Raw genomic sequence first — 144,179 nt, forward strand, 5'->3', positions numbered from 1 at the left:
TTTGCCCACAGTGACTTTCCTTTGCAAAGCTACAGAGTGGAAGCTTGGCATGAACTGCTGGCCTAGCATCGTATCTCAGCTCGCTCCATCAGTGCCAAAGAGCCACTCTACGGCATAAGCATAAAGTGTCCTGCTATGGCTTCCCTCTCTTCTGTCTGGTTGGAGATGCCCAGGGAAGCCAGCTCCACTGGGACACTGGCTACTGAGGAGCCTGCCTTTGGCCTGGTCTACACTAGGATTTTTCAGACCTGTCCTCCCTGACCGATGGAAGCTGTAACACAGACAAGACTCAAACAGGGTGTTCTTTACCACTCTGCTGCCCCAACCTGCAAGGACTGTCTTGATATTTGCATCTTGTACTGCACTGAGCATGCTATCGGCTAACAAACAGGCAATACTATAGTAACAAGATTTTAGATAGAGTGATTCCAGGAGATGACTGGACAACGTCTTAATCACTCTACTGAAATCTCCATTTACAATAGAAGTGAGATAAATGCATAGGCTGGAAGGAACCCTTATGGTCATCTAATCTGACCTCCTGCATAACATGACATGTCCTAATGAAATATTTTGCTGCCCACAGCTCATTTCACTATTCTGCTGTTATTAGGATGTGGTTAGAATGATCAAACTGCTCCTAAGGTCTCATGCCATCATTGGTGACCTTTAATGAATAGCTTCTGCACTGCGTATAGTGAATAGTATACAGATATCACTGCACTGTCTGTGCCCTTTATCCCTTTGTTGTGAGTTGTTCAGACACAAATATTGAGAAGGTTGTAGTATACAGATTCAGATCTTATGGGCCACATCCCCAGCTAGTGTAAATCAAGGTAATTGCCGTGCCTGCAGTGGAGCTGCCAGGGACCTGTCAGCAACAAAGACTTTTATTACAAGTAATTGTGGCACACAGAGAATGTTTTTGGCATCTACAGGCTCAGTTTGTAGTGCAGATTTTAGTCAGAGTTAGGACATATGAGCTGAAATGCCTCCAGAGCCCAATCTTCATTTAGAACCCCCAGAAATTCACGTTTGTTCCAAGCTTTTCACTTCCACCATTTACAAAAAGGGGCAGGATGTGAAGTTCAAAGCCAGGGTCAGATTCCAGAGACTCCACTCCACAAAGCGTGAAGGAATTTAGATCCCCAGAGAGAGGCTCCAACTGGGTTTGGATTCTGAAAGCATTACTCTGAAAGCTTGGGGCTGGGGAGTGGTTGAGTCCAGGGTTCTGGTATCATAAGGCTGGGACCAAGCAGCAAAACTGAGATCCAAATCTGGGTCCAGATTCAGAAGAACCAGAGAAGCCAACCATGAAGATTTGATCCAGGTTTGGATCCCAAACACACGTTAAAGTTGGGAGCAGTGTGGGATCTGATCCAAGGGTTGGGTCCAGGCCCATCTCTAACATAAAAGGCAACAAAAGAGTAGCTCAATTCTCTCAGTACGTCCTCTTTCCACCCCACAACTCTGTGCCCCTCCCAACCCCAGCTTAGCCAAGACTCGACAATCCCAAGGATCCTTCTGTGCCCACATCTACCAGGTGGCAGAACAGAGAGCTACCCATCGGGCCATCATTCAGACACAAGTGTTGCCAGCTTTAGTACTAAAGCACCAGTCCTAGCACATTCTACTCTGCTAGGCCATGCCTGCATTACCCATGAATTCCCACCACAGCTACCACCAGTTCAAACTGCACCAAAGGGAGCAGTCGTATTCACAAGCTTCTGGTGGCTTGTGGCATTTTTATCCCCAGGTCAACGGTCTGGACCCCACTCTGCCTCTTCCCATTCTCAAGCAACTTCCCTCCCTGCTGTGCATCAGCTCCCTGCAGTGTAGAATTTCCACTGCTAGCTCACAGGCCATTAGTCATTTCAGTGCAGGCGGCTGGAGGGAATATGCAAGGTAGTGGAAAACAGAACTGGGGACTGGTGCTGCTGAGGGGTTTGTTGTGTTTTGGGGCTTTTTTTTTTCCTACCGTGGGCGTCCTGAAGATCAAAACACTGAAAAGGTCAAGAAAGCTGGCACTGTCCAAGCTGGGAAGTGTTAATAGAGGCTTCTTTACTCCTACCTACAGACACCCAGATTTCTCTGGGCTAGAGAGAGCAGCTGCACCATGAGGCCTTGAGGTTTTCTGATGCAGTGCTGTTTTTTCCATAGCCTGACAGAAGGATTTTGCATCTGTTCACTGCACTATATTCTAGGTGGCACATTATATTACTACTGATGCCGATAGTTAAGGTTACCTGACTATTTCCACTAGAAGACCCTGGTATTGGTTGCTTATAACTTTGCTAAACTTTAACCGCTCTGGCTAAAATGTTCCATGTTTGGATGTCTGCCTCAAGGCTGAATTTTTTTTATTTATTTTTTTGGTGGAGGGGGGCAGTTTCAGCTGAAATGGGTCAGCTTAAAAAAATTTCTTAGAACAGTTTTGTTGAGAAGTTCTAACTGCTCTCGTTGGCAGCAGCAAGGAGAGGGGACAGTTTCCTCGGCTTTCCTTCTGAAGACCTAGACACCACCAGCACCCGCCCAGAAACCTGGGAAACTATATATAGCACCCTTGCTAGGCAATGCATCCCCACTCACAGTACAGGTTTAAAACAAAGAGAACTTTATAGGGGGTGGAATAGACTTGAGAAATAACGGCAGCAGATAACAATATTAGGTAAGGCTCCTATCTCCCAGGTCATCTTGGCAATCTTCCTTTTGGAGCCAACACTTTCTCACCACTTCCCTCCCCTGCACTCAGCTTGTTGTCCCGGTTCAAGAATTCCGGCAGGCCAGCCTTCAGCCCTTAAGGGAAGTGCTGCTAAAGAGAGGAATCAACGGCATACAGGACTCTTAGCAAAGCCTGTGTCATCACAGAGGTACTCCCAGCAGAAAATGGGAGCCAGTCTCTTTCCTTGCTCATGCTTTGTCTACATCCCTTATCCAACAGTGCCAGACCTTGCTCTAGGTCAGGGCGACCCCTCACCCCGGGGGGCATTTGGTGCTGTTCTCTCGCCCTTTCATTTCCCAGCAGGGACATTTCATTGCCCCTAAACTCAAACTGTATTTTAACCAAAATACGTCAGAGTGTCAGATGACAGAATGGGCCAGGCCTCGGTTCAGTTCAGGGCCGGCCCACAACATTTTGGCACCTGAGGCTGGGAGCTCAAATGATGCCCCCATGTCCCCTCGCTTGGGCCAAAACTTTGAAAGGTCTCAATTCTGCCTTCTTTCTGTTCTACTTCTCTCATGGTACTGCTCTGCTACCTACCCCAATAAAGGAGAACTAACAACTTAAAATGCCTTGTTCAAAAATTTTAAGTAACACTTAACTTTCAAATGCCTGAACAGCAAATATAACTTTTCTTGTCTGCATAGTAAACACTGGCATTTTTATCTGTTTGAATAATCAAAGCGGTGTTTTCCGTGCCTCCTTGGTTGCAAAGATTTGAACTGCTTCCTGCTGAAGGTCCACAGGCTGGACCAGCTCATGCTCTATTGAGATGGTTGCAAGGCCGACCAGCCTCTCCTGTGTCATTGTGGAGCGTAGATGTGTTTTTATTAACTTCAGCTTGGAGAAGCTGCGTTCTCCACTGGCAACGGTTACAGGAAGCATTAGAAGTATGCGCAGAACAACAAAAGCATTTGGAAAGAGGGTGATCATCTTATTTGTGCACATATATTCCAGAACAGCCTTTGGAGTTGATCCTGCTGAAATGTATCTTGAAAGGGCTTTTAGTTCATCACCTAAACCACTTGCATCGATATCGCGCATGTCATCATGTGTCAGCACTGTCTCTATTGCCCTGAATTGCTGAGGTAGATCTTCTTCAGGTATAGTGAGGAGTTTTGGAATATCATACAACCTTGAGCTGCATGAAACGTTCTTCAGCTGACGGTATTGCACAATCTAGCACCTGGTTAAAGAATTCAACTTTGAATTGTTGTTTGGGGTCTCTTATGGGATTATCCCGTGCCTCGTAATCAAAATGTCTTCTTCTTCAGTGACTCTTGTATTCTTGAATGAGTGGGAAAATAGCTTCAGTGTGAAGTTCCTCTCCCAACTTCTGTGCACTTTTCAGAGCGTTTTGAAATCCCTCATCTGACCGGTAAGACTGTAGGTATGACTTTGCTTTGTCCAGTTGTTCCATTGCTCCAGATATAGCAAGGTCAACATCTTGGAGTCTCTTGCTTACAACATTTATTTCAAACAGTATGTCATGCCACAACACTAAACCACACAGAAATTTGAAGTTATGTATGTTTCTGGTGATTCCATTTCCCTCTGCCACTGTTCTCCCACGAACAGTTCCTGTCATAGCATTATCCTCCATAATGGCAACTATGGCATCATCTATCTTCCCAATTTGGTGTTTGACAGGCTTTATCGCCTTCACTCGACTTTCCCATCATGTGGCACTCAGTGGTTTCAGTGTCAGAGAGGATGTTCCCAGATGTTGCTTCAAAATTTGCCATCGATGAGTTGATGCAGAGAAAAATACATAGATGCTCTGAATTACATTAAAAAATTCAGCAGCCTCACTAGAAGCTGATGCTGCATCACTGACCACCAAGTTCAGTGAATGAGAACTGCATGGGACAAAAAAAGCTCGAGGGTTTAACTCTCGGATCCGTGTCTGCACTCCTCTGTTCTTTCCTCTCATGTTGGCACCATTATCGTAGCCCTGACCTCTCATGTCAACTATCGCAATTCCCATATCTTCCAGCTTTTTAAGAAGCACATTTGTCATACCAGCTCCTGTAGTATCATCAATGTCAATAAATTCTAGAAAATGCTCTCTGACAGTCACCATTGCAGGGACATTTTCACTAGGTTCTGTTGTTGTTACAAAATGCACCATTCAAGTCATTTGTTCCCTATGGCTGATGTCAGGTGTGCAGTCCAGAATAACAGAGTAATATCTTGCTGACTTCAGATCTGCCACAATCTTCTGTTTGACTTTTGTTGCCAGTAACTATATGATCTCATTTTGAATTGTCTTTCCAAGGTAGTGATGTGTGTACATTTCTTGGGTGGTGACTCTTCTTAGATGCTCCTGGAGTACAGCATCAAACTCAGCCATCAGCTCCACAATTTTAAGGAAGTTTCCATTGTTTGGCACATACAGCTGATCTGAAGTGCCACGCAGTGCTAGGTTTTGGGTAGCAAGCATTCTCACAATGGCAATGAGCCTTTTCAGACCATTTTGCCAGTGAAGAGACTCGATGCAATCTTCTCTTGATACTGATCATCTATGGTGGCCTTTAACCTTAGTCTCATCTCAAGCTCTTTCCACCTATGGAATGCTCTCTGGTGATTTGCTGCCTTCTCATGGCATGCCAGATTTCTAGCCAGATTTTTCCAGTCCTTTGTTCCTGTAGAACCCAAGGTGGCTGGAACATTAGACTGGAAGAGTTTGCAACAAAAACAGTATGCAGCATTCTGGGTTTTTGAGTACATAAGCCATGGCCTCTCCACTTTGTCACCATTGGGAATTTCACGCCGGTAATGTGTTGGATGGAAACTTCTATTTTCATTGTCTTTGGGGAACATGACGTTTTTCACTTGCTGTCGCACATGCAGTACAAGGAAGTCCCTCAGGCTACTGCTCAAGTGGGTCCACAGTCCTGGATCATCTAGACTTAAGGAACTAAACTCAGCAGCAGCTGTTTCTTGCTCCTCCACCACACTCTTCTCTGGGCTACACTTTTCTTCAGGAATTTGCTTGGTTACATCCATTTGAGCTGGAGATACGGATGCTGCAGTAGCTGCCAGGTCACCTGCACTCTGACTAACTGGAAGATCAGGCATCTCCTCACCACTCACATCCTCACTGGGCCCGGAAGGCTCACCGTGAACATTTGTGTCTATGTATCTCAGGAGAGCTCCTTCCTGCTTAGATAGGAAAGCTTCCTTTGCTTTCTTTCTTTTTCTGAATGCTGCCCCAGAAGGGTATTTTCTTCTTTCACTCATGACTGCTGTTCTATGCCAGCTATAGTGGCTCTCAACACTCAATTGAAGGGGACAAATAAGCAGACTGGTAGCAGGGCCTGAGTGAGGGAAGATATCAGTGTCTTAAGGGCCTAACTGGCTCCTACTACTTCAGTTGACTGCCTGTTCTCCTCAAGTGGATTCAGGGAAGCAGCAGGAAACAGGAAGCTCCCTGAGAAGCTGGTGTTAATCAGTCCAGGTTCTTGGGGGTGCTAGAGAGGTACATAAGAGGCTCCTCCTCCTCTCTGTCCCTGCAGCTCCTGCTGCTTTCTGTTATTCCCTCTCACCTTTTCTTCTGCCTGCCTGTTATGTCTCTTGTGCCCTCCTTCGTCCAGCACAGCACTCCACCATCTCTGTGCATCTAGAGCAGAGAGAATACATATGCACCAGCAGCAGACACAATTTTCTACACGCTGGGTCCTAGTGGCGCCCCCACCCCCTCACAGTCTGTCACCTGAGGCGGCCGCCTCAGTTCGCCTCATGGTAAGGCCAGCCCTAGTTCAGTTATTTCTGCTTGCTTGCCAACAGATGGCAGCAGGAAGCTCCCTCCCCAAACCCAATGCCGGTCTGGAGTTCTCAAGCAGCTCTGGGCTGTTCTTCGCCCTGTTCCCCTGCAGGTGTCAATAGCGAGCTCCCAACCCTGTAGGGCATCAGGCCACAAGGCTTACATAGCCCTGCCACGCTTTGGAGTAGGAAATTTAGCAGGGGTGTCAGGGATCTGCTTTTGCTGCTCCTGTGAAAATACGTTCAAATCTGACCAAGTTATAAACCCCTCTGGAAAAAATCCCAGTTCACACATGTTCAGTAGAGACTTGTTAGAGTTTGACAACTAATTTCTCCAGAGATTCCATCTTTTCTGAGCATGCTCCAACCTCTCTTACCTACAAGAAATTGAGTGTCTTTGTGTATGTACATTATAATATAGTTTTTAATTACACAGTCATTTTTTCCACAGGATCCCTGCCTCATTCAGTGCTTCATGCACAAGCCACCTCAATTCTGGCATTTCCTAACTTCTCCGAGCTCGATACTGCAATCTTAACATTCTTTTAACATGGATATTTTTGGATGTAATTATTTATATTCCAGGTCTCAGCCAAGTGCCAGACACTGTACATATACACAGTGAGAGAGATCCTGTCCCAAAGAGCATGCAGTCTATATAGACAAGACTAAGTACTGGGGAACAGGAATAGCACTATCCCCATCTTACAGATGGGAAACTGAGGCCTAGGGAGCTGTGACTTGCCACAGACATGTTGTATGAACATGGACAGAGCCAAAAATTCATCTCAAATCTCCCAAGCCCTAGTCTGTGTCTTGGCCACAGGACCATCCAATTTATGCCAAGTGGGTTTTGGCAACCTTCCATTGATTCAAAAGCAGGAACCAGTAGGATCCAGCCAAGCTGTGTAGACTTCCAGACTTGGGATGGAACCTAAGCTCTCCTACCTTGCAGTCATGGCAGGATTCACATATCACAGGTCAATTAAGGTTATAGATCATAACCAGGATGCTGTTAAAAGCTTAAACTTGCTATTGAACGTTTTAAAGGCTAAAGAATAGACACGAGTGAAGTACAGTCATACAATGGTCTTGAGACAAAAGACCTTGAACATTTGGAGAGGTGGAATAGCCTTTAATAGGAAAAACCCAGGTCAGGAGCTGAGAGCTTTGCTTGTAAGTTTTGACCAGGTGCCCAAGGCCCCTCCTGCCCCAGGCATGGCAGAGGTGACCACCGCAGTGGAAGTGGCCTGATTGCAGTCCCTGAGAGCCCTGGAAGAATGCAAGCATCAGAGACTGACAGCGGAATTGCAGATCATGGAGACTGAGGCAGCCCAGGCCACAGTCAAGACCAGCGAGGAGGCAGAGGAGAGCACACACTAAAGACGCAAGGAACAACTAGCTGCAGTCAGAGCCAAGGGGGAAGTGGAGGAGAGGACGCACCGGAGGTTGGTGGAAGCTCAGACATTGCAGGTCAGACTACTGGCACAGCCAAAGGGGCTTCCCCATGCAGTGAATACACCCCCACCCACATGCACTACACAAGGGAATGGGAGACGGTCTGCCTAGTTTATAAGAGAAACTGACTGTAATAGAAGAGTTCCTGTCCACCTTTGAGAGACTATGTGGGATTAGGGTGACCAAACAGCAAGTGTGAAAAATTGGAATACATTTTTCCGGGGGGGGGGGGGGGGGGGATAGCTGTGTATATAAGACAAAATCCCTAATCTCAAGATGTCTGGTGTGCTCAGGGAGCCCAGGGTTTAAAACCCCCTCCAAAAAGGAAGACAGGTAGTCTGCCATTGCTGTGGGGCTCCCAGGCACATAAAAGCAAAACTGGCCAAAATTTAAGGTAACCCCACAATCCATACCCCACTGCCACAGGGAATGCCATGACCATTGCCCAGAGGCAACAGGAGGGCAGGTGGAAATCCTAGCAAGACTGAGCTTTGGGAGGGTAGTGAAGAATTTATGGAGAAAGCCTGAGGTAAATGGCCTAGTGTGCAAAGCTAGAGGGAAAGGGGGGGGAGGGATAGCTCAGTGGTTTGAGCATTGGCCTGCTAAACCCAGCCTGCTAAACCCAGTTCAGTCCTTGAGGGGACCATTTAGGGAACTGGGATAAAAATCTGTCTGGGGATTGGTCCTGCTTTGAGCAGGGAGTTGGACTAGATGACCTCCTGAGGTCCCTTCCAACCCTGAGATTCTATGAAATAGCATCCAAGTCACTTTGGTTAAGGAAAGTTTGGTGGGGGAGGAAAACAGACATCCTGGTAAAAGAAACATAAGAGCAGCCATACTGGGTCAGACTAAAGGTCCATCTAGCCCAGTAGCCAATGCCAGGTGCTTCAGAGGGAATGAACAGAACAGGAAATCATCAAGTGATCCATCACCCATTCCCAGCTTCTGGCAAACAGAGGCTAGGGACACCATCCCTGCCCATCCTGGCTAATAGCCATTAATGAACCTATCCTCCATTAACTTATCTAGTTCTTTTTTGAACCCTGTTATAGTCTTGGCCTTCACAAGATCCTCTGGCAAGGAGTTCCACAGGTTGACTTGCGTTGTGTGAAAAAATATTTCCTTTTGTTTGTTTTAAACTTGCTGCCTATTAATTTCATTTGGTGACCCCTAGTTCTTGTGTTATGAGGAGGAGTAAATAACACTTCCTCATTTACTTTCTCCACACCAGTCATGATTGTATAGACCTTGATCATATTCTCTCTTAGTTGTCTCTTTTCCATGCTGAAAAGTCCCAGTCTTATTAATCTCTCCTCATACGGCAGCCATTCCATACCCCTAAACATTTTTGTTGCCCTTTTCTGAACCTTTTCCAATTCCGGTATATCTTTTTTGAGACAGGCGACCATATCTGCACACAATATTCAAGATGTGGGCGTACCATGGATTTATATAGAGGCAATATGATATTTTCTGTCTCATTATCTATCCCTTTCTTAATGATTCCCAACATTCTGTTAGCTTTTTTGACTGCCGCTGCACATTGAGTGGATGTTTTCAGAGAACTATCCACAATGACTCCCAAGATCTTTCTTGGGTTGTAACAGCTAATTTAGACCCCATCATTTTGTATGTATAGTTGGGCTTATGTTTTCCAATGTGTATTACTTTGCATTTATCAACACTGAGTTGATAGATATATTGAGTTTATATATATTGGCTTTGGTCAAATTCCCTCTAACTGTACCTTTGGCCAAGGTTTACCTCAAGTTTGAGTATTTTAAAGGAGATACTATTGTGGGCATTAGGAATCTGCTTCCTGCTGATGTTTTAATAAGCAATTATATTTTAGCCAAGTCTAAGCTGATTAATATCATAACTCACAGCCAGAAAGAGCATGGCTCTATCTCATCTGGTTTGTCTGTGGATGTCAGGGAGGGCTTTGTCAGCTGAGAGTAACAGAGTAACAGTGTGTCCCCAGAGGAGGGGTTTGGAGAGTCCATGGCTTTGCCAGAGTCTGCTCTTAAGTACAACTCAAAAGGAGTTTGTTGAGGCTCAACAAGCCGATATTTCCCTGGACAAGGATAGGAATGCAGCTCAGAATAACACCCTGGCTGGGGAAGGAAAGGGTAGATTTTTTTCCTAGAAGGAGGTTTGTTGTACAGGGAGCCTCCTGTAGGGAAAAAGAGGCGCACTGGTGAGGTGTGCAAGCAGCTGCTCATGCCTGATAAGTACAGGACAGAGCTGCTGCCGGTAGCTCATAGTTGCCTCTTTGCTGGACACTTGGGAGTGGAGAGAACCTGTGGACAGCCTCAGACAGAATTTCTACTGGCCTCACACGTTTGAGACAAATGTAAACTTACAGTAAGAGCTGTGTCTTGGAGGGATAGCTCAGTGGTTTGAGCATTGGCCTGCTAAACCCAGGGTTATGAGTTCAATCCTTGAGGGGGACCTGGGGCAAAATCAGTACTTGGTTCTGCTAGTGAAGGCAGGTGGCTAGACTCAATGACTTTTTTCAGGGTCCCTTCCAGCTCTATGAGGTAGGTATATCTCTGTATATTATTATATTAAGTGTAAGAGGTTAAAGGGACCTGGCAAGGCACCTTTGCAGCCATTGCTTGTCATTAAGGAGGTGTTTGCCAGAGTGTCTGTAGATATTGCAGGGCCCCTACTCAGACTTCCCTGAAATGGAAAGAAATACATACTGGTTGTGGTGGATTCTGCCACCAGATACCCTGAAACAGTGGCTACTGACTTACTCACTATTTTTAGCAGATTAGGTTCTCTCAGGGAAATCTTGTCAGACCAGGATGCAAATTTCATGTCCATAGTTTTCAAAAAGTTATGGGAGTTGGGTGGAGGGAGGCATATGTGACGCACTATACCTCAAAATAGCACCCAGTAACCGCCATATTCAGCACTGTTATATGATTAGGATATTTTGTACAAAGTATGCTTTGTAAGGTATCGTTTGTAAAGTTGTGATTTGCTGAAACTCATTATCCTGTTTCAATGTGGGTATCTTCGTTGTATATGAAGTTATGAGATTTTGCTATACATTTGTTCCTGAAACATTTTGTGAGTCTGGGAATGTGCACAGACTAGCTCCTCATAGATAACAAAAGAGTGACCCACACACAGGCAGGTGTTAAGCGACCATCACCAGCTATTCTCCAGCAGGGGAGTTGTAAACAGAGGCAGTTGCTTGAGCATGTACACTATGGGGGCAGCCTAACCCCATGACACAGCAAAGATTTTTCCAGCACCTGGAGAAAAAAGAAATAAGGCCAGTGACATCACTTGGGCTCTCTCTCCTCCCGCATCTTGACACCTGGAAGCAAAATTGTTTAGAAGACTAGGAGAAGTCTCCTTGAACTGTGGGTGAAGGGATGCACCTAACTAGAAAGCTTGCTAGTTAGTACAAACCGTGAACTGAAAATTGCCTGCAACCTCCAGGAGGGTGAGAAAAACTGTGATTCAAATCTTGCTTAGCCTGATAAAGTTTAAGATTTAGAATGAGTGTTTAATTTTTATTTCTTATGTAACCAACTCTGACCTTTATGCCAACCACTTAAAATCAGTATTCATAGAATCATAGAATCATAGAATATCAGGGTTGGAAGGGACCTCAGGAGGTCATCTAGTCCAACCCCCTGCTCAAAGCAGGACCAATTCCCAACTAAATTTCTCTAGTTAATACACTTATTTTGATGTTTAATCTAAACCAGTGAGTTTGTCTAAAGTGCTTGGGGGATCTACTCAGATTAGAGATGCTGGGGCATGTCCACTACCCTTTGAAGGAGTGGTGAGCTAATTAATGAGCTTGCATTGATCAAGAAGGTCTTGAGCAGTGTACGATGCATATTTATGGGGTGCAAGGCTGGGGCTGGGAGAATTTGCTGGTCTCCCCCAGTTCATGAGTGGCTTGGGAGAGCCTTCATGCAATTTAGCTGGGGTATGCTCCGCATGCTAACGGCTGAGTGAACAAAGCCTGGCGGGGTTTGCTGTTCACAGGCTTCGCAGTGTAGGAGACAGCCTGGACAGGAGACTTAAAGGAGGCGCAGGGGTTCCACAAGCCAGGTTGTACCTCAGGGCATGTCACAGAATATAAAGGTCGCCCCCATCATCCAGAGACTAACTTATCTGGTGGAAAGATTCAATGGGGCATTGAAGTCTATGATGTGGATATATGTGACCAGATGAGAGAATAACTGGGATGGGTTGCTCCCTTGTTCCTCGTGTACTGGAGTGTACCCCAAAAGTCTATGGGGTTTGCCCCCTTTGATCTCCTTTACAGGAGACAGGTGGGGGGCCCTAGATTTAATTAGCTGCTCTTGGGAGGGTAGTACAGAGGAGACAGGACAGTCCATAGGACAGTGTATCCGTTTTAAAGAGTATTTAAAGGCTATGATGGACTTAGTGCATCAGAACCTTGAAAGGAGTTGGGGTCTCAGAAAGCTTGGTGTGACAGGCATGCTGGAGAAGGATCTTTTGATGTAGGACTTGGCGTTAGAGTTGATTCCAGTGAGGAAGAACACAATGCAAGATTGTTGGGAGGGACCTTTCGAGATGGAGAGAGTGAATGAAGTCACTTATGATGTATGGAAGCTTCATGACAGGGAAGCTGTGCAAACGGTACATGTCAACAGATTGAAAGCTTACCAGGAAAGAGAGACGGTGGTGAACGTGATTGGTGCTGCTAATGAGGGAACATTGATTGGTGCTGCTAATGAGGGAACATTTATTGCCCCTTTAGTTGATTTGGTGAGGGAGGGTAAGGAAGAGACTCCCCTGGAGTGCACTGAGATTTGGGAGAGTTTGACCTGAACCCAAAAGCAGGAGATGTTGACCCCCTTGAAATACCAGAGGCAGGTATTTTCCAGCCCGCTGGGCTTAACTAACAAAACAGAGCATTGCACTGAAACTACAGAGCTATGCCCTGCTGCTAGCAGAGCATACCATGCCAAAGGAGAAATGCAAAGACAGATTCAGGAGGAGGTGGAAAGCATGATAGATATGGGGGTGCTTGCGAAAAGCCCCATGGCATCTCCTGTCGTGATGATACCTAAAATGGATAAAACCACGAGATAGATATTAGAAGGGTAAAAACCATCACCCAACCTGACCCCACACCCTGGATAGAGAACCTACAGGATCTGTCAGGGGATGAAAAATTCATAAGTACTCGATATTTGACTTGCAGGATTGGCAAATTCCCTTAGATTTGGATGCCCAGGAAAAGTCAGCTTGCCTAGCTGAATCTGGCCTATATGAGTTTAATGTTATGCCTTTTGGATTAGTTAATGCAGGGGCTACCTGTCAGAGGCTTGTCAGTGAAATGCTGCAGGGTTTACAGACCTACACAGGCCCCGGCATAGACAACTCTACTATCTCTAGCAACTTCTGGCAAGACCACCTGAACCACATGGCAATCTAATTGCAGAGGCTTAGGGCTTGGCTACACTTGCAGCTGTAGAGCGCTTTAAGTTAAACCAGCCTTCGGAGAGCGCACTAGGGAAAGCACTCCAGTCTGTCCACACTGACAGCTTAAAGCGCACTGGCGTGGCCACATTTGCAGCACTTGCAGCTGCATTGGGAGCGGTGCATTATGGGCAGCTATCCCAGCGTTCAAGTGGCTGCAATGTGCTTTTCAAATGGGGGTGGGGTGGGGTGGAGTGTGACAGGGAGTGTGTTGTGTGTATGTGGGGGGAGAGAGAGTGTGTTTTGGGGTGCTGAGAGTGTGTCAGCATGCTGTCTTGTAAGTTCAGACACCCCTCCCTCCCCCGCCTCTCTCTCACTCACTCAAAGCAAACATTAGCGGTTTTTTTTTTTTCTCTGACCAGATAAGCAGCCGGCACTCCGAAACGGAGCTTTGAAAGGGCACTTCCGCATCCCGAGTTTACAACAAAGACAAGAGAGGCCACTTCAGTTAAGGGGATTATGGGACATTTCCGGAGGTCAATTAGAGCGTTGTAACGTTACTTCTCGTTTACACTGACACTGAAGCGTCTCACCCAATATGCAACGCTGTTAATCCTCTCGGGGAGGTGGAGTACCAGGAGCGCTCCAGCCAGGGAGTCAGAGCGCTCTACGTATCTTGCCAGTGTGGACGGGGAGTAAGGTAGAGCGCTCTGAGAGGCTTTATTGCGGTATAACATGCAAGTGTAGCCAAGGCCTTAGAGAAGCCAACTTCATTGCCAAAGTGACCAAATGCAAGGGGGGAGGGGAGGAGGCGGAGAGCTGAGGAAGCTTATTTGGGTCCAGCATGGGCAGTGGGTTGGTTCGCCTGGAGCCTTTAAAAGTAGAAGCCATTTGAAATTGGCCTGCCCCACAAACCAACAAGCAGGTTCAACAACCCTTTATTGGTCTGGCCAGTTCTTACTAGGGTGACCAAACAGCAAGTGTGAAAAATCGGGACGGGGGTGGGGGGTAATAGAAGCCTATATAAGAAAAAGCCCCAAATATCGGGACTGTCCCTATAAAATCGGGACATCTGGTCACCCTAGTTCTTACCCAACGTTTATAAAGGGATTTAGTGACATTGTGGCCCCCATAACAGACCTTACCAAAAAAAAGGGGAAGCCAGACAGGGTGGTATGGACCCCAGCCTGCGAGAACGGCTTCAAGGACATGCCTTCTTGAGTAAAAGACTGGCCCCCAGTGAACAGAACAATGTTATGCCATAGTATGGGCTGTTAAGCAATTTAAACCTTAGCTGTACAATCAACTTAACATTCTGACAACCACTCTCCACTGATATGGCTGCACCGAGGTAAAGGCACCAATTCCAAATTATTATCCTGGAGGCTAGCTCTGCAAGAGTATGACATGGAAATAATCCATATCAAGGGGGAAGAAAAGGTAGTGTCAAGAAGAGGGACACCCTGAGGCATATTCAGGAATGTCGGTGACACCCCTTCATACACCATTTTTGCACTGGGGATGTGATGCTGGCAAACCAGGTTCCAGCTCATGCTAAGGCTCCCCATGTCTGAACTGAACACTGACAAATACAAGGCTGGAATGAGTCTGGCTCACTTGTGTGTTAGCATTGCTAAAATACCTATTAGAGTTATGAAAATGAGCTTAATGTTATAGACGTCATTGAATGCTTGCAAATTGCTGCCTGCATTAATCTCACTTAGGACATCGGTAGCCTGTGTGATAAGGTACTATTTAAGTGTTTGCATTGTAAGCCTCCATAGCAGTGGAAGTCACTAGAGAGGAGAGAGACATTAGTGTGAAATGCTGGCCTACAAAAAAAAGGTATTAAATCCTGCCCCCACAGACAAGGCCCATCAACACCCGACCAGCTATTGTGAAACATCAAAGAGGACAGAACACTTGGTTGATTGCTTTCTTTCCCCTCTCCTCCACTGAAGAGGAGACATTTAAGTGAATTCCTCCTATCAGATGAACTGGCAGCTCACACAAAGGGGAAAGGGAATAAAAATCCCTGACAATGAGGGCTTGTCTACCCTACCAGCTGGATCCGCGGGCTGCGATCGATCCAGCGGGGGTTGATGACGCGATAAATCAACTGCTGAGCGCTCTCCCGTCGACTCTGGTACTCCACCAGAACGAGGAGTGCAAGCGGAGTCGATGGGAGAGCGTCAGCTGTCGACTTACTGCAGTGAAGACACCACGGTAAGTAGATCTAAGTATGTCGACTTCAGCTACGCTATTCACATAGCTGAAGTTGCGTATCTTAGATCGACCCTGCGCGGTACTGTAGACAAGCCCTGAGAAACTGCATCTTCATGCTGCTTGAACTCCGAGGGGTGAGGATTACTCACTGTAGTGGGGCGGCTGCCCCACCCCCTGAGAGTGTGGGCTGTAGGAGGCCAGTGCGTCTGCGCAGACAGGCAGCCAATTAGAGAAGGGCTTATTGGGAGCCAATCAGGGCCCCGATTGGAGACAGCCAATCAGGGCCAGGCTCAGCCCTATAAAAAGGCTGCTCAGGGAGAGGAGAGTTAGTCTGTCCCAGGCCTTCGATAGAGGAGGTCTGTCTCCAGAGCTGGAAAACTAGCACCTGGACAGAGCAGTGCTGGCCATGCTCAGGAAGCAGAGGGGAGCTCTAGCCCGTAGCCTGCCAGGCTGCAGGCCCTGAAGGGAAGGGCCTAGCGGGTGCAAAGGGGCCATAGGGGAAGCGGCCCAGGGAAGTAGACAGATGAGGGGAGAGAAGGAAGACAGCGAGGCTGCCGCCAGAGGGTCCCTGGGCCGGGACCCAGAGTAGAGGGCGGGCCTGGGTTTCCCCCTTCCCCCCCCTTGCAGTATGCCCAGCCATCGGCCGTGGGGAGTGGCCATCACAGACCATGCCAGATCCCTGACAGGAGGGATTAGACTTCGGGGTGTGTGGTTGGACATGGTGGCTGGGGTGCAGAGAGACTGCTGAACAACCCCACCCCCCGGAAGGGGGTGTGAATGGACTAAGGGGCAGTGGTCCGGAAGAGGACGCTGCGAGCTGGTGAGCGACGCGGGCTCAGATGCCAACCAAGGGTGAGACAATGGGCGGGACACCACCAGGAGAGGGCGCTCCACTGGACGGAGCTAATTCCCAGAGACAACCAGCAGGAGGCACTGGGTGATGAGTCCCAAACTTGTCACCCTCACCTTAAGCAAAAGATCCCCAGTGCTTAGGCGGGGTTAGCCCGGCCTAAAGGACACATTGAGCTTGCTGATTATAGAAGCTTTATTACTTTTTGAAATTTAAGATTGGAACTATTTGTGTCTATGTTTACCTGCTTGAACCTTGTAAACAACTATTTCCTTTTCCTAGTTAATAAACCTTTAGATAGTTTATTACAGGATTGGCTACAAGCGTTGGCTTTGGTGGGAGACCTAAGGTGCAATTGACCTGGGGTAAGTGGCTGGTCCTTTGAATATTGTTGTGATTCTTGGTGTATGGGACCATCTATCACAAATGCAGGCCAGCCTAGGTGACAGGACAGATCAGAATGACTCAAAGAGCTGCCTGTGACTCCATGTTAAGGATGTTATAGTGCCTGAGGAGTTCACACTTGATCATGGGGTGGTTAAATCTAAGTATAGAGCTCCCAGCCTATTGGGGCTTGTGCCCTGTTTCCTGACAGTCTGCCCTGAGGTTGGTGTCCATGCTCTGGAGTCACTGCAGGACAGCTTGACAAGGATGGCTCAGTACTCCAAGGCTTCCCCTCCCTGGACCCACCAGATCAAACCCTGGCTGGGCCTAACTAATTTTGCTGTGACATGATTGTAGTCAGATCCATGGTATTTACTGCGGGGAGATTTTTCAGGCAAACCTTGAAACCCAGGTTTTCCATGGGCTTGAAAACCCCTTGACCTTTTGATAAAGAGGTAGGTGTTCACCTCAATGACCTTTGTCAACATTTCTCCCAGCGTTGTGCTGTCCTACCTTACAGATGGGAGCATTCCCACAGAAATGCATGAATAGTTCCTCGGCAACGCTATATAGGAGCACCGGACTGGTGGCGCCAACCCCTCTCCATGGAAAGGATTTGGGTTCAGCTCCCATACGCTGTTTATCTGCTTTCCTGCCTTCTGCCCCCACCCCCACCCCCGTGCGATATTGGCCTGCACAACCCTCCTGAAGTGACAGCACAGTGGGGCTCAGCCTGCGACTGTATTTCCTTTTCACTGACTCCCTATCGGTGTCCGTGGGGGACACTGCCCATAGCACCTGTCTCCCCCACGCAGGGCCAGCTCCAGGCACCAGCTGAGCAAGCTCGTGCTTGGGGCGGCAGATTCCAAGGGGCGGCATTCCATCTAATCCTTTTATTTATTTTTTTGTGCTTCACCGCTTTGGCCGCCCCTGCAGGTTTTTTCTTTTTGGTTTGCTGCTCCCGCCGCCCTGTAGGGGGCGGAGGAGGGGAGCGCCCTGCAGCAAGCCCAGCAGGGCAGCCCGTGTCCTTCCCTGCCTGCCGACCGGAGCCGCACGGAGCCCTCCCAGCAGGCAGCACAGCGGGAGGGGCCGCATGGCAAGCGCCCCACTTAAGGAAGCCCTGGCCGCCCCCTTCTCTCTCTTCCCCCCCCCCCCACCCCCTGCTAGCAGTGCACACTCTGCTGCCCGTGGTCTGCAGAGCCGGGAGTCCCCCTGCACCCACGCTCCCACCGCCCCGCAGGTTTTTTGTTTGTTTGTTTGTTTTTTCTTTCCTTCGCCGCTCCGGCGGGACGGCCAGTTTGTCGTCCCCCCCCCTCTCGCCGCTCCGGCCGGGGGCAGGTTTGTTTCCTGCCCCCCCTTCGCCGCTCCGGCTGGCCGGCCAGTTTGTTTCCCCCCCCTTTGCCGCTCCGGCCGGGGGCAGGTTTGTTTCCCGGCCCCCCCCCACCACCACCACCTTTGCTGCTCCGGCCGGTTTGTCGTCCCCCCCCCCCTTTTTGCTGCTCCGGCCGGTTTGTCCCCCCCCCCTTTGCTGCTCCGGCTGGCCGGTTTGTCCCCCCCCCCCTTTCGCCGCTCCAGCCGGTTTGTTCTCTTCCTCCCCCCCCCCTTCGCCGCTCCGGCCGGGGGCAGGTTTGTTTTCCTCCCCTCCCCCCGCCCCTTGCTGCTCCGGCGGGCCGGGCGTTTTTTGCTTGGGGCGGCAAAAAATCCAGAGCCGGCCCTGCCCCCACGCCAGCCCTAAGCCCAGCCTCTCTTCTCTCCACCCCAGCACCTCACGGAGGCTTCCCTCAATGGCTCGGATAGGACAACCCCTCTGCCAGCAGAGGTACTACTGAGGCCGTTTCCAGCACTGGTGCTAGCAGGCAGGTCAGCCTGTGGTATGTTGTTGGAGGGGTGGGGAGCAGTTTCCCTCTGGCTCATGGACTAACTGGGCAGCTGGCTGAGAAGCCGATCCCCCCCCTGGGTTTGGTGGTGGTCTCCCCATAACGGGTGGGGGGAAAGGGACAGCCAGGGCTTTCCTAGTTCTGTGGGAGTTCAGGAAATGGAGCCCCAGGCTCTCCCCCACTAAAGCTCTTAGGACTCTAGTCTGCGCACGTAGGCACTGGCCGGGAGAGATGGCAGGAAAGTGCGTGGGAACAACATGACACCCTCCCAGAGAGACACGCATGATGTGAATTCCCTCTGAGGCAGCTGCCATGGAAACTGCAGGCCCACCCACAGCAGGGCAGCTCCCTGAGTGAGCTGCAGCAAGCTCAGCCCCTGGCTTCGACCATGTCCCTATTGCCAGAAAGGTGGTGGTGGGGTTTACAGCGAGGTAGCTGAAGCAATAGTTCACTTGATGTAAAACCCTAGTGGAGACAAGGCACCTGCAGTTTTTACAGCAAAGTAGCTAGGGGAGTTCAGCACTGTTAATTGCCCACCTCCAGTTGGCCTTAGAATAAAACTACACTGCCTTGTTCCCATTGGGCTTTTACAGCAGGATGGCTAACAGAGACAGAGACCCCTTGGCCAAGGGTTCCTTGTTCTTTGCAAACAACTCATCTCAGACCTGACAAACGCACTATATCAACCCCATGTTATAACGTTGCATCCCATAATGCTTTATAGAAATATGCTTATGAGTGTAAATATGACATAACTGTTTTATGCTAGATATGCCATGTAATATATCTTTGCAAAGGTTATGATCTACTGAATATATTCATCCTATTTGTAGACATGTATCATTTTTATATCTGAAGTTATGAGCGTTGACTCTATGCTTGTATTTAAAGCGTTTGCTGTAGGAAGCACATAAGACAGATTTTGTCCACATAGTGTGAAGGGTTTATTCAAGTAATTGGGAGTACTTAACTAACAATGGACTTTGGGAGACGCCAATCCACATCTGAGCTTTCCTAGGAACGTTCAAACTAACATGTAAACAATGGCGTCGGCCTGCAAAAAGCTGAATCATTCATAGGCATGTGACTTGCCCAGGTGGCTAGAGATCCCATCTTGTGGCTGTGAAGTGGCACAAGAGAGAATATAAGAGGCCCTGGAACCCCCTCCATTTTGTCTTCAGCTGGCTCAGAAGATAGCCTCTCTACCCCAAAGAGATGCCTGAAAGAAACTGGATCAAAGGACAGTAACTACGGGGGTGTGAGTGATTGCTGGACCCAGACTAGGAAGGAGTCTAGTCTGTCAAAGAAGCTTATTTGAACATCTCTGAGGGTGAGATTTACCTGCATTTAGTTTCCTACTGTATTAGGCTTAGACTTGTGTGTTTTTGTTTTATTTTGCTTGGTAATTCACTTTGTTCTGTCTGTTATTACTTGGAACCACATAAATCCTACTTTTTATATTTAATAAAATCACTTTTTGCTTATTAATCCAGAGTACATAATTAATACCTGGGGGAGCAAACAGCTGTGAATATCTCTCTATCAGTGTTATAGAGGGCGAACAATTTATGAGTTTATCCTGTATAAGCTTTACACAGAGTAAAGCGGATTTATTTGGGGTTTGGATCCCATTGGGAGCTGGGTATCTGGGTGCTAGAGACTAGCACTTTCTAAGCCGTTTTCAGTTAAGTCTGCAGCTTTTGGGGGACATGGTTCAGACCTGGGTCCATGTTTGTAGCAGGCTAGTGTCTGGCTCAACATGATATAGTACTGAAATCCCAAGCTGCTAGGGAAAACTAGCTCAAAGGTAGCCTCAGCACATCAGGTGGCAGTCCCAAGGGGGTTTCTGTGACCCAACCCGTCACACACGTTTTATGGGCTTTTCATCCATTAAGAATGTGCAAAACATCTACAGAAAGCTTGTAACTTGTCAAGGTTTGTAAATAAGAGAGATGTATGTATGGGTATAATTTAAGGAATAATGTATTTATAGGGACAGTATGCTTTATGGACTTGGAATAAAACGTAGTCACCAGATGATAATGTGTCTTGGTGATGGCCCAAGTAGGCAGGAGGGAGCTGTCACCCCACTGTGATGGAGTGCAAGACTCCGTGATCTAGCATTGCTCCATCCCAAGACTTTCAGTGGAAAACTATCAGACATTTGCAATCAAAACCACTTGGAGATGAAAAGAACATTACAACAGGTAGAATCACCCTGCCTCTGAATAAATACAGATGTTCAGTGTAACTGAGGGTAGGGAAAGCACACTGTATCCTTTCACTGAGGAGACATTGGTGGGGAGGGGGTGCGAGGATATTCTCATGAAAGTTTGGATCCTGGTAAGCCAGCCAGCTCTGCAAAAGACTGGATTTTGAGGGGGCAGCTGGGGAGAAACAATTTCTTAGATAGGAAAGGGAACTATTAATGAGTGTACATCCTATTTTGCATTTTGTGATTCTGGTTTGCATTGTAACCATTAGTTTCCACAACTCTCTCATTTCTAGTTAACTATTTTTTCTTAAATAAACTACCTTTTCTTTTACAGTAAGTGCTCACAAGTGCTGCGTGCTATACAAGAGTGATGGCTGAAGGTAAAAATGGTAAACTGAGGTACACTACTCCTTTGGGGATGGAGGATTTGGCATGTCTGTGAGTAGCCAGTGTCTGGGCCTGGATATCGCAGGAGAATGATTCAAAGGGACTCTGGGTCTGGAGTGCACCTATTGCTAACTTGCAAGGCAAAGACTAGTCTGGCGTAGCCCAGAGGAGAGCGCTTGAGTAGCTGAAAGGAGGGTGGTGGTGGTAGGGAACGAACACCCAGCCAGCACAGGCAAGTCTCCCTCACGCTGGAACAGGGGGTAACAGGGCAACTCACAGTCCTGGGCTAAGTTCCCTGTAAGCTGCGTGCTGCGCAGCAGCCTATTTAGCGCCGTGCAGGTGCTCAGAGAACCCACCCAGCCCGAATTCAGCCCTGGCCTGGACCTGCCGCAGCCGGGGTGCCTCTTCCCAAGCCCCGCTGTGGCCAGGGCGCCTTCCCCCAACCCAACCACGACTGGGGCACCCCTTCCCTGGCCCCAACCCAGCCCTGCCACGGTCGGGAGAGGGGCACCTATCCCGCGGCCCCAGCCCCAGAGCTGCCACGGCAGGGAGAGGTGCCTCTCCCCCCAAGCCCAGGTGCTTCTTTGGGGAAAAGTTCTCCCTGCTGTAGCCTCAGAGCACCCTCCTGCACCCCAAACCCCCCAGCCCCACCCCAGAGCCTCCACCCCCAGCCAGAGCCCTCACCCCCTGCACCCCAACCCTCTAACCCAGCCAGAGCCCCTCATCCCCTCACAACCCCCACACTTCAACCCTCTGCCCCAGCACTGAGCCCATTCCCACACTCCAACCCCACCCCCGCCATATGAATTTTGTTATGTGCACCAATATGACAGATATGACCAATATGACACATCACCTTCACATAACAAAAATGTGCACATAACAAAATTCATTCTGCACCTGTGTGGGAAAAATTAAAGGAAACACTGGTCCTGGGTACCCCAAAAACCACTTGCATGTTAGTTATCCCACAGATTAAAAAAAAAAACTTTTTTTTAAGCAGTGACGAGAGAGCCTTCAAGAAAACAGGAGTTTAATGAGCAGAACCAGCCACAGCCTTTTCAGGGCAGCCTCCCAAAGCAATTTTCTGCTCCTCTTCTCCTGCCAAATTCTTCACCACTGTCACCACCTCACTGTGCATGGGCCCAGCTGGAGGGTATGAGGGAGCTGTGTCTATAGATTACCATGACCGGGGGGGAGGGTGAGATTTGTCTGACTGTTTAAGTGTAACTCTGTATATTACGGTAGCTCTGAGAGGGCCTTAATCTGCAGAGACAACCCATTGTGCTAAGCACTGTATGACTACAGAGAGGAGAGGTGGTCCAGTTTTGGGTGCTAGCCTAGGGCTCTAGAGGCCCCACTTCAATTCCCTGCTTCCTGGGTGACTTTGGGCAAATCACCCTGGACTGGATTTAGAAAGGTACTTTGGCACCTGGTGGGATTTTCAGAAGGGCTTCACTCCCCCTTGATTTCAAAGCTAGTCCATGTCCCAAATCCTCAAGAGGTATTTTGATGTCCATGGCAGTTAGGAGCCCAAGCACATTGTGAATGATAACCCTTCCCTGCCTCCCCTGGGTGTTGTGAGAGTAAATACATTAAAGATTGTGAGGTGCCCAGACACTATGATAATGTGAACCATAGAAATACCTACTATATAGATATAGGGAGATTCAGTCCCCACCCGCCCCAAATACCTTTATAAACTAAGATGACGTGTAACATAAGGGAAGAGAGATATTTGCAATTTTTCCCTAATAATTGCAAATATATGATAAGCCAGCTCTCCATACCTACCCCTCAACTGTTATTTGCCAGCTGATTTCCTGCTGGCATCATGGTAGAAGCAGGAAACTTGATGTTTCCCTCTCTCCTCTGGGAGGTAGAGGTGGAACTCAGCTGGGTGCTGCTTTCAGCCCTAGAGGTCCGTTCGCAAGGCAAAGGGCGAGAGACTCAATTAAAAACAAGAAGTTAAGTAGGGATTTGCTTTCACGTTACCCTAAAGGTCAGTTGTGTTCACAAGAGGGTTTTCGCAGTTCCCCTGCACAAAGGGCAGGTGAAATGGGGAACACTTTCTGCAATTTCATCTCCGCAGTTTCCACCCCCAAAACATAACATTTTGGCTTCACAATCATGATTTTTCTCCTGTTTTCACAGTGAACTAACTTGGCTTGAAAACCAGCTCACCAAACACGGCCCTATTTTAGCCTGAAATATTCAGAAAAACAAAGCCAGCTTTGACTTGACAACAAAAAGCAGAAATGGTCACATTTTGAGTTCCGTGACACACATTTCATAGTTGAAGGTCAGAAGTGCTCATTACGATCACCTAGTCTTGACCTTAACACAGGACATTGGATTTAACCCAGGAATTCCTGCAACAAGCCCCATAGCTTCTGGCTGAGCTACAGCACATTTTTTAGGAAGATGTCCAGTCCTGATGTAAAGGCTCCAAATGATGGAACACCCGCTGCATCGCTAGTAAATTGTTCCAGTTAATATTTCAGTACTCCTCAATGAACTGACCAGAGAAAGAACCAGTCTATGCTTCTGCTGCCCTACCATTAACAAGCAGGCCCTGTATTCTAGCTCATTCTCAACATTTTACAATCCAGGTTTTGAAACCAAAACACAACGATACCTTCACACCCCAGCCCACAGGAATGCAAGAGAAGGGAAGTCCCAGAGCTAATTCCTAGAAGTTATTACAATTTATAACATGTGCTCTGGTGCCAGCTGTTGGCCATTTGTAGCCACTACATGGAGAGCACAGCATGAGAGACCTGGAAGAAAGAGCCATTTGGGCTTCTTCTTTGTCAAGTTTGACACTGTAAAGAGTGAGGGTGGGACACACGGGGGGCATCTCACTGTCCTGTCCTGAAAGTTGTATCATGCTCACACTGACTGTCAGATCTGAAGCAATTTCTGCCAGCTCAGATTGGCAGGAACCTTGGCAATTTTTTGTCTTGCTCTGCGGCATGGGTCACCTGCTGGGTTCCCTGGCCATATCTCACCTAATCAATGTCCTGCCCTTGTAGGGGCCTTGGAGCACCCAGTCTCTCCTGTTTTCTGCCTGCAGCCACAACAGTTTAGTCTCCTGAGGACTAAAGTCTTTGGGCTCAATGTAGGGGTATCTGGGGGAAGTGTAATGAATGGCCCATGATAGACAGAAGATTAGACCAGATGATCTAATGGTCCTGTAAGTGGTGTACTCACCACCTATAGAGCCCTCTTGGGTAAGGGTGTGATGCTCCTCTCCAGTGCCTCCTGCTGGCCATCTGCTTTTTGCCAGGTCTTCTGTGGCTCGGCCCTCCAGCCAAGACAAAGTTCAGTCCCCTTCCAGGGGAACAAGTGATCCAACTGCAAGTCCAAGCTAAACATCCAAATGATAATTCTTCCATAGCTCCTTGGGAGTGCTTTTCCTCAGGGGCTGGCAGGAGAACCTAGGCCCACATGCTATTCTGGGTTCTGACCCAGGAACCATGTACTATGGAGCTAAGTCTGCTTCTTCAGACATGCTGCTCTTTTCCTGGCTGCTTCCTACCTCTAAGCCTCCTTTACTGCTTCCCCACAGCATATGCTTAACACAGCTTCCCTTTGATTCTCAGGCCTCTCCCATCTCTGCTGAACTACTCCGTCTTCCACTCCACTAAAGTGATTTTACTGACCTCAGGGCCTGAGCTGTGGGGCTGGCTGGGCTTGGCTCTCCGCTCCAGGTGGTGCAACCTCCAGGGTTACAGCACTGCTCAGGTTTGGCCCCACCCCCTTGACTGGACCAAATTTGTGTGAGTGGAGTTGTGACCTGGCTTGTGGAGTTGCAGGGCCACTCACTCAAATCTGGCCTACCTGGACTCCCGTTGTCATGACCCTGGGCCAAAACTGAGTGATGCTGGGACCCCAGAGGTTGCAGTGCCTGGAGCGAGCCCAGCCAGCCTTGTGGGACAAGGAGCCACAGGAGCTGCCACGTGACCCTTTGAAACATTGGGGTCCTAAGCCTCAGGTTAAGAAACCCTGATCCCCCTGCACTGTGGCAGGACTAAGTATACCTAGTCTATCCCTGACAGGTGCTTGTCTATCCGTTCAGTCCAATATAAGGTTTCTGCTGTTATCACCGCTAGTATTATCCAGTCTGATTTTAAATGTCCCACATAGAGCTTCTACTATTACCCTTGGAGCCTATTCAATCAGCCATACTTTCAGGAGAGGGGATTGTATCAGTGACTCTGAAAAAGACTTATGGGCCATAGTAGGTAACCAAACAAACTTTGTAATCTCATCAGGGCAATCTTTTCATTATACATCTGTCCAGTGTCTAGCACAATGGGATCCAGCTCTATGGAGAGGGTGCCTAGGTACCACCCCGCCCTGCAGATAAATAATAATGATCTCCTAGTTTGATGCTGTGGGAAAAAATTACTAGTCTGATCGCCGGCTGTATAAGCAGGGGAATAGGGAGATGATATTCCTTTGAATACAGCACTGATTAGAGCATCATGTCTATGCCCCACAAAGGAAAAATTGGACAGGGTTTAGAGAAGAGCTACAAGGATGATTTGGGGTCTGGAAAACAAGCCTTTCAGCAGAGACTGAAGGAGCTCAATCTGTTATACCAAAGAGGAGGTTAAGAGATGGCTGTATTACCGTCTACAACAAGATATCTGATTTTAGGCATCTTTTTAGTCTAGCAGGCAAAGGCATAACAAAACTCCATGGCTGGAAGCTGAAGTTAGAAAAATTCAAATTGAAACTAAGAAACATTCACCACAAAGGTAGTTAGCCATTAGAAGATATTCTGATGGGATGTGGTATATAAAGGCACTGTTACTTGGAGTTTTTCAAACCGAGATTGGATATCTTTCAAAAAGATACATGTCTCGCTCAACCAGAAGTTATCAGGTTCCTGTACTGTGCGACAGAATAATTCCCTTTTTGGCAGAAATTACTAAGTGACATTCTCTGGCCTGTGTTATGCAAGAGATCAGACTAGATGATCAGAATGGTCTCATCTGCCTTATTTAGTGTTACAAAAAATTAATTACAGACTTACACAATGCAGTTATGGTAATGCTTCATTATACCCCGAGAACCTTAATTCTGCTCTCTGTGGTAACCACCATGCCTTGATCCCACAAGACTCTGACCTCTGCTATGGAAAGTGACTAAGGACTGTAGGCACAAGGCAAGGCTGCTCATACTTTGTATAATGTTGCATACTCTATTGTGAGAGAGTAGGAGATCTGGAGAAGGTTATGACATCTACTACTTTGACCTCTGTTGTTAACTCCTCCTCCGCCCGAGTGATTTGTTTGTAGCGTTGGTGCCAGGATATGAGAGACACAAAGTGGGTGGGGTTATATCTTCTTAGGCCAACTTTGGTTGGTGAAAGAGACAAGCCTTCTAGCTCCACACATCTGAAGAAGTGCTCTGGAGAGCTCAAAACCGTGTCTCTCTCACCAAAGTTGGTCCAATAAAAAGATATTACGTCCCCCACCTTTTCTCTCCCAGTGAGAGTTGATATTCCTGGAGCAATGACAAACAAGGACCCATTAGAAAATTAACCACGTTATTAGACTTTTTGATTGCAAACTCAATTTCAAAACTGAAAGCAAGTCAGACAGGAAGCTCAATTGTGGAGTAGCAACAAAAATTCAGCCTGGAGGGACTTGGAGCGGTGCAAATCAGAGTTCTGCTGCACAAAGGGTCAGTGTGTGGGACACAGAAGTACTCTGTCTTTGCCTGTTCTTCAAGACATCTCTCCGTAAGGGTGCCTGGGTGCGTTGTGTGGGAGGCATTACTTTAAGTGTGTGTTTGCTGCATTACATAAGTTTGTGGTTTGGCTTCTGGTAATGCTAACATTCTTCTTAGGGATACAAAGGGAAAGCCTTCCTGAAGGTTTCATTACTTTCTAATGTTCAAATTCCGGCGATTCAGCAGCAGCCTTAGCAAAGCTTTTGGGAAGCGAATCGTGTAGTTAGCACAGAGATGAGAGCCACTAAACCCGGAGGGACCTTTATCCAGCCTTCACCACTGAGTCACTGTGTGACCTGGGAAAAGTCACTTAACCTCTTTGTGCCCCATTCTCCACCACCAGTAACAGGGGGATAACACTGTGGAAAGTGCTGTTGGGGCTAAGTATGAGCATTCCTCGCTCTCTTCAGCGTTATTCATGGGATTTGAACTAGCAGGACTCTTCAGTCTGTCATACTTGCTTAAAAAGGTGGCTAACATCACTGCTCGTGGCCCCTGTGAAAAGCTGGTGTGCGTTTGACTTTGCGTTAAGACTCCTCACAACCAGAAGGAGAATCGAGCTCAATATCATTTTGTTGAGAAATTTTCTTTTAAGCAGCATGGGTGAATCGTAGTTCACCCTCCCCCCCGCATCATGGGCGCCTTGTAGAAGTTCAAATCAAAACTGATAAAAATTCGACTTTGCTGGACAACTGGCTTCCTCTCAGCCCGGGCTTTGGCTCTCTTTGAGCATTACTGCGGATAGGTTAAGGTATGAGTAAGACTCATACTTAAAAAAAAAAAAACAAGGGAATTTTTTTTTTTTTTTTTTTTTTTACACATGAGATCTCAGTCCCACGTATTCCTTTCTTTGCTGGGGAATCTTGACTAGGTGCTCTAAAGGCCTGCATAGTCATGTGATGACTGTTATGGCATTGTGAGTACCAGCTCTCCCTCCCTCCCTCCGCCTTCAGGGAAGGGGTTGCAAAGTGCTAGATTTAGGTATTCTGTCAAGAAAGCAGCAGCATCTGCATCCGTAGGCCCTGCTGGCATGTGGGTTGGTCCCAGTCTCCGTTAGCCATGGGAGGGAGAAGCGGCTCCTTGAATCTTTGCCGGTCTCTGCCATCTAGTAGAAGTGAGACAATTGATCAGGGCAAAGAAATCTGGAAGCAGCAGCTTGAATCCCACTTTTGGCTGCCATTTGATTTAGGATTTTCCTTTCTCTAGTAAATTGCCGACAGTCTTCTTTTAAAGTTAGCGTTACCTGTTACATGTGGCATTTCCCAGCTCCTGCAATGAGACAGGCAGTGTGGGCGTGAACACACGTCCCCAGAACAGCCTAAACTATGGACAAAGAAACAGCCTCTTCCCCCAACCTCCCTGAAGAAGCTGGCTGTGCAATCTATGGGTTGGGATGGAATCTCACTGCTTGGGGGATGGGGATTGGGACAGCACAGAATATCAGGAGATGGGCACAAGGCAGGAGGCAGTGGAGGAAGCCAAATGGTGCTACGGGTAGCTAGTGGCTGTTTCTAAATGGTGGAGAGCAAAGTGGTCTTCCTCAGAATAGCTCCAAGGCACAGGAGCTACCTTCTTCCAAGAGTACCTGCTCTCCAGTGTTAGGCCCCAATTTCCTCCCACAAGTCTCTGGCTTCCCTCTCCACTTATAAATTAAACCTCATGCTTAAAACTTCCCTCTTCGCGTCTTGTACATTCTAACCTTTAAACACACCATGATGCAGATGAATCTATAAAAAGGACTTTGCATTTATTACAGCAACACAGCAGCATTCTGATATACTAGAGTCCTGTGTGAAGAGGTGACTGAGGGTATGTCTACACTACGAAATTAGGTCGAATTTATAGAAGCCGGTTTTATAGAAATCGGTTGTATACAGCCGATTGTGTGTGTCCCCACATAAAATGCTCTAAGTGCATTACGTCGGCGGACCGCGTCCACAGTACCGAGGCTAGCGTCGACTTCCGGCGCATTGCACTATGGGTAGCTATCCCACAGTTCCCGCAGTCTCCGGCGCCCATTGGAATTATAGGTTGAGATCGCAATGCCCGAATGATGCAAAACAGTGCCGCGGGGGGTTCTGGGTACATTGCGTCAGGCCCCTCCCCCTCCGTCACAGCAACGGCAGACAATAGATTCGCGCCTTTTTACCTGGGTTACCTGTGCAGACAACATACCACGGCAAGCATGGAGCCCGCTCAGCTCAGCTCACCGTCACCATATGTCATCCGGGTGCCGGCAGACGTGGGACTGCATTGCTACACAGCAGCAGCAGCTAACTGCCTTTTGGCGGTAGACGGTGCAGCATGACTGGTAGCCTTCATCGGCGATCTGGGTGCTGGTAGCTGTGGGGCTGGCAGCCGTAGGGCTGCATTGCACCAGCCCCTTACCTTTTGGCAGTAGATGGTTTATTACGACTGGTAACCGTCCTCGTCGTACAGCAGTGGCTATCAATCATTGGCACCTGGACAGACATGCTCTGTCCTATCGAACTGTCTTGACGATGATGGCTATCAGTCGTAGTATACTATTTTCTGCCAAGTATTGTCTGCTAAGCACCCAGAAGAGGCCGAGGGCGATCTGGGTGCTGGCAGACATGTGGCTGGCAGACGTGGGGCTACATTGCTACACAGCAGCAACCCCTTGCCTTTTGGCAGTAAATAGTATATTATGACTGGTATCCGTCATCATCATACTGCCAAGCGCCCAGTATTTGCTGCCAAGCACCCAGAAAATGCCGAGGGCTATCAGTCATGCTGCACTGTCGTCTTAAGATGTAAAAAATAGATTTGTTCTGTATTCATTTCCTTCCCCCCTCCCTCCGTCAAATCAACGGCCCGCTAAACCCAGGCTTAGGAGTTCAATCTCGGGGGGTGGGGGGGGGGGCATTCTGTGTGACAGTTGTTTGTATTTCTCACTGATGCACAGCCACCTTTCTTGATTTTAATTCCCTGTACCTGTACGCCATGTCGTCACTCGCTCCTCCCTCCCTCCCTCTCTCCTTCCCCTGGTCCTTCAGATACTAGTTTCGCGCCTTTTTTCAGACCAGACGCCATAGCTAGCACTGGGATCATGGAGCCCGCTCAGATCACCGCGGCAATTATGAGCACTATGAACACCACGCGCATTGTCCTGGAGTATATGCAGAGCCAGGACATGCCAAAGCAAAACCAGGACCAGCCGAGGAGGAGGCGATTGCAGCGCGGCGACGAGAGTGATGAGGAAATGGACATGGACCTAGACCAAGTCACAGGCCCCAGCAATGTGGAAATCATGGTGTTCCTGGGGCAGGTTGATGCCGTGGAACGCCGATTCTGGGCCCGGGAAACAAGCACAGACTGGTGGGACCGCATCGTGCTGCAGGTGTGGGACGATTCCCAGTGGCTGCGAAACTTTCGCATGCGTAAGGGCACTTTCATGGAACTTTGTGACTTGCTTTCCCCTGCCCTGAAGCGCCAGAATACCAGGATGAGAGCAGCCCTCACAGTTGAGAAGCGAATGGCGATAGCCCTGTGGAATCTTGCAACGCCAGACAGCTACCGGTCAGTTGGGAATCAATTTGGAGTGGGCAAATCTACTGTGGGGGCTGCTGTGATCCAAGTTGCCAGGGCAATGAGAGACCTGGTGATATCAAGGGTAGTGACTCTGGGAAACGTGCAGGACATAGTGGATGGCTTTGCTGCAATGGGATTCCCTAACTGTGGTGGGGCGACAGACGGAACCCATATCCCTATCTTGGCACCGGAGCACCAAGCCACCGAGTACATAAACCGCAAGGGGTACTTCTCAATGCTGCTGCAAGCCCTGGTGGATCACAAGGGACGTTTCACCGACATCAACGTGGGCTGGCCGGGAAGGGTACATGATGCTCGCGTCTTCAGGCACTCTGTTCTGTTTCGAAAGCTGGAGGAAGGGACTTTCTTCCCGGACCAGAAAATAACCGTTGGGGATGTTGAAATGCCTATCGTGATCCTTGGGGACCCAGCCTACCCCTTAATGCCATGGCTCATGAAGCCGTACACAGGCAGCCTGGACAGGGGTCAGGACCTGTTCAACTACAGGCTGAGCAAGTGCCGAATGGTGGTGGAATGTGCATTTGGGCGTTTAAAAGCGCGCTGGCGCAGCTTACTGACTCGCTCAGACCTTAGCGAAAAGAATATCCCCACTGTTATTGCTGCTTGCTGTGCGCTCCACAATATCTGTGAGAGTAAGGGGGAGACATTTATGGCGGGGTGGGAGGTAGAGGCAAATCGCCTGGCCGCTGATTACGTGCAGCCAGACACCAGGTCGGTTAGAGGAGCACAGCAGGGCGCAGTGCGCATCAGAGAAGCTTTGAAAACTAGTTTTGTGACTGGCCAGGCTACGGTGTGAAACTTCTGTTTGTTTCTCCTTCATGAAATCTCCGCCCCCCCAACCACCCGGTTAACTCTACTTCCCTGTAAACCAACCACCCCACCCTCCCCTACCCTCCCCCCTTCAAGCACCACTTGCAGAGGCAATAAAGTCATTGTTACTTCACAGTCATACATTCTTTATTAATTCATCACACAACTAGGGGGATAATTGCAAAGGTAGCCTGGGATGGGTGGGGGAGGAGGGAAGGAAAAGGACACACTGCAGTTTAAAACTTTAAAACTTTAACACTTATTGCTCGGGAAATCATCTAGGGTGGAGTGACTGGGTGGCCGGAGGCCCCCCCACTGTGTTCTTGGGCGTCTGGGTGAGGAGGCAATGGGACTTGGGGAGGAGGGCTGTTGGTTACACAGGGGCTGTAGCGGCGGTCTCTGCTCCTGCTGCCTTTCCTGCAGCTCAACCATACACAGGAGCATATCAGTTTGATGCTCCAGCAGCCGGAGCATCGACTCTTGCCTTCTGTGTGCAAGCTGACGCCACCTCTCCTCTTCAGCCCGCGATTCAGCACGCAACCTCTCCTCTTCAGCCCGCGATTCAGCACGCCACCTCTCCTCTCGCTCATATTGGGCTTTTCTATAATCAGTAATTGACTGCCTCCACGCATTCTGCTGTGCTCTGTCAGCGTGGGAGGCAGTCTGTAGTTCAGTAAACATTTCATCACGCGTCCTTCGCTTCCGCTTTCGAATATTCACTAGCGTCTGTGAAGGAGAAACATTTGCAGCTGGTGGAGGAGAAGGGAGAGGTGGTTAAAAAAGATACATTTTAGAGAACAATGGGTACACTCTTTCACGTTAAATTTTGCTGTTCACATCACACAGCACATGTGCTTTCGTTACAAGGTCGCATTTTTCCTCTTATATTGAGGGCCTGGCGGTTTGGTGTGAGAGATCACTCACGCAGTGCCAGGCCACAGATTTCAGCTTGCAGGCAGCCATGGTAAGACACAGTCTTTTGGCTTTTTTAACCTTGTTAACATGTGGGGATGGTTTAAAACAGTACTGCTCTCATTAACCATACCAAGCACCCGTTGGGTTGGCCATTTAAAATGGGTTTGCAATGTAAAAGGAGGGGCTGCGGTTTCAGGGTTAACGTGCAGCACAAACCCAACTAATTCCCCTCCCCCACACACCCAATTCTCTGGGATGATCACTTCACCCCTCCCCCCCACCGCGTGGCTAACAGCGGGGAATATTTCTGTTCAGCAGAGCAGGAAGGGGCACCTCTGAATGTCCCCTTAATAAAATTGCCCCATTTCAACCAGGTGACCGTGAATGATATCACTCTCCTGAGGATAACAAAGAGCGATAAGGAATGGATGTTGTCTGCATGCCAGCAAACACCGGGACCATACGCTGCCATGCTTTGTTATGCAATGATTCCAGACTACGTGCTACTGGCCTGGCGTGGTAAAGTGTGCTACCATGGCGGACGGGATAAGGCAGCCCTCCCCAGAAACCTTTTGCAAAGGCTTTGGGAGTACATGAAGGAGAGCTTTCTGGAGATGTCCCTGGAGGATTTCCGCTCCATCCCGATACACGTTAACAGACTTTTCCGGTAGCTGTACTGGCCGCGATTGCCAGGGCAAATTAATCATTAATCATTAAACACGCTTGCTTTTAAACCATGTGTAATATTTACAAAGGTACACTCACCAGAGGTCCCCTGTGTGCCCACAGGGTCTTGGGTGAGTTCGGGGGTTACTGGTTCCAGGTCCAGGGTGATAAACATATCCTGGCTGTTGGGGAAACCGGTTTCTCCGCTTCCTTGCTGCTGTGAGCTATTTACATTATCTTCATCCTCATCTTCCTCGTACCCCGAACCCGCTTCCCTGTGTCTTTCTCCAGTGAGGGACTCATAGCACACGGTTGGGGTAGTGGTGGCTGCACCCCCTAGAATGGCATGCAGCTCCGCGTAGAAGCGGCATGTTTGCGGCTCAGCCCCGGACCTTCCGTTTGCTTCTCTGGCTTTGTGGTAGGCTTGCCTTAGCTCCTTAATTTTCACGCGGCACTGCTGTGCGTCCCTGTTATGGCCTCTGTCCTTCATGGCCTTGGAGACCTTTTCTAATATTTTGCCATTTCGTTTACTGCTTCGGAGTTCAGCCAGCAGTGATTCATCTCCCCATATGGCGAGCAGATCCCGTACCTCCCGTTCTGTCCATGCTGGACCTCTTTTGCGATCCTGGGACTCCATCACGGTTACCTGTGCTGATGAGCTCTGCGTGGTCACCTGTGCTCTCCACGCTGAGCAAACAGGAAATGAAATTCAAACGTTCGCGGGGCTTTTCCTGTCTACCTGGCCAGTGCATCTGAGTTGAGAGTGCTGTCCAGAGCAGTCACAATGAAGCACTGTGGGATAGCTCCCGGAGGCCAATAACGTCGAATTCCGTCCACACTAATCCAATTCCGACCCCCTAAGGCCGATTTTATCGCTAATCCCCTCGTCGGAGGTGGAGTAAAGAAACCGGTTTAAAGGGCCCTTTAAGTCGAAAGAAAGGGCTTCGTCGTGTGAACGTGTCCAGGCTAAATTCGAATTAACGCGGCTAAAGTCGACCTAAACTCGTAGTGTAGACCAGGCCTCAATGACATTCAGTACAAGAAGTGGTGGGCAAAGAAACAAATTTGACCTTTGGGCCTTCCCTCAGAGGTAGCCAGAAGACCATTGGATTCCAACCAATCAAGTGCCTTTTTGAGCCACATTCTTGAAATTTGGGAAATTCCTTTATTATGGGTTGCTGATGAGAGAAATAACCCCAAATTTGACAACTGTTATGAGTCACAATAAAAGTTACCACTAACAGTTCCCAGACATGATAGTTTGCTTCTTCCAAGGGTGGTCACACTGAGTACATAACTTCCAATTTGGAAAAACTATACTGCTCAAGGTCACCAGTTCCATTTATTGGATAGTAGCCAGGCAATTGCTGATGGTGAATGAATGTGCCAGTGCTGACAGCCAAGTCCACCCAAATGATAGACTACTGTCAGTTAATGGCACTAGCTACTCACCCCAATACCTTCCAAGAGAATGCCCTTGTGGGTGACCCCGTCACAACCAAACCAAGGAGGGGAGGGGCCACAGGGGGAAGGAGGGCCAGTATGGAGGCAGGGCTATGGGGATGTGCCACAGGTACTGTAATAAAATAATACCACATAGTTGTAGTATAGCGCTTTTCATCAGTAGATTTAAAATCCTGTTACAAAAAGGTGGTCAGTACCATCACCCCCATTTTACAGATGGGGAAAATTGAGGCATTTCCTTAATCCAGCCCTGTGAGGCAGGTTTCCTTTAACTCCTTTTCTTTTACATTGAATAGATTACACAGCACTGGAGAATAAAAGGTTCTGCACAGCATATACATGGCGTGCTCTTCATACAAACACACACAAATGCATATTTCATTTCAGCACTAAGGCATTTTATTTAAAAATGTATGACACTTTAGAGGCTGCTTATTTAAATTTCTAGCAAACACACAATGTTTTCATTCCATATCAAAGCATTATGACTAGCTAGGAAATCCCCCACCCCAAAGCCAGTAGTACTTCGGGTGCCCTGCTGATCTCACTAGTATATATTGTAAGTTTTATAGTTCAGTCTTGGTTTTAAGAATTGCCTTCAAAAACTAGTGGATTTCAAACTGGTGGGGTTTAAGGCTCATTCTGCTACATATACCTGAAGGAAGAAAAAATGGGTGTTGGGAAGGGGGGGGGGGAGAATCTGTGTCCTCTCCCAGATTCCACATATGCTCAGACACTGCTGAGCTTTAGGAGGCTGTGGAGCTGCTATTGCAAGGTCCTTGCTACCAGTGACCACGTGCTTTACCAGGTCCCTCATGCTGCTTCTTCCTCCACCACCATCTCCTGGAATTGGCTTCATAACTCACTAGGGTCCTTCTCATCCTGAGCCACTGGATACAAACTGCAGTCTCCACCCTTACTACCCCTCACACCATGGTACGTGGTACACTTCCACGCCCCCTTCCCCCGGGAAGCTTCAGAAAAACAGGAAGTACCAACCAATGGGGAGCCATCTTGCTACATTAGTGATCCTCCAGAACCAGAACCTATTGTTTGTTAAAGGGATTCCCTGGAAGCATAGGCAAACTAATAGGTCAGGGATTGGGTGGGAGGGATCTGAGCCCCTCACCAATTATAGGGAAGGCAGCCAGAGGAGAGACGGAGACTGGCTCTGTGTTTTGAGTACTCTAGTGAAACAAATTTTTTTTTTTTTTTTTTAATTTTAAATTATAGCTGCCCCAGTACAAGCATATTCTGAGGAGGGGGAAAGGAGTGGGTACAGGGAGCCCTTTAAGGTACGTCTACAGGGGAGCTGGAGGTGTAATTTCCAGTTTGAGCAGACATACCTGTGCTAGCTCTGAGTTAGCACGCTAGACACAGAAGTGTAGCCGCCGCAGCATGAGTGGCTAGCCACCCTGAGTACAATCCCACCGGAAATGCTAGGTACATACTTGGGGCGGTGTGACTTCTGTTTTTAGTGCATTGGTGCAGGGATGTTTCCTCTAGCTAGAAATGACACCTTCCAGTTCCAGTGTAGACATCCCCTCAGCCTCCCCTCCTAGCACTGCATTACAGGAAGCTGCCATAGTCGTTTTCTGAATAGGTAAAACAGCACTGATTTGGGTATACTGGGCTACAGCCCCAAACACAGTCCAGTCTAGCCACCAGTTTGAAAGATTGGCTCTATACTTCAGTGTGTTTTAAACAGCTTTCCCCTCTCAGCATAGAAATCATAGGCCCTTTCATTTGTGTGTCACAATCTCATAGTCCAGATCCAGAAGTGGAGGTTGCCAGGGTATAAATGGAGGGTCCACGTGGGCACTATACTCATCTTCACTTGGGTGTCTTGACTCCCCAGAACTCCAATCCAGCTCCCAATGAAATCAAGAGAAAGACTCGCACTGAGCTCATGGAGAGCTGGATCAAGCCCTGGGTACTAAGAAACACTGCTTTTCCAACTTCATACATGCTCTGAACATACCTTGGTAAGCTATATACTAGTGTGATTACACCACAGGCACTCTCAGAACACAGCCTTTTCCAATACGAATACCTGCCACAGCAGGGCACTTGCACTTTGGGCCTGCCACAAAGCCCAGGGAGGTCAATGGGCTTTGGATCTGCCCCTTTGACAAGTGCAACATCCCATACTCCTTCCAACTCTTTCTGTAGTCTGTGCCTCCCCCGCCACCGGACAATGGCAGGATCTGGGTTCTCCCTGGTGACACTGACGGGGCGCAGAGAGGGAGAACGCATGACAACCATTCTGGCAGTGAGGAGCAGACCTCTCCCCTTCACAGGGAAGTCCTAGTTACACCAAAGGAAAGGTACTTTGCCACAGGCGTGTTTCTTCACCTGGATTTTAAGCACAGTGGTTCAGGCTGCAACCCAGACAGTCACTGGCGAGCGTGACAAATAAATAGTCATGCACTCTGTCAGGCCCTCTATGGCAGTAGGCTGTTTGCCAGCACAGATCCATCACACCTACTAAACAAAACTAAATAGTTAAAACTAAATAGTTCCTTCTCCCCCTGCCACTCACATTTTTCCCTACACTGGACACAGTCTAACTTCCATTCCTTTTCAAATGCAGTTGGAGCAGTGCAGCCCCAAGCAGTCAGAGTAACCCAGAGTTGGGTTGACTCTACGGCTTCACGATAGCAAACAAGATGTACTACCCTTGGGTCACATTTCCATAGGAAAAGGTTACACATATTACACATTTCTGCCTTGAAATGCTGACACGATGATGCAAGATTCGACACTGTTTTCATAACGGCAAAGCTGAGGAGACCCCGCTCCCGAGTTCACAAAATGACAGCCCGCCTCAACGCCGGCCATCCTCACTTTAGCATAGCAGCAGCCCTTCCTTTGCTGCCAAGCGCTGGCGATGGATTTTGTCTTGCTGCAGCTCCTCGTGGTTTGGATGCCAAAGTTTCATGATGATTCTCTCAATGTTTAGAGCGTAGACGGTGTGTGCTGGAACAACTTCTCTGTGCACCTGCGGGGGTGGGGGTTACACTTTAGAAAACATTGCTAGCCAGATGCTATCATGCTCACGCCCCTCATTTCTAAAATAAGATGCATCTAGTGCATTTATTATTAATAAGCTGATGAATGGGTTCTCAGGGGCAACCAAAAGGTTAGGCTTGTTGCTTTGTTTCTAACTTGCCAATATTTACATACACCCAGAAGAGACCACCTGCACTGAAGCCACCCACTCAGGATAAGCATAGGGAAATAGATAGTGCTTGCAACATGCTCGTAAGGGTCAAATTCCAGAGTCCTCCTGCTGAGGATGCTTGGTCTCACCAGCCCCAAGCCATGCAAACCCAGGGACGGACAGCTCGGGCAGCCCAGCTGGTAATAAATACCTGCATGGAACACAGAGAAAAGAGGGATTTATATGGCAACTCAGTGTGCCGTATTTCTGCCAGAATCTCCATCAATCGAATGCAGGGAGGGGGGCTGTGACCACCTGTAACCCCATAGTGCAAAGCGCATAATCCCAAGGTGAGAACCTATGATCTAACGCATAATGTGCTTGCATCTACCTGGCAACATTTACACAACTGGCGGGGCCAATCCAGAGTCCCTGCCTAATACTCTGTGCAGCTCCATGTATAGCCACAGATTTAAGAAGAAAACAAGGAAACAGCCTGTTTAAACAAACAGGCAGTGGGGAGGGAGTGAAATCAGGTCAGTCTCCAAGTACATAATACAGAGCAGACACAATCAGCTCTGACTAGCAGTCTCTGCTCAGGAAAGCATATCCCCAAGCCATGCTGCAATGGAACGTGAATGGTTACCTGTAATGCCTCAAAAAGGTCATACATGTTCACGGGAGGGAGAGTAGCTGGTAAAGTATTCCCGGAACATGCTAAGAGGAGAGCCGCCTGCTGCTCAGCATCGTCAGGAGCGGGGTGGGAGGCTAGATTCTGACCCGCAGAAGGTGCCACGCAGGTAGGAGGACTGTAAAGAGAGGGACATTAAAGACATTCCAGTCAATAAAGAAGAACTCACCTTGGGAAATATTAGGGCAGTAGCTTAGCTCCTGAACTTTATTCTTCACTCAGAGCTGGCTCAGGCCTTGTCTGGATACCAACGTTGCACTGGTTTCACTAAAAATCAGCTTTTAAAAGGGACTGAGTTAAAATGGCGCAAAGCCGTGTGGCCACACTTAAACTGGTTTACGTTACTTTTAACTTGGTCACTTTATTGCAGACAGGCTGCTGGCATTCTTACATGACTAAACTCCAGCCAGAACAGATCCCAAGGCTGTGTCTCCACTAAGTAAAGAGTTGCACAAACTAAAAACAAATACGTATTGGTTAAATTATGCATCAGTTGCAACTCTTCAAATGGCAAAATCCCACTGCTCCCCAGCAGCCAGAGACAGCATGCTTACTTCTAAGCATAAACAACACACTGTATAGTGCACCGCTGTTTGGATTTCAGAGATTACAAGAGACAAGATGTGTTCTGGAGATTAGCTATTAAAAAGACCATGATATCTCAGGACTGAAAACAGAAAGGAGCCCACTCTGGCCCATGTGTCTGGCAGAGACAAGGCAGGAACAAACAAAGTCTTTATCTGCAAGGTGCTGAAGGTAAAACCTAAAAGTTCACCTGAAGCTCTGGGACTGTGGCTGACCTCTCTGCTCCCAAGCCGGAGCAGTCCTAGTCCTATTTTTGGCCCCCTACCACCCTGAAGTTGAAAGAATTTACATATGCAAAACTCATCACCTGCATGCACAAGTGATGGACAAAAACCAAACCAAACTAAACCAAACAGCTGACCGATCAGAAGCAGAGCAAAACAAAGCAGAGTGGCACAGCAGTTCAATGCCCCAGACAACTGCCTGGCTCACCCACCCCTGGAACTGCCCCTGCTCCCACGGTACACTGGCACTGTCCACCACGAGGGTTGTGTTTTGCTGTGCAGAGACTGAGCTTTACCGGGGGCCAGCCTGAGACTGCGGAACAAATTTTTACAGAATCTAAGAACTGCCTTGACTCTCACCAGCTTCTGCTCCAAGTGTGGGTGCAATTTTCTGACCTCGTCTTCAGCGAAAAGCACACAGAGCACAGCAGAGAGAAAACAAATATAAATTTAAAAGACCTTAACATAATTTTCCCTTGGAGGAGAAAAAAAGGGAGTCCCATATGTGACAGATGCTAGTCATGTTACTTTGTGCACTCCTGGAAGGTGCTCAGATAGCACAGTGATGAGGGAGATATAAGATTGGAATGGAATACAAACAAAACACTGGATGCTGAGTCCACCCCAAGGGCCAGCTCTGGTTTCTTACTAATGCTTCCTAAGGAAGGAATAACTGACCAATTAATCAGAATTCCAAGTTTCCGCTTTCTAAACTACTGGACTGCCCCCCCTCCAGGAGGGTAGCACAAACTGATTGAGGATTCTGTGGGTTACCATCCATGGCTTGCACCTCTGGCAATTCCAATCCCTCTCTCATCACAAGCTGCATGCTCTATTTATTGTAGTAGAGAGAGCCTAGAGCATTAGGCCTGGTGCAAGACCTGAGGCCTGAGCCAGACGTTGTGAACCAAAGTCAGGCGATGTACTGAAGTAAATTCCTGTAAGTTCAGTGTCCGGTACATGAACTTGGCACAGGTACTCCTAACATTGCTAAAACACACTGAATATATAAACACATTCCAGCACCGGCATGTCCCTGCAACTCCTAGCTGGAGGGGCTGGGGGCTCTGTGCACTACCCACGCTCACAGGCGTCGCACCCGCAACTGCCATTGGCTGCGGTTCCCAGCCAATGGGAGCTGTGGAGTCGGAGCTCGGGGCAGTGCAGGAAGCCCACTGGCCTTCCCTCACCCTAGGAGCTGCAGGAATACGCGGAGCTGGGTAGGGAGCCTGCCAGCCCCGCCAACCCTTCCTCACCCAGCACCAGTGGGGGTCCTGGGCTGCATGCTGCCCGCCTCGCCCCCAGCACCAGCAGGGGTCCTGGGCCCAAGTTTTAGTTTGGGGTATATAGTACAACTCATGGACAGGTCACGGGCCGTGAATTTCTGTTTACTGCCCATGACCTGTCCATGACTTTTACTAAAAATACCTGTGACTAAAACATAGCCTTAGTTATAGATCATCAAGCCTGTACCCTGGGACCAGTGTATAATTAGTCCAAAAATACAATTCAATATATTATCCAATCCAATTTAAATGTCTCCAGTAATGGGCTTTCCTCCCTTCCCTTGGCAGTTAACGTACAGAAAGGGCTTTGAGATCCCTGGATGAAAGGTACTTCAGATGTGCATAGCATAGCATTCTCCCACAGTATTCTTGCCACCAAGTTAAAGAAGTATGGGCTGGATGAATGGACCGTAAGGTGGATAGAAAGCTGGCTAGATCGTCGGGCTCAACGGGTAGTGATCAATGGCTCCATGTCTAGTTGGCAGCCGGTTTCAAGCGGAGTGCCCCAAGGGTCGGTCCTGGGGCCGGTTTTGTTTAATATCTTTATTAAACAAAATTTCTTGCATCCGAAGAAGTGGGCTGTAGCCCACGAAAGCTTATGCTCTAATAAATGTGTTAGTCTCTAAGGTGCCACAAGTACTCCTGTTCTTTTTATCTTTATTAATGATCTGGAGGATGGTGTGGACTGCACTCTCAGCAAGTTTGCAGATGACACTAAACTGGGAGGCGTGGTAGATACGCTGGAGGGTAGGGATCAGATACAGAGGGACCTAGACAAATTAGAGGATTGGGCCAAAAGAAACCTGATGAGGTTCAACAAGGACAAGTGCAGAGTCCTGCACTTAGGACGGAAGAATCCTATGCACTGCTACAGACTAGGGACCGAATGGCTACGTAGCAGTTCTGCAGAAAAGGACCTAGGGGTCACAGTGGACGAGAAGCTGGATATGAGTCAACAGTGTGCTCTTGTTGCCAAGAAGGCTAATGGCATTTTGGGCTGTATAAGTAGGGGCATTGCCAGCAGATCGAGGGACGTGATCGTTCCCCTTTATGCGACATTGGTGAGGCCTCATCTGGAGTACTGTGTCCAGTTTTGGGCCCCACACTACAAGAAGGATGTGGAAATATTGGAAAGAGTCCAGCGGAGGGCAACAAAAATGATTAGGGGTCTGGAGCACATGACTTATGAGGAGAGGCTGAGGGAACTGGGATTGTTTAGTCTCCAGAAGAGAAGAATGAGGGGGGATTTGATAGCTGCTTTCAACTACCTGAGGGGGGGTTCCAAAGAGGATGGAGCTCGGCTGTTCTCAGTGGTGGCAGATGACAGAACAAGGAGCAATGGTCTCAAGTTGCAGTGGGGGAGGTCTAGGTTGGATATTAGGAAACACTATTTCACTAGGAGGGTGGTGAAGCACTGGAATGCTTTACCTAGGGAGGTGGTGGAATCTCCTTCCTTGGAGGTTTTTAAGGCCCGGCTTGACAAAGCCCTGGCTGGGATGATTTAGTTGGGAATTGGTCCTGCTTTGAGCAGGGGGTTGGACTAGATGACCTCCTGAGGTCCCTTCCAACCCTGATATTCTAGGATTCTATGATTATCAGGGCTTGAAAAATCCATTTGCCAGTAGGGAGCAGGAAATTTTCCTCTGTGGAGAGGGGATAGTGGGAGAAGCATAATCTTCTGCAGAATTTACTCTTTCATGCAAAACAAAACAAACAAAAAACCACTCCTTATGCTGAGAAGATAACCTTCCAGATATGAATTGTACAGTCTTCCTGAGTCTGCAGACAGATGCAAGATTACTGCTGCTCATAGCCTTCCCAAGAGGCTGCAGCAGGAGACTGAAATCAACATCATTGCTGATAATTTTACTGCTGACCGAAAGAGTTCTGCACAGTAGCCAGGAGCCAGTATCTTTGTCAATTCCACACTGTGGCTGTCTGGGAAAGCAACAAAGGTAGACACTGGAGTTATCCACATGGGAGTAGGACCCAAAGAGAGGCTGGGGAAGTGGTAGAGCCAGGAGAGCGGGGAAGGGAAAAATAGTGGCCCAACCCCTTCGCTATTCCCAGGTGAAAGCTGCTTCTCCCTTCCAGCAGCCAGAGATAGTTGGAAGGCGGGGAGTAAGAGTCTGTGTGCTTCAAATCAAACACTCGCCTACTAACCAGAGGCTTATATGAAAAACTGAGTCCTCAGACTGGATCTAGAGAGAACACCCAAGCAGGAATTCCAGTATCTTCCTAGCAGGTGAGTACAGTGGTAAGGGGCACAGACTTCTTGCCAGGGCACTTTATGCTAAACCCCAAGTCCTTCCCCTCTGCCCAGTAGGGATAGTCCTCTGGCACATCTGCAGTTTCTGAATATTAAATATTACCACCAAGTTTTCTCCAGGGGTTTTAAAAAATGGATCAGTATGCTCAGTCTCCTACACCAACTACTCATTGACTATGTTTAGAACAAGGTAGCTCCATGAGAGCTCGCTTACCATTCAATTAGATTATTATAGGCAACAACACTGTTCTTCAGGTAAGGCTGTGGGTTAACATTGCTTCCGAAGGCGTATTTGAAATGACCATCTCTCAGGCGATAGGCTTTCCTCCTGGATACTACAGATGCCAGGATATCCTTAAGGTGATTCTGTAATGACAAACCTTACCTTTACCATTTGTGGAGCATGCTCTCAAAACTTTACAATAGTGTCACATAGGCCTGTTTATCCCATCCACCTAGATACTGCTGCAATCAGTACATCACAAATGCCATTGGTCATATATAGAGACATAGTTTCATAACTATTCATTTTAGTCTATTAACAGGTGGATTCTGTTATATGGATAGCTTCCATTACACTGGTCTACAATTTTTGAGAAGTCGTCTGCTTCAGAGATAAAATGTGCTATTTATTATGTATTTTGATGTGCTGAATTCAAATATGACAATTAAAACAACTGATTGGCTACTGTTTCTAAGATATTTAAGTTTTTACATGTTATGTCTATGTATATTGTGTAGATAGTAGAGTTTTAATCATAAATTGTAAACCTAGGTCTTTTCATGTGTTTATGGTTGCTTTACATGATAATATTTCACCTGTCCTGTTTATGTAACACTTTAAAAATCAGCAAAAGGGTTATATAAATAAAATTTATTATGAAACAAAAGGCAAAAAACTATTATGTACACAGTTTAGTCCTATTCAGTGTCTACTCGGCACTTCTTGGCTTGTCTCTTGTATTCATTAAATGGAGCATCTCTTGTCATTGTCCAGCAATAGTCTGCAAGCATTGATGGGCTCCATTTGCCCTGATAGCGTTTCTCCATTGTTGCAATGTCCTGGTGAAATCGCCCGCCGTGCTCGTCGCTCACTGCTCCGCAGTTCGGTGGAAAAAAATCTAGATGAGAGTGCAAAAAATGTATCTTTAGTGACATGTTACAACCAAGGCTTTTCTATGCCTTGAGGAGGTTTTCCACCAACAACCTGTAGTTGTTTGCCTTGTTGTTTCCGAGAAAATTTATTGCCACTAACTGGAAGGCTTTCCAGGCCGTCTTTTCCTTGCCACGCAGTGCATGGTCAAATGCATCATCTCGAAGAAGTTCACGAATCTGAGGACCAACAAAGACACCTTCCTTTATCTTAGCTTCACTTAACCTTGGAAATTTTCCACGGAGGTACTCGAAAGCTGCTTGTGTTTTGTCAATGGCCTTGACAAAGTTCTTCATCAGACCCAGCTTGATGTGTAAGGATGGTAACAAAATCTTCCTTGATTCAAAAAGTGGTGGATGCTGAACACTTTTCCAATGACTGTCGGAGTGGCCAATCTTTCTTGATGTAGTGGGAATCTCTTGCACGACTATCCCATTCGCAGAGAAAACAGCAGTACTTTGTGTATCCAGTCTGCAGACCAAGCAAGAGAGCAACAACCTTCAAATCGCCACAAAGCTGCCACTGATGTTGGTCATAGTTTATGCACCTCAAAAGTTGTTTCATGTTGTCATAGGTTTCCTTCATATGGACTGCATGACCAACTGGAATTGATGGCAAAACATTGCCATTATGCAGTAAAACAGCTTTAAGACTCGTCTTCGATGAATCAGTGAACAGTCTCCACTCATCTGGATCGTGAACGATGTTGAGGGCTGCCATCACACCATCGATGTTGTTGCAGGCTACAAGATCACCTTCCATGAAGAAGAATGGGACAAGATCCTTTTGACGGTCACGGAACATGGAAACCCTAACATCACCTGCCAGGAGATTCCACTGCTGTAGTCTGGAGCCCAACAGCTCTGACTTACTCTTGGGTAGTTCCAAATCCCTGACAAGCTCATTCAGTTCACCTTGTGTTATGAGGTGTGGTTCAGAGGAGGAGGATGGGAGAAAATGTGGGTCCTGTGACATTGATGGTTCAGGACCAGAAGTTTCATCCTCTTCCTCTTCCTCGTCTGACTCAAGTGAGAATGATTCTGGTGCATCAGGAACCGGCAGTCCTTCTCCGTGGGGTACTGGGCGTATAGCTGATGGAATGTTTGGATAATGCACAGTCCACTTTTTCTTCTTTGACACACCTTTCCCAACTGGAGGCATCATGCAGAAGTAACAATTGCTGGTATGATCTGTTGGCTCTCTCCAAATCATTGGCACTGCAAAAGGCATAGATTTCCTTTTCCTGTTCAACCACTGGCGAAGATTTGTTGCACAAGTGTTGCAGCATATGTGTGGGGCCCACCTCTTGTCCTGATCTCCAATTTTGCAGCCAAAATAAAGGTGATAGGCTTTCTTAACCATAGTGGTTATACTGCGCTTTTGTGATGCAAAAGTCACTTCACCACAAACATAGCAGAAGTTATCTGCACTGTTCACACAAGTACGAGGCATCTCTGCTCACTTTGGCTAAACAGAAATGTGTCCCTCTGCAAAATCAAACACTGACAAATAAGAGAGCACGACACTGTATGATTTCTAGAGCTGATATAGGGCAATTTGTTCAGCAGAGTGATGTAAGCTTCGTTATGATTGCATCATCCATGACTTCTAGGAATAACATGATGCAATTCATATCATGTATGACGCAATACCAGCTTCAGATTGCATCATTCATTGTTTTGCCTAAAAAGCAAGTACTGTCCAAACCCAGTCATAGATTTATTCATAGATCCAGTCAAAGATGTATTTTAGTCATTTCTGGTTTAAATTGAGATCCCTTCCCTTTATAACTCACTTATCCTCCGCCATTCCCAAGTCAAGGGTCGTATATACTGACCCAATAGCATATCTTGAAAACTAGAGCCAATCATCAATTTTAAGCATCATTTTCGTTCTTAGTGACCCAGAATTAGTAAAGTTTGACTACATTTATTTCAGAAGCATTTGGCTATAGAGCAGTGTTATTAGAGGCACAATCTGGCAATGTTATTTTAAAGGAAGTGCATTCAGTAGAGGATGATACAAATAGCATCCCCCTGCATCACATATCTGGAAAAGGACGTATTTTATAGTTTTGTACTAAATCTGAAAAATCAATCAATCAAGATAGCCCTGGGGAAAAAAAAAAAAAAAAAACACATCTCCAACCCAAATAAAAATCCTAGTTCCTCAGGAGAGCAACCCAATCAAAACAAAGCCAGCGTGCTGATTTACTTGCTATCACATGTTCATGTGTTTCTCTTCCTGATTTATTTCTGCAAATCAGTAGGGTACCAAACTTCACGGGAGCTTGCCTTCAGACAGCAGGATTGGTGTAAATTTCATTACCCTATTTGTACACAAAGCAGAACAAGCACAGTAAACAGAGCACTGTGTGCACTTGCCTGTGAACTGAAACTTACAGCTCTAATTTGAGCTCTCCTGGTACCAACCTTAAAAATGTCTTTTAAATGTCAGGAAATTCCCACCATTAACTAGCACACTGTTGTAGAGGACAAGAAAGGGTTTCATAATCAGCATCAGACAGTTCATGGGAATATTGCACTTAAAGCTATTCTGAAAGCCACACTATGTTTTTATTAAGGGCTGGCCTTACTTGAGGTGAAACTGCTGGAGCGGGTGTGAAGGGGTGGAAAGAACAAGCAGAAAGTTGCTCCCGCATCTGGTCCTATTGGCGGATCGGGAGATCAGACTGGCCTCTGAGTCCTGAGTCTGCTGTGTAAGCCCCCAGAAGCACAAGTCCTAAGTAGTTGCTTGCAGTGCTTGGACCTGGTCTTGAGAGATGCTAATCGCCATAACTCCCATAGAAGACAATGGGAATTGCATGTAATCAGCACTTCAGGTTTGGGCACTATATGATTTATCTACCTTGCTTGAGCTTCAATAGCAGACAAGTTTTACAACAGCTTGATGTGCCTAAAAAGGGACTGTTCAAAACTAATCCTATTGCCTCTGGATATAAATCTGGAGTATAAACTGCTGCTAGCAATGGAATATACATTTTAAAAATCCATCATAGTTAAAGAAATCTTTTAGTTTAAAAGCTGAAGGTCCAACTTTTCAAACTCAGCTTCTAAAATTATGCCTACAATTTTTCACTCTGAGCTTCTGCAAATTATATTTTTGTATGCACGAATCCAAGATCCTTTGTGTGTGCCAAGACTCTGATCTGAAGAGCTGCAAGAATAACTTTCAGTGCCAGTTTGGGAGGCCCCTTTGAAACACATGGCGTGGATTCTCATAAGTCACCTGGAAATATAGTGAAGCTATTTTCCTCTCACACACTGTAGTGCCCCACCATATACCATATACAAAGCCTTTTGTTAGTAGCATAATCAAAACCACATCATTGGTTTGTCTTTTCTAACCTGCACAGCATAGACAATAGCCGTCACTGCCTCTTCGGTGACATTGTCCAGCCCGTGCTCATATGCAGTGACTATCATCCTTCCTTCTAGCTGGCCCCGCGTGGGAAGCATCATTGTATGGGAACACAGCTTCAAATCATCATCTTCTTGAGGATCCTTTGCCACAAACTGCTGGGCTCCAGACAATGGATTCTGAGGCTGGAATCGGTGCTGTCAGACAAACACACTTTTCATTTAAAAACTACTAATTCCAGCACTGAATACAGCTTTCAGGGGAGATGTGGAATTAAGGTCCTGAATTAGCATGGTCATTAAACAAGGCACTTTTCATAAGAGAATAGGGATTTTAAGCATAGCAGTCTAGTTGGGTTCCAACTTCAATTTTTATATTCTGCCTGTCTTAAATTTACCTGAGACAAGGTGAGTGAGGTAATATCTTTTATGGGACCCACTTCTGTTGGTGAGAGAGAAACTTTCAAGCCATACAGAACTCGAAAGTTTGTCTCTCTCATCAACAGAATTTGGTCCAATAAAAGATATGACCTTACCCACCTTGTCTCTCTAATATCGTGGAACCGACATGGCTACAACTACACTTCAATTTACCTTACCTTTTCAACTTAACATTGTTGCGTGCTGCTAAACAGCTGGGTGTTCCCCCTCAGAAGCAGCTGTTTTTCAGTCATCCCAAAATATCAAATGCTTAATTAGTTAATGTTTGTAAAGACATCCTCGGATAGAGGGGGTTATAAAAGCTTTATACAAAACTACAAAGAATAACCATATATCTAACCAACATTTATTTAAATCTGATGGAAAAAATATTACCACTAATGAGTGGGAAGTTGTTCTGCTAATTTTGAGGACTTCAGCTTTCATTTGGTTGCAAAGATATAACCTTCAAAATGTAACTGATTCTGCAAACAGAGAACATATGCCTTTGGAAAGCAGAAGCAAAGTGGAATTAACATGAAATCTAGTAATTTCACAGCTGTTACTGGGACCTTTCTGGGTAGCAATGAAATTGTGTCAATTTCATGCTGGTGAGGAATACTAATAGCAGGGTCAGGCACAGAAGTTATTCATGGGGCAGGGGGAAAAAAGAAAAAAGAAAGGTGGGGAAGGGATAGAGTAGAAGAGACTTCTGTTCCCCTTCCCTCCTTGCAGCAGAGAGGTGGTCCTTTTGAGAGAGCGAGTGGAGCATTAACAGAAATCAACTCTCTCAGCAGTATTTTGGTGTCAGCTGAACATCTTAACTCTAATGGGATTATTAACTTCACTACCAAAATTCATCCTGATAAAACCTTAATACAGTACTACACTATCATACATTCCTGAAAAAAAATGCACATCTACAGTATATATACACACATTCACATTTTTTAAACAAACCAAGTTTTAAATCCATCACCAGACATATGTATTACTCAGTTAATCAGATTCTCATAATTGCTTAGTGCGAAGAGATTACTGAGAATTTTTATAAATGAAGATACTACAGATTATCCAAATATGCATTGCTGTTACAGTCTCAGCCAAAACAGGATGAATAGTAAGAAATATTGTCTGAATCATTGTGGCAATTTCTAAATACAATTCTACTTCCACTGGGTTCACAATTCTTTAAAACCGCTGTTTGTAAAGAGTATTACAGTGCCTGATTATACCAGTGTCAAATTTAGTCTCCGGCGTTTATGGGCCCAATTCTCATTCACACTAATGCCTTTTATACCACTCTGGCAGTGTAAAGCAGCCTCCAAGTGGGCCCACTTTACAGACCCTTTAGAATGCCAGAATAATGTAAAAGGGGATTAATGTAAATGAGAACCTGGTCCTATGCGTTTCTCCCCGCACCCCATAGGGAAAAGGCTAGGCAGAGAAGAGGCACTCCGAAGTATTTTCCCTTAAGAACTTGGAGCCCTTTAAGAGTGGTCAGTTTAAAGGAAAGTGTTGCACCCATCCAGACGGCCCAAAGCAATATGGAGTTGGCTAGCCCAACCAGGCTCACACAGCAAGTCAATTTGAGAAGAAGGGGTAAGCACAATGGTAACTATAATATATGGAACCTTTTGCTTCATGAAGCACTTAGCTTTTTAAAGTCAACAAGAGATCGGGGCAGCATGAAATTATAAATATCTGGACTAAAAGAGATTTGTCTGGTAATTACACTTGAATACTTATTGCTTTAATAATCAGTGGTTCCCAAACTGGGGTTTGGGTTCACGAAATGTTACAGGGGGTTCCCGGGAAAAAAATCCCTAATGCCGGACAGAGCTGTCCCTAGGGATCCTGGGCAGCACGGGGCCAGCAGCCCAGAGCCCCTGGACTTCCAAGAGCTAAGCAGATCAAAGCAAGCATATCTATGACACTGAGGAGATTTAAACTTCAAGACTCCTTATAAGAAAAGGAAAGGGAGGTGGATATTTTTTGCTGTTCTTAAAATTAAATAGGCAGCTAGTATTGTTTTTAAAATTATTATGAAGAACAAGTTTAAGCTTTGTTGTAATGTGCATTGTTTGTCTGGACTGCTCAAGCCCCGAATGCTTGTGTAGGAGGAACTCTTTGGATTGGCTTCTTAAATACCTTCATGCTGTTTCACATCTGATACTCCTTGATGAAACATAGGAGCCTTGTCTTATAACATGCTTATTCAAAGTTATACAAGCTACAAAAGTGAGATCGTGGAAGAGTGTTGCCGTTTTCATATTGTAATACATAAGAATATAAGAATGGCAATACTGGGTCAGACCAAAGGTCCGTCCAGCACAGTATCCTGTCTACCGACAGTGGCCAATGCCAGGTGCCCCAGAGGGAGTGAACCTAACAGGTAATGATCAAGCGATCTCTCTCCTGCCATCCATCTCCACCCTCTGACAAACAGAGTCTAGGGATACCATTCCTTACCCATCGTGGCTAATAGCCATTAATGGACTTAGCCTCCATGAATTTATCCAGTTCTCTTTTAAACGCTGTTATAGACCTAGCCTTCACAACCTCCTCAGGTAAGGAGTTCCACAAATTGACTGTGCGCTGCGTGAAGAACTTCCTTTTATTCGTTTTAAACCTGTTGCCTATTAATTTCATTTGGTGACCCCTAGTTCTTGTATTATGGGAATAAGTAAATAACTTTTCCTTATCCACATCACTCAATTTTATATACCTCTATCATATCCCCCCTTAGTCTCCTCTTTTCCAAGCTGAAAAGTCCTAGCCTCTTTAATCTCTCCTCATATGGGACCCTCTCCAAACCCCTAATCATTTTAGTTGCCCTTCTAGTGCCAGTATATCTTTTTTGAGATGAGGAGACCACATCTGTATGCAGTATTCAAGCTGTGGGCGTACCATTGATTTATATAAGGGCAATAATATATTCTCCGTCTTATTCTCTATCCCCTTTTTAATGATTCCTAACATCCTGTTTGCTTTTTTGACCGCCTCTGCACACTGCGTGGACATCTTCAGAGAACTATTCACGATGACTCCAAGATCTTTTTCCTGATTTGTTGTAGCTAAATTAGCCCCCATCATATTGTATGTATAGTTGGGGTTACATTTATCCACATTAAATTTCATTTGCCATTTTGTTGCCCAATAACTTAATTTTGTGAGATCTTTTTGAAGTTCTTCACAGTCTGCTTCGGTCTTAACTATCTTGAGCAGAACAACTATCTTGTTCTTATATTATGGGAACAACTAAATAACTTTTCCTTATTCACTTTCTCCACACCACTCATGATTTTATATACCTCAATCATATCCCCCCTTAGTCTCCTCTTTTCCAAGCTGAAAAGTCCTAGCCTCTTTAAGCTCTCCTCATATGGGACCTGTTCCAAACCCCTAATCATTTTAGTTGCCCTTTTCTGAACCTTTTCTAATGCCAGTATATCTTTTTTGAGATGAGAGGACCACATCTGTACACAGTACAGACACATGTTTGTTGACCCCTTCAAAGAACTCTATTAGATTAGTAAGACATGATTTCCCTTTACAGAAACCATGTTGACTTTTGCCCAACAATTTATGTTCTTCTATGTGTCTGACAATTTTATTCTTTACTATTATTTCAACTAATTTGCCAGGTACTGACGTTAGACTTACCGGTCTGTAATTGCCAGGATCACCTCTGGAGCCTTTTTTAAATATTGGCATTACATTAGCTATCTTCCAGTCATTGGGTACAGAAGCTGACTTAAAGGACAGGTTACAAACCGTAGTTAATAGTTGCGCAATTTCACTTTTGAGTTCTTTCAGAACTCTTGGGTGAATGCTATCTGGTCCCAGTGACTTGTTACAGTTAAGTTTCTCAATTAATTCCAAAACCTCCTCTAGTGACACTTCAATCTGTGACAATTCCTCAGATTTGTCACCTCCAAAAGCCGGCTCAGGTTTGGGAATCTCCCTAACATCCTCAGCCGTGAAGACTGAAGCAAAGAATTCACTTAGTTTCTCCGCAATGACTTTATCGTCTTTAAGTGCTCCTTTTGTATCTCGATCGTGCAGGGGCCCCACTGGTTGTTTAGCAGGCTTCCTGCTTCTGATGTACTTAAAAAACATTTTGTTATTACCTTTTGAGTTTTTTGGCTAGCTGTTCTTCAAACTCCTTTTTGGCTTTTCTTATTGCATTTTTACACTTAATTTGGCAGTGTTTATGCTCCCTTCTATTTACCTCACTAGGATTTGACTTCCACTTTTTAAAAGATGCCTTTTTATCTCTCACTGCTTCTTTTACATGGTTGTTAAGCCCCGGTGGCTCTTTTTTAGTTCTTTTACTGTGTTTTTTAATTTGGGATATACATTTAAGTTGAGCCTCTATTATGGTGTCTTTGAAAAGTGTCCATGCAGCTTGCAAGGATTTCACTCTAGTCACTGTACCTTTTAATTTCTCTTTAACTAACCTCCTCATTTTTGCATAGTTCCCCTTTCTGAAATTAAATAACACAGTATTGGGCTGTTGAGGTGCTCTTCCCACCACAGGAATGTTAAATGTTATTATATTATGGTCACTATTTCCAAGCAGTCCTGTTATAGTTACCTCTTGGACCAGATCCTGTGCTCCACTCAGGACTAAATCGAGAGTTGCCTCTCCCCTTGTGGATTGCTGTACCAGCTGCTCCAATAAGCAGTCATTTAAAGTATCGAGAAATTTTGTCTCTGCCTTTCGTTTGATTCTAATAAAAATACTGTAATGATAAATAATAATTAATAATAAATAGTGTGTAATAAGCATGTCATAAAAACAAATTTTATATTTCCAAGGTCACTGCTTTTATCATTTATACTCAGGTAAAGGAGAAAATTGGAAATATTCATTTTTAGGAGAGGGTTCGTGAGACTTGACATTTTAGTGAAAGGGGTTCACAGGTTGTTAAAGTTTGGGAACCACTGCTTTAATACAAACACTTCTGCTGGAATGAGGTAAAGCATCTTAGCCATCCCGGCTAACAAAGGGACCATTTACTGCTCACAGGTTGCCAGCTCTTCATTTCTAGTGTGTTTAGCAGAGCTGAGACCCTTTGCAGAATATAAACTTACATCAAACTTCTGCCGAACCGAAGAAAACTTTTTCTTTCCTTTGGGTTTTCCAGGTTTAGTTGCAGAACCACCCGTCCATGGCAGAGGCCCAGGACCCTCTGAAAATAGGAGAGAAGGAAAAAAAGTGGGGAAGGGAAGGTCACTCCCATTTGTAGCCAATATAATTTAGTTCATACATTTAAAAACAAGACAAAACCCACAAGGTTCTGGCACCTCTGAAGAGCTCTTCCATCCATTCCAATTTAAGTGCATGTGCCATTTCTATTTTACACTATTTGGCTTGTTACAATTCTCGACTACTAAAACCATGTATCTGAGCAATAATTCTATTACTTCAGAGGGAAATTATCTGAACTATATTGTGCCTTTCTTGCAACATGTTTTTAAACTGCAATAGATGCATGAGGCTATCACAAAGGCACATGTATATAATGGCTAAGACAATATTACAGCTACCTAAAAGGACGTGGCAGGCACTGTATTGGTGGATGACTTCTGTAGATAGTTATTAAGCAGTACGTCAAGATACTTGAGAAGCATAGTTAAAGTCAGACCCTGCAGAGTTCCAAGTGACTCCTGAGAGGTGTTAAGCATGCTCATCTCCTATAGAAGAGCTGAGCTGAGACTGCTCTGACCCTCACAGAATTGGGCCCTAATTGTTCAGGTATGTCCTGTATGTGCTATTATGCAAATTACAAAATCATATAAAGAAAAAAGCTAGATATGTGTTCACTGGGTTTTAGTGATGATAATTACCTTGAAAGTTCTAGAGTCTCCAGACTGTTCAACATATTTCACAGAGCTATCTCACATGACAGGAGTCTGACCAAGGAATTAGTGCTTGGAATTTCCCTTTCTAATCCTGTAGCGGCATACAAATGTCTACACCCAGAAAGAGCTTTTCAGTTTAAAAACAATGACCTAAACTTTTGAGGACAACAGTATGTGGGGAAACATCTTACAGAACTCAAATTATATTGGGGGATGGAAAAAATACCAGATATTGCATGGTCTGTTAATGCTTGTTAATGAATCCTTTACATACCTAGGATTTCATATTTTCTTACTTCCCCAGAGAAATAGCTGCCCCAAGGAGTAAGAGCTCCATATATACCCTCAAAAACACAAGGATTTCTTGGCACAGTAGTCCCTATACTACTGACACCAAGGAGCTCGTACCAATGGTGTTGACTTGGAAGAATTACTAATAAGAGAATAAAATGTATTTTAAAAACAATTTTCTACACCCAAATCATTTCATATTTCCTCACCCAAAAAGAAATTGTTTTTAGACAAAAGGAAGTCACCAACTAAAGTTAAATATAGAATTCTTAAACCAAGCTGGGGTTGTACACTCACAGACTAGACGTTTCTCTCTATGCAACACAACAGAGCAACCTTAACTCTTCTAGTGGAAGGGGAGGGAAAGAGTAGAGCATTGCAGGGAAGCTACGAAGATAGAAGGAAGTTGCTCGGGGCCATAGAGGCAGAGGTTTTGGTAGGCAGGATGATGCGTATCATTCAGGCCCTCTCACTAGCACCCCGTCCCACTTCTCCACACACATGCAGCTCAGCAGACACTCCCTCTGTGCTTAAAGTATTTAAATGTGTTATTGTTTAAGCATTAAAAGTAGCACTGGGATGAACTGTGCTGCTAGGCCCTCCTCTAGCAAAGCAGTTAAGCACATGAAGAATCCCATTGTATCTCATGTGTTTAAAGACAAAGCACCTTAAAGAATCTTTGCATATTTCAAATGAGACTTAAAACAAGGTCCGGATCACATGTGGTCCTTAAAGATCCCATGACATTCTTTTTAAGAGTAGGGGTCTCGGTGTCAGCATTCTGGCCATATTCCAACTCTAGGAATTATGGACAGCCTAAATAAATTCCCTCTACATTTTCAGTTCTAAAAAGGTACTCTTCATGTTCAGTTGTGTAGCACTGTTGTGTTCTACTTGACAGTTGCCATACGTCACCCCCAGAAATGCTACATTTCACTAACAGAGTCATCCTTGACTATAGTTTGTAGGTCATTTTGAAATGAGAGGGATTGTTAAGCATAATATAGATACATCTTTTACTGAAGAGATTGTTTGACATTCTGGAGTTTTGTAAGAAAGATTGTCATGTCCTAACACAGCATGTACTATTAGCCTTTCAATATCCGGTGCCTGGCAGGTATTCAATTCCAATTAAGGCAACAACAAAGTTCAATTTGAAGTTTATGGGCAGACTTGCTGAAAGGTAAATTTGCAGCAATGTATTGGTCCAATGCTTGGGGCCAGATACCAATCCCCTTACTCACACTTGAACAGTATCCGATGCCACAAGTGGTGGACAACTTTGTGGAGTAAAGTTCTACCCAGGATGGGTGAGGGTATCAAAGTCTGGCTCATTGGATCTTACTGAAGTCAGTGTAAGTCTTTCCATTGACTTTAATAAGCACTAGATCAGGCCCTTCATAAACAAAGGTCATATTCATCCTTAAAGGGCAGGGGAGTATGAAAGAAATTGCAGAAGAAATAGACCCAGGAAGCAGACAGAGAGCTAGCAACCGTGTGGAACTGAGGGAAGGATGAAGAAGGACTGAGTGAAACCAATTGCAGCAAGGATGGTTGTTATGCGATATCACACCAGGAGGTCTGGTCAAGCAGCCCAATTGGATACTGCTCAGGAGTTAGCTACTTGTACTTCCATTGCCACTGCTGGCCAAACCAATATTATAGACTTTATAATCCCACATACCCTTGGCAATGGGAATCCTGCAGAGTTCAGTCAGTATCTCCTATTAAAATGTTCACAGAATCTTGTACACCAGCTCCCACGTCATTATTTTTGGGGGAGGTTTGATCTGATGGATTTTTTCATTCACTCGTAGTACTATCAGGCACCTGCCCTGCCCCCAGTTTGAGCTCTCTGGCTGACTGTGCAGCTCCCACTAATGGACAAAGATTTGGATTGCTTCCTGGGAGGTAAGGGCTGCCCAGCTCTCTCATGATAATCTGTCTAATACGCAGCCAAACCTCTCCTTTATGTTTCCTCTGCAAACATCTGCACTCCCAATGCGGTTCAGGGAAATAACATTGCCCCTCCTTCAGGCTTTCGGTATCCTGCTGTGATCATTTTGTTTTATTAAAGAAAACAAACAAAAATACAGAAAGGTAGATGATTTACCACACATTTCACAGGATAGCCAATAAAATTATGCAGTTACGCAACTATTAGCTTGTCAAAGAGCAGACAATATAAAATTGGACAATATCACACAGACGCTAGGGTGGGGTTAACAATACTGTGACCATTATTTGACTACAGGGAAGTTACTGGAAATGGTGTTTAAAGATATGTCAGAAACCAAGGAAAGCTTTTTGAATTTCAAAGTTATGTTAGGGAGAATTTGGCAGCTCGGGAAAAATCTTTGAAAGGTTTTACCCCTGAAGTCCCCCCATTTGTATCTCGTAGCCCAAACAGGGTATTTGGCATTTTTTCTGATTCAGAAGAGCTGGGCTGTTTCAGTCTCGGCTCCACATCTCAGAATATAGAGCATGAATGTACGAGAAGGGTAATGCAATACTCAATCCACTCCTGCTATTCCCTCCCACACCTTAGAAGGTTAGAGAGAAGCCTCTTGTGAGATATCCCAACCTCTCAACCTGGCTTAAGAGGAAGTATTCCAGATTTAAAATTAAGAAATCCTAACCCTAACTGGGCTTTGGCACTGGTTTTTAATAATGGTTCTAGGGACAAGGGAAAGTCATAGCCTGACTGCAGCACCATATATGCATGATTAATATGCTACTCACTCCAATTTCCGCTCAGAAATCAAACTCTAAAAATGCCAAGGCTTTCTAATGTAGGATGACAAGAGAGAGTGGTGTGGAATAATTCGGGGGTGGGGTGGGGGGTTTACATGTATGAAAATTTTGATAAGCTTAGAGAAGAAGATATTTGTAAACTACCAGATAAGGCAGATGTTAATGTAACAAATGGCTCCTTGGCTCCCTTATCTAAAGGCCATCCATAAGTCAAGAATATTTGGAAATTTTGAACAGCTAAGGAGGGCCTTTATGGCTCTTTGTTTTCAAACAATGCAGTTGGTTTATTTAGAAAGTATGTACACTGGCAATGAGAGGCACAATCACTTTTGCCCAGGAGGGCCTGGCCAGGTTGAAGATTTGCCACATTACATACAGTACTATTATATAACGTTTGAGGGGGAAAAAAGTCTATCTCCAATCTTGGCCCTGAAGCCTTTTGCATCATTAACTCAAGAATTAGTATGGGTGTTATAGAGCAGTATTGTTTCAGTTATACAGCCAGTTGTCCTATTTGCCCACTCAGTAAAAATAATAGACTGTGAAATTAATGCTCTTTATGATGTAAATAGATCGATTTGCTTTAACACCTCTAATTTTGTTTCTGCATGTTGTTTTATGAGCTATTTTTAAAATGTCAATTGAATTTAGGAGAAAGGTTGAATGTGGTTTTTTGTATTTTGAGAATTTTAAAATTTATATTTGTTTCATTAAGCATCATGGCTAATTGCTAAATCTGAGTTTGCTGGGTGCTGCTGTTTATTTCAGGATGTGCTCATTTCTCTAGGATTTTCTACAGTTTATCAAGGATCTCAGAGCAGTTACTCTTTACCTGCTTAGCATGTAGGCTAATCATAGTTTGGCTTCTATAGTATTCCTAGGACATTTTCTTTACTTCTCTCATCCTTAGCAGACCACCTGTTTTATTCCTACAAGCCCCCACCCTTGGCTCAATGTTAGCGGGGCAGAGAGGGAAAAGAAGCTGAATATGAAAAACAAGAATTTCATTATTACCACAGATATCCAAGTGCCTGATGATCCTATTTACTGACCGAATTCTAAATCAGGATCCTGAAGAACCTCCATAGTATTTTCCAGGAGGGCTGAATCTATGTGGCAGTAACATAACCAGTTGGAGATCACTATCTGATTTCCTAATGCTTCCAGACAATTACAGCAACGTTAGCTAAAGGCCTATCCTTTCAACATATCAATCCTGTTTTCTCCACTGTCATTTGGATGTTTAGTTATGGAACTTGGGGCTTCACATTGCCAAGATTATTTTCCCTTGCAGTTACAGACAACTATAGGTCACCTTCTGATTGTGTAAAATCCCCAAGCAGATCTCTGGGTTAAAAAGTGTTCCTTGGGCCAGTGTTCTTGATCATACAGGTTCCCTTCAACAAAAAGTAGGCAAGTAATCCCAACCCTACTCAGCTGAGCACTTATTTAGCTTTAAGTACATGCTTAAATTCTGTTGAAGCTGATGGGCCTTAAAGTTAAGGATTTAAGCACCTGCTTAGTGTTTTGCTACTATGAGGGTGAGTCTCTACAACCTAATATTTTGTTTCCAGTTTCCTCTTAATTTTCTTGAGCCTCGTGCCCTTAGAATACCTTTTAACACACAGTATTCTAGCACTTAATCATCAGGTCCATATAAAAGGCTTCAAGTATTAGGGCACTGAAGTAATGAACCCCATCTGTGTGATGGACTCTGTTGTTCACCCACTCATTTTACAGCTACTTCCTCCTGCATGCTCTTGCTTTGTGCTGCACAGACCACATCAGGCTTTACCATTTTTCTTTATTCTTTCCACAGGTCTGTTATTATACCTATACACTTGGCTTGCATTCTTCTGACCTATAGCCTCGGATGACCGGTCACAAGCCGTACATTATAGTGCTAGGTCAGCATTTGGATGGGAGACAGAATGCAAGTGCTCTTCACTTTGTAGAATAAGCCAGTATTCTAGTCAATTTAGAAGGTAACACGTTGTTCTTTTGTAGAAGGCATAAGACTGAACTGTAAACATTGAGAATCTTTAGAAGCACAAAGTAAGGAAGTCTTGGGAAGGTCAGAAATTAAGAGAGGGGGTAGAGGGAGTGAGTATGGGATACCATGAGGAAAAACAGTAGTGAAGAAAAAGAAAAGAGCCACAGCTGTTCAAAAACACAGCAGTCTTAACTGAGCAAGACAGGTTACCAAGAGCACATCATACAGAGCCATAGTTCTTTGCATTAGCTCAGACTTGAAGACAGCAGCAAGGTCAAAATTTCAGTTCTTATCCTCAAAAAAGCCTTTATATAAGTAACCCCAGCTATGCTGTTCTCACTCTTTTCAGTCATGACAGCTGAATTCCACTACAACTGGGAACCTCAAGAGAGAGAGAGTTTGCTTAGCAGATTAATTTCAAGTGTGGAACACAAGCCTGGAAGCAATCAACAATACCAGACCTCCCTGCTGTCAGATTGAAGCATAAAACCTCTCTCTAACCTGCCTTTTCCAACAATTTAAAAAAATTATTAGTGAATAGGGAGAAGCCAGAAATTCTCTAAAAATAAATGCATTAGAATTCGCAAGGCACTTAGAGAGGACGAGTGCAGTTGTACTGCCTTCATAGACAGATGATATGATTCCATGTGTTGCTACTAAGCCCTTCTGCCACTATTCCCTCATCAGGTTTTATGCAAACAGATTCATATAATGTTAAGCCTGGATATTTTAAAGTTGCAACAATATCAGCAGATTCAGAGCCAAGGAGGCTCTAGCAACATTAACTGCTCCTTTGAGCACGTGTGTTACCACACACAAATCCATATGATGTAGCTGTCATCTAGTGTAATATTAAGGAACTGCATCTCTTTCCATAACTAGAGGTGCTTAGAAGTAGCATTATAAGTGACAGCATGTGTTCATTTTACTAATTTCTAGAGCACAGCTTGTACTTATTGCACACATTGAAGGGAGCAGTATTAGCACATGAGGCGCTTTAATGGCTACTCTTGTTCAGTTCAAGACTTGCCAACTTCACATTAGCAGGGTTTTTTTGACAACCGATCCACTGCAGACCTAGCCAGCTTCTAGCCTTGTTAACAAAGGCAACAAGCTGAGAAAGAGGACAGAGCTGCTTCACTCCAGGCTTGCACTGCTTTCCATAGGGGCAGCAGAGTACAGTCAAACCCCAGCAAAAGGAAGGTGGTGGCATTTGTGACTTTTCCAACACACATTATACAGCAGCAAGAGCAGAGAGAGAAAAAGAAACATACTAACAGAGATGAAGCTACAAGGATATCGGTTATAGAAAAGAACCCGCCCATACTGTTTATTTCTTTAATTTATTTGTTTTTCAGTATTTTATTTTCTTGGCCAGAAGAGAGACGGACAAATGGTTAGGAGAATCGCTCTGATCACTCTCTTCTGTTTTCAGCTGTCGCTTTATTCCCATTTCTTTCTTTCTCACACATTTCTTCTTTTCACTTCTCCTCCTCTCTTTGGAGGCAAATGGGACATGGTCAACCCATCCCTGTGAGTCAGACTTGGTGGCCCTTAAATCAAAACGCGTTGCCAACCCTGAATAATTAATAAAAAAATGTTATCCAGTCTCAGGTGTAGAGGACTATAGCTCCAAGTCTTTGTCAGCCCAAGATTACTGAAAAAGAAATTGGGGCCCTATAGAAGCCAGGATTAGCTAAAAACCAACTAATTGCTTTGCTCATCAAGATGCTCATCAGAGACCCTATAAACTGAATGTACATTTCAGTAGGATTTCCTGGGGGAGAAAACACAAGCATGTGAAAGCAAAAACACAGTTCTTGAAAGTCTTCCTAGGAACAAAAACACTGACGGAGGCAATTTTCCACAAGCTAAGTACCCTCAGGGGTCTAACAAGAATCTTCCCTGAAATCAGCAATCTGGAACAGAATGTGCGCAGCTCTACCGTGATTCTTATTAATACAGAGTACTCATGTGATGCTTTGTCTGTCTAGGTACTTACACAGCGCCTGTCACTGTAGTATCTAAGTGCCTCCCAACTTTTTATGGATTTATCCTCACATCACTCCTCTGAGGTGGAGAAGTGTTTTCCCCAGCTGTAAAATGGGGATAAGGGGTACTGAGAAATGAAGGACCAGATTTTCCAAGTGTACTTGCTCAGCACCAAGCAGCTCCTATTGTTCTCAGACGGAGCTGTCAAGTGCTGTGCAAACCCTTATTAAAAAAATCTGGCCACTCATTTAGGTGCCTAAACAGGAGCTGAGATCCCCCCTGGACCAGACCCTGAGCCCTACCTGCCCAATGTTACACATGACAACATCTGTGTCACTCCTAGGAAATGGAACCCAGACCTGCAGAGTCCCACTCCTCTGCCTTGTCCTTTTTGAAAGGATAGTCGGGCTGTGGTTAAGTCTGTCTGGTTTTATTCAGAAGGTTTAGATTATAAAACAAACCAAGTGCACCGTATTTGCTGCAGCCATCCCAATGGAAGAAAGAAAAAAAAAAAAAAAAAAAAAAAATCAAGCGAGAAGCTGCAGAAGTTACATGGAGAACTTTTGGTGTTCAGTTAGCCAGGTTCGATTGTATTAGGCAGTCAGCATAAACAATACAGCAGGCTCAGCACAAGACCCTAAGATGCCGGTCCCTGAACTTTCTAGCAGTCTCAAACTCGTATTCTAATTTGCAGTTTGAATCACTTTCACTCAACGGGTCTTGTGGCTAAGTTTTTGGTCCATCCTTTCAAAATCCATTCTGGGGTCAGCAATACTGAAACTCACTAGACACCACAGAGCAGCATAACACCAGACATAATGTGATAGCTGCAGGGGCTTAACAGAAGGATATTAAATTTATTGGAAACATTTTAATTAAAACTTTACAACTAGAAGCTTCCCGTCCTCCCCTCTACTCTGGGGACAGGACAGGGCAAAAAAAACAAAAACAAAAAACCCCTCTCTCTCTCTCCTAGTGCTGCCTCCCTCCATGAGTCAGAGTTTCAATCTTTCCGACGCAAGGCTGTCAACACCATTCTCACATCATGCCAAGCAGATTGCTGGAGAACATGGAGCAAATCCTCCCTTCACTTGGCACTGCAGGTTGGTGGGGCACAGAGCACACCACCTTACAGAACTCACAGCCAAAGAAGCATGAGACTAGAAATCAAACCTGGGTCTCCTGCATGGCAATGTAGAGCACTAGTCTTTAGCCAAGTGTGTGAAATCCTTATTTTAGAATACAGATGATCATATTTATATTGCAATAGTAACTAAAGGCCCCAGTCAGGATCCCCACTGTGTCATATGGCACCTAGCTCATATAAGAGACAACATACAATTTAAGACTAAATAAGTCAAGCATATAGCTTAAAAACAAAGCCCACCATAAACACTTCCCAGGGTTGTGCTGTATGATCTATTTTTAAAAACTAATAGTTTGTTTTCTTACCTGGTGCAGAAACCAGGATTTGGCATCGAGTGAGAATAGCCAGGAGGAAATCATTGTGAGAATGGACTGCGAAAAGAAAGAGTTCACTCAGACAGACGCCGGGGAGAAAGTTTTACTTGAAGACAGATTCACATTAGCAACATGGCAGGCAAAGTCCAAAGGCAGCCACTTGAAGCTACCTTATAAAGTGATTTTGTTTACACCTTCCACAGCCATGTTTTCCCATGCATTCCACTGGCTGCATACACCTCCCAATTGATATCCTTTACATAGGTTTTTAGCCTCTCTATGAAATTAGGAGCTGCAAAGGAGAAGGTTCTTATCTCAGCAGTGGTAAGATCATGTGGCCCAAGAGAAGAGGCAAGTTCTAGAGGAGCAGTGGGAGTTATGTAGTCACACTTCATGTGGTTGCATTGGTGTGTAGCAAGCAGCAACTAACCCAGAATGTGGAATTTTGAGAAATGTGGGAAGACAGAAAAAGGGACACTCCTAGGGACGGTCTCTTACCGTTATCTTGGGTGAGGAGTCTGCGAGCTTCCAGATCAAACTCTTCTTTACTGATCTTTTGCTTGAACCAAAGTTTCAAGTTTGCCCAGTATCTGTGCATGGGAGAGAAAACATTAAGCACTGTAAACAACATTGCTTTGCCTACTAAATCTATTCCTTTTCTCCCATATCTTAAATGGACAGTCATTTAGTTCAGCTCCAACATTTAACTTTTTGTATACGTTTTAGAAAAATCTAATAAAAAAGCAATGTTTTAATACAACTTCAGTGAAAACAGAGGGTTGCATAAGAACAGCCATATTGGGTCAGACCAAAGGTCCATCTAGCCCAGTATCCTGTCTTCCGACAGTAGCCAATGCCAGGTGCCCCAGAGGGAATGAACAGAACAGGTAATCATCAAGTGATCCATCCCCTGTCGCCCATTCCCAGCTTCTGGCAAACAGAGGCTAGGGACACCATCCCTGACCATCTTGGCTAATAGTCTTGATGGACATATCCTCCATGAACTTATCTAGTTCTTTTTTGAACCCTGTTATAGACTTGGCCTTCAGTGTCCTCTGGCAAGGAGTTCCACACGTTGACTGTGAGTTGTGTGAAACAAATACTTCTGTTTGTTTTAAACCTGCTGCCTATTAATTTCATTTGGTGACCCCTAGTTCTTGTATTATGAGGAGTAAATAACACTTCCTTATTTACTATCTCCACACCAGTCATGATTTTATAGACCTCGATCATATTCCCCCTTAGTTGTCTCTTTTCCAAGCTGAGAAGTCCCAGTCTTATTAATCTCTCCTTATATGGCAGCCGTTCCATACCCCTAATCATTTTTGTTGCCCTTTTCTGAACCTTTTCCAGTTCCAATATATCTTTTTTGAGATGGGGCGACCACATCTGTACCCAGTATTCCAGATGTGGGCATACCATGGATTTCTATAGAGGCAATATGATATTTTCTGTCTTATTATCTATCCCTTTCTTAATGATTCCCAACATTCTGTTAATGTTTTTGACTGCTGGTGTACATTGAGTGGATGTTTTCAGAGAACTATCCACAATGACTCCAAGATCTCTTTCAGGGTGAAGGAAGATTAAAATATTTCCCTGCAGTGTTGGTAAGCCAAAGAGCATTGTGCTAGTGCCTGATAATCAGAAAGTGGGGGATGACAAAACTAGACCAATCAGTTTCCACTTGTTTTAATAATTTCAGTGAAATACATAATTAATTTTTAGCTTTATTGTCACAACCTTAGATTATGAAAGGTTAGGCAGGTTGTTTTTGAAGCAGTCCATCTTCTAAATTGCACAGCATCAGCTAGTTACACCCTTGTGTATTCCAACTGTATTTAGACTTGGTCTGCTACAGACCCCCAGGGTCGGATTTGGATAGAGACCTCGAATATTTTTAATTAAATAAATATTACTAGGAATTGTGTGATTATGGGAGACTTTAATTGCCCAGATATAGATTGGGGGACAAATGCTACTTATAATGGTAGGCCCCAGCTATTCCTGGATGGGATAGCTGACAGATTTATTCACCATATAGTTACTAACCTACAAGACGTGATGCCATTTTAGATTTGGTATTGGTAAGTAGCAAGGACCTCATAAAAGAATTGGTAGTAGAGTACAACCTTTGAGTGAATGTGAGTTTATCCTTCCATTTAGTTAAAACTGAATTATCAAAAATAGATCAGCAGCTAGGGTCCTGGATTTCAAAAAGGGCAAAAACTTAAAAAAAATTAAAAGGAATTAGTTAGGGAAGTGGACTGAAGAACTCCAGGATCTGAACGTGAAGGGGGTTTGCAGTTATGTTAAATCAAAGTTGCAGAAACTATCTGAAGTCTGCATCCCAAGCAATAGGAAAAAAATTCATAGGGGAGGATTGCAGACCAAACTAGATGAACAAGCATCTCAAACATGTTATTAAAAGATAGCAGAAAGCCTACAAGGAATGGATCAGCAAGGAAAGCTACCTCTTGGAGGTCAGCAAGTGTAGGGGAAAAAGTGAGACCTGACAAAAGCCAAGCAGAGTTAGACCTTGCAAAGGAAATTAAAACCATCAGTAAAAGGTTCTTTAGCCATATAAATAAAAAGAAAACAAGGAAAGAAGAAGTAGGAACGCTAAGCATGGAGTGGAGTGGAGATTAAAGATAATCTCAGCATGGCCTAACACCTAAACCAGTGGTTCTCAACCAGGGGTACGTAGAGGTCTTCCAAGGGGCATATCAACTTACCTAGATATTTGCCTAGTTTTACAAGACTACATTAAAAACACCTGGCATTGGCCATTGTCGGCAGACAGGATACTGGGCTAGATGGACCTTTGGTTTGACCCAATATGGCCGTTCTTATGGGATAAATTTTAATAGTTCAAATTGCACAGTCATGCATTTAGGGACTAACAATAAGAATGTTTAATATAAGCTGGGGACGTATCAGTTGGATGCAACAGAGAAGGAGAAAGACCTGGATGTATTGGTTGATCAAAGGATGACTATGAGTTGCCAATGTGATGCAGCTGTGAAAAAGGCTAATGCAATCCTAGGATATATCAGGCAAGCTATTTCCAGTAGAGATAGGGTAGTGTTACCATTATACAAGGCAGCAGTGAGACCTCACCTGGAGTACTTTGTGCAATTTTTGTCTCCCGTGTTTAAGAAAGATTAATTCAAACTGGAACAGGTACAGAGAAGGGCTACTATTAGAGGAATGGAGAACGTACCTTACGAGAAGAGACTTAACGACCTAAGCTTAAGGACCTGATTGCCTTCTATGATGAGATAACTGGCTCTGTGGACATGGGGAAAAGCAGTGGACATGTTAGATCTTGACTTTAGCTAAGCTTTTCATACGGTCTTCCATAGTATTCTTGCCAGCAAGTTAAAGTAGTATGGATTGGCTGAATGGACTATAATGTGGATAGAAAGCTGGCTAGATCATTGGGCTCAATGGCTAGATGTCTAGTCGGCAGCCAGTATCAAGCGGAGTGCCCCAGGGGTCAGTCCTGGGGCCGGTTTTGTTCAACATCTTCATTATCTGGATGATGGGATGGATTGTACCCTCAGCAAGTTTGTGGATGACACTAAGCTAGGGGGAGAGGTAGATACTCTGGACCCTATCCCTACCCTCCAGCGTGATGTAGACAAATTGGATGATTGGGCCAAAACAAATCTGATGAGGTTCAGCCAGAACAAGTGCAGAGTCCTGTACTTAGGACGAAAGAATCCCATGCACTGCTACAGGCTGGGGACCGACTGGCTAAGCGGCAGTTCTGCAGAAAAGGACCTGGGGAATTACATTGGATGAGAAGCTGTATGAGTCAACTGTGTGCCCTTGTTGCCAAGAAGGAAAATGTCATATTGGGCTGCATTAGTAGAAGCATTGCCAGCAGATTGAGGGAAGTGATTATTCCCCTCTATTCAGCACTGGTGAGTCCACATCTGGAGTATTGCATCCAGTTTTGAGCCCCCCCACTACAATCTGTCCACATCCTTTCTGGAGAGAGTCCAGCAGAGGGCAACAAAAATGATTAGGGGTCTGGAGCACATGACTTATGAGGAGAGGCTGAGGGAACTGGGATTGTTTAGTCTCCAGAAGAGAAGAATGAGGGGGGATTTGATAGCTGCTTTCAACTACCTGAGGGGGGGTTCCAAAGAGGATGGAGCTCGGCTGTTCTCAGTGATGGCAGATGACAGAACAAGCAGCAATGGTCTCAAGTTGCAGTGGGGACGGTCTAGGTTGGATATTAGGAAAAACTTTTTCACTAGGAGGGTGGTGAAGCACTGAAATGGGTTACCTAGGGAGGTGGTAGAATCTCCATCCCTTAGAGGCTTTTAAGGCCCGGCTTGACAAAGCCCTGGCTGGGATTATTTAGTTGGTTTTGGTCCTGCTTTGAGCAGGGGGTTGGACTAGATGACCTCTTGAGGTCTCTTCCAACCCTAATCTTCTATTATTCCATGGATTGTCTCACAGAAGCAAACAGCCTGGGGGGGAAGACAGGATTGCTCTCGATAAATTAGGGCTGTAAAGAAATTAAATAATAGAATACCATTTATTTAAATATTTTTGATGTTTTCAAATATATTGATTTCCGTTACAACAGAGAATACAAAGTGTACAGTGCTCACTTTATTTTTAATACAGATATTTGCGCTGAATAGTATTTTTCAAGTCACCCAATACAAGTACTGTAATGCAACCTCTTTATCATGAAAATTGAACTTACAAATATAGAATTATGTTAAAAAAATAACTATTCAAAAATAAAAATGTAAAACTTCTGAGCCTACAAGTCCACTCAGTCCTACTTCCTACTCAGACAATCGCTCAGACAAACAAGTTTGTTTACATTTGCAGGAAATAATGCTGCCCGCTTCTTGTTTACAATGTCACCCGAAAGTGAGAACAGACGTTCGCATGGCACTGTTGTAGCCGGCATTGCAAGAGATTTACGTGCCAGATGTGCTAAAGATTCATATGTCCCTTCATCTTCAACAACTATTCCAGAAAACATGCATCCATGCTGATGACGATCCAAAGCAGTGCAGACTGATGTACGTTCACTTTCATCATCTGAGTCAGATGCCACCAGCAGAAGGTTGATTTTCTTTTTTGATGGTTCGGATGCTGTAGTTTCCTCATCAGAGTGTTGCTCTTAAGACTTCTGAAAGCATGCTCCATACCTCGTCCCTCTCAGATTCTTAAATCTTGGGTCGAGTGCTGTAGCTATCTTTAGAAATCTCACATTGCTACATTCTTTGTGTTTTGTCAAATCTGCAGTGAAAGCGTTCTTAAAATGAACAACATGTGCTGGGTCATCATCCGAGACTACTATAACATGAAACATATGGCAGAATGCAGGTAAAACATAGAACAGGGGACATTGAACTCCTTGGGGGAGAATTGGGTTACAAATTTAATTAATGCATACGAATGTTTAGCATATCTGGCATATAAATACCTTGCAATTCCGGCTACAAAAGTGCCATGCGAACGCCTGTTCTCACTTTCAGGTGACATTGTAAATAAGAAGCCAGCAGCATTATCTCTCGTAAATGTAAACAAACTTGTTTCTCTTAGCAGTTGGCTGAGTAAGACGTAGGACAGAGTGGACTTGTAGGACAGAGTGGACTGTTTTATTTTTGAGTGTGTATATATATATATATATATATATATATATATATATATATATATATATATATATATATATATATATATAAAAATCTGCACTTCCCCGCTAAAGAGATTGCACTCTAGTACTTGTATGAGGTGAATTGAAAAATACTATTTCTTTCGTTTATCATTTTTACAGTGTAAATATTTGTAATAAAAATATAAAGTGATCACTGTACAATTGGTATTCTGTGTTGCAACAGAAATCAATATATTTATAAATGTAGAAAAACATCCAAAAATATTTAATAAATTTCAATTGGTATTCTATTGTTTAACATGGTGATTAAAACAGCAATTAATCACAATTAATTTTTGAGTTAAATCATATGAGTTAACTGTAATTAATTGACAGCCCTACTATAAATACATCTGCGGGATAAACAGCCAGGGAAGGAGAGGAGTTATTTAAGTTAAGTGCCAATGTTGGCACAAGATCAAATAGCTATAAACCAGCCATCAATAAGAGGAGGCTAGAAATTTGACAAAGCTTTCTAACAGCCTTCCAAGAGGAGTAGTGGGGACAAAAAAACAACTTGTTTCAAGACTCAGCTTGATAAGTTTATGGAGCGGATGGTGTGATGAGGTTTCCTAAAACTGCATATGGCCCATCCACAACTGCTTTTAGCAAACATCTCCAATGGCCAGAGATGGGACATTAGATGGGGAGGACTCTGAGTTGCTACACAGAATTCTTTCCCAGGTGTGTCTGCCTGTTGGGTCTCACCCACATGATCAGAGTCTCACTGGTCACCATATTTGGGGTTGGGAAGCAATTTTCCCCCAGTCAGATTGGCAGAGACCTTGGGTTTTTTTCACCTTCCTCTGCAGTGTGGGGTATGGGTCTCCTGTCAGTTTGAACTAGAAAAAATGGATTCTCTAATTTGAAGCCTTTAAATCAAGATTTGAGGACTTCAGTAACTCAGCCAGAGGTTATGGGCCTATTACAAGAGTGAATGGGTTAGGTTGTGTGGCCTATGATGTGATGATCATGATGGTCCCTTCTCGCCTTAAAGTCTATAAATTTAGGTGTAGTTGAGTTAAGAACATACAAATGGCCATACTGGGTCAGGTCAATGGTCCATCTAGCCAAGGATCCCCCATCTTCTGATAGTGCCGGTGCCAGATGCTTCAGAGTGAATGAACAGAATAGGGCAATCTATCAAGTAAATCATCCCGTCTTCCAGCCCCAGCTTCTGGCAGTCAGAGGTTTAGGGATAGTCCGAGATGCAATCCCGTGCTCTGGGTATCTTGGCTAATAGCCATTGATGGACCTATCCTCCAGGAACTTCTCTAATTCTTTTTTGAACCTTATTATAAGTTTGGCCTTCACAGCATCCCCTGACAATGAGCCTCACCAGTTGACTATGTATTGTGTGAAGTAGTGCTTCCTTATGTTTGTTTTAAACCTACTGCCTATTAATTTCATTGGGTGACCCCTACTTCTTGTGTTATGTCAAGGGGTAAATAAGACTCCCCTATTCACTTTCTCCATACCAATCATACCTCCACCCCCCTTGGAAAAGAGATGAGTAAGCTGAACAGTCCCAGTCTTAAATCTCTCCCCATAGAGAAGCTGTTCCATACCCCTAATCATTTTTGTTGCTATTAAATGTTTTCCTAGAACTATCCACGAGTCCAAGGTCTCTTTGTTGAGTTTCAGCTATGTTTTTCACTTGCAGGCTTCAAATCTGTCCGAAAAACTTGAACCCACCCACCCCCAAACCACACACACATTTTTTTTAAGAAGGAGATTGGCTTCCAAATACCTGTAAGGCTACCCACACTACAGGTTTTCCTTTGTTTTGTCATTAAGAAATAATGCCAAGTTGTTTCAAGATTATGTTATTTGAATCCATTTAAGGGCCAGTTTATGCTGACTGGAAAATGGGGTAGAGACTTTTAGAAGCAGGTAGGAAAACTGTTTTCTTCAGAATTATCCATTTTCCCCCTTTGCAAACATTTATACATGCCACCAAACACTTGTACTAACGCTAATCACTCATTAGCACAATGATTTAACAGGTCAATTCTGGATGTAGTTATGCAGCAGCAAAGCCAGCAGAGGGAGAAACAAATACATTAATACAGTGGTTCCCAGACTTCAACAACCTGTGAACCCCTTTCACTAAAATGTCAAGTCTCACGAACCCCCTCGTAAAAAGTGAATATTTCCAGGGATTTTCTCCTTTACCTGAGTATAAATTATAAAAGCAGTGATCTTGGAAATATAAAATTTGTTTTTATGACATGCTTATTACACACTATTTAGTATTAATTATCTATCATTAGATTATTTTTATTACATTATGAAAACTGCAACACTCTTCCACCATCTCACTTTTGTAGCTTGTATCACTTTGAATAAGCCTGTTATAAGACAAGGCTCCCATGTTTCATCAAGGAGTATCAGATGTGAAACAGCATGAAGGTATTTAAAAAGCCAATCCAAAGAGTTCCTCCTACACAAGCATTCTGGTCTTGAGCAGTCCAGGCAAACCACACACATTACAACAAAACTTAAACTTGTTCTTCATAATAATTTTAAAATAATACTAGCTGCCTATTTAATTTTAAAAACAGCAAAAAATATCCACCTCCCTTTCCATTCCTTATAAGGAGTCTTGAAGTTTAAATCTCCTCAGTGTGATAGATATGCTTGGTTTGATCTGCTTAGCTCTTGGAAGTACAGGGGCTCCGGGCTGCTGGCCCCGTGCTGCCCAGGATCCCTAGGGACAGCTCTTTCCACCATTAGGGAATTTCCCTCCCCCCGCCCGAGAACCCTCTGTAACATTTCACAAACCCCAGTTTGGGAACCACTACATTAATACAAGTATCAGAGGGGTAGCCGTGTTAGTCTGGATCTGTAAAAAGCAACAGAGTCCAGTAGCATCTTTAAGACCAACATGTATTGGACCATAAGCTTTCCTGCGTCTGACGAAGTGGGTATTCACCCAAGAAAGCTTATGCTCCAATACATCTGTTAGTCTTAAAGGTGCCACAGGACTCTGTTGCTTTCTACATTAATACAAAGACTCCTATATATTAACATGCTATTGCTGAATATAACAGTCATACAACTGTAGTCCAAGAATACTAGGAGGTGAGAGTAGCACGTGCCATTAGGAAGGCAATTTGTCCCATATTTGGGATCAGAGTTTATATTTTACTTAGGATCTCAATAATACTTAGCTATAGCACCAAGAGCTCTTAACATCTGTGGGCATTCTTTATACACATTCCTTGACAGATACCTCCACTAGTTTCTATATTTCTTTAAAGTTTCTCATTCACTGGAATGGTGGTTCTCTTAAAAGAGAAGGCATTTAAAATTCAGAAGACTTTACCCAACATACAGGTTTTAACCTTCAATGCTGAAACTTGTTGAAAACACTCAGGCAATTTAGAAATCTACAGCCCTGCTGTTTGTAAACCTGGCTGGGTGCCAGAAACTTAGTAATAAATCTGGACCACAGCCAGTAGATTTGACTCCAGCAGGGACAACAAATGGATTTAATAGCAGACGGTACATTTGTTCAGGATAATAAAACATTCCATTAAGAAGGGCATGTAGGTCACATTCGTTGCATCAATGAATGCATGGTTTTTGAAGGCCAGGAAAGGTTTCCACCTTGCTGTCACATCAACTTATTCTTAAGGGCTGTTCAGACATTCCAAGAGAGCCAAAACATTTGGTTAGTGGAGGAAGGGGGTGGAAGAAGGGAGTATAGCATCTGAGGAAGCCAGCTGGCTCTATCCAAATATAAAGTAGAGGAATATAGGCATTTACTTACTTTCTAGAGTCCTAGTAGTGCTTCAAACCTCTGTTTTCCTCTCAGATAAAGATGCAGAGGGAAGCAGAGTAGGCCTCCATCCTCCAACCAAGATTACAACATGCATCTGTAGCACCTTACTTACCCTCCCACAACCCCATGGATCCCTACTCCTGTTCCTAAATGATTCAGCAGATATGCCACCTTGCCACCAGTCACCACGACAGCAATTATTACTTTGTGACTCTGCTGATGAGCACAGAGAATGCTGGGATAATCAATGCTGTTTCAGCAACCATAAGTTGGGAGGGGAGAGGGGGAAGCAGACATTTGTGTTTTCAAATATTGTTGAATCAAACGTATCTTTTTTAATCCACATAGGAGAGGGGAGACATAACACTTCCTGGGGCTGTTTCCAGATCCTTCCCCCCAACTCTCTGCCTATATCCTTCTGTTAAATTGATAGATTTTTTGCAGCGCAAACACTGCAGAGCAGTGTACATCCCATTTCACGTGTTTCATCCCAGGCAGTGTGGTGGACAGGAAATGAGCAGAGAGGTGGGCCAAAAAGCATGGAGTCCTTAAGGTAATCATATCTCCCAGTCACAGTTATATTTAAAAAAATTATTTGTGATCTTTTTCCTTCTTCCCATACTCAATTCAAAGTAAAACACTGTGGTGAATGATGTAAACTTTAAAAGCACATTTGAGGGAAAAGGGAAAGTGCTCCCAATTAGGTAAACAATCGACTCATCAAATGAATATATAATAGAATTGGCCAGTGTTAGACCAACAGGATTTGAAAAACCCTGGTGAATAGGAAACTTTCCCTGACAAGAGGGGATGAGAAACAGCTGTGCTCCACTAACTAAGGGATACAATGTGGCTTATTGGCACAGTGCATTGGACTGGGACCCAGGAGATCTAGTTCTATTCCCAGCTCTCCCAATGGTCAGCTGGGTGAATGAGCAAGTCACTTCACTTGTCTGGGCCCAGTTTCCCACTCTGTAAAATGGAGCTAATACGGATCTCTGTTATAAAATGCTTAAAAATAGAACCATGATGGCTGAAACCCACTTCTTATAAGTGGAGGTTATGAAGATAAACATACATATAATAGAAAGAGTTGTCACAGTGAGTCTGCAGACAGTCTACTACCTGTGATGCTGCTCATAGCATCCCAAAACAGCAATAGAATGAAATTGACAAGACTTGGGTCAGTTTGATTCACAGCAGAGGCAAGCACTGGAGTTATCCATAAGGCAAGATCCCCCAAAAACTGAGATTCAGAGTAGCAGACACCTGCCTTCAAAGTCAGGTGCCTGTGACATGGGATGAAAGGTAGAAGAGAAAGCTGCCTTCCCCCTTCTAGCATCTAGAGATGGCAGAAGGTATGGCATTAGGGTTTAAAACATGCCAAGAAGCACAGAATATGTAGCATCTGCAGATAGATGGTGAGAACTGTGCTTCTGTGCTCTCTAGATCGTACAGGTACACCTACACCTCATGCCAGCTTCTCATTAATACTGGTGTTAAACTTTCAATGCTATAGTATGACCATTAACACTTTCTCCCAAAATCTCCATCAGACACGTCCTTCATCTGCGATATGCTACCCCTTTGATAGAAGCTGGTGTTGCTTTAGTGCATGAAAGCTTGGGCTGAGACCAAACATGAACCAGAAAGTCACTGAACTGAAGACTAGTAATTATGGTCATTCATTCTGTGTGACAGTATTTCCCTGTAGGTAAAAGCATTTAAGCACTATTACAACAAATTCTTATCTGCCTCCGTGATCTAATAAAAAAATGTGTTAGAAGCAAACTGCAGCACTAACATCCAGAGTTTATGCCTGCCATTAATAATACTACCTAGCTCCCACAGAGTGCTTTACAAGGGATGGAAATATCATTTTCACCATTTTGGTGATGGGAAAATAAAGGCACAAAGATGTGAAGTGACTTGACCAGAGTCAAAATAACCCAGTGGAAGAACCAGAGACAGAACCCATTTGGATCAATTCAATTTCCGTTACACTGCTTATAAACAGAAGTCTCTAATTTGTTATTTAAGTTTATTACAGGGGAAATGGGAAAACAATTATATAAAACTAAGTTTAGCATAGACAAAGGCACATGAACTAACTGGTCCATTGTACTCAGACAGAATCCTTGCAGATTTCTAAATTTACTGTAAGTAAAAGACCAAGAGAGAACAACCAGTTCTCATTTTGCTTACTAGCTGTTTAGTTTAAGCAGAGGGGAAAGGAGGCATCGTTAATTAAACAGGCAGACCTTAAGTGACCTAGTTAAGCCCCATGTGTGTTAAAAATGATGGCCTACAATTTCTCATGGTGGAACAGGATGTTTTAGTGCAAACCCAGAGGGTGAAAAAAGCTTGCCTCTCTGCATGAAGACCAGCTCATATAAAGTAAACCGGAGTCAGCAGGTCCCTTCCGGCTACATTTGCCAGCTTTTTGCTAAATCCGGAGTTTTAACTGGATAGGCTGTGGGAGAAGAGACAGAGGCAGCTACTTCATCACTTCCCCAGATCTCTTACTGCCCCCAGTGGCCCGAACACGGGGTGAAACGGACACGAACGGTTATTAAGCTGGGCCTGCAAAGCTCACGCTTCCTGTCAACGCACGAAAACACGCTGCTTAGATGAATAAAGTCATAGCCTGCGAGGCAGCGCTGTGATCCCCCAGCCCGAGCCCCCGCCAGCGCAGGCCGCAGAGCGTCCCCACGCCAGTGCCCAGGCAGCTCTGACAGCCCGAACGGCCAGTCGGGATTTCAAAATGGCCCGCGACGGAGACGCCACCAGGCCCCGTGACGCTGGTTCCCGTGGTTCGTTCCCCTGTCAGGCGCCGCTCCCCTTAAACGCCGGCCCACAGGCCGCGCGGGGAGCCGCGGACACCCATTACCTGACCAGGCTCTCCGCCCCCTCCTCCCGCGGCCTGAAGTGCGACGCCGGGGTCCCCCGCCCTGCCCCGCGGCCTGGGACTAGCCCCAGGGGTCCCCACCAGGCCAGGAACTCAGCCCCTGGGGGCCGGGCGCTGCCTGGTGCCCTAGGGAAAGTCGAGGCCACGGGGCGCCCAGCGACTGGGACACGCTCCTGGCTGAGCCCCTCGGCCCAGGAGCGGCCTCCACCAGCCGGCAGGCCCCGGGACCGGCCAGAAATCGAGGCCGGGGCTCGACGGGCCTAGCCGGGCTGGGCACAGGGTGGTGGGGAGCGGGGCGCACTCACTGCTTTACGTTCTCGCCCAGCGCCTCGCTCAGGTTCTTCTTGGCCACCTCCAGCTCGCTCACGTACGTCGCCATAGCTCCCTCCCGGCGCCCGGCCGCCCTCCCGCGCCGTTTGCGCGCCCAGCCGTACGCGGCAACCACAGCATCAACTAACTTGTGCACTAGCGCGTGTCTCTTCTGTCCCCGCCCACCTCCGCTACTTGTTTGTTTCACAACTCCCGCCCGCGCCGCTTCTTCTAGAGGAGCCCAGGGCCGGTCACATGACGTCACTCTCCAGTGGCGGTCGAGTGGGAGGAGTAGTGTGTTACTGTCAGGTGCTTCCGTTCCCCAGGCGCCAGGAGGGAGAGGTGGGGGTGCGCCAGCAGTCAGCGCTGCGGGGTGGGCTGGGGGGATCAGTATCATGCAGGGCTTGTGGGGCCCTGGCAGGGCAAGATAGAGGTGGTCACATGGGATCAGCTTTGTGTGAGTCAAGAAGCAGCAACCAGGGGGTGGGTAGGGTGATCAGATAGCAAGTGTGAAAAATTGGGATTGGTGTTGGGGATAATAGGTGCCTATATAAGAAAAGCCTCAAATATCGGGACTGTCCCTATAAAATCACATGGGAAAATTTGAGGGGTCAGGGTTATACACACACCCACACCCCAGTGCTTCTGGAGAGTGGGGCCATGTGCACTGCTTGTGGAGAGAAGGTTGAGGGGGTCTCTCACAGCACAGCCTCATGGGCACAGAAGGTGCTGCTGGTGTGCACTGCAGGCTTATTGGGCACCCACATGGGTGCCCTGAGTAGGCTCATGGATTCACCGTGTGTGAAATAGCCCTTCCCAGAAATCTTCATTTTAGGTCAGAGTAAATCATCCACCACATAGGATGGATTTAGCCCACATAAGGTATTTATTTGAATCCCAGTGCAGATTCAGAAGCTGCAGAATGCAAAATATGGTTTAAAAGAAAATTGTTACAATGATCCAGTGTATACTTAAACAGTCTTGGGCCCAAATCCTGATTTCAGTGCTCAGCAGCTGGCTAGATTTAGCCCTTTGTCGTTTTACATAAATTCTCTTCAATCTAAAGTCTGTATTTTTCTAAATTTTGGCCCCAATCCTGCAAATAATCCTCACTATACATATGATAGGATGGGGTCTAAATTAGCTGTAACACTCAAGAAAGATTTTGGGAGTCATTGTGGATAGTTCTCTGCAAACATCTGCTCAATGTTCTGCAGCAGCTAAAAAAGCTAACAGAGTATTAAGAACCATTAGGAAAGGGATAGCTAATAAAACAGAAAATATCATTATGCCACTATATAAATGCATGGTATGGCCATACGTTGAATACTGCATGAAGTTCTGGTCACCCCAGCTGAAAAAAGATATATTAGAATTGGGAAAGGTACAGAGAAGGGCAACAAAAGTGATTAGAGGTATCTAAGAGCTTCCATATGAGGAAAGATTAAAAAGACCAGACTGTTCAGTTTACAAGAGAGACCTAAGAGGGGATATGAGAGAAATCTATAAAATCATGAATGGTGTGGAGAAAGTGAATAAGGAAGTGTTATTTATCTCCTACATAACACAAGAACTAGGAGTCATTCAATGAAATCAATAGGCAGCAGGTTTAAAATAAAAGGAAATAGTTCACACAATGCACAGTCAACCTGTGGAACTCATTGCCATGGGGTGTTATGAAGGCCAAAAGTACAACTGGATTCAAAAAAAGAATTAGATAAGTTCCTGGAGGATAGGGCCATCAATGGCTGTTATCCAAGATTGTCAGGGAGATAACTCTATCCTCTGGGGGTCCCTAAACTTCCAGCTACCAGAAGCTGAGACTGAATGACGGGATGTATCACTTGAAATTGCGCTATTCTTTTCATTCCCTCTGAAGCATCTGGCACTGACCACTATCAGAGACTGTATACTGAGCTATTCACTGGTCTGATCCACTCCTGTGGCTATTCTTATGTTCTAAAGACACACACATAACTTTACACACATTTCTGCAATGGCCTGCTCATATGAGTAAAATTACACACATGCTTGGGCTCTGATCCTGCAAATACTTTTCTAGCCACCAGTACATTATACGTTTAAGGGGCAACATTTTTCCTTGTGCAGACAGCCACACCTCTGGACAATAATACTTTCCTAAGAACTTTTCTCAGAGAAGTTGATACAAAAAGTTGTATTAACAGAGTATGTTTTTATAAAATGCTGCTTTTTTATTATTCTTTTTCATGTTGCTTGCTTATCCTCATACTGTCTTAATAAAGGTTAGTTGCTATTTTCTCCAATAATTAATTGTTCTATCTTTAAAATAGTGTTAAATTATTTCCTTGTGTGAGAACTGGGTTTTGGAAGTGATGTTTGCATGTTATTGGTGTGATTCCTATTTGTATTATGGGTAGTGACCTAGAAGCCCTAACCAAGGGCTAGATCAGTGGTTCCCAAACTGGAGGGTGCGGAGGAACATCGGGGGGCGCACAGAAGGGTCCAGACCAGCCGCCACGGAGGGCGGGAAGGAGTGCTACCCAGCACTCTGGGTGCCACTCTGCCCCCGGCCCTGCCCTGCCCCAGCTGCAGCTTGGGCTCCAGCCATGGCTCTCTCCCAACCCTCGGCCTCAGCTCCAAGCTCCCAATTGAGGTTCTGGGGTGGGGAGTGCGGACAGGTTCCATTATGGTGGGGGGGCGTGATAGAAAATGTTGGGGACCACTGGGCTAGATGCTACCCCAACACATGACAAGAGACAGCCCCTGTTTCGAGGGCTTGCACTCTAAACACACAGAGTGAAGTGACTTGCCCGAGGTCACGCCAGGGGCCAAGCCAGGACTGGAACCCAGGCGTCCTGGCTCCCAGGCCGCTGCTCTAGCCACTAGCTGCGCACCCTGCAGGGCGCTATCCGTGCCTTTCTCCTGATTGGCCAGGCACAAATCATGGCAGCCCCGCCCCAGTTGCCCGGCCCCGCCCCTTGCGGAGGTTGTATCAGTCGCTGTCGCCGCCGTTCCGGCACGTCGCCCGCGAGGAGTCAGACTGTTAGCCATGCCGGGACTGCTGCTGGGGGACGAGGCCCCCAACTTCGAGGCGGACACCACGCACGGCCGCATCCGCTTCCACGATTTCCTAGGAGACTCGTGAGTAGCGCAGGCGGGGGGACCCCGGGCTCCTGCCCGCCCGCGGGCCCGGGGTAGGGGACAGGGACCCCCCACCGCCCCGGGTTGGGGGGCGGAGCTCGGGATCTGCGGGGGAGGGCTGGGTTGCCAGCTCTTGGGGGGGTGGCTGGCTTCTCTTCTTTCTCTGAGGGCTATAGGCGTGGGGGCTTCTCTTCCTTCTCTCTCTGGGTGGAGCTATAGGGTTAAGGGGCCTGGGGGGCTATAGGGCTTTCCTTCTCTCTGGGGGGCTATAGGGCTAGGAAGTGAGGGGGGAGAAGTGGCTGGGTTCTTTTCCTCAATGGAGGGTAGGGGATAATGGCTGACAGTGGGGTTAGCTGGAGGGCTGGGTTTTGTCCTCTGCACAAATGATATCAGGCACATTAAGAAACTTGGAATAATTGTATTCCTGACTCCACATCCCCCAAACCTGTTCTCTCTTTGCCCAGCTCTCTCCCTCCCCCCCCCCCCCATACATTCCTCGCACTGTTGTCTCCCCACACCCACACACACGCCTTGCCTACACCAGAAAGGGGAGTATGCCAGTATAGCTTATACTAGTGTCCCTGTGTCTACAGTTGGGCTATTGCTGGCATAACCTTTAAAGTATCAACCAAAATTCCACATGCCTTGGGCCCAGTTCTGTTCTTGCTTATACCAGTGTTGATCTAGAACAGGGGTGGGCAAACTTGTTGGTCCAAGGGCCACATCTGGGTAGGGAAATTGCATGCAGGGCCATGAAAGTAGGGCTGGGGCAGGGGGTGGGAGGGGGTGTGGTGTGCAGGAAGGGGCTCAGGGCAAGGGGTTGGGGCGCAGGAGGAGTGCGGGGTTTATGAAGGGGCTCAGGGCAGGGGGTTAGGGTGCAGGGGGGCTCAGGGCAGGGGCTTGGGGTGCAGGGAGGGGTGCAGAGTGTGGGAGGGAGCTCAGGCCAGGGAGTTGAGGTGCAGGAGGGGGCTAAAGGTTGGGGTGCAGGAGGGGTGTGGCAGGGGGATGGGGTGTGGGCTCTGGCCTGGCGCTGCTTACCTTGAGCAGCTCCAGGGTGGCAGCGCCGCGGGACCAAGGCAGGCTTCCTGCCTGCCCTGGTCCTGTGCTGCTCTCAGAAGCAGCTGGCACAACATCCCTGCGGCCCCTGGGGGTGGGGGGACAGAGGGCTCTGCGCGCTGCCCTCACCTGTGGGTACTTCCCCCAAAGCTCCCATTGGCCACGGTCCCCCGTTCCCGGCCAATGGGGGCAGTGCCTGCAGGCGAGGGCAGCATGTGGAGCCCTCTGCCCCCCCCCCACTCCCCTAGGTGCCGTGGGGATGTGGTGCTAGCCGTTTCTGGGAGTGGCGCGGGGCCAGGGCAGGCAGGGAGCCTGCCTTAGCCCCATGGCGCCACAGGGGTGGCAATCCTGCGGGCCAGATCCCCGAGCCGTAGTTTGCCCACCCCGATCTAGAATAACTGATTCAGTGGTGTCATTCCAGATTTAAAGAAGGGTCACTGAGAGCAACATTTGACTCATGACCTGGCTTTTCATTCTATTTCTGTATAGGCTTTTCTCCTTGAGTTCATGGTGTAGGTAAATTTGTTGCACCCCAGTGTCACAAATGAGTCTGATTCTCCTCTATAACTGTTACATTGAACAACTCGGAGCCATGTTGGGTTTTTCTTCATGTTTCACTTGAAGTCAATGGGAATCTTACCATTTAGTTTAATGGGGCAGGGTTTCACCCCAGTTTTTGGAGTGATGCTCTGACTTCACCACATCTTTTGGAGATAAGCTACATACATTAAATAGGTGAGCAGCAGTGCAGAGATTCTGAGACTAGCAGCTTCAGTCCTGCCACTTACTATTCCGTACCTGAGTTTGTCCATTGGGGTAAATGAGGCTTAGTTCATTAATGCTTGCACAGTGCTTTGTGACACTCTGGGACCCTGAATGTTGTATTTGTAGTGTGGGCAGATCCACAGACTTCATATCATCATGGGTAAAGTTTGTGACTTCTGGTCACAGTTGTCCCTATGCCCTTTAAATGCAGCTGCAATATGTAATATATTTTCTGACAGAACTCAGAATTTAGAAAAAACTGCCATTTTCAGTTTCTGGTCCTCCTGCTGTAGCATAAGGCAGTTCTAGCGAGGTTTTGATTTCCAATCACTACAGCAGAATGTTTAAAGTAAAACAAAATTTTTCAATGAAGCTTTTAACTTTCTAAAGGCACTTCTATTAGTTTCTATAACATTTCTTACAAATCTTAAATGTTGGGACTAAGCTGTCTGGCCATCCCTTGAAGTTTGAAATAGGTATTTCCATAGTAAGACAGGCCAGTATTTTGTTTTTTCACAATCTACAGCTCAATGCATAATGTACCTTCCTGGTGAAGTCTGCATAGGATCTAGACCAGAGGTGGGCAAACTACAGCCCGCGGGACCGTCCTGCCCAGCTCTTGAGCTCCCAGCTAGGGAGGCTAGCCCCCGGCCCTTCCCCTGCTGTCCGCCCTCCCCCGCAGCCACGCTGTCGTGCGGGCAGCGCTCTGGGCGGCAGAGTGGCGTGCTCCTTCAGAGCAGAGCGGCAGCATGTCTAGCTCCGGCCAGGGGACGCGGCTGCCAGACATGCTGCTCTGAACGGCATGATAAGGGAGCTGGGGGGGTTGGATAAGGGGCGGGGGGTCCCGGAGGGCAGTCAGGGGAGCAGGGGGCAGTTGGATGGGTCAGGGGGCGGGGAACGGGGGGGTTGCATAAGTGTGGGAGTCCCAGGGAATCTGGCGGGGGTGTGGATAGGGGTCGGGGCAGACAGGAATTGGATAGGGGGTGGGGTCCTGGGGGGCGGTTAGGGGACAAGGAGCAGGGGGGGTTGGATAGGTCGACGGTTCTGAGGGGGGCAGTCAGGGGGCGGGAAGTCGGAGGGGGCAGATAGGGGTGGGAGCCAGGCTGTTTGGGGAGGCACAGCCTTCCCTACCCGGCCCTCCATACAGTTTTGCAACCCCAATGTGGCCCTCGGGCCAAAAAGTTTGCCCACCCCTGATCTAGACTGTCGGTTGCTCACCAATGCAACACAGCAAGTACAGTAGGTAAAAGGGGACTGAGGATTTAGATAACAACAGTTACTATTCAGTCTAAAGATCATGCATCTTCTGTAACACTAATAGGGAGCATGACGTAGTGTGAAATACAAAGTGCTCAGCCCACATTGCCAGAATATGTGTTATCAGGCCAGTCGCTCAGTACCTGAGGATAACACTTACTAGTATGAACCAGAGTGGGATTTGGAAAGAACAGGATCCCATTTAGGCTTTGAAACAGCTGAGTCATTTCTGACCTTGTGTAAACAAGCTCTAATATTTCATGTCAGATTACTCATTAATTAACAAAAAAGGCAAACAGATCAGACAGTGGAACTTGGAAACAAATCTGCATTTTTATACCCTATTTCCCCAAGGGGGAAGTATAAAAGAATATTAACTTTCACGCTATATATAGAACAATCTCTGCCCCCAAAGCAATGTGACTGAAATAAAAAAAGCTGCTGTGCCAGTTTGTTCAATATCCATTGTCCAATGTTTGCTCATCTGAAATTATAGTAACAGTCATTTCAAATGCGTTGTATAGGTCTGGGATGACAGCAGTTTCCTTGTAGGGCATTAAAAGGCAGTAATTTTCTAAAATAATCTGGTGGCATGAAATTAAGGAAGATTTAAGAGTAAATAGAGGACGTATGCTGCTGGAGGCAGTTCACATGGTGCTGGCTGTCAGGTGCACTGAATAGGGGAATAGAAGGAAACGTGTTAGATTTGGTAGTGAAGGAAGTAAGGATAGTAAAAAGCTGAAATCGCCATGCTGGGGCAGTGCCACCATTATGTGACTTGATTTGAGCTGGAGAAGCCACTGTGATCATGAGTGTCACTGGACTGCTGCTGGGCCCTTAGTGGAGTCTGATGGCAGCACAAAACTCAGCCCTGCAGGAGGGGATGGTTTTGAAATGGTCTGTGTTCATGTATGCCATGAGGAAACAGTCTGTCACCATAGTGCCCAAAGCTTGCCACCTGAGGGCCAAATATATTATTTCAAAAGGGCAGCAGACAGCCAAGGGGAGGGACAGGATTATGGGAATGCTCCTGGCACTGCTCCTGCACCCATTTCCCTCAGGTAGCAGCAGGACTGATGATGCAGAGGCCTCAGGGCACAGCTAAGGGTATTTGCTTTCCATTCATAATCAAACACATGTTCTGCTTATCACAGTTGCCCTACAGGGTCACAGACTAGGCACCACTGCTCTAGCACTCATAGCAGGATACTGGGAATCAAACTGGGTTCTCTTCTATCGTACCCTTCCTGTGACTTGACTTCCCAGAGCCTCAGTTTCCTTATCTGTGACATGGGTGCTCCCTCTTAGCGATATGATCTCAGTTCATTATTGTATTTGCAGTATTTTGGCCTAGTCTACACTAGAATATTAGGTTGGTTTAACTACATCGGTCAACGGTGTGAGAAATCTACACCCCTGAGCGGTGGTGTTACACGGAACGAAATCCCCAGGTAGACAGCACTAGGTTGTTGAAAGAATTATTCTGTTGACCTAGCTACTGCCTCTTGGGGAGGTGGATTACCTACATCTACGGAGGTAGTGTCTACACTGAAGTGCTACAGCAGCACAGCTATATTGATGTAGCATTTCAAGTGTAGACAAGCCCTTTGAGATCCTTGCATGGAAGGCATCGTTGAGGTGCAAAGTTTTCTGTAAACTTGGGTTGCAGTTTTTATGCCAAGATTAGCAATGATGGAGTGAATTGATTCCATTCCAAGCCCAATCTATAAATTATACTTATCTTAGCAATGCTTAGTGTATTTCAAAGCACTCTACAAGGGAGGGATAAGACCATTATCCCATGTTATAGGTAGGTGGTGCTGGTGGAAATGAAGCACACAAAGTTTATCTAAGTAGTGGGGGAAGTTAATTTAAAAAAATCCAGATCCGTCTGGGACTAGGGTTCACATTTACATATCAGAATAATTTACCTGGCCATTGTCTGAACTTGGGGATGGAACAGACTGAGGTTTGCTGTGGCAGCAGAAGCAGTAAGTATACTGGCCTCGTTTGGCTGTTTAGGATGGTGACTTTTGGATGCAGTTGAATCTAAAAATCCCTCTATTTTAAAAAAAATAGTTATTGAGGGTCAAGACACTGGCCAGGAGCCCCAGCTTGTCTGTGTGTGTGCCAGAGAAGGGAATGTCCATAAAAGCAGATTCCTATAAGTGCACCACTCTTCAAAATCCATTGCTAGGTTTCTAGGCACAGTCATGGGTTTTCATAATCCTCAGCCTGTTACCCTCTGTACACCCAGTTCAGCATTTGACCTTTGCAAGTATCTGTACTGAACTACAAACTATTTGAGCGTAGTTCATTCTGCACCACTCAGTCAGCTAAATAAGCAAAGGAAGTAGGGCTGTCGATTAATTGCAGTTAACTCACGCGATTAACTCAAAAATTAATTTGGCTGTTTTTCTACATTTTCATGTATATTGTATTCTGTTATATACATTTTGATTTCAATTACATTTTTATTATAAATATTTGCACTGTAAAATGATAAACAAGAAATAGTATTTTTCAGTTCACCTCATACAGGTACTGTAGTGCAATCTTTGTCATGAAAGTGCAACTTACAAATGTAGATTTATTTTTGTTACATAAAAACTCAAAAACAAAACAATGTAAAACTTCAGAGCCTACAAGTCCACTCAGTCTTACTTCTTGTTCAGACAATTGCTAAGATAAACAAGTTTGTTTACATTTACAGAAGATAATGTTGCCCCTCTTCTTATTTACAGTGTCACCAGAAAGTGAGAACAGGCATTTGAATGGCACTTTTGTAGCTGGCATTGCAAGATATTTACGTGCCAGATAGGCTAAACATTTGTATGCCCCTTCATGCTTCGGCCACCATTCCAGAGGACATGCTTCCATGCTGATGATGCTCATTAAAAAAATGCATTAATTAAATTTGTAACACAATTCTCCCCCAAGGAGTTCAATGTCCCCTGTTCTGTGTTTTACCTGCATTCTACCATATATTTCATGTTCTAGCAGTCTCGGATGATGACCCAGCACATGTTGTTCATTTTAAGAACACTTTCACTGCAGATTTGACAAAACACAAAGAAAGTAGCAATGTGAAATTTCTAAAGATAGCTACAGCACTCAACCCAAGATTTAAGAATCTGAGAGGGACGAGGTGTGGAACATGCTTTCGGAAGTCTTAAAAGAGAAACACTCTGATGCGGAAACTACAGAACCCAAACCACCAAAAAAGAAAATCAACCTTCTGCTGGTAGCATCTGACTCATGATGACGAAAATGAACATGCGCCAGTCAGCATTGCTCTGGATCGTTATTGAGCAGAACCCCTCATCTGCATGGACGCATGTCCCCTGGAATGGTGGTTGAAGCATGAAGGGACATATGAATCTTTAGCGCATCTGGCACGTAAACATCTTGCAACGCCGGCTACAATAGTACCATGAGTACACCTATTCTCACTTTCAAGTGACGTAAATAAGAAGCGGGCAGCATTATCTCCTGCAAATGTAAACAAACTTGTTTGTCTGAGTGATTGGCTGAAAAAGAAGTAGGACTGAGTGGACTTGTAGGCTCTAAAATTTTACATTGTTTGAGTGCAGTTTTTTGTACATAATTCTACATTTGTAAGTTGCACTTTCATGATAAAGTTATTGCACTACAGTACTTGTATTAGGTGAATTGAAAAATACTATGTTTTTTAGTGCAAATACTTTTAATCAAAAATAAATATAAAGTGAGCACTGTACACTTTGTATTCTGTGTTGTAATTGAAATCAACATATTTGAAAATGTAGAAAACATCCAAAAATAGTGATAGATGGTATTCTATGATTGTTTAACAGTGTGATTAATCATGAGACAGCCCTAAAAGGAAGTGCAATTGGGAGTTACTTCCAATTTTATGTTGCTCCCCATGGTGTATTTTGAAAATTGACAAGTCTATAGTAGCCAAACTTGGCAGATTTTCTGCCTTATCTCTACTCAACAGTTTGAGTTTTTATATTTCAGTGATGTTACAAGTTAGCTGCGTAGTTTTCACCAGATAATATACTGTAATAAAAAGGTGCCAACCCATTAACAACCATGTTAAATACACTAATTCAGATCTACATGAGCTAAATTGTAACTTGTTTTGTCCCTGGGTAAACACTGCTGTTGCAGATCAAATAAGATGGAGGCTGCACAGGCTAGTGTGGACTAATATGTTTCATGTTACTGTGGGTCAAGTAAAAAAAAAAAATGCTGTGTGGCAAGTACTGTACATATTTTGGGTCAGGATTTTTCTGAGATATACTTGGTGTTGGGATTACTAATGAGCTCACGGCATGAGCTCCTGTCACTTTTAGCTGTTATTGAGATACCAGTTACCTAGCTAAAAGTGTTCTAAGAAATGGTCACATCTTCGTTTTTAAGTATTGAGTCATACTTATAGAAATTTCTTCATCTGTGAAGACTCTTTGTAATCGTGCTTATGTGGGCTGTTTCCCCATTTTTTTTAAACGGTCCTTCCCCAGCTCATCAATGGGGAGGTGATGTGGCCTGGTGGATAGAGCACTGGACTGTGATGCAGGAGATCCCCACTCCCCTCCAACTCTGCCACTGACCTGATATGACTTGCCCATGCTCACCTGTCCCCTCTGCATGCCTCAGTTTACCCATCTATAAAAGAGGTTCAGGAATACTGACCACCTTTATAAAGCACTTGAATATCTACTGATAAAAAGCACTATATAAGAGCTAGGTATTATTTATCACACCAGAACCTAGAGCTATCACAGCACATCAGCTGCTAACTACTAATATTCTGAGGTTCAATATAACAAACCAGGCCAGGACAAGACCCATCACCTTATTTTGAAGGGGTGTCCCCATCTAGAGGTGATTACCTAGATGAAAACTGCATATAAGGTGGTAATTGGGGTTGTAAAATATCAGTGACCCTTTCAGGATGTTAATTCAGGTGACTTAGTAGCAGAGTCTTGTTCCAGTGGCCCTAAAAAGGGCTAGTGTGTACTGTATACATTGGCATTAACTCTATGGTGATTCTACTTGACAAAGAAATGCAGCAATATTTGTCCTGGAGGATGGGAGCGGAGGTGGCAGCCACTGGAGACAAATCACTTTAAAGTTTTTTAGTTACTGTATTATCTTTTGATACGGTGACATGTGAACTGTGGGCATCATTAAGGTAATGTGGAGAGGCACAACAGGGAGATGAGAATGAATAGTGAGGATTGGGGAGAAGAGTTCTAAAAGCCTGAAGGCTCATTCTGCAAGATTTGCTTCACCTCAGCCTCTTCCAATGACAGAGACACAAGGAGGATCTCTTAAAGGAATTCCTTGCTCACTTGATGAGGAGATGAACAGCGCATTTAATTCCTGAGGCTAGCAAGCTTAAAGTACCATCTGCAGCTGGGTATTTCTCTGTGTGTCTAACAGATTCCTAATCAGAATCTGGGCTCATTCTGTTGTTGTCTTCCATTCTGTTCCCTTTCAGATGGGGCATCCTCTTCTCTCATCCCCGTGACTTCACTCCAGTCTGCACCACTGAGCTGGGTCGAGCAGCAAAGCTGGCCCCTGAGTTCAGAAAGCGCAATGTTAAAATGATAGCCCTCTCTATTGATGATGTCAGTGACCATCTCGCCTGGAGTAAGGTATGCTGGGGGTGGCAGTAGGGAACTCTGTGAGGGAGCCCCGGATAACTGCCTGTATTAGCATGCAGAAGGGTTGGTCTTGCTTTGTAACATAAGCACACTAATGGAATAAAGCCATTGACTGACAGACATACTCTCGTTCGCCAATACATATGGTAGGTGTAATATACACCACATTAATAGGTATGTGTATACAATACAATAAATGTGGCTAAATTCGGTCTCTTGAACATTTTTAAGAACAAACGGTCAGTGTAGTTAAACAATTGGCCAGGCCACACCTTTTCATCACTACTCTACCTCCACCCCAGGTTCTGGGTCTCAGAAATCTTTGCTGCTTGTAGGTTTTTTTTGGTTTTGACTCTCTCCCACACCTGATCAGTGGGCTCAGTATTTTGATCTGAGTGCAGATATTTATAATTTTATTAGAGGATATGACTCGGCTGGCTCAGCTCTGCCCTGTCTATCCCTCACCTTTTCTTTTCGTTCTTCAAGTGGTTGATTGTCAAACTTTGAAGCCAAGGCTCTGCCTCCACCATATGGAAATAAGTCTGGAGTATGGCTTTATATTACTCACTTCCTTAATGCTGCCTTAATCAGTCTTGGCATAGTCCAGTGTTCATGGCATCCTAATCATTCTTACAGCATAAAATTACTTCAAACTAGGAGTTAGACAGGAGGGAGTTTCCTAATGTATATGGGAACCAAATAATGCCCTCAGAGAACAGTCAGCAATCACTGAGACCTGCGGGATAGACTGAGAAAAGGGTCGTGGTTGATAACCACCTGAACGTGCACTCCCAATGTGGTGCCTGGTCAAGAGAGCTGACATTATCCTTAGCTGTGCAAGTTGGAAAATGAGTGTGAGTAGGGATGTGGTATTAAGTCTGTATTGGACTATAGTGAGACCATTACTGGAATATTGTGCACAGAGCTAGTATCAACACTTCAAAAAAGATGTGGAAATATTGGACAGGGTTTAGAAAAGAGCCACGAGGGATTTCAGGTCTGGAAAACGTGCTTTTTAATGAGCTTTGAAGTTCAATCTACTTAGCTTATCAAAGAGAAGACTATAGGTGCTTTGGTCATCTTCTGGAAGTCCCTACAAGAAGAGAAGGTTTATATAAGAGAGGACTCTAATCCACAAGACAAGGCAGAACACGATTCTGTATCTGGAAGTGGGAAGCCAGACAAGTTCAGACTAGAAATAAAGTGCAAATGTTTGAGCGAGGCTAGTGAACTATTGGAACAACTTACCGAGGGATGTGGTAGCTTCTGTATCACTTGAAGTCTTAAATCAAGATTGGATGTCTCCTTTCTGAGAGATCTGTTCTAGTTCAATCAGAAGTTACATGCCTGAGGCAGGAATTACTATGTGAAAGTCTATGGCCTATTATGCAGGAGGGTCAGACTAAGATCATAATCCTTGCCTTAAAATCTATAAATAACTTCTCCTCTGAGCTCTTGTGAATGCATTTCAATCCTGACTTGCAATAACCCCAGCTCTTCCAGTCCTCTGTCCCCACAGAGTTCTACCAATACAACTGAATATTGGTCTCCAGCAATTACTGCTGTTCTATTCATGGGTGGCTCTAGCAAACATTGCCAATTGTCATGAGTTGGGAGATAGTCTCACTGTTGAAGTGCTCTATAGACGTACAGCATTATAGAAAACTTTGAAATGTCTGTTTAATGTGCACAAGTTTCTACTGGAAACTAGAGATTAGGCCTCAAAATGGTTCCTAAAAGGAAAATGAACTAGGATTTGAATCCGACTGCTCAGTCTCAGCATCCTGGTAGGGATGGTGTGAATCATAAACAACAGCTGACTCTGACAATGGCATGACACCTTCACCAGTTAGTTAATATGAGTTTGAGAGTACAGGGTCACACTGGGACTGTGAGCTTTTGAAGTAAGTTGAAGAGAATCCTGCTGCAGTATTAGAGAGGGAGAGATGATAAAACACCACTGGGGTGCTCCAGTGGGTTACAGCTCTTTATCAGCATCTAACTTACAAAGTATGGAAGGCTGTTCTTACCAGAAGCAAAGACAACTGATTGATTGTTTTGGAATCCTCTTTGTACATTTGATACTGGAGACAATCCACATGTCTATGTCCCTCTAGTCATTAAACTGTTGAAATGCCAGGTTAGATCCCAGGAGAACTAGAGAAGTGATTAGGGTAATGCTGGAGACCCAGAGCACTGAACTGGGGTGATCACAATTAAACTCTTCTGTAAGCAACAAGCCAGGAGCAAAGCCCCAAGAGACCCCTGCTCAGTTGTTGAACACAGCAGAGAGCTTTAATGGCAAGAGCTAGCAAACCCTGATGTGCAGATGCAAGCTGGTCATTGTCCATCTGGACAAAGGCAGTCTGCATGAAATCCTAGACTGAGGCCTATGAAGTAAGGATTGCCCTTTAAATTGCAGCTTCTTTCATAACTGGATCAAACAAAAAGGGGATTAGAGAAGGAGCATAACTTTGCTAAAGAGTCAGTTTTCTCAATCTGTGCCACTGTTGTCCAGCAAACTTTTCTTTGGATTAACCATAGACGTGTCGGGCTGGATGGGACCTCAAGAAGTCATTTATTCCAGCCCCCCTGCACTGAGGCAGGACCGAGTAAACCTAGACACTCCCTGACAGGTGTTTGTCCAACCTGTTCTTAAGAACCTCCATCGATGGGGATTCCACAACCTCCCTTGGTAACCTGTTCCAATACTGAGTTATCCTTAGAGTTAGGAAGTGTTTCCTGATATCTGACCGAAATCTCCCTTGCTGCAGATTAAGCCCATTACTGCTTGTCCTACCTTCAGTGGATTTGGAGGACAATTGCTCACCAGCCAGCCACCTGGGAAAGAATTCTCCGTAGTAACTCAGAGCTCTCCCCATCTAGTGTCCCATCACCGGCCGTTGGGGATATTTGCTACTAGCAGCTGCAGATGGGCCACATGCCATTGTAGACTGTCTCAACCAGGTGACGTGATAACCACCTGAACGTGCACTCCCAATGTGGTGCCTGGTCAAGAAAGCTGACATTATCCTTAGCTGTGCAAGTTGGAAAAAGAGTGAGTAGGGATGTGGTATTAAGTCTGTATTGGACTATAGTGAGACCATTACTGGAATATTGTGCACAGTGCTAGTATCAACACTTCAAAAAAGATGTGGAAATATTGGACAGGGTTTAGAAAAGAGCCACGAGGGATTTCAGGTCTGGAAAACGTGCTTTTTAATGAGCTTTGAAGTTCAATCTACTTAGCTTATCAAAGAGAAGACTAAAGGTTTTCTGCCCCCACTGCTTCCCTTGGAAGGCTCTTCTAGAACTTCCCTTCTCTGATGGTTAGAAACCTTTGTTTGATTCAAGCCTTTAACTTTTTGAAAGACCGTTTATGTCCATCTGTTCTTGTGTCCACGTTGGTGCTTAACTTAAATAACTCCTCTCCCTCCCTGGTATTTATCCCTCTGATGTATTTATACAGAGCAATCGTATCTCCCCTCACCCTTTGTTTGGTTAGGCTGAACAAGCCAAGCTCTTTGAGTCTCCTCTCACAGGGTAGGTTTTCCATTCCTCAGATCATGTTAGTAGTACTTCTCTGCACCTGTTCAAGTTTGAATTCATCTTTCTTAAACATAGGAGACCAGAACTACACACAGTATTCCAGATGAGGTCTTAACAGTGCTTTGTATAATGATACTAACATTTCCCTGTCTCTAGTGGAAATAGCTCGCCTGATGCATCCTAGGACTGCATTAGCCTTTTTTATAGCCGCATCACATTGTTGATCACAGGATGACTGTAAGCTGCCAAATACATCCAGGTCTGTTTACAAAGACTAACTTCTTCTAACACCCGGAGGCTCATACAGCCATTAGTGTGGATTCAGAAAGCTAGCATGTTGGCTGCTTTTGTATTCTGAGCTCTGACTTTCTAGAGATCATAAGGAAATCTTATGACCTGCTTGTATCTTAATCTGTTGGAGCCCTGTGACAGGCAGGAACCTCACTGAAATGTCATGGGTATAAATCACAAATCCCATTCAGTAGATGCACGCCAGTGGTGGAGTTCAAAGAGCCAGCCATGGGCTGTGGCATACATCACTGCCTCAGCCTAGAAAATAGCTCAGTCATTCCTCATGAGTTTATCTGAAAGGGTTTGGCTGGAGATTAGCCCTGAGCAGAGACAGTGCGCTCACTCTCTATGAAACTGGTTAGTGTTAGTGTAGACCACCTACTTCACCAATAGCTCTCAAGCTGTGGAGTGTTGGGCAAACATACCTATTTCATACCTCGGGAAACTGAAGCCCAGAGAGGTTAAGTGACTTGTGTGAGACCTGGGAGTAAAGCCCAGGTCTCAGACTCCCAATGCTGTGCCCTGCACCACCTCCTGAAGTTTCCAGAAAGGCGGTGTGGGCTCCTGGGTTGCACTCTCGCCTCCTGCCTGGCTATCAAAACGGATCTTACACCCAACAAGCAAGTCAGCTGGGTTAGTCACCTTGGTGCTCCCATCATCTCCATCGATATGCAGCAGGAGGAGTTCAGGGTAAATTGAAACTGAGCCTATGCAGACCTTTTAGGTAAGGACCACTGAACAGTTGTGGGTGCAGTAAAACAAATGTGCCAGGAGTAGAGCTGGGTGAAATCCTTTAGACAAAAAACACAGATTCAGGTCAACAGAAACATTTCACAAATTGGTATTTAATTTGCTGAGTTGTTTCTGTTGAAGGGAAAAGTTGTTGTGTTTTTGTTTGTTTGTTTTAATTTTCGTTTATATTTAAAAATAAAAACGTCAAACGGAACAGTGTGTGTGAAACAAAATGTTAGATTCTGGTCAAATTTGATTTTTTTTAACTTCAATTCATCCAAAAAGCAACTTGTATTTTGTTTTGGGTGAAACCAAAACAGTTCTCTACCTTGTTGGGCCACCAAACCAAAAAAACCCAAACCCAATTATTCACACAGCTCTAGCAAGGAGGCTGGAGGGGAGATAAAGACTATTTCAGCCCCCAAAAGCTCACAGCTTAGTTCTATACAAGATATAAATAGTATTAACAAGACATCTGTCTAATCGTAAGCACCCTGGCGGGCCGGGCTGGTTTGTTTACCTGCCGCATCCACAGGTTCGGCTGAGCGCGGCTCCCACTGGCCGTGGTTCGCCACTCCAGGCCAATGGGGATGGCGGGAAGCGCCGGCCAGCACATCCCTTGGCCGGCGCCACTTCCTGCAGCCCCCATTGGCCTGGAGCGGCGAACCGCGGCCAATGGGAGCCACAATTGGCCGAACCTGCGGATGTAGCAGGTAAACAAACTGGCCCGGCCCGCCAGGATGCTTACCCTGGCGGACCGCGTGCCAAAGGTTGCCAATCTCTGGTATAAAATATGTTGCCATGCTATGGGAATTGAAGTCTTAGAGAGTAGCATAAAGAGACTATACAGAGACTTTTCTTGACACATTAGGAGTTGAGTGGTAACAACAAACAAATTTAAAGTATCCTTGAGAAATTATCACCACATTAGGTTTATGGCTATAAAGAGTTGGCTGTGACACATAACCAAAGGATCAGCGTTCACATAGGGACCAGTGCACTGGCCACTGAGAAACAAATGCCTACTTCACTAGAAAAGCTTTGCCCAGCAGTCACTATTATTAACAAGTGGCATCTCTGCCCTTCCTGTTCCTCCCAAGTCAGACTGTCCTGCCCTTAGTAAGTGGCAGGGCAGAAAGACTAGGGTATAAATGGCCCGCTACGCTGATGGTACATCATGATATTGTGTGGGAGATGCCTATGTCAATGGGAGAAGTAGTTCAGTGCTGGTAGCAAGAGAGCTGCTGTTCTGGGAAAACCTGGTCTATTTGCCTCAGACTTTTTGCAGTTCTACAAACTCTAATTGGCACAGTGGCTCTGCTCTTACTATGCTGTGTAAACACTAAGCAAGTCACCACAAACTGTATAAATACATTTTTAAATTGGACTTGGAAAGGACTTGACAGACTAACAGTCTGGTCAGATCCAAACTCAACCCTTGAGAAAATGTGTTTCTACTCAGAAAACAGACTCTTTAACTAGGCCAGGTTTGGATTAGGGCATGGAACCGGTTTGTCGTACATTAGTACTGGACAGTCGTGGCGCAATCTCACCTATTCTGGTTGTAGATAATCTCTTCACTGTTCCAAAACCACAGCATATCAAATTGTGTTTCTCTGCCAGTGTGATGGGGTAGACCACTTGGTTAATGCTGGGTGGGGTGGATACGGTGTAAATTTTTTCCCAGCAAATGTGCATTGCATTTTCCATTTGAATCTGACCTAGTCTGCACTCTCTTCGGTGGTTTTTACCCTAGCCAGCCAGTACTGAGGATAGTCAGGTAACTTGTTCTGGGTCTCATTGCTGAATCTAGACCTTGGCTAGAGAGCAAAGTTCCACCCACTAAAGAACAGGGGCCGAACATACCTTTGATCTAAGTGGTGCAACTGTTACTGACGTCGGCATGTGTTGTACCTGCTTACCCCAGGTCTAAATTTGGCTCTAGCTGTGTGTAATGGGGCCTTTCTAATTATCAGAGGTGAGGCCCAGGGAATCACATGTACAGAATGATTCACATCCATCATCAGTGAGCCCCCTTTATCTGAGCTCCAGTACAAAAACTCTGCCCCAAATATGGGCTCTTTCAGCACATATTGTAAGTGTGATATTGATTAATATTGCATTGTACTACTTAAAACTAGGGCTGTCAAGCGATTAAAAAGATGAGTCGTGCTGTTAAACAACAGTAGAATACCATTTATTTATTTTTTTAAATTGGATGTTTACTACACTTTCAAATATATTTTCAGTTACAACACAGTGTTCACTTTATATTTAGTTTTGATTAGAAATATTTGCACTGTAAAAAACAAAAACAAATGTTCAATTCACCTCCTTCAAGTACTGTGGTGCAATCTCTTTACTATGAAAGTTGAACTTACAAATGTAGAATTATGTACAAAAAAACCTCTGCATTCAAAAATAAAACAATGTAAAACTTTAGCGCCGACAAGTCCACTCAGTCCTACTTCTTATTCGGCCAATCGCTCAGACAAACCAGGTTGGTTACAATTTGCAGGAGATAATGCTGCCCGCTTCCTGTATACAATGTCACCTGAAAGTGAGAACAGGTGTTTGAGTGGCACTTTTGTAGCTGGCATTGCAAGGCATTTACGTGCCACATATGCTAAACATTGGTATGCCCCTTCATGCTTCAACCACCATTCCAGAGGACATGCGTCCATGCTGCTGACAGATTCTGCTTGATAATGATCCAAAGCAGTGCTGACTGATGCATGTTCATTTTCATCATCTGAGTCAGATGCTAGCAGCAGAAGGTTGATTTTCTTTTCTGGTGGTTTGGGTTCTGTAGTTTCCGCATCAGAGTGTTGCTCTTTTAAGACTTCTAAAAGCATGCTCCACCCTCTCAGATTTTGGACAGCACTTCAGATTCTTAAGCCTTCGGTCGAGTGCTGTAGCTATTTTTAGAAATCTCACATTGATACCTTCTTTGCGTTTTGTCAAATCTGCTGTGAAAGTGTTCTTAAAATGAACATGTGCTAGGTCATCATCCAAGACTGCTATAACATGAAATACATGCAGAATGCAGGTAAAACAAAGCAGGAGACATACAAGTCTCCTCCCAAGGAGTACAGTCACAAATTTAATTGACGCATTAGTATTATTATTTTTTTTTTTTTAAATGAGCACCATCAGCATGGAAGCATGTCTTCTGGAATGGTGGCTGAAGCATGAAGGGGCATTCAAATGTTTAGCATATGTGGCATGTAAATGCCTTGCAATGCCAGCTACAACAGTGCCATTCAAACACCTGTTCTCACTTTCAGGTGACATTGTAAACAAGAAGCAGGCAGCATTATCTCCCATCAGTGTAAACAAACTTGTTTGTCTTAGCGATCGGCAGAATAAGAAGTAGGACTGAGTGGACTTGTAGGTGGTGGCGAGTGATGGGAGAGGGAGCAAATACCTGTAACTGTAAAAGTTAGAGAAGTTTTCTCTCTACACTGTAGCCCTGTTCCTCCACACATCTGCCCTCGTCCTCTGCTAATGTCACTCCCAATGGGTAACTACAGCAATGGGACTCAAATTCAAAATCTTGTTTAGAAAAGAATCCCCCATCCCAGAAATCTAAGGTAGCCTGAGTCAAGAATCCTCATTGCCTCTGCCCAGATGTAGCACATTAATCCGTACATTGAAATCCGGAGGGGTTGCTAGTAAAATTGGTTGGCATTTCCCCCCCCCCCTCATCTGAGTCTTCAGAAAGCGCTAAGCATGCCTGTGCTTTCTCTCCCCTCCTGCTACAGGACATCAATGCTTACAACGGTGATGAGCCCACAGAGACGCTCCCCTTTCCCATAATTGCCGATGCAAAGCGGGAACTTTCAATCAAGTTGGGCATGTTGGACCCAGACGAGCGGGACAAGGAGGGCATGCCGCTGACTGCGCGTGTGGTGAGTACAGGCTGCATGTGGGGCACTAGTGTAGACCAGGTGTGGGCATGAATAGGGTTGGACGACACTGTGCCTAAGCCCCTGGTGCCTTGTCTGTACTAGCACACTACCCCGGTGCAGCAACCTAAATAACTGGTCCATTGCATACTAGTGACTAGAGTAACTGCCTGGCTGGAGAATGGGGCAGATCTTCAAAGCAGTTCAGTGACTCCTGTCCTGCTGAGGTTTGCCAGTGGGGGGTTGGGTGGGTGAGCCCTCTCCTAGCTGTAGCTACCCTCCGTTGGAGCCCAGCCATGATGCTGGTCCGGAGCCAGTTGTAGCTGGGAGGCAGAAGCATGTTAGCTTGCTGATCCTGCACTGCTTTGTCCTGCTGAGAGCATGACGAGATTGGTAACACTCCTTGTCTGGGATCTCAAATGGGCAAGGAGTAGAACTAAACAGTTTTGTGACATTCCTTCTCCCCTCCAGCACTAGTATTAAAAGACTGTTATTGTCCCCTTTCAAGGTAGGGACCCGCAGAGGGAGGCGGCAGTAATGCTCCACACAGTAAAATAAACCACACACCTGAAATATTAGATACTGCATAAGAGCAGATGGCCACTTCCTTTGTATGTGGCTGCATCTTTCCTCTAAAAGAGATGAGACTGTTTTATAATAAACATAGTGCCATCAGTGTAAATCGCACTTGTTCTGCCCTAAATGCTTACAGTCTAAAACGGACAGGACCCAGGACTGCCTTTCAGAAGAGGGAGAGCATGGGGATTATGGGTAGGAAGGATGGAGCACTGATTGCTTTGAAGGAGGCAGTGGGGTCGTTGATGGATGAGGGAGACTATCAGTACTAGAATACCTGTCTCACTGAAATGTGGCTTACCTGACACTGTTAAATGCTTGTAGCTGATGTAAATTCAGGTTACTCTTCTATTCAGATTCCCAGAGTGTCTCCTTATGTGTCTCTGCTGTTCAGGTGTTTGTTTTCGGCCCAGATAAGAAGCTGAAACTGTCAATCCTCTACCCAGCAACCACTGGCAGAAATTTTGATGAGATCCTAAGAGTAGTGGATTCCCTGCAGCTGACTGCAAAGAACAAGGTTGCTACCCCAGTGGACTGGAAGGTAAATATCTGTAGAGCTACAACCCAGTGCTGTGGGGCAGCTCCGGGTGTAGAGAAGGACAGTTCCTAGAGCCTGTGTGCCCATTCTCAGGACAAGGTGAAGTTAGGTAGTTATCACACAGAGGATGTGCTAAGAGACATGGATCGTGAGAATCCCTGCAATCCTGGGACATGCTAAGAGCACACCATGAGGCTGAGAAGAAGCTGGCTGGGAGAATTCGGACGAGTGTTTCATCGGAATTTGCTGATTTGGCAAAATCAGACTTTTGTTGCAACAGTCCAATTTCATCGACGTTGCAATGGAATCCAGGCATGCAGATTGCCCCAGGGCTGGGACTCCATTCCCTGGGGTGGAAAATTTGAGTTTTAATTCCTAACCAGAGCAAACCAGATCTCAAAATAGCACAGTCCTCCATGAAACGGAATTATCTTTCTCCACACAGCTCTGCTGAGAGGTGTAGTAACAGTGGGAAAATAACGGTAACAACAGCACTGCCCGCATTGCGCTCGTTAAGAGTCACACGTGGCTGGTTTAGAGATAATAAATTACTGTCTCTCCCCCTGTTATCAGTGTGGGCTTTGCAAGGCTAGGGCAGAGTGAGCTGGATTCTGCTCCTGCTTCTGCATGATAAGCAGAATTGTTCTGCCAGTTGCAGAGCCCAGTGCTGCCCTGGTTTCAGAAAAACCTCTCTTGCAAACAAACCATCTGGAATCCTCCAGAGCCCATCACTGTGACACCCCACGAAGGGGTTTTGTCTTTCTTAATCTGAGGAGGGAGACCCATGTTGTCCTAAAGAAGTTGACCATTCTGATGCTTGCTTATGTTATCTGCATCAAAGAGAAGTCTTGTTTGATCCATGGTATCTTATAGACCCATCTAGGTCACTTTACCTAATGGAAAAATCTTCATAGCTATTCATGATTAAACTAAACAGCTCTCTCCTAACCTGCATAACACTGGGAAAACTCTCTTTTTTCATCCTAATTATGAAGCACTCTTTAAAACCCAGCTGAGTACCACTATGGGTAACTGCTGCCTTATTAAAGTGAGATCTTCTGGTGCAGGTAAAATCCACTGTCTGGCTGTGGGCTCCTTCTGACTTGTTACCATCTTAATGAACTAGCTAGAGTTCATCACTGGCCTTGGACTCGGGACTGCTTAAGGGTAACAGAGCTGTACTGCTCATGGAGTGTTGCTTTTAGCTTTAATAGAGGCTGATGTCTTAGAACTCTGATCCTCCTGCTTCAGTCCTCACAGCTGCTGTGAAATGCCCTGTAGCTGGGGAGTGTGGTAAAAGTCTCAGTAGACACTGGGTTTGTTACATGGTGTTACAGCATCAGTTAAGCTTCCAAAAAGGACTCATGACTTTGACTGAGCTTCCACCTCCCGACTCTTCAGCTTTGCATTGGTGATGCAGGAGTTCCCTGTGCATTCATGCAAAGCGCATGTTTTTATACTGCTCCTATTGCTGGGGTGTCCATAAAGGACCAAAGGCAAAGGTTTTCTTTGCTGCTTCTCTGGGCCTGAGGTGTGTGTGGCTTTGTGAAAGTTTTATTTTGAGAAGGGAATTCACAAAAGCTGGGGGGCTTAATGGAAATTCTACCCTCTTTGGGGAGATTTAGGTGATGTCTACACAGGCACTCACTGCAGTATAACTTATGTCACTTGGGTATGAAAAAGTCACCCTCTTGAGCAACATAAGTGACATGGACCTAAGCACCCGTGTGGGCAGCGCGATGTCTGTGAGAGAGCTTCTCCCGCTAACCCAGCTCCCATGCTCACGGGGGTGGAGTAGTTAAGTCGACAGAGCTCCCTCCCATCCGCTTGGAGAGGTTGCATTAGAGAGCTTACAGTGGCGCAACTGCATCGCTGCAGCTCCACTCTTCTAGCTCAGGGGTCAGCTTCCTCCTTGTGAGCAGATCAGTGGTGATGACCAGGTGAGTTGTATTGTTGCATAGGGACTGATCAGCAAGCCGGTGTAACGTGTTCCCTGGTTGGAAGACAGGTGGCAGGCAAAGGTGTAAAAATGAAGTCCCCCTATTTTCCCTTTACACCCTTCTGTAAGTTACTTATCTGGCTGCACCTCCCTCCTTTGCTGCTGCAGTGTTACTTGTCCTGTGCACCGGCTGACTGCCGAATTGGTCCAAGTTACATTACTGATGCCTATCTCGCACATACCCCATCTCCATTCAAGTCACTGCTGAATATGTCCCAGAGGCTTCATGGCAGCCGGACGTCTTGCTGCACATCTGAATATGGCACAGTGGGCTCAAGAGTAGATTCATTTTCCACTTCTGCCTCGGTGGGGGTAACACCTCTTTTGTAGCTGGTGAAGTTTAACACTGGTGTTGAGGGTGGCATATGCACATCAGTGTATACAGTGACTAAGGTCTTAATAAAAAAAGGGGGGGGCGGTTAAAGTCTCGCTTCTTAGCGCAGACACCTTGTAGAGTCCCTCGATTTCTCTGCTTCACTAAAATATTCCCCGTTTCTTACCAGCGTGGAGACCGTGTCATGGTTATTCCCAGCATGCCAGATGACGAGGCCAAAAAGCTGTTTCCTGAAGGAATCTTCACCAAGGAACTCCCGTCGGGCAAGAAGTATCTCCGCTACACCCCGCAGCCTTAGAGCACGTCGCTGCCGCAGAGATACCAGACTGCCGATCATGTGGTTTTAGCAGAACCATTCGCCTTGGTGTGGCCTGCGTGGGATGGGGAGCACAGACAGAGGCTGCTCCAGGGAGTAGTTGTCAGAACAGTTAAACTGACAGCTGCTGTGCCTGGTGTTTAGCTTCTGAGGGAGCCTTCCTGGGGCTGACTCCGAGTTGATTAGTGTCATGGCAGATGCTGGTTCTGATAAGCCATGTGATCAGCAGCCTTGTATTGTCTGCTTGAAACCAGCTGGGCTGCAGCAGTACAATATGAAATTCTTGATCATTCATTCACTTGGTACTCACCCCACACACCTTTAGCTAGAAAACTGAAATGTGTCTACTCCATTGGGAACTGCTAAACATGTGGAAGAGGATGATGGATTTGTAATAGTGCTGAATGCTTGTTCTCTTGGGTCTCTCCTGTTTAATATTGGTGCTGGGGCAGGCTGGAAACACTTCAGGCTTCAAAAGGAAGATCCCATCCTACAATGAGATGCACCCCTGCAAGTAATGATTCACAATGTGACAAAGATTATCAAAGTAGCTGCAGCTGGGCTGTGAGAATTGCTGAATAAGCAGCCAAAATTGGATGGGGTGGTAGGTCATGAATTGTCCAAGCTGCCATGTGCCTTTAGAACTAAAATTACTCTAACTTGTTAATCAAAAACTTACTTTGATAAGTTTACCAAAGCCCATGCTGCATTAGAGGAGCTGTATGCTCCTCTGTAGTTACATGGCTTTATTACAGATCTGTATTTTTCATGAGGTTTTTTGCTTAGATAGTTGCCTGATTTTTGCTTTCTTGGAGGGGGGAATTCAACAAATAAAGCCGCATTTACCAGAAGTGTGTGTAGTGTGTTTTATCTCCCCCTTACCTCAGCATTCCAACATGCACCATTAGGCTCAAAATAGATTTGTAACATGGCCTTGCCTGGTGGAGTTGTGCAATGGAGACTTACACAGGTAACCAGAGCTCTGGATTCATGCCAGCATGGTAGTATTTGCCATCGTAATCACTTAGTAAATGAAGCAATTATCTCAAAATACAGGAGACTCAACAAAAGCAACTAATAGGATTATCTTTACACGTTGTACCTTTGTACCCTTACTTTCTGAATCTGGCTGAACCCACCCTCTTGTTTGCCCTGGAGAGGTGTTGTATTCCTTTCCATGGAGTATATGAGTCCAAAGAGCCAAAGTTGTTAACATGACCCTGAAGTTGACAAACATTAAAAAGTTTTAAACAGAGGGGGCAGGGTTTGGAAACCAGAGACTTTAGCCTGCGGAATGGCAAACAATAGAAACAAATGCTAAAGCCTGGAGAGTCGTTGACTGGGATACACAAGAGAAAAGGAGCTAAAACAAGTCATAAGGCACTTACCTGGGAAAGAGTCTGTAAAACAAAGTTAGGTTTTAGTTATCAAATTCCCATTTAAAGAGAGATGATACCAGGTAGTCTTATTTAATCAGACATCCCTTCTTGAGGGCAGGGGGAGAGGGGAGATGGGCTTGTTTTGTTGCTCAGTTGCAAGATGTTAAGAATGGTCACCTTTCCTAATCGACAGAGAGAGAGGCACAAAGGGGAGAGGCAGGGTAGTAAAGATGGAGGAAATACAGCTTTGTTGATGTTCCCAGGGCTTCAGGCAGCAGGTCAGCTACAGCCAGATGCTCTGGTCTGGCAGGTCAGTCATGACAGCAGTTACCCTGGCTCATCTTCTGGTCTGGGACATCATCTGGCTGGTCTGGTCCCTCTTTACTGGTCTCAAGCTGGGCAGAGCTGGATACGCTATCTCATGACATCACACTATGCTAATGCCAGGTGGTACAGATGACCTTAGGATCACATGGAAAGCAGAGAGAGGATAGGAGGGAAAATAGAGGGGCAGACGGACACACAAGGGCCGGGAAGACAAAGTTGGATCTTGGGTCTCCAGCAGGAGTTTCCATTCATGTGGCCATGATGGTCAGGTAGCTCAGATCACAGTACGGTTGCATCATGATGCAATGACTCGGCATCCCTGGGCGAGAGTCCTGGTGTGGGAGCCTGATGGCCTTTCCCCTCTTCCAGGCATCCCTTAGTTGGTTGAACTGCCCCCCTAAAGCCTCTTTTAGAGGGCCCCACTAAAGGGGTGATGGGCAGAATAGTCCAGCCTTTTTTTTTATTACCAATTAGGCCTAACTACTGACATGCTGAGTTTGGTCTGTTAACTTCCAGGCCCACACTTTTTGATTGCTCAACACAGTCCTTGAGTTGTATGACAGAGGCCCTTGTGAGGAGAGGAACTCAGTCTGTTCTTCACTTTTACACCATTTTATAGAACAGGCTGTGTTTGCCTTGTTACCTTTCCCATCCATGTTTATCATGTGATTGGAACACTGGTAACCTGGCTCCACTTTCCCTGCAGTTAAGCTCCCAATTAGGGTAAATTTGTGGCCCAATTGCTATCCAGTAATTGTGCATGCACAGAGGGCAGAAATAGCACTGGGCCTACATGTCCTGCCTCTGTCCTCACTGCAGGATGCTGAATGCAACTAACATTACTAACCAGACGTGTTGCTGTGTCGAGGCCACAATCTCCCCTGCTCTTGGGGCAGAGCTCCTATCAGCAGTAGGAAATGTGCTGTGGATAATGCGTAATACTCTAACTTTGTCATCCTGGCCCCTGCTTTAGAACAGTACTTTGACTCTCCCCAGAGAGTAGGCCAGGGCTGTCGAATGCAGCCCGCTTTTCCAGGCCAGACCACCTGCCCTCTAGAGCTCACCCGGAGGCGGGCAGGTCTAGTGTGTAGCTTAACAGCTCTTGAGCAAGTTTAGCAAGGCCTGGCTAGAAAGTCCCTCATGCACCTTCTCACTATCTTATTACCTCACCCCCCCTTGCCTGTCTCATATGGGACCAACACAGCTACAAAGCCACTGCCTGCTCCCAAGTGTCCTCTAGGGCGTCCCTAGCAGTATTATGAGGGAGCTATTCCAAGAGCTGGTTGAAACTTTTTCGAGTTATTTCCCCCAAAAAATGAGATTTTTTTTTACCATAATTCTTGATGTCAATTTTTTGACACCTTTTCCAGTGTTTTAAAAAAATGATCCATTTATTACTGATTGAAAATGGGGTTCCAGCCTGGCCTCTGCTTGCAAGGGGTTGTCAAACCAGCCAGGCTCACCAGGCCATGCAGCATGTTCTAGCCGTGGCCCTGTGTGAGAAGGGGTGATACAGACCCAGGGACTCCTGCACCAGAGCATCTCCAGCTGCCCTCTTCAGGCCCATGTAAGTCCCCCTTTGTGCCACCAGAGCAGCTTAAAGCTTTTGTGCCAGGATCTGGCCCCAGGTGTCTGACGAAAGGAGATACACGCTCATTAAGCATTGTGGCCGTCCCCTACAGCCTGGCTCCCTATCTGCCCTCCCGGGGCAGTCCTGCTGCCAGCGGGCCCAGCCCTCTCTCCCCAAGGACTGGAGTTTGGCCCTTGCTGACCAGGTTAGAGATGGGGCAGGGGCAGGTGGGGGAAGGCTCTTGCTGAGCTGCCTCTCACCTTTAGAGCTGGCCCGGAGCACTTCTATCTCCAGATCATCAGAGGAAAACAAGAAAACTAAATTAGTTCACCTACAAGACAGAGCCTGAGCCTGCAACTCCCTTGAACTGCCTGGGGGTAGCAAGGTTGGAGCCTCATCAGGGAATAAAGAGAATTGGCTCAAGCTGGATAATAATGAACTTATCTGGTTCTCTTTGTCGCTGCCTTAAAAAGGAGGTGAGTGTTTCACCAGTGGGGAAACTGAGGCACAGAGCAGGGAAGTGACTTGCCCAAAGTCACCCAGCAAACCAGGGGCAGAGCTGGAACTAGAACATATGGATTGTGAGGGTTCAGGGCTCTTTCCGCTAGGCCACACTGCCTCCCTTAACCTTATATTGGATCAGCACCACCAAAATTTGAGTATGCCGGCCAGGCAATATTCTGGAAAGCATCGTTCTGGGGGCTCCTTGGGCTTTTCAGAGCTGTATCCCAGAGGCAGCTGCTGCTGTCCCAGCGGTATTACCCATTTATCAGGGGAACAGCTTCAGGTCTCAAACTCCTAAACTGTATTCCCGGCAGTATCCAGGCGATGGCACCAGCATAGCACAGATGCTGCCTAGGCCAGGTTTAGTTGGGAGGTGGGACTAGATTGCTTTTAAAATTCTGTTGCTTTTACCATGTTCCCCTACTTAGCTAAAAAGCATTTGAGTTCCTCCTTTTCCTCTTGCGTATTGCTAACATTTGCCTGTTATGATGTTCCACCTATTTTTAAATGGAGTTTGTATTACAAAAAATAATACAACAATAATTTCTTGGTGTTCATCAGGGTTGGGCCACTTTTTAATCCAACTACAGTATCTGAACTTGAATTCTCTCTCTATATGTCCATATGCTATGAGATGTAAATCCTTCAGATCTGGCTTTGGTAGATCCATTTCCCAGTTACAGAGAAATAGCTGCAAGACCCTGATCCTTGCGCCAGAGTAGAGAAAGATTTTTGGGGGAAGGGGAACTCAGACCTATTACAAACATTTGGGTGACAGGCCTAGGATACGTAGTTCAAAGCACTGGTCCATAAAGGGTGGACCATTTTGAACCAGTTGATTGTCCTTTTTAGCCAAGCCCTTAATAAAACACAAAGGTTGCTTCAATCCTTTTGGAAAGGCTGCGTTGCAGTGTTTTATGCCTCGCTGTGACATTTGCAGCACAGTGAGGAAAACCAACTAACCGGAACATACACAGAATCATAGAACCAGAGGGTTAGAAGGGACCACAAGGGTCATCTAGTCTAACCCTCTGCCAAGATGCAGGATACGTACATGCTTCACTTGAAGCCCATGAGCAGTGAGTCCCATTGACTATGACTGAAAAACTCATGTACTTAAAGCTACTTGTGTAAATCTGTTTCCGGACTGAAGCCTACAATTTTTACGGTGTAATTTCTTTTCTGGATCAAACTTGAGAGGCACCTTGTCCTTTGAAATCAAGAGACTTATGGCCCAGATTCAAAGCCGGTGTTAGCCACCATACCTTAATGGATTGCAGTGGAACCCTGCCAATTTACAGCAGCTGAGGATCCGGCCTTTGATATCTGACTGATCTAGGTTTTCTAGGTGACTTTTTCAGTGCAATGCAAGCAAACAGAGACTATGTTAAAATTCCCCAGAATTCAGAGTTATCTGCCCACCGGAAAATTCCAGAGCAAGAGAACTGCTTCAAAACTAGGTGTAGAAGATTTCACATTTATTTTCAAGGGCACCTGCAGTCAGAGAGGATATGTCTTAGTGGGATGAAGCTGGGCTGCTTACAAATTTTTGCTTCCAGTCAATATAAAGTTAAATGGACTGTATATGTGCCATAAAGGAGGGGAGCAGAGGAAAGATAAAGGAGAGTCACTTCTAGTGGCAAAGGGGGCGGGGGAGGATCTTGTTTCTTGGTGTTAACTGGTTAGATCAGGGGTGGCCAACCTGTGGCTCTGGAGCCACATGCAGCTCTTCAGAAGTTAATATGTGGCTCCTTGTATAGGCACCGACTCCGGGGCTGGAGCTACAGGTGCCAACTTTCCACTGCTCAACCCCTGGCTCTGCCACAGGCCCTGCCCCCACACCACCCCTTCCCGCCCCCTCCCCTGAGCCTGCAGTGCCCTTGCTCCTCTCCCTCCCCCCCAGAGCCTCCTGCACGCCACGAAATAGCTGATGAGGAGGTGCGGGGAGGGAGGAGGAGGTGCTGATCGGCGGGGCAGCTGGTGGGCGGGAGGCGCTGGGAGCTGATGGGGGGCTGCTGATGTATTACTGTGGCTCTTTGGCAATGTACATTGGTAAATTCTGGCTCCTTCTCTGGCTCAGGTTGGCCACCCCTGGGTTAGAGCTTTGAAAGGCCACTAGAGAAATAGCGGCAAAGAAAAAATTAAATCAAAGCATAGTTAGTCAGAGTATTCTCATGGCTGAATGGTCTGTGGCAGGAATTGAGCCCAAGACCAGGCTAGAAGAACATGCAGGCCCTTTAGCTGGAGAAGTAAAGGGTCATCACTAGGGGCTGCCACGGGGGAAATGGGGAATGCCGGTGGGTTAGGTGTGGGGGAGAGGGAAAAGGTCATTTATTTGTGGTAGGGGACACTGAGTCTGTGCTGGGGGGTTAATCATATGCCCTGATGTCCCCCTCCATCTGAGACACAGACATTAAGTGTGTTCCCTAGCCACATCAGTGCTAGCAGTGGGATCAGAACCCAAATTCTGTATCCACAATCCCCGGTTCTAAGGCACTGCTCATCCTCCTGCACTCCTGCAGGTTCTCAGAGTTCCACTAGGGGGGAGACCAAAACCTCTGGGTAGGTCCAGCGGGAGTCTGGCAAGCAGAAGATCAGTCTCAGGGGGTGGGTGAGCCAAGCAGGTTCCATGACAGGCCCTTTCTGCTGGCTGAGCTCCCAGTTCCATTCCTCCCCATAGTGGGAACACACCTGCACCATCACTTAAAGGCCCAGTACAGAATAGGTGCCCATTTGAAGTGTATTACTGGCCCCCTGAGAGCCCTTTCATCTGGGAATAGGGCCTGTAAAGTCAACCCTTTGGGCCTAGCTTCGAAATGGAATCTTTAAAGTAGCTCAAAAGCTCAGGAAGTTAGCCTAGTCCTGACAGTAGGCATCGCCTAGCACTTACTCAAGTCAAATTCCATCTCCCATCATGCTGCCCAGTCCCTGGCTGCAGAGTTTCTCGCAGTCTGCTCTGGAATTGCACTCCCTTTACCAACTCCTGTTCTAAAACACTGATCAAATCCCATAAAAAGACCATGTTTAGATGGAATACAGTTCAGAGAACACAGCAGTTACATAAAGTTAAAAAATGACAGGAGTGCTGCAATTACCACAAAACCACAGCATTACAAACCCAGAACATTCAGAATTAAGATTACACTTAAAAGAAATCCAAACATGTGAAGGTCTGGAATTTAAAGTCGGGCAGGGAGCAGTTTCAGAATTTGAGATTTTGAAAAATTTATCCATCCCGAATTGGGCCATAAAGTCACCATCTCAAATTTTTGCAAACTGATAAGCCCAAACCAAATTTGGATGGGTGTCAATTGAAAAATTTTGTTTTGATAATTTTGAGATGTTTTGGCTTTATTTTGACCTTTTGTGGGGAGGGGGAGGAATGGTTAATTTATACTTAAAGTAACTAAAATTTCAAAATGTGAAAGTTTCATATTTTAGTTTGAAAAGTGCTAAACTAGGATAATTTAACATATCTAAGCTTCCACCCTCACTTATCAAATCTAGAGTGCCAATAAAACTGACCTGTTCCTGTGAACTGTTTTGGTTTTGAATAATCTGCATTTTTCTGAAGAAAATGTGTTTTATCCCAGCTAGCTCTACTAGAAATGAAGTTAGGACCCCAATAGTCTTAACTCTGTCCTGTAGTGACACCATGCAATAACCATACACTTCTGATTATGAAAATTACTTTGTTTTTGTCCCAGATTATTAGAGGAAAGACACAAGGGTGTCGCTCATATTCTTCCCACCCCCTCTCCATGTTGTCACCACAAGGCAGGCTTAAAGGTTATTTTGTGCCTGAACTGTTGACCTTTTCTGTCTCCTGGCCGGGGGTTTGTCAGTTAGAGGTGGACAATTATCTCAGAACTGCAGCAATGCAAAAACAGTCACAACCACTGCCTAGAACCTCTCATGCCCAAATCCAGGCCATTCGTCCCAGGGCCATACTGCTTCTTCTCCTCCCCCCTCAGAAAGGAATTGTGAATCACACACCGGGAGGTTATTTCAGAGTGTGCAAGACCTTTGTTTTCACAAGCAACTGAAGTGCTGGGTGGGCACGGCAATGCAGGAACTCAAATTCAAAGCATAAAATATCATGAGACCAGCATGACATTTTGGGGTTTCGTGTGGGTAGCATTGAAAGGTACCTAGAAATCATAGAGGATGCAAATGGAATTTGAAAGACACCTTTCCTTTGCACATCCAAACTGAAGTTTGTCAGGAAAAAGAACCAGCAAACTGCTAAAGCCCTCGTCTACATGCATCTCCCTGCATCAAAAGATCTGACGTCGAACGCTCTTCAATTTCCCATGGAAAGTAATTTGTAAACAGCCACGAGGCATCCTCTCTGAAACTGAACAGCGGCCAAAGTGATATACAGAGGTCACACACCCCCAAAGCACAGTCAGCACAAGACGCATGTTCACTGCTCTCTCACTGAAGAGCGTTTGGGAAGCAGGCACGACATATTAACCAGGAAAGACATGTTTGTATTTGCACTGCAGACAAGTGCTTGGAAGAAATGACAAATACAGCAGATCCATCCATCATCATCGCAATTGAACCAAGCCCCAGGTTACCATCTCACCCACGAGACCAGCCTTCTTTACAGGATGAGCCTCCTCCAAATGAGAGGTTATGTCAAGCAGGGGTAGATCTAAAGGGCCAGAGAGACACAGATATCTAAGATCTAAGTCTGAGTGGATGGACAAGTAGCTTGGGTTAGCTCTGGTAGAAAAACTAGGTGTGGTAATCCCAGCTGCTTCCTACTAGGAACCATTCTCCCATTTGTACACAGCTCCTTGGGCTGTTTCAGTCTCTCCTGTATTTCATTGCCTTGCCTGGTTTATTGCAGACTAACATTACACGTCACTAGAAGTGAATCATTTCCTCCCTGCCTCTCCCTAGTCAGGCCAACAGCAGATCTCAGAGGCCAAAACAAGCTCTTTTCTGGGGAGGTCAAGGTGTTGGTTCCAGGAGTCAATGAGCCACCTGCTGAAAGGAGAGTGGCCTGGATTCAGGGCCTGGAGCACAGCAGGGAACATGGGAGCAATAGTGCATGAGCGAAGGGCAGACAAGGAAGAATGATGGGTTTGGCAGTTGACTCTGAAAGTGAGTGGTGGGGAGGCATTTGAAAAGCCAGACACATAATGCATATTCATCCATATGCAAATCAGGATATTAAGAGATTTGCATAAATTTTCCAGATTGCTGGACCTTCTGTCATCACAGGCATGAGCTCTGACCCAGCAGGTCTTTTCCATCTCTCATTGCTAGGATGCTGGGATGAGCTGTGCAATATCCCAGTGGGCCCAGCGGGAGGCACTGCACTTAGACCCCAAGCTGCTCTTTACATTACTGAGAACACTGTCTATTTGGTATCTGTTCAGCCCCTCGCTCAGGCTCTGGTGACATTAGATGTCATGTCACAGATGACTCCCTGGGCTTGCGCAGGAGACATTTTATAATGAAGATGAAGCCTTTCCCCACGTAGGGCTCTTCTTGGTTTTGTTCACGTATGTTGCAAGACCCGCCCTCACTCGTGTGACTAACAGCTTAAGACCAGGGGTAATGTGACCCTGTCTCTGGTTGCAATGCAGAGGCTGCATTAAGAAAGCTAGCAGGAGGGCCTGGGGACCCGAAAGCATGGCCTGGAAGGGTGCAGGCCTAGAACCCAGGGAGCTGTCCTAAGTTCTGGCAAGTCCAGGCCTCATTGAGGAGCTGTCTCCGGTGCTGGACATTAGTCCCTTACCCCACTCTGCCCAAAGGGGTCCGTGCTACTCTCCAAGCCCTTGCCCCTGCCTGTGCTTTTGGGTTCATTTACTTTTGAACAAGGCTGTCTCAAGATTGACACGAGCTTTCATGGTCAGCAGCTGGTTGCTCATGCGGTCCCCATTTCTGTGCAGCCGGGGCTCCCAGCATATCCATACCAACACACATCCCGGGAGGCCCTCCTGCTATCCAGCTGGGGTCTAGTCACTCCCCACGTGGCCCTTTGGGAATGGCGGAGTGATCCCAACCCCGACGCCTCTTCTTGACCCCCAGCTTGAGAACACTGGCTGTAATGGCAGGGTGTGGATGAGCTGAACCCTTCTCTGCTCACTCCTGATCGAAGCGCTGGGCATTTGCAGGCAGCCCCTGTATTGACCTGTCTATTACCATCCTGGCATTTTTAGAGTGTGGGTGGGAAACAGGTGGCATCTTATTCTTTCATTATAACCCAGACCATGCCTTGCACAGCCACTGAAGAGTTCCAGGGCCTGGCAGTGCTTCCCAGCTGCCACATTTAATGGCAGGTAGGCAGTGCCGTAGAATCCGCCCCCGTCACGCTGCAGCTGGAATCGATACATTTCCAAGCCCCGGGCACTGCCAGTTCTAATCCACTGGAGTGAATGAGACCTCATGATTTGCCTTTCAACCCCTTTCAGCTCCCTTTTTAACTGCTTTACGTCTGGAGGTGGTTGCTTCCACTGGTCAGATCCATTTCCCCAGTGGGGTTCTGGACACATCAGATCAGTTGCTCTGCATCACATACCTTGGTAGTATTTACAGCGCAACCTAATGATCACGAAATGAGTCTATCCTATGCCCCCAGTCAGTTTAGCCTAGATATTTGCGCTACATAATACCACTTTCCACGTCTAGCCATTAAATAGAACATGCAGGGGAAAGAATTCTCCCCTCCCCCACCCCAGAAATGTTTCTTCTCCATTTTGGGGGTTTTCATCACAACTGCAGTCTCCACCATAGAAATTTCTGTGGGGAAAAGTTTCCATTTTCTCTGAAAGTCATTCCCCGCCCCCCAAGCTGTGACAAAACATTCTCTGCCAGCTTAGCTATCGGGCTGGGATCCTACATTAGAGCCCATCACCACAGCATCTGGGCTCCTCTCACACCTTTCAGAAAAAGACGTATCAGGAATAGTGCTCTGCCATGCCAACAGCTGGGAGGGAAATATTTGATTAGGCAGTTCTTTGCGCGCATGGCAAGTAATGGCGTACACTCATCTCCTGGCTGCTCTGGGGCTGAGCTCCTTCCAGGTCTGTTGCTTGTTTGCACACCCTGAAGCCCCCCTCTCTCTCTGTGACTTGGGGTGCTCCCTGTGGCCATGTCACTTGGTTTTCTCCCTTCCAGGATAGCAAAGTCCCACAGGACAAACTGCCCCAGGCAATCTTCAAAGCCACTGCACTGAATGTGCCACTTCCCCAGTGGCTGGGAGGGGAAGCCAAGCCCCTCTTCTACTCCAGGTTCCAGTCCAAGGACCCTCTGTCTAGCAATTGCTTGTTCCCAGACCCAGTTGCTATTTCCTTAGACTCTGTCTGTCTCCTTGCTCCCTGTGTGTACCAGCTCAAACTCCCTCCTCCTAGAGAGTGACTACAGACTACTTCCCCAGCAACCCCTCTGTGGTGCCAATTTCCTGGCTTTCTACCAGCCCTGCCTGTTCCTTCTCAGCTGGGCTCCATCACCAATCAGCCTGTCAGGTCCTGGCTCTCCCCTAGGTGCAGCGTATCAGGTTAATTAACTTAATTTAACCTGCTCTGCCTTGTGTGGAGGGGACTCCCCATCACAGAGAGTCAGACAAATGAGTTTTGCACTTAATTCTGAATGAGGTGAGTGTTCATTCTTGTTTCATGTGGCAGTGAGTTCCACAGGCTTGGCCCTCTCTCCTGAGTAAATTCTGTCTTCTGCATGTCTGACTCTCCTCTATTGGTAAAGTGGTTCCATTGTTTCAGTGGAGAGTTCTAGCAAGAAGGCGTGATTAAGGCAGAGATCATCTCAGGGAACTAAATCCAATCCCTAAAAGGGCTTTGAATATCAGGGAAGACACCAGAAGCGTCTCAGAGCACTTTCCCTATATTAATGAATTCAGCCTCACAACAACCAGTGAAGTAGGTACACACTATACTCTTTCAACTTGGATAGAGGTAGACACGGACGCTCAGAAAAATTAAGTGACTGGCCCAAGGTCCCACAGGGAGGCAGTTGCAGAGCTGGGAACTGAACCCAGGTCTCCCAAGTCCCAGTCCTGAGCTTTTCTCACAAAACTCTTCCCCCTCACCAATAGCTGAAGAGGTGGAATTACAGGAGTTACTTTCCCTAGCAGTTAATGCCGGGGCTAGGGGCCCAGAACTCCAGGCTCCATTCCTGGTGCTGCCCTGCTTCAGCAGAGTTACTTTACTCTCTGTGGAGCAGGGACGGCAGCCAGAAGAATCGCCAGAGGAATGTAACTGTAAAGGGTTGAGAGCCGGCGCTGGACGCAGCTCTGGCCGTGCACACCCGCTATTCTTTTGCTATATTGTACGGGACATCTCGCCGCCTCTCCTTCCTCCTGCCTCTTTTCTCCCCGGAGAAAGGAGAGGGCTTCTGGGGGATGGATTAACCACTGGCCTGGGGGGAGCTGGGACCTTGTGAAAGTTACTAGTGACCCCCCTTAATAGCTAGTAGCCATTATGTCAGCCAGCGGCCATTAGGAAGAAGCAGACACCTTAAATACACAGTAGCCTGAACTTTTCAACTGTCTTCCCTTTCAAGGCCTTAAGGTAGTTGGAGCTGGTCCCAAGCCGGTTTTCACTGACCAGATAGCAAAAGCACGGGTCTGACAACCACCAATCAAGTGTTAACACGGCAAGGGCCTTTGTCTGAATGTGTATAAAGAATCTGTAAAATGTGTATAAAACAAAGTTTTTGTACCAAGGTGCAAAGCTCTCCTTTTTTCTGCAGAATAAAGCAACTCTTCCTTATCCCTGTCTGGCTGTTATTGGCTCTCAGCTAGGTGGACCCGATATTTCGGTGACAGTTTCTGGCGACTCCGCCGGGACTCTCCTAGCTCGGACATTGGACTCTGGACGGCTGTGGCGAACTGGGAACGGCGCCAACGGGGTGTTTCGCCCCTTTTCTCTGCTTCACCGCAGCCCCTGGGGTTCGTGTTCCGATAGAGTGAGTCCTAATAGGATAAGAAGACACTATCTGGTTCTGGTCTGGTTCTGTTTTGGTTAACCGGTTAATGAATTTCTGTCTTATACATTTGGGCGTTAGGTGTGTGGACGGAACTGAGCCTCTCATTCGTAATTCCTCAAAGTGGAAGCCATCACGTGCGATGAAGCTGAGGTCGAATTGGGATCCTTCTGTCCCGTCCCCTGTAGTGGTCAGTATTAGTAGAAATTCCTGTAATAGAATCCTATTAGGCCATAATTCCCTCTGTTCTCTGTGTAATTCTCTGTTAGAGTGTCAGCAGGCAGATGGGTGGGTCTCTGGTAAAACCCTCTAAGGATAGCCCTTTGAATTATATGTTAAGTAAATGGCCTTTACCCGGTGTTCAAAAAAAAAAGTTACACCTTGTGTAAAAATTAATGTGGCTAATGTTGTGAAAATTGAATTGTGGAAAGGATGTGCATTTTCCCCAGAACATGTGCAGTGTATATTGTAGTAGAGGTAAAAGAAATGCAAAGCTACCAATATAGGTTGTGTTGTCTTTTTCAGATCACTGTGTATTTGAAAGCAGAAGTTAAAAGTAAAAGGCAATCAAAAGTCTGGAAAAGTTAATTGTGTCCTTTTTTTTTAAGTAAAAGTCTTTAAGCTGTAAATAGCTTTGGATCTGGAAGCAAGCCAGAAAGCATCTGTATTAATGCAATTATCTAACTAATAAGGTAAAAGCTACTGAAACCTGGGCTGCCTATAAAACAAATACAAAAAAATATGGGTAATTCTTCTGTTTTGTCTAAAATCAACAAAAATATGTGTATATAAAAAAAATATTTTAAGCAATGACTGACTGCCCAGAAGGGGCAGACCTCTGTTCTTTTGTCTTTCAGATCATCAGAGAAAACGGATGCCAGCTAAATAGTATTCAACATACCATGCATTTACTGGCACAATAGGAATTATTTTTGTGTTCTATGGCCAAAATTGTTGTTAAAATTTGCATACCAACAGTCTTTGGAAGCAAGGACATGGAAGGTTAACCCATTCCCCAATTGCCCATGGGATCCTTCTGGCTACCTCAGATTTCTAGCCAAAGGGCTGGGAAGGAAGAAAAACTATTGGACACCAAAGGTTGTACCGAGTGGACTCCTCAAAAGTGGGTGTGCTTGTCCTGGTTTATTGCTCCAAAGCTCTGTAATAAAGTTATTTTACTGGAAGGGTGTACATGGCATACATTAAGTAATAAAAGTAATGTACTGTATAATGGCAATGTGTATGTGTTCATTGTTAAAAAAAGGTATATAAATAAAAAGTAAAAGTTTCCTTTTTAAGTTAAAAAAAGCCAAAAAGAAGGAGAAGGAAAAAAAACAGAACAAGTTTAAAAAAAAATAGCTAGCAAGCTCAATCCAAAGATAAGATGCTGGCCCCATCCAAGAACACTGCCCACAGCTAAGACTTGGCTAACAGCCAAGAAAAGGGGGGCCTGAATGTGCCCAAGCAACTATGAGATCTGCAAAACACTGCCAGGCATTAATGAAATGTGTTAGGTTTCTTTTCTCACAAATAAAAGAAGTGCTACCCAAAGACCCTAGCAGCCCTGCCGTTCATTAAAACAAAAAAACTAAGTCTATGTAAAAATCCACCAATGAAAAACTGCTTTGGCTCCATGCTGGAAAGGCCCTTTCCAAGTCCTGTTAACCACCAACACCGCTGTAAAGTGCCAAGGACTGCCTACCTGGACCCATGCTTCTCACTGTAAAAAGACCCCTCCACCTCGGGAGGACTCTCCGACTAATAAACCTATTTCTCCTTCTAGCTCTGCTGTGCCTTCTGGACAGCAGAAAAAAAAACAGAAAAAAAACCAAGGTAAAGTGCTAGTAACCTCTCCCTTGTCCACTGACAGACCTACTGTGCCTTTAAATTTTTTTAGAAGACGCAAAACCATTACAGGGTAATGTGCTAGTAACCTCTCCCCTGTATAATGCTGAACCATGACTGTTTCAGGAAAAGAGAAGAAGGAACACTTGCTTCATTGGAACCACCGAAGTCCAGGGATTCCTGCCTACAAAAGACATTAAGAACTAACCCTGGTAAAAAACCAAAAAATTATACACTGGCAAAAAAAAACTTGTGGGACCCATGCTTAAAAATGTGGTATAGTACTACACCAAAAAAAATGTATTAAAATATCAATAAACTGTAATTAACACTACACTAGGGACTATTAAATTTTCATTACCCTTATCCAGTTTCCAAATCACCTCTACATACCCAAATTGCTCACAGGGGGCTGCCATTAAATTAGCACAACAGAGGGCTTGGGTTATTTCCTCTAGAAAGAAGAGAGACTTGACCGGATCCCTTTGGGATGGGGCCAATAGTGCAGCAGCAGTTTAAAATATTTTTAAGAACCAAAAACATAATAAAAAATTGGGGCACAGCTAACCCAGGTACAGGCTGAAATTGGTAAGTTACATGTTATCTCCGCCCTTAGTTCTATGACCCAAAAGTTGCTAACAAAAATGGTATTAAATATCACTAAGGCTGGGAAGGCATTGCAGTGGGATCTAGCATGTTCAGGCTTGGCCCACTGCCCTTACAGACACATCAAAAGTACTATCTAATCTGTAGCCATAAAGACATACTTGGAAACTTTCTGGGTGGAAGTGCAAACGTTCTCAATGCTCCTTCCAAGCATATGAACCAATTGGGGGGGGGCTTGTGCTCGCATCAAAAAAAAATGTTGTTTCTATGTTAATCATTCCGGCTTAATTAAGCAGAATTTACAAGCCATTAAAAATGCTGCTGTTGTTTTCCATGCTGTATCTCTTAATCACACCTTTAGTTTTAAAAACCTCCTTCCAGACCTTGGGTCATGGTTTACGGGGCTCTTTCGAACAATTGTTAAATGGATTCTTTTCTTTCTTTTCTTTCTATGTGTTATTTAAATAATAATACAATGTGCCAAATGCCTGTGTAATGCTATGATCAAAAGCTCTGCTGTCCATAAGAAAACCCAGTATCTGTCCCTCCAGCTTAATCGCAAATTGCGTAACGGGCCTGACAATTTTTGAACTTGTCAGGCCCGAAGGGGGGACTGTGAAAGTTTAGGGCACGTCTTCACTACCCGCCGGATCAGCGGGTAGCAATCGGTCTATCGGGGATCAACTTACCGCGTCTAGTGAAGACGCAATAAAATCGATCCCTGATGGCTCTACCGTCGACTCCGGAAATCCACCGCGGCAAGAGGCGGTAGCGGAGTCGACGGCGGCGCGGCAGCGGTCAACTTGCCGCCGTCCTCACAGCCAGGTAAGTCGACCTAAAATACGCCACTTCAGCTACGCTATTCACGTAGCTGAAGTTGCGTATCTTAGGTCGACCCCCCGCTGTAGTGTAGACCTAGCCTTACTAGTGACCCCCCCTTAATAGCTAGTAGCCATTATGTCAGCCAGCGGCCATTAGGAAGAAGCAGACACCTTAAATACACAGTAGCCTGAACTTTTCAACTGTCTTCCTTTTCAAGGCCTTACGGTAGTTGGAGCTGGTCCCAACCAGATAGCAAAAGCACGGGTCTGACAACCACCAATCAAGTGTTAACACGGCAAGGGCCTTTGTCTGAATGTATATAAAGAATCTGTAAAATGTGTATAAAACAAAGTTTTGTACCAAGGTGCAAAGCTCTCCTTTTTTCTGCAAAATAAAGCAACTCTTCCTTATCCCTGTCTGGCTGTTATTGGCTCTCAGCTAGGTGGACCCGATATTTCGGTGACAACCTGGACATTCAGATGCGGTGCACTCTGGCGGTTTGCTCTTGCCAATTGTCTGTGGGCGAGGGAGCCAGCCTGGGCATCCCTCTGCTGTGGCTAATTCTCCCGTCTGTGGCTTGGATCCGGAGCGACCAGATGGGCTGACGCCATTTCGCTCACTCCACCCCACTTACTACGCAGAAGAGCAGATGGGATACGGAGCCTGTGAGAGTCTCCCGTCTGCTCCGGCCAAGATTTCACCGGCCCTCATAATGCTGTAGTTGCATTGAAGAAAGTCAGAGCACCCAGCGCTGCACTCCTGCCAGCGCGGTCTGACGCACGAGCCATCCCTCTGAATGCCCAGCACTCTGGGCACTGCGTGTTGGGTTCCTACAGGAGCTGGGGCCAGTGGCTACACCTGTGTCCTGAGTGGGTGCAGAGCGTGTCTGAATGAGGCTGGGCCGGAAAGGTATATTAGTAAGTGGGCAGGATTTGTGTAAAGGCAAGTCCGTTAGGGTGCATGTGTAGGAGACGTGCTACAGTGAGCGTATGGCTGCATATGTAGGACGAGTGTGGAACGCACATGGATCCACATGGGCACAAAGGGTAGATCTGGCCTAGGGCGTGTTTATGTGTTGTGGGCAGGGGTTTTGCATCGGTGTGTGTGTGTAAATGCATGGCCTCCTCCCAGGTGCCCCTCCCCCATCCTGTGGCCTCAGGGTAGCCCTGGTAATGACCTCATGCCTCAGTTTCCCTCGATTCCTCAAGTAGACTCAATACAGCCTTTGGAGCATATAAATAGCCCTTTTGGGGGAAGGGGGTAATTTATTGTTACTATAAGTCCCATGACCATAATCCCCCCAGCACAGTCTAAACAGTTCATTCCTCTCAACAGTCCAACCCAAGTATGGCTCCCATGTCTCTCCCCACACCCCACCCCAAGTACTTCTCTGGTGTCCCTCTCAAGGCCTCACCCCAGCCATGGCTCTGGCGTCTCCCCACACCTCACCCCAACCCCTGGGTACTTCTTCAACCTCTCTCCCCAGGCCTCACCCCACCCCTCTAGCTGGGGTGTTCCTGTTTCCTGTCTAGGTAGGGCTCCAGCTCCTGCCTGGAGACGTCAGCAGGCTCCATTGGTCCCCAGCCTCCGGCCCACTCTGGCCATGGTCTCTGTACTGGGGAATCATAGAATATCAGGGTTGGAAGGCACCTCAGGAGGTCATCTAGTCCAATCCCCTGCTCAAAGCAGGACCAACCCTACCTAAATCAAGCAGGTAAGTGAGTGCCTCATGCTTTCACCAGCCCCATCTCACTCCGCTGCTCAAGCCAAGCAGGCTCCCCCCTCCCTCCTTCCAAGCTATTCCCTCCCTGAAGCTCCCAGCCCAGCTCTGCTCCTCCTCAGAGCTCCCTTTATTCTCAGGACCCTCTCCAGCTATACGCTGCCTCTGAGCCCTCACTGCTCTCTCAGGAGTCCAGCTTCTGGGCTCCCCAGTCCCAGCCATATAGTCTCTGGTGGCTCTTACCTACCCCTGACTCCCACCCAGGCAGCCCTGATTCACTAGCTCTCTCCCTGGTCTTTTAGAGCCCCCAGGTGCTGCTCTGCCTCTTAACTGGCAAAAAGGCAGCACCTGTCCCAGCACAGGACCTGCTTCATGCACAGGTGTGTCGTGGAGGGGGGGAGCATCCAGCTGCCATGAGAAATCCCCGATTTGAGGCTGTCTTTAACTGGCATGTAAGAGGCGGATGGCCTGAAAATCACTGGACTGACCCTGAGAACAAAGGACAATGTTCGTTTGTGCAATGTGTGAAGAAGATCCCTCAGTGCATCTCTGAGGGCCTGTCAGTCACTGAGGAACCCAGCCAGTGGTAACATGTGCAGGCTCCCTCAGACACTGTAGGGGGAAGGGGCCCCAAAAAGGAAGTGGTTGGTTTTTTCCAAGCTTCAGTCCTGCTGGCTTACCCAGGGGGGTCAGTTTGGCTCCCAGGACGATTCAACAGCTTTGACAATGCCTGAAACATTGGAAACCCTGGAAAGGTTGAGAGGGAGGGAGCGACTGCAGGGGGATGAGTTCTCTTCTCAGGACTGGACATACAGTCTCCAGTGGGCCAAAGCACTTTGCGTTCTGTGGTTTGGCCGGGCTGTGCCTCACGTGAGACCAAGAATTATGATGTGAGTTTGGGGCTCCCAGCTCTAGATTTTCAAACGCATGGGGCTGGCACTATTGAAGTCACCTGGGCTCAGCTCCACACAGGTATTTCTGTGGGGTTTGCGGCTCCCCTGAGTCCCCACCTCAAGCTGCTTATAACATCCTGTGATAAATGAAAGGAGTGGGGGTCGCTCTCTTTTATGGACACCCAGCTAACCAGTTAGCTATAAAATCCCTGTTAGTAGCTGTTCTCTATTTGCTTTACCTGTAAGGGGTTAAAAAGTCCATAGGTAAAAGGGAGGGAGTGGGCACCTGACCAAAAGAAACAACGGGAAAGCTAGAACTTTTTAAAATTGGGAAAAACATCCTTTGTCTGTCTGTTATTGTTCTCTGGAGAGAGGGGACAGAGCAGAGACAAGGCTGGAGGTATGCTGTAAAAAGCTTTGGGCAAGGTATGAAAATCATCATATCATATCTAGAACCTACTCATTTGAAACCTCAGATATGTAAGTAGATCAGGAAATGTCTAGGAAGACGCGATTAGGTTTATCTTTTATTTCTTTGTGGCTTGTGGATTCCTCTGTGCTAACACCAGGTGCTTTTGTTTTGCTTGTAACCTTTAAGCTGGACCTCAAGAAGCTATCTTGATGCTTAATCCTTGTAATTTTTTTTAAACCTAGCAAAAAGCCTAAATTGCAGATGTATTTTCTTATATATATTGTTTTTAATAAAATTTACCTTTTTTAAGAACAGGGTTGGATTTTTGTGTCCCTAAGAATTTTTGTGCATATGTTGTTTAATTAGCTGGTGGCAACAGCTGATTTCCTTTGTTTTATTTCTCAGCTCTTCCCGGGGGGGGGGGGGAGGGGGGTGAAAGGGCTTGAGGGTACCCCACAGGAAGGAATTCCCAAGTGCACCTTCCTGGGTTCTCAAAAGGGGTTTTTGCACTTGGGTGGTGGCAGCATCTACCAATCCAAGGTCAGAGAAAAGCTGTAACCTTGGGAGTTTAATACAAGTCTGGAGTGTCCAGTATTAATTTTTAGAAGCCTTGTGGGCCCCCACCGTCTGCACTTGAAGTGCCAGAGTGGGGAATCAGCCTTGACACATCCTCCCCAAGTTGTAGCATGCCAGGGGGTCTCCAAGCAAAACCAAGTAAAGAAAGGTCCTTTCATCTCTCTCCCCCTTACAAGGGAGTGACAGAAAAGCAAGGCAAGAGTGGCCTGGCACTTGGGTGGTCTTTCTGGGCTCAGCCCTTAGGGGCTTGGCTTGTCAGCTGCTCTATTGTCTGTAATGAAGGCCTACCTCCAGCCCCTCCTCTTAAGGCATCCTCTTTACAGCTGGTCCATGGACTGATCGGTCTCTGAGGCCAGCAGTCTCTGAGAGGTAGCCTCTTCTTGTTCACCAACCCTCCCTGTGGCAGATTTTCCCTTTCCAAGCCCCCCATGGCAGAGCAATCCTTCAAGGAGCAGCTTGCTAGTGCTGAGCCAGCCAGAAGAGCAGGCTAGTCTCCGCCCCACCAGAGAGCAGGCGTGCCCCTTCACACTTGCACTGAGATCAGTGGGAGCCAGGAGCCTCAATATATTCGGGGATCTGGGCCCTGACGTCTGCAGGCCAGCTCCTCATAGCGGCCCTGACTTCAGCATCCGCCAGATCAAAGTGGCTTGGAGCTGGCCCGTGGTCTTAGTTTGCGATCGTATTGTGTGTAAGAATCGCTCTGATGTATGATTTAGGGGAACGCATTGCAGCTGGTGCTTGGTTCGCAAGCTGCTAGCCACAACCATGGCTTGAAGTTTTACTCTCCAGCGGGTATTACGGGTGCAGTGGGGTGGGTCACTTGGGTGACAAGCTAGCACTTTTGTTTGATTGTCCCAAGTTGGTAACCTGTTCAATGCCTCTGGAGTGAATTCACCATTACTGGCTGGCACAGGTACTCAGAGCGCTCCCTCTCTCTGGGTGAAACCCACTCCTGCACCAAGCGCTCCTGTAAAGTCTATGCACCACTTCAGCCCTCAGAACAGAGCCCCAGTGGTGCATGGCCCTTGTGCTGAGGGTGAATTTCATCCTAAGAGAAGAAAAACCTGGTTGGAGGGAAGATTGCAGGAAATGTTCGGCGCTGCAGCATGGCCTAGTGGAACGGTCACTGGACTGGGACTCAGGTGACCAGGGTTCTGCGGCAGGCTAAGAACACAGGACAAGGAGGGTCAGGCTACAGAAGGAGCCTAGTTTACTGGGGCACCTGGTGCTTAGCAATGCAAGCCGGGATAATGCTGCTTCCCTCCGACACACACATGCTAGAACCTCAGCCTGGAACTTTGGCCTCTCCCCCTGGTCCTGCAGTTCTGTTTCCTGCAGCTCTGGCTGCATCGCTGACCACTCACGAACCGGATGCTATTCCCAGCGCTGCTGCTAACATGTGGCGTGGCCATAGGCAAGTCCCTTCCACACTGGCCTCTTCACACTGCCAGCTCTTCAGGGCAGGCCAGGCCCTGTGTGCATGTCCAGCACCTCACCCAGCGGGGTCCAGATCTCAGCACTGCCCACAGATAAATAATAAACGGGGCTCTGTGAAGGCCCCCAAGGGAAGCTGCAGCCTGCAGGAGTGAGTGGGGAGCTCCAGCCCGAACACCTCTCTGGACCTGCAGGGTCTGTTCCCGGAAGGGAGCTCTCCCTGCAGAGTGCTGGCAGGGGCAGCAGGTAGGTCAGGAGGCTGGGTGAGGACTTGAAGGAGAGAGGGGGGCACAAGCTGCTGCTGGCAGGATCTGTGAGCCTGTGAGGAAGCCACTGAGACTTGCAGCAGAGAACCTCATGGCCAGACAGCTGAAGGGGGGCGGGGTGTTAGGAGCTGCCCCCAGGCTCTTAAAGGGGAAGTAGCACACCCATTTGTGATGGAGGACTGGGGCCTGCCTGAAGAACCCCTGGGCATGAGGTTACGTGCACCACTCGGTTGCGCTGCCCTGAAGTTACCAGGTTTACCTTTGGCAGCAAGCGACTGTAGCCCCTCAGTGACTTGCACTCTTTCCCCCCAGCAAAGTATCCCCTTGGCTGAGCACTTAGCGGGTATCACTCAGTGCTGGAGCCTCCAGGGACTAGTGGGCAAACTGCCTTCAGCGATTGCCGCTGCACTCTGGGCATAACTAGTGCTGCTGAGTCACTCACGAGGTCCGTGTGTCCCAGAGCGGGCCACCATCTCCTCATGCTGCCTCCTCCAGCCCTGCTGCAGCCGGGTCTGCTCTGGGAGGAGAGGCGGTGGCTTGTGACAATGTGAAGGGAGGGACCCCTCGGGACACGATGCATGCGTAAAGCAGGAGCCGACTGAGGAGGAAATTGGGAATGTAGCACATGCAACCTGGGCCCTGTCCCCAGGAAAATTCTGGGTGCGCCCCGGCCTCATTCTGCATCATGTGCCACGAGTGTTTCTAGGCACACACGCTGCCCTTGACAGCGTCTCCATGTACAGACAGCACAGCTTGGAGCACGGACGGCGCAGTGCCCTGGAGCTGAACTTCCCCGGCCCGGGACTCCTCAGAGGAGCTGGCAAATGCACGCTGGAAGTGGGGGCTGCCGGAGGCCATCGGCCCCCTGCACGGGAGGCGGTGCTGGTGTTACCAGATTGTTCTGCAGGAGCTGAGCCCAGGGAGGTCTCAGCACTATGCAGGAATGGGGCGGTTCTCTCTTTGTGGGGGTGACTCAGCAGGGGCTGCTCTTACCCAGGAACCAGCATGGTGCTGGGGGAGCAGTGGTCCTGGGAGTGACACCCTTGGGATGAAACCCTGAGCGTCTGTGCCTGGTAACTCAGTGGGCATGATGCAGGAGCCAGAAGCGCCAGCACTACCCTGGGGCAGGGGTGGGGCTGGTTCTGCACATTGTGGAGATAAACTAGGGCAGGGGTTCCTACAACAAAATTTTTGGTGGCCTCAGAGTGCGGCCACCAACTTTTGCTGGTGGCTGCTCTGACCATTTTCCCTAAAATACTTAATTAACTTTTGCAGACTCAATAATACAAATAATGCACAGTTGTGTCTATTCTTTCCTGGACCTACACAAAATAGAAACACAAATAAGGTGCTTTGCATGTTCTTGTCTTTTTTGTTGTTGCTTTTTTTTTTTTTTTTTTTTTTTTTTTAGACTTGCTGGCTAGTAAGTCTGCTGTGAAAAGTGATATTAACATCCAAGTATCACTTTTCACAGCAGCAGACTTACTCAGCCCCGGCAAGCCCGGGGACAAATTAAGCCCTGGATGGGAAGGTGGGTAGGGCGACAACGGGGGCCAGGAGCAATAGGAGGGCCGGAGGCTGGGGACAGCACCCGTCACTGCATGACTGAGGCCCAAGCCCAAAGCCCCACGGCCGGATTCCAGGGCCCGAGCCCTAAGCCCTGCGGCTGGAGCCTGGGGCCTGAGCCCAAAGCCCTGCAGATGGGGGATGGACCCTGCCACCACTCGGCCAAAGCCTGGTGCCAGAGGCGATGGGGGGGTGATACCGGGTCCAGAGCCCGCTGCTGCATGTCCAAGGGATGGAGCCAGAACTTGCCACTGCATGGCCGGGGGACGGTGCCGAAAGCCCCATGTGCCCGGGGGATGGGGCCCAGGGATGGAGCCCAGAGACAGAGCCTGAAGCCCCATGACCAGAGCCTGGGCCCTGTCACCCCAGGGCTGAAGCCCAACTCCACCGCCCCCGGGAAGGTGGGGAACTCACTGGCTCTCGACTTCTCCAGCATTTGTGTCTCCAGAGGGGGCAGGGCCCAACCCCTGCTGGCAGCCCTGGGGGAGGGGCCGCTGCTTTGCTTTGCTTTGCTTTGCTTTGCACACACCCCCATCACTGCCCAGGAGGCTGTGGCTGCAAGAAACACCTGCCCCCACTTGAGAAATGCTGAACTAGGGGATCATGAACTTCATTGCGTCTGTTGACCAAGCTCATTGCCTGCACCAGGTGCGCCTTGCATCCCTCCACCCCTTTCCAGGCTCCCTGGGGACTCCTCTGCCATCCGCTCTATTTCCGGGACCCCCTGCAACTCCCGTCTCCTACCAGGCCTCTGTGCCCCCATCCGTGCCATGGCTCCCCCACTGCCCTGCTTACCAGTGGCTCTTGTGGCTCTCCTTTTTCTCCCCCCTCCACAGTAGCTTTCTTACCCCACCCGTGCTGGGAAGGGAGGGGCAGACGGCTGGCACCCCCTCTATCTCTCACTCCCCCACGGCGCAGGCTTTGGGGAGACAGCGCACTGGGAGGGAGGGAGGAATGAAACCTCCTTTGCTCTCTCCTCCCACTGCCACCCCCCCTCTGCTGGCTGAGCCTCTGCCCCACAGCTGTCAGGCAGAGCTCAGCAGGGAGAACAGGGTGCAGCAGTTTAAGGCAATTCTGGCTTTCCAGTTTTCACCCAAATCACTCAAGTTCTGCCCGTTGATGCCTAAAACATTTCCCAAAATGGCAGACTGTATCGGCTGGGGTGTTACTGTCCCGGATCCCTGGTGCCTGGGGCACGCCTCAGCTGTCAAACAGTCTCTTGGAGGAGTCCATCAGTGTGCCAGTCCCTCACGTGGCCCCACTGTTCCTTAAGGGCAGGCCCCGTGGTCTCAGCATCTTTGAGATTGAGCCTTCAGGTTCCAGCCCCCCTGCTTCATGCCGGGAGCTCTGCCCAGCGAGTCCCACGGCCATAGACTCCTGGTGAGAGACTGTCACGCTCTGCAGAGACTAACGCACCACAGCAAGTGTTTGCAGGAACCCTCACGCCAGGCAGCGATTGCAAAGCAGTCGGGTTCAAAGGGCTGCTGGAACCGAGCACGGGGAGTCCTGAGCTTAGCCTGGAGAAATGACGCTTAAAGCATCCTCCAGCTGGCCAAGCCAGAGCAGGCCACAGCCAAGTGGGAGCGGCTCCATCTTTAGGCTCTGTCCCTCTCTGACAGTCCCAGGTGGGAGCAGCCAGCCTCTCCAGACATTCACTCTTGCTGGAGTCTCTGCGCAGCTTCCCTGCTGAGAGGTGGCAGGGAGGGAAACCTCCTTCCTCCCTGTGGCTGGTTGCTGGGTGTGAATGTTCTGGGATGCTGATACGGAGTCGCTTTCAGCAGGTTCCAGCCAGTTCCTTAGCGGCTGATCCATTCCGCCCCAGACTGCTAGGTAGCCCCCACACCTCGTGTCTCCTGTGCCAGCCCAAAGCAAACTTAACCCTTCTCCCCCCGCTGGGGGAAAGTACAGTGGGAAACTGAGGCATACATTGGAGTCATAAAAATATTCCAGAAAATCCTCGCTTCGTCACAGTTCCATCCAGGCTGGCAAAGCAACAGAGAAATGCTGTCAAGTGGAGTCAGTATTAATTTGGCCCATTAATATCTGTGACCGGGGGAAGGAGATTCAGAAACACAGAGAGAGACACTCAGCCCTTTGGGCACAATTAGCCCAATCCCTTCCCTAGGCAGACATGCTCCTTACAAACCAGGGTTGGTGTCTGCTTCCTATGGGGGATGCAGGGCTGGATTAAGACCTTTAGAGGCCCTAAGCACTGAAAAGATTATGGTGCCCCCATATGTAATTCAAAATAAAAACAATACTATACCATAAAATAAAATTTTATTTTTCGAAATGACACAAAACTTACATGTATGCTGAAATTAAAATAGCTTCTTTCTAGATTTTCTGATTGCAAAATTCTGGATAAGTTCATCGAAGCTGACTCGCGGAAGCATGTCCGCTTCCATACACAATAGGGAAAGTGAATCAAGTCTGTCCTGACACGTTGTTCTCTGAGGGTTTTTTATTCTTTTCAGCTGAGAAAAAGAGCGTTCTGCGGAGCAGTTAGTAATCATCAATGTTAGAAAAATACGTAGTGCAATCTCTACATTTGGAAATACACATTGTATTCCGTCTTTCAATATTGTGTCATGAAGATCAATGTGACTGAATTTCATTTTTCCTGTTTCATTAAACTTTGCACGCATATAACAGTGGAACTGCCGTACTTCTCCACAGAGATTCATGTTCAAGTCAACAGGGTATGAGTCAACTAGCTTTTGGGAACCTTGTGAATATTGTTCATTAGATAAGTCCATATTGTTTAGAAAAGAAAATCTACTTGATACTTCTTTGTACACTTCACCTCTCCTCTTCATATGAGCTTCAAGTGTATCAATTATAGCGTAGTAAGTAGATACGCGAAATTTGTCTGTAGGATTCAATGCTGTTTCTGTTGCACTGCTATCATTTGCTTGTTTTTTCCTGATGCGCTTGCGGGACTGGGCTTCTTTGTAGTTAGTATCAGGCAAGATATCTTTTGATATGTCTTCACATCTTTCGAAATCATTCCTCAAAGTGTGTAAGTGGTCTGCTAATGATTGACAGAGGTCTGCACATGTTTTCAAATCCAATTCTTTTTCTTGGAGAGCTTGACTTGTGTGGTAAAAGGGTTGTAAAATTTCATTCCACATGGTCAACATGAATACAAACTCTAATTCTTGCATCTTGTTTGCAATGTTTTCTGCCTCTCGTATAGTTTCTCCCTTTTGTGATTGGTCTTCAGCTATACTTTCTAATGCATCCATATGCCCAAATATGTTTTAAGAACTGCCCATCGGTGTGTTGAGGCAGAGAAAAATGTATAAAGTAACTGGACTGTTGAGAAAAACCTTACTGCCACCGGACAACAATCAACAGCACTGCGGCCAACAAGATGGAGAGAGTGTGCAGCACATGGTATGAATATGGCATATTTGTTCTGTTCTAAAAGCTTCTTCTGTATTCCTTGATAACGCCCTGACATGTTGGCAGCGTTGTCATAAGATTGACCTCTGCACTTTGAGAAATCTATTTTGCAAACTTGGCACAGATAATGCTGTACTTGATTTGCCATTTCTTCACCAGTGTGGCTTTTCAAATTGAGGAATGTTATAAATCGTTCAACTGGTTTTCCATCTGTGGGAGACACATATCTTAGTACAATACTCAATTGATCAATATGTGAAAGATCAGGTGTAGAGTCAACAGATAAACTGAAGTACCCAGCAGTACTTATTTCATCCACAATAGCTGAACGAACTTTGTCACTCATTAGACCAATGAGTTCATCATATATTGTCTTGAATAAGTATGATGGGTTACCTTTGCCAGCATTCCCATATTTTGAGATATGGCCTGCTAAAAATGGGTCAAACTGAGCCACAAGCTCCAACAATCCCAAGAAATTTCCATTCTGCAATGATCCAAATGTGTCATTTGATCCCCGGAAAGGCAGACCATGTTCAGCTAATGTTTGAATAACAGCTATAACACGCTGCAAGACATGTTGCCAGTATTCACGCTCCCCTTTAATTTGTTCTTCCAATTTTTGTGTCAATCCAAAGCCCTGTCTTCGATTTAAATATGTCAACATTGAATCTCTGTGAGTAGTGGTATTTTCATGTTGTTCAATTAAAACAGTATTCCGCCAGTCACTAAATCCATCTGCAGCAAACCGGGATGTTGAAGGTTTATATGCAAAAAGTTTGTAAACAAAACAGTACACAGACCCTGTTGATGGTGAATACAGTAGCCATTCTCGAGTGTATTTCTCACCATTCATGCCGAAAAATATTTTTTGTGGACAATATCTTGTTTGTTTGCCATTGGTAAAAGTCCAACGTGATTTCTCAAATGGCCCGGTGTGGTGCTGACAGTCATTTGGTCCACGATCTATCCAGTAAGCTACATCATCAGTACTGAAATCAACCCACATACCAGGATCTTTTCTCCTATTATTTACAGCATGAGCAGGTTCAGTCTCTGACATCCACACCTTCTAGAACAATGTCTGTTTTACCACCAGGAGTAGGATGATCAGTTACAGTCTCTGATTTCCTCGCATTATTTCGATCTACATTAGTATGACGCCCCCCTGGTTTAAGTGGGGATAAGTAATAAAAAGAGAACAGAAAAATGGGGGAAGAGTGTGTAGTGGAGTGTAAAGAAGTCTAACAAAGTTCTGATTTTTTCCATGATGACTACTTTGATGCTTTTTAAAAAATATCAAATATCAAATTTTTTCAAAAAAAATCTCATTTTTTTTGGTGCCCCCTGCTTTGCTGGTGCCCTAAGCACGTGCTTAGTCTGCCTATTGGGTAATCCAGCCCTGGGGGGATGTGTTTGTAGGACTACAGGGTTTGCCATGGTGGCATTGGCTCAATCTCCCTTTCCCCAAAGATGTACCACACACACTTACTGGCTGCTGCCCTCCCTCCCCAAGTTGGCTGCGTCTGATCCAGGTGTGGCGATCCTGCAGGTTCCTATGCAAAGAAAGATTATCCTGCTCTGAGCGGTACTAGGCCAGATGCCTTCACCTTCCTGGGCAAAGAGCACCTGCTGCCCCTGAGCTGACACCTTGTTTCTAGCTCTCCTGTCCTGCTTCTGCCAACAGGGGAGAGCACAGAGCAGAACACACCCACCCCACCCCACCCTGTCCTGCAGCCACCTGGGCGATGCTGCAGAGCTTCTGGGCCTGGTCCAGCTCCTGGAAACCTGCAGAGAGAGCGAGACTGAGCCCAGGTTGCTGTTAGACCCTGGGTTGGGGCAGCGGGGACACGGCACCACCTAGAGGAGTTTAATGAGCGGGGCGTCATCTTAGGCAGAGGAGCATCCTTGGCAGCCTCAGCAGAGCAGCACAGTCAGGCCTTCCCCTCTCTGCCCAGAGCGGGTCCCCTAGGGCAGGCTGGTGAGGGGCATTGGCAGAGGGTGAGGCGGGAGAAGTTTGATCTGCAATCAGTTCCATCCCCTGGCAGCGCGTCCATCTGTGGGGCTGGTCACACAAGCACCCACCTCCCGCCCCCCGCGGCCTCTCCCTAGACTGCTGTCCCAGGTCTGTTGAGCTTGCAGAGTCTGAACAGAGCTCAGACACTGCAGTCCCTGGCCACACGCTTGGGGCACATAGCCTCTATTCAGCACCTCATCCTGAGAGCTCTGACCATGCAGTCCCTTGCCCAGCCCCAAACATTTGACAGTCATGCCCCCCTGTCTCTGTGTTCGTGCCCCCACCAGAACCAGGGCCAGGAGCGTGGCCAAGGCTTCGGGGGGGGGGGGGGGAGAGAAACGGATGCAGACAAGTGTAAGGGGGCTGGGGCTGCAGCTGGGGATAGGGCTGGGTCTGGGTCCGGAGCCAGGGGCCAAGGCTGGGGACAGGGTTAGGTGCAGTGCAGGGCTGGGAGCTGGGTCTGCGGTTGAGGGCGGGGCCGGAGTAGAGCTGGGGGTGGAGCGGCCAGGGCTGGGTGGCGCTCCCTCCTGCCCCCCCCAAGGGGGCTTGCCCGGCCCGCTGCACCTCCCCAAGCGTTCCTCCGTGCCCCCCTAGAGGGGTGCACCCCGCAATTTGGGGACCTCTGCCCTAGAACCTGTGCTGACCCCTCAGGCTGCCCTAGAGCTTAAACACACCCTCTCCCAGGATCCCACTGAAGGTGTGAGCCCGCTGGATGCCAGCTGACCTCTCTCGGGGGGGGGCCTGCGAGCAGGGAGAGCCCATAACACACACGCACTCGGTGCAGGACTCAAATGCAGCACTGCTCCTTACTTACCAGCATGCAAAATACACCGTTCTCTACCAAACTCTGAAATCTGGCTTGCATGTCCCCACTTGGTTCCCTCGGCTCTCCAGAGGGTGCTCTGGGCTGGGCTCAGGGTGGTCTGGGCTCCTCCAGCCTCCTTCTGCTGCAGGGTGTGGCTTGGGTTCTGAAACAGGGATCCATCTCTCCTCCAGCTCACCCCCTAGGGCTGGCCCATCCCCTTCCCCTCTGCTGTCCAAACTCCCTACGTGTGCCTCTCCGACCTCCCCCAGGAGTCTATTTATAACCCCCAGCTTAGTCACCCCTCTCTCTTTGTCCTGCTTGGGGAATTTCCACTCCCCCAAACCCCAGCAGATCAACTTGGCCAGACTGGTTTCCCAATGCAGGCACCCTCCTTAGCGTAACTATTACGTGGTCACAGCACAGTCATTAGAGATAAGAACTCCCCATTGCCCTTGGTCTGGTGTGGATCCTGCCCACAATGGTGAATACTAGGGCTGTCAAGCGATTAAAAAACATTAATCGCGAGTAATCACACGATTAATCGCACTGTTAAACAATAATAGAATACCATTTATTTAAATATTTTTGTATGTTTTCTACATTTTCAAATATTTTGATTTCAATTACAACACAGAATACAAAGTGTACAGTGATCACTTTATACTTATTTTTGATTACGAATATTTGCACTTTAAAAAACAAAAGAAATACAGGTCTGTCGCATCTTAGGCGCATTTAACATGTGCGATTTCAGCTTTATGCGGTCGGCAAAAACAAAACAAAACAAAACAAAAAAAGAGAAAAATAACAATTTAAATACTGTTTCTGTAGTGCGGGCGATTCCGCACGCCATTACACTCAATGTAATTTTGACTATACGTGATTTTCGCTTTAGGGTCTGACTGCGGAACGTAACCCCAGCATAAGATGAGACAGACCTGTAGTATTTTTCAATTCACCTTATACAAGTACTGTAATGCAATCTTTTTATCATGAAAGTTGAACTTACAAATGTAGAATTATGTACAAAAAATAACTGCATTCAAAAATAAAACAATGTAAAACTTTAGAGCCTACAAGTCCACTCAGTCCTACTTCTTGTTCAGTCAATCACTCAAAAAAGTTTGTTTACATTTACAGGAGATAATGCTGCCCACTTCTTATTTACAATGTCACCTGAAAGAGAGAACAGGCATTCGCATGTCACTGTTGTAGCCAGATATTTACCTGCCAGATGCGCTAACGATTCATATGTCCCTTCATGCTTCAACCACCATTCCAGAGGACATGCGTCCATGCTGATAACAGGTTCTGCTCGATAACGATCCAAAGCGGTGCAGACCAATGCATGTTCATTTTCATCATCCAAGTCAGATGCCACCAGCAGAAGGTGGATTTTCTTTTTTGGTGGTTTGGGTTCTGTAGTTTCCACATCTGAGTGTTTCTCTTTTAAGACTTCTGAAAGCATGCTCCACACCTCATCCCTCTCAGATTTTGGACAGCACTTCAGATTCTTAAACCTTGGGTCGAGTGCTGTAGCTATCTTTAGAAATCTCACATTGGTACCTTCCTTGCGTTTTGTCAAATCTGCAGTGAAAGTGTTCTTAAAATGAACAACATGTTCTGGGTCATCATCCGAGACTGCTATAACATGAAATATATGGCAGAATGTGGGTAAAACAGAGCAGGGGACATACAATTCTCCCCCCAAGGAGTTCAGTCACAAATTTAATTAACGCATTATTTTTTTAACAAGCATCATCAGCATGGAAGCATGTCCTCTGGAATGGTGGCCGAAGCATGAAGGGGCATACGAATGTTTAGCATAACTGGCACATAAATACCTTGCAATGCTGCCTACAAAAGTGCCATGTGAATGCCTGTTCTCACTTTCAGGTAACATGTTGTCACGGAGTCACAAGGGCGATGTTCTGGAACTACTCCATATGAAGCCAGCCAGGACTCTGGGGGAGCATGCCTCCTGTCTCTGAGCATACTGTCTCCAGGGCAAGAAGCTTACACAGCTTCGACCTTCCTGGGTCTGACCTCGGAGCATTCAGCATCCCCTTCCACACTGTGCGCTTCCCGCAGCGAGTCTTCCCGGGTGGGGCTCCTGGGGAAGCCAGAGGGCCCTGCACCCCAACTCCACAGTCAGACGTGACTCTCAGCCAGCGTAAAATGGAGGTTTATTAGTTGACAGGAACATAGCATAGAACAGAACTTATTAGCACAGAAATCAGTGACTTTCAGCCAAGTCCATCTTGGGGAGTCCTGGGCCAGATGGCCTGGACTCCCCTTCTTCCAGTCCCCCCAAACACACTGCCAGCTTCCAGCGACCTGATCTCAGACACCCCATTGATTCTCCCCCTTCTTTTTCTCTTTCTTTCTGGGCAGTCATTTGGTCATCACCTGGTCGCATCCCCCTCCTGGGTCTCAGGTTACGAAGGGCACGGGTCATAGCATATGTGCAGGCAGTTGGAGCAGCTTCACCTGCCCCAGAGGTCTCATCCAAAGTCACACACCCCTATTCCCACCACCGAGGTATTGGTGCAGCACACAGGGAAACTGAGGAACACACAGTATTCATGTAAAACTCACATAGGCTCAACAGTAAGACTCACATACAACATAACAAGGGAAAATCCCCACTTCATCACATTGTAAATAAGAAGCGGGCAGCATTATCTCCGGTTTGTCTTAGCAATTGGCTGAACAAGAGGTAGGACTGAGTGGACTTGTAATCTCTAAAATTTTACATTGTTTTGTTTTTGAGTGCAGTTATGTAACAAAAAAATCTACATTTGTAAGTTGCACTTACACAATAAAGAGATTGCACTACAATACTTGTATGAGGTGAACTGAAAAATACTATTTATTTTATTTGCCATTTTTACAGTGCAAATATTTGTAATAAAAAATAATATAAAGTTGTTGGGGCTGACCACAAGTTACCTTGGGCTGTTGTTACAGCATGGTTCGGGGGGAGCTAGTAGTGAACTGGCTTTGACCGCCCAGGCTGGCTTGCAGCCACTTGGCTGGATAAACAAATGAAGAGATAGGCAAGGCCCAAGACTGTGAAGTGTGAGAATAGGAAGCAATAGTGTTTCCTGCCAGAGCCTGCTTGTGGGTGAATACGCCCCCCCTTAGAAGGAGATGATGATAAAAGCAGCTATGTGAATTGCCTTAGACGAACAGTCTCACCTGCGGACCCTGGCCTTGTGGGTGCCCAGGAATTCCCCACACTGGAGCAGCGCCTGCTATGAGCCCCTCAAGGACAAGGCAGGAGGGTCCAGGACTGTCCGTAGCAGAAGGGGCCTAAGCATTGATTCTTGCTTGCTTGCTTGGTTGCTGGAAAGCAACTATTTAGTAATGCGTGAAGACCGGGAGGCTTATTATACGTTGGCAATAAAACCTGTTATGCACCTGGCGTGGCTTCACCTAGTGTATCCAAGCCTCCCCCGCCCCGGGACCGACACCTGGCGTAGTTGGCAGGATACACTCGGTGACACCCCCGGGAGGTGTAGCCAGATGTGGGGCAAGCGAGGATGTGGGGTTGTGGCCACCAACAAGATACCCAACTGGGGTAGTACCTCCCACTGGGCACTGGTGGCCAAATTGTTATGCCAGGTGGCTCCCCCGGTTGGATGGGACAGGAACGAAGTTCCCCTCACCCTGGCCAAATTGGCTGAGCAGATGGAGAAGGCAATAGAGTTATATGGGCATAATAAACTCTATGAGGATTGGGGGTGGGGATGGTTGTTCTTGACGGTGGTGGAAAAGCTGTCGGCAGATAATGAGCAGCTAGAGAAGAATGTAAGCGTCCTGGCAGACGATAAGCAGGCTCTCATGGATAAGAATAACATGCTAACTGAGGCCTTGGAAGCGGCTCAGCAGAGGGCCTGCAAGCAGCAGGAGATAGCTGAGATTATGGCTATCTGCTATGCCCGGGACTGCCATCACCGGCTCCTGCAGAACCCCTGCCCCACCGTGTCCCAATCCAAGGTTAGGGCCCTTATGGCATCGGATTGGGAGCCCAATTGAAATTGAACGCCTGACTGAGGGGCAGATTGTGGTTTTACAGCCCAAAATCCCCATTATGAATTGGATTCTGTACCCCAGGGCACTAGTAAGCTTCATGAATAGTTGGTGCATCCCCAGGTGGAGGGTGGGGCAGCTTCCTCCTCCCCACCCCCGCTGCAGCCCAGCCCCCACCTGAAGACCCCATTGTGCAATGGGGTGCCTCATTTGATAGTTTGAGTGCCGCCAAGCAGGCCTACGCCTGGTTTACTGATGGCTTGGCCAGGTACGTTTGTAATACGTGGCGCTGGAGAGCTGTCGCCTCAAATACTCTTCACCAGTTGCACGAGATTGCCGAGGGACAGGGAGCCTCCAGCCAATATGCTGAGCTTTATGCTGTGCTGCTGGCAGTGAGGCGGGCGCTTGCCCTTGGGGACTCCTAGGTATGCCTGTACACTGACTCTTGGGAAATGGCTCAGGGACTGGCCACCTGGATGGGCCGCTGGAGAGCCCAGGATTGGGCCATCCATGGCAAGCCCGTGTGGGGCGCCCCTATTTGGCAGGAATTGTATTCTGCTGCGCAGGACCTTTTGATTTATGTGTTTCATGTAGATGCCCACCAGAATCGTACCCAGGAGCATTATTGGAATGCTGCCATGGACCAACTGGCCCACATAGCCGAGTGTACGGCGGCACCCGCCGATGAGGGGGAGGCCTTTTCCCTCTTGGCTTCCTGGATACACACACACTCAGCGCACTTGGGTCCGGAGGGGGCGTACTGCTGGGCGCAGGCCCGAGGTATCCCCACTTCACAAGTAGCCCTAAAAACAGCTAAAGCCGTTTGTAAGATTTGCCAGATTGTTAAGCCCTTACAGGTGGAAGCCAGCTCCCCCAGACAGGTACCACGGGGAGACCAGCCTACTCAAATTTGGCAAGTTGATTATGTTGGCCCACTCCCTCACGACCACCGCAAGGCGAATATTCTCACCATGGACGATACGGCCACCGGCTATGGAGAGGTCTGGCCGGCATCTCGTGCCGATCAGTGGAATACAATCACTAAATGATTCCTCCCACTGGCGTGGACAGGTGATGCTGCAAATCCAATCCTCTTATACGACTGCCCTACGAGAGTTGCTTAGCTGCACTGGGAATGATACCCGTTTTCTCGTAACCCATGGGACTATGTGGAGCTTCACCAATAAGACTTACATAGAGGGGCGAGATCCCTTTTGATATTGCTATATGTACTTTCTGTTTTTGCCCCGCTGAATTGAAGCAAACCACATTTAGTGCTTTTGCCCGACTCATGTAGCCCCGTAATTGTGGGGCCACAGATTGATGAAATTAATGTAAATATTAATGTGGGTGCAGTCCATGTTGGGTTGTACAATGTGAACTGTCGGCCCTGGACAGACGGTTTCAGGGAGCAATGGCGAGCCTCAGTTGGCCCACGGGCAGGGAAGGGGTGCAAAAAAGCGGGGCCTTATGGAGACAGTGCTAGGAGGGGTTAGGACTGGTATGGGGATATTAAATTCCTTTGATATAGAAGTACTGCAAAATAAGTTGGCCACATTGGGCGCCCTCAACTCAGGGGTGATCCAGCTGCAGGCGGACTGGCTCCCCTTGTTGTTGGGAGCGTCAATTCAAAATTGGAAGGACAATGGCAAATGTGGAAGGTATTAAACCATAGTGGTCGGGAAACAGCTCGTGTTGCTGCTAATATTGCACAGAATAGTAGTTTAATGGTGTCATGTGTAGTGGAGCAAGTTGTAGCTTTGATGCAAATAGAGATGTTGTGGTTAACCCTTGTGCAGGAAGAACCGGTTGGGTCACAATGAGTGCTTGCCCCCGTTTTTTGAGGGGTGCTGAAAGGCTGGGTTTGTGTCAGTGCCGGCCCGATTTTTATTAATGAGCACCTGCGTGTCCAATTTCAAACTGTGCGCGCACATCCGGGGCAAGTTCCCTCAATGTGGTGCGATTATGTGGCCCTGCCACAAATTATTGGCACCAGTATGTGGGCCCCTGAGTTCCACGGAGATAAGGTGATGCTCGGTAGTAATAGCACCTACTTGATCCATGAGTGCCAACACTGGGAGACCGCTTGGGTGTGCCCTGAGATTCCCCCCACTCCCTAGCCCTGCAGCCTCCGGCACGTCGCCCGCTCCCTCCCCAGATGACAGCCCCTCCCGCCACCTTCCCAGCAAGGGGAGAAGGGTTAAGTTTGCTTTGGGCTGGTGCAGCAGACGTGAGGTGCGGGGGTCACCTCGCAGTCTCAGGTGCAATGGATGGGCCACTAAGGAGCTGACTGGAACCTGCTGAAATGCATGTGGGGGCACCAAAGCCCTTTCTCGTCCAAACAGGTAAATGCCAGATCTCTGGAATGTTCTGGCACCATGCACCTCGCCAGTGCGTCCAATGCTGGGTCCACGAAACCCCCTCTGTGGTTGACCAAAGGCTTTGTAACAAGGGAGCAGTATCCTTTCCAGCTGCCATATTCCTGTGCCCCTCGTGCTAGGCAGACCATGGGAACAGGAGTGCCAGCAAAGGCCCCTACACCAGGGGTAGTCAATAGGTGGACCGTGTGCCAAATCCAGACCGCCAGACACATTTGAACAGACCCTGAAATCCTCCTACTTACTTATGATCATATTTATTGTTATTATGTTTTAAAATTTTCCTCTGGAGTGTGGACCTTGACTATACCTTCACCAAGAAATTTGGACCTTGATAAAAAGCAATTGACTACCCCTGCCCTGGGAAGGCCATCTGCTCAAAGCCAGCCAGTATTTCGGGGCCCTTAGTAATTGCCACCACCTGTGGGCAAACCACAGGAATAATCACCTCCCAAACCTTCATCACCACAATGGCTGGCGGATGGCTTGTCACCACCAAACTGACCAGCCACTGACCTGCAGCAGTCTGGGAAGGCCAGCTTCCATATGGCAATGGCAACCCATTTCTGGACTGGTATGGCCTCCCTGCATCCTTGGGCTCAAGGGTCGGGCAAGCTCCTCACATGGCTCCTGTTTCCTGACTTGGTGGGCTAAAAACACTTCCACACCCGGGCCGAGGACAGACAAGTTCTCCCATAATACATTACAAAACAGTTCAGAGAATGGCTTGGTTTAAAAATTGCCAGTTATGGGGAATCTGCCACAACTGTTGGCTGTTAAAAATGTGTGTCTTATTTCCAGTCTGAATTTGTCTGGCTCCAAATTCCAAGGATTGGATCTTGTTAGAACCTTTGCCTGCTAGATTGAAGAGCCCATTTTAAAATTTCTCCTTCCAAGTAGGTCCTTAGAAACTATGATCAAGTCAAACCTTCTCCTTGCTAAGTTAAATAGACAGAGCTCCTTATGTCTCACTGCAAGGCAGGTTTTCCAGTCCTTTCATCATTCTGGCAGCTCTTTGCTGAATCTCTCCAATGTTTCTACATCCTCCTGAACTGTGGGCACCAGAACTGGACCCAGGATTCCAGCAGCAGTCACACCAGTGATAACACAGAGGTGAAATAACCTCTCTGCTCCTCCTCAAGGTTCCCCTGTTTATACATCCAAAGATCACATTAGCCCTTTTGACACAGTGTCACATTGGCAGTTCACGTTCAGCTGATTGTGCAAGATGATCTCCAAGTCTTTCTCAGAGTCGCTGCTTCCCAGGATAGAGCCCCCCATCCAGTAAGTGTGGCCGGCGATCTTTGTTCCTCGATGTACATTTACATTTGGCCATATGAAAACACACATTGTTTGCTTGCGCCACATTCACCAAGTGATCCAGACGCTCTGTATCAGTGACCTGTCCTCTTCGTTATTTACCATCCCTCCAATGTTTGTATCGTCTGCAAACTTTATCAGTGATGATTTTTTGCCTTCATCCATGTCATCGATGAAAATGTTAAACAGCATAGGGCCAAACTCCGATCCCTGAGGGACCCCACTGGAAACACACACATCAATGAGGATTCCCTCTTTACAGTTACCTTTTGAGAATTCTCAGCCAGCCAGTTTTTAATCCATTTAAAAGGTGCCACCATGTTAATTTCATACTGTTCTAGTTTCTTCATCAAAATGTTGTGTGTTAAAGTCAAATGCCTCACAAATTTCTTAGTATAGTATATCAACGCTATTACCTTTATCAACCAAACTTGTAATCACATCAAAAAAAGATATCAAGTTAGTTTGAGAGTACCTATTTTCTATAAACCCATGCTATTGGCATTAATTATATTACCCTCTTTTAATTCTTTATTGATTGAATTGGATATCTACCATTCCATTATTTTGCCAGGGATCAATGCCAGTCTGACAGGCCTACAATTACTCAGGGTGTCCTATTTACCCTTTTAAAATACTGGCTCAACATTAGCTTTCCTCCAGTCCTCTGGAATTTCCCCAGCGTACTAAGACTTATCGAAAATCAGCATTAATGGGGAGCAAGCTCCTCGGCCAGCTCTTTTAAAACTCCTAGATGCAAGTTATCTGGATCTGCTGCTTTAAAAGTAGCTGCTGTTAACATCCTCCTTAGTCACTGTTGGAATAGAAAGTATTTCTCACCATCATATAACATGAATACATTATCTGGCATTTTCCCAAATGGAAAACAGAAATATTTATTGAATACTTTGGCCTTTTCTACGTTATTATCGTCAGCTCTACCATTTCCACCTAGTAATGGACAAATAGCATTGTTAGATTTCCTTTTATTCTGAATATTCTTAAAATGGAGTTTTATTGTCCTTAACTCAGCTGGCCATAGATGAGCTCCTTGTGTCCTTTTGCTTCCCTTAGCAATTTTCTACAATTCCTAGCGTCTAATTTATATTTCGCTCCATATGTTACATATTGTATTTTTTATAGCTGCTTTTACTTCTCCTCTAAGCCAGGTGTTTTTTCACCTATGTAGCCTTCTTTCTTGCTTGGGGGATTCTGGCTTTTTGGGCATCTAGTACAATGTTCTTATACAACTCCAAAATACCATTCACAATTTTCTGATTAAATCCTTTCTCCCAGCTCATTTGACTCATCTCTGTTTGCAGCTTTGTGAAACTGGCCCTTTTAAAGCAGAAGTGCAGATATAATTATACTGGTTTGGACATTATTCTGTTTGCACATGACAAATGTAATCAAGTCATGATCACTGGCACCTAAGCAATGATCAATGAACCCAAGCTGCTGCTCCTTAATAATAAAATAAGAGCTGGGTCTTATAATTTTATTTTATCTAATGCTTTTCATCACTAGAGATCAAAGTGTTTTAAAAAGGTCAATAACATTATCCCTATTTTACCAATAGGGAAACTAAGGCAGAGAGCGAGGCAGTGACTTGCCCAAGGTCACCCAGTAGGCCAGTGGTGCACCCAGGAATCCTTCTCCTCTGGTTTCCACCCCAATGCCCCCTGTTACACGATTCCCAAGCAATCAATCAGCCCAGGAATGTGCTCCCTTTCCCTGAGCCCACAACTCACGGCAGACCCCACATGCCTTGAATGGTGTGTGATGCAGAACATGTCTGGTGGGACGGGGCTCTGAGGGTCCAGATGACGCGACCCTGTTGGTTTCTATGCGAGGGGGGGAGGGGAGATGTCTCTGATGCACCACCAGCTGTGACGCCCCCCCACAGTCAATGCACAGAGGGGGTTTCTCTCTGTGCAGCTCCAGAGGGTGCCCACTGCTTCACTCACTCTCCAGTCGGGATTCCCAGGTGAGGACTCTCGAGTTGGAGACACAATCCCGTCATCATCTGGGATAAAGAGGTGTCTGGGCACGAGCCGTCCCCTGGGGGTTGGAGACAGGGAACCTTGGGAATAGAAACCACACACAGCTGTGGCACCGATATCCACTGCTCCCAGGCCACAAACCCCAGAGCTGAATGCACAACATCCATCTGCCGAGGGGAGGAGATGGAAGAGGACAGCTAGGAAAGGGAACAGCGAAGGGAAGGCGACAGAGTGGGGGGGCTGCAGGGGTCTCTCTCTCTCTTTGGATCCCCAAGATCCTTTCTGGCTCAGTCACTAGCCACTGGGCTGGATGCAGGATTCTCCAGAGGAGGTTCTCTGGCCTGGGTGATTAAGGAGGCCAGACTGCATGGGCCTAATGGTCCCTTCTGGCCTTAGGACTCTATGTTTATGTTTTGTTTTACGTCTCTAGAACACTCTGGTACTTAGGGGGTGAATCCCCCCAAACGGAAAGGGGCTGCTCAGAGCCATGGCAAATATTGCAGATCTCTAGCCGAGACCAGCCTCTGCAGAGCTCACAAGAGGAGGCAGAGCTGGGGACACTCACGCTGCTTTCCCAGGGTCCCAACATTTCATTTAACTTGTTGATTGGTTTGGAGGTGCTTTATCCCATCCCTCACCTGTGTAGATGCCTCTCAGTATCTCTGGTTCCTCAAGGCCCTGGGCAGCTGGGACAAAGGGCTCCTCTCCTCGCTCCAGGCAGGAGATGATCTCAGGCTTGTGAATGGGAAAGTCAACAGGTAAGGTCCCAGCCTGCCAAATGTCTTAATGAATGCTGTTCCATTATTTAACCCCAGCCACCCTTCCCGTGCTCACAAGGACATGGGATCCGCACAGCTGGGGAAATACTACAGAAGCCTTCTGGGGAGGTGAAGTGTCTGCGAGGGGGGTTGATGTGCCCCTGTTAAGACACCAGCGCCTCTGTTAAATCCCAATGGACCCTCTAGCTCCAACTCAGAGGGCTAAATCCAATCCCTGCACTGCCACTACTGTCCCCACCCCCTCTGGGGGTAAGTTACGAGGGGGAGGGGCACAGGCTAAAGGGGAGGACGTGACTGCCCCATGTATCTCCCCTACCGAGTGACCCCCCCACCCACCCAGCCGGGACCGCCGCATCCTCCCCACCCCATGTGACCTGCGGGGAGGGGCCTACAGGTTCTATCCTTCTCTCCCTGTGCCTCCCTCCTCCCCCAAGCAAGTTTGACCCACTCTCCCTGGCAGCCGGGCAGGGAGCGGGACAGAGCCGCTTCTGCCTGAGAGAGTCTGGCTGGGAGGCCGCCTGGGCTCGGTTGCCGGGGGGGAGGGAGCGGGGCTCTGCCTTGCTCGGCCCTTGTCCCTGCAGCAGGGCCCAGATTGGGGGTGGCCCACTGCCACCCCAGTTGCCAGGGATAGAGGTGAGCGAACCAGAGTCACCCCCCCCCAGCACGTTTCTGGCTGCCCTCAGCCGAGGCCCTGCTGCGGAGACAGGGGCCGAGTGAGCTGGAGTCCCCTCTCCCCCGCCCCCACCGCCGAGCCCATGCAGATGTGGCTCTGTCCTGCTCCCCGCCCGGCTGCCAGCGCGAGCAGCCAATTTAGCCAAATTGGTGGGCGGGGGGAGAGAAGGCCCAGGGAGAGAAGGTAGAAGAGCCCCTGTCCCTCCCCGGCCCTGGCAGGCCAAACTGGGAGGAGGACACTTGATCCCCCGTGCCCCTCCCCATGCATCGCCTCCTCCCAGGAATTATCCTGTTCTTTAGCTGCAGTCCAGGGGGCTTGTCTTGTTATTTATTAGAGTTATTTATAGAACTCCAATGGGGAGCATGGTAATTTCTAGCAGGCCCAAGCTGTGTTGCTCCTCTGTACATCGGAGGGGGGATGGGAACGTTTGCAAAAATGTTTGACTTTAAAAAAAATAGGAAAAAATTTGGACAGTTCAAAATTCAAGCTGTTGGCACCATTTCAGAAATGACTTGGCTGGTGATGGGCTCAGGGGCGTTTTTCCTACAGCCGGGGGGACTCGTCCCAAAAATACGGCTGCCATTTTCCCCTGACATTGTGGTTGTTTTCACAATTTGCAATCGGGTGGAGGGTTCAAAGAATCTCACCAACATTTCCCCCTGCCCTCAGCAGCTTCAATGGAGTCTGCCTGCACCTCCTAAAACACAATTGTTGTTCCCTCCAATCATAGAATCATAGAAGATTAGGGTTGGAAGGGACCTCAGGAGGTCATCTAGTCCAATCCCCTGCTCAAAGCAGGACCAACACCAACTAAATCATCCCAGCCAGGGCTTTGTCAAGCTGGGCCTGAAAAACCTCTAAGGATGGAGATTCCACCACCTCCCTAGGTAACCCAGTGCTTCACCACCCTCCTACTCAAATAGTGTTTCCTAATATCCAACCTAGACCTCCCCCACTGCAACTTGAGACCATTGCTCCTTGTTCTGTCATCTGCTACCACTGAGAACAACCTAGCTCCATCCTCTTTGGAACCCCCTCCCCCTTTCAGGTAGTTGAAGGCTATCAAATCCCCCCTCACTCTTCTCTTCTGCAGACTAAATAACCCCAGTTCCCTCAGCCTCTCCTCATAAATCATGTGCCCCAGCCCCCTAATCATTTTAGTTGCCCTCCGCTGGACTCCAATTTGTCCACATCCTTTCTGTAGTGGGGGGACCAAAACTGGATGCAGTACTCCAGGTGTGGCCTCACCAGTGCTGCATAGAGGGGAATAATCACTTCCCTTGATCTGCTGGCAATGCTCCTACTAATGCAGCCCAATATGCCGTTGGTCTTCTTGGCAACGAGGGCACACTGCTGACTCATATCCAGCTTCTTGTCCACTGTAATCCCCATGTCCTTTTCTGCAGAACTGCTGCTTAACAAGTCGGTTCCCAGCCTGTAGCAGTGCATGGGATTCTTCCTTCCTAAGTGCAGGCGTCTGCACTTGGCCTTGTTGAACTTCATCAGATTTCTTTTGGCCCAATCCTCCAATTTGTATAGGTCACTCTGGACCCTATCCCTACCGTCCAGCGTATCTACCTTTCCCTCCCATTTAGTGTCATCTGCGAACTTGCTGAGGGTGCAATTCATCCCATCATCCAGATCATTAATAAAGATGTTGAACAAAACCGGCCCCAGGACCGACCCCTGGGACACTCCCCTTGATATCAGCTGCCAACTAGGCATCGAGCCATTGATCACTACCCGTTGACCCCGACAATCTATCCAGCTTTCTATCCACCTTATAGTCCATTCATCCAATCAATACTTTTTTAACTTGCTGGCAAGAATACTGTGGGAGACTGTATCAAAAGCTTTGCTAAAGTCGAGATATATCACATCCACCGATTTCCCCATATCCACAGAGCCAGTTATCTCATCATAGAAGGCAATCAGGTTGGTCAGGCATGACTTGCCCTTGTTGAACCCATGTTGACTGTTCCTGATCACCTTCCTCTCCTCCACGTGCTTCAGAATGGATTCCTTGAGGACCTGTCCCGTGATTTTGTCGGGGACTGAAGTGAGGCTGACCAGTCTGTAGTTCCCCGGGTTCTCTTTCTTCCCTTTTTAAAATTTGGGCACTATATTTGCCTTTTTCCAATCGCCTGGGACCTCCCCCAATCGCCACGAATTTTCAAAGATAATGGCCAACGGCTCTGCAATCACATCAGCCAACTCTCTCAGCACCCTTGGATGCATTAGATCTGGACCCATGGACTTGTGCACATCCAGCTTTTCTAAATAGTCCTTAACCTGTTCTTTCACCACTGAGGGCTGCTCACCTCCTTCCCATACTGTGTTGCCCAGTGCAGCAGTCTGGAAGCTGACCTTGTCTGTGAAGACCGAGGCAAAAAAAAGCATTGAATACTTCAGCTTTTTCCACATCATCTGTCACTAGGTTGCCTCCCCCATTCATTAAGGGTCCCACACTTTCCCTGACCACCTTCTTGTTGCTAACATACCTGTAGAAACCCTTCTTGTTACCCTTCACATCCCTTGCTATCTGCAACTCCAATTGTGCCTTGGCCTTCCTGATTACACCCCTGCATGCTCGAGCAATATTTTTATACTCGTCCATAATCATCTGTCCAAATTTCCACTTCTTGTAAGCTTCCTTTTTGAGTTTAAGCTCACTGAAGATTTCACTGTTAAGCCAAGCTGGTCGCCTGCCATATTTGCTATTCTTTCTGCACATCGGGATGGTTTGTTCCTACGCCCTCAATAAGGCTTCTTTAAAATACAGCCAGCTCTCCTGGACTCCTTTCCCCCTCATATTAGCTTCCCAGGGGATCCTGCCCATCAGTTCCCTAAGGGAGTCTAAGTCTGCTTTTCTGAAGTCCAGGGTGCGTATTTTGCTACTCTCCTTTCTTCCTTTTGTCAGGATCCTGAACTCAACCATCTCATGGTCACTGCTGCCTAGGTTGCCACCCACTTCTACTTCCCCTACCAATTCTTCCCTGTTTGTAAGCAGCAGATCAAGAGGAGCACGGCCCCTAGTTGGTTCCTCCAGCACTTGTACCAGGAAGTTGTCCCCAACACTCTCCAAAAACTTCCTGGATTGTCTGTGCACTGCTGTATTGCTCTCTCAGAAGATGTCAGGGTGATTGAAGTCCCCCATTAGAACCAGGGCCTGTGATCTCTCCAGTACCACGTTCTGCCAGTTCCTGCACACACTGTCCAGCGTAAAACGGTGGAGAGAGATCTCATGAGGTTCCCTAGCAACGGGTGTGCCAACATGCCCCATGTCCCCTTGGTTAGAGTGCAGGAGCGAGGTTTGGACACTCGCGCCAGCATACTGCATGGGTCTGACTGAGTCTGGTGATCCCTGTGTTCCTAGCACAGTAATGCTTGCTGTGACAGCATGACAGCTCCTTTAGAATGACCCCACTGGGGTGCAGGGCCTGAGCCCAATGAATCAGATGCCTCTTTAAGTGAGGGCTGCCCCGGCCCATGGTCTGTGCCAGGTGGCGGGGGGAAGCTGCCTTTTACCACAGAGCTACTCCCATTGGAACCCTGAGATTGCATTAGGAAAGCTGAAGAAGCCGCAGCCACGGGCTAACACGGAAGAGGATAATTGAGACTTGGGCATCGTGCGGGGAGAGTAGTCTGTGGTGTCACTAACTACGATAGCTAGGTCAGCAGCTCATAAACTGTGCGCCACTGAGCTACTCTTGGCCCAGGGCTGAGGCACTGACACGGTGCATTAATGGTCTCCCCAGCCCAGATTCTCATAGGTGCTGCAGCAGCTTTTTCTGAGGGTATGTCTACACTACGGGATTATTCCGATTTTACAGAAACTGGTTTTTGAAAACAGATTGTATAAAGTCGAATGTATGCGACCACACTAAGCACATTAATTTGGCGGTGTGCGTCCGTGTACCGGGGCTAGTGTCGATTTCTGGAGTGTTGCACTGTGGGTAGCTATCCCACAGCTATCCCATAGTTCCCCTCCGCCCATTGGAATTCTGGGTTAAGATCCCAATGCCTGATGGGGCCAAAAACATTGTCGCGGGTGGTTCTGGGTACATCCTCCCCTCCCTCCTGGAAAGCAACGGCAGACAACCGTTTCCTGGGTGAACAGTGCAGACGCCACACCGCGGCAAGCATGGAGCCCGCTCAGCTCAAGACAGCAGTCATGAACATTGTAAACACCTCGCGCGTTATCGTGCAGTTTATGCTGAACCAGAACCTGCAAAACCAGGCGACGAGGAGTAGGCTACGGCAGCACGGCAACGAGAGTGATGAGGACATGGACATGGAATTCTATCAAACCGCGGGCCCCGGCGCTTTGGAGATCATGCTGTTAATGGGGCAGGTTCATGCCGTGGAACGCCGATTCTGGGCCCGGGAAACAAGCACAGACTGGTGGGACCGCATAGTGTTGCAGGTGTGGGACGATTCCCAGTGGCTGCAAAACTTTCGCCTGCGTAAGGGCACTTTCATGGAACTTTGTGACTTGCTTTCCCCTGCCCTGAAGCGCCAGAATACCAAGATGAGAGCAGCCCTCACAGTTGAGAAGCGAGTGGCGATAGCCCTGTGGAAGCTTGCAACGCCAGACAGCTACCGGTCAGTCGGGAATCAATTTGGAGTGGGCAAATCTACTGTGGGGGCTGCTGTGATGCAAGTAGCCAAAGCAATCACTGAGCTGCTGCTACCAAAGGTAGTGACTCTGGGAAACGTGCAGGTCATAGTGGATGGCTTTGCTGCAATGGGATTCCCTAACTGTGGTGGGGCAATAGATGGAACCCATATCCCTATCTTGGCACCGGAGCACCAGGGCAGCCAGTACGTAAACCGCAAGGGGTACTTTTCAATGGTGCTGCAAGCACTGGTGGATTACAAGGGACGTTTCACCAACATCAACATGGGATGGCCAGGAAGGGTTCATGACGCTCGCGTCTTCAGGAACACTACTCTGTTTAAATGGCTGCAGCAAGGGACTTACTTCCCAGACCAGAAAATAACAGTTGGGGATGTTGAAATGCCTATAGTTATCCTTGGGGACCCAGCCTACCCCTTAATGCCATGGCTCATGA

The 144,179-nt window shown here is 46.7% G+C and overlaps 2 protein-coding genes across 2 annotated transcripts; one reads left to right on the top strand and one right to left on the bottom strand.

Annotated features, from left to right (window-relative positions):
• Positions 1–34,860: 34,860 nt before the first annotated feature.
• Positions 34,861–74,824, bottom strand: TADA1 (transcriptional adaptor 1). The gene is made up of 8 exons (XM_065408865.1): positions 74,704–74,824; positions 62,510–62,601; positions 62,003–62,068; positions 52,750–52,847; positions 47,218–47,427; positions 42,911–43,062; positions 38,288–38,450; positions 34,861–37,479 (listed from the first exon to the last, which is right to left on the bottom strand). The coding sequence occupies exons 1-8, from the start codon at positions 74,775–74,777 to the stop codon at positions 37,327–37,329; spliced, it is 1,008 nt and encodes a 335-aa protein (XP_065264937.1). The 5' UTR covers positions 74,778–74,824; the 3' UTR covers positions 34,861–37,326.
• Positions 74,825–77,664: 2,840 nt separating this feature from the next.
• On the top strand, positions 77,665–99,657 carry PRDX6 (peroxiredoxin 6). Its single transcript, XM_065410211.1, has 5 exons — positions 77,665–77,830; positions 86,400–86,556; positions 94,902–95,048; positions 96,016–96,162; positions 98,662–99,657. The coding sequence occupies exons 1-5, from the start codon at positions 77,739–77,741 to the stop codon at positions 98,788–98,790; spliced, it is 672 nt and encodes a 223-aa protein (XP_065266283.1). The 5' UTR covers positions 77,665–77,738; the 3' UTR covers positions 98,791–99,657.
• Positions 99,658–144,179: the final 44,522 nt, after the last annotated feature.

This window comes from Emys orbicularis, chromosome 8 (assembly GCF_028017835.1).
Source record: "Emys orbicularis isolate rEmyOrb1 chromosome 8, rEmyOrb1.hap1, whole genome shotgun sequence".
NCBI classification, from domain to species: Eukaryota; Metazoa; Chordata; order Testudines; family Emydidae; genus Emys; species Emys orbicularis.

Excerpts from the sequence above, each read along its gene's own strand:
- TADA1 (XM_065408865.1), bottom strand. The coding sequence starts at position 74,777 with ATGGCGACGTACGTGAGCGAGCTGGAGGTGGCCAAGAAGAACCTGAGC. Across the intron at positions 62,602-74,703 it reads CTGGGCGAGAACGTAAAGCA|ATACTGGGCAAACTTGAAAC; the intron begins GTGAGTGCGCCC and ends TCCCATGCACAG. Across the intron at positions 52,848-62,002 it reads AATCCTGGTTTCTGCACCAG|AGGGTCCTGGGCCTCTGCCA; the intron begins GTAAGAAAACAA and ends TCCTATTTTCAG.
- PRDX6 (XM_065410211.1), top strand. The coding sequence starts at position 77,739 with ATGCCGGGACTGCTGCTGGGGGACGAGGCCCCCAACTTCGAGGCGGAC. Across the intron at positions 95,049-96,015 it reads TGCCGCTGACTGCGCGTGTG|GTGTTTGTTTTCGGCCCAGA; the intron begins GTGAGTACAGGC and ends TCTGCTGTTCAG. Across the intron at positions 96,163-98,661 it reads CTACCCCAGTGGACTGGAAG|CGTGGAGACCGTGTCATGGT; the intron begins GTAAATATCTGT and ends GTTTCTTACCAG.